Genomic DNA, 144,179 nt, shown 5'->3' with positions numbered 1-144,179 from the left:
TGCCCATACAGGAGGACACCGAGGATATATAGAGACCAGCCAGCCATAGCACACCAGCTATAGAGACCTAGAAAAAAATTAAAGAAGTCTGCAATATTATGCGACTCGTAAAAATGTCAAGCACAGGGTTCCTGCTAAAGACAACATTATTAAAACCTGAGAATTCACAATTAAACAAGCATACATCATTTAATTGAAATCAGTATCTAATATTTAATTATATCTGATACAAAGCAAAAAAAATGCATCAGATTAAAAGATTTTAATGCTTATTTTTTCAATGATGCCTAAAAACATGAAATTAAAATTCAGTTTCTTGGGCATTGCTACATTACAGGTCAAACATAAAACAAAGTTGAGTTTTCATCAAAATACCCCAGATTACCCCCAAAAATATCAGTTGAACTACTACCAAAATACATAAATAAAAGGAACCCTGTATATTTACAACAAAAATCTGTAATCCTATGTTCTTGTTTTGTGCCTTATTCCTAATAACGCTGTATTGTGTGAGATGGCACTTACCTTTTCTGCGATCATCACATCGTCAATGAGGTAGACACGTACACATGTGGCACCGAGAACTAAGGTGAAGGACACATACAGAATAGTGCTGTCACAAAAACAAGGGAAAATTAATAAGTAGTCACAACTGATGAAACTGAGCTAACTATCATCATCATATTACCTTAGCAAGATTTGGTAAGTTTTTGGGGTTTTTTCCAATAGTTTTAAATAGTTCAATTAAACATTTATTTAAATTTATAGTTTGTATAGAAAATTTGAAAAAAAAAGTTAAAAATTCAGAGTCAACAAATCTACTACGTGTATAACCATTTTAACAAAGTATTTCCAATACTTTATGGGTACAATAAATATCAAGGAGATCTAAGAGCAATCTCTGCAAAAATTCAAAATGAATAAATAAATTCAATAAGAAAAAAAAGCTATGACTTCATAATCATTGTGATATAAAGTATTAGTCTAATTGAAATGTCTCCTGAAAATTTCTCATCCTCATTACGCAGCCAAATAAAGAATTTTTACTCCAATACTCAGAAATATTGATCAAATTATGAAATATAATGTGACATCAATATAAACACCCTTTGAGAGTTTGCAAGTTTTTCAAAAATTTGAATTGAATATCATTCAAATGTAGTGTAGGGTGGTATGAATTTCATATTCATTTGCTTAAATCAAAAACTGAAAATATGGTACCAATTCTCGTCATCAGCCACGAAAACAACAACAGCAATCAAAACTTACGATACACCAAGAGCGGCCAAGGTTCCTTGGGGAATGTTGTTGAAAGGATCCTTAAGATCCCCACTCATGTTGATCCCAGCTAGAATCCCAGTGACAGTGGAGAAAAACAATCCCATCATGCTAAAGAAGTTCTCTCCTGGCAGGAAGTCTGGATTGGAATTGTTACGTAGATTGAACTCTGAATATCCCATGACTCCATGCTCTGAAAAGAATATACACAAAGGGATGTTAAAGCTATACACGCTATAATTTGCGTCAATTTTGAATAAAGGGGAAAATGTATATGTTTGATTAGTAATAAAAGTTACCTTTATGCTGTTAATTATAATGCTCAATTCGATCACGTAACAAATATATCAAATATTAAACAATAAAAAATATTTATTTTCCTGCCAGGAAAGTGATGCCTCCTCGTGAATATCAATCTATCACGTGATATCGACAGCTAAATTTAGCCTATCATACCAAAACTGGTGAAGGGTCAACATCTTCATAATTGTGATAGTTTCACAAAGGAAAGGATATTTTCAGTAAAGCATGAATTTGTCCGATATACGAGTACAAACAAAAGAAGAAAAAATACAAGCCTGTGAGTAGATATGAATACTTCCTTTAAAAAAATGACGTAGACCTGTGTTTTTCCCCTATGTGCTATTTATAGATCTTATAAGTGTTAATGCAGAAGTAAGGGTATCGTGAATGACAAACGTATTTTACTCATTATACATTTATGTATTTCAAATTAACAACTGTTAAGCATATTAAAAATCAAGTTGGATATTTAATTAGGCAAACAATAACGACCACCTAGTTCTCCGCGGACATGCGCAATGAGGTCGGTTTGCTCTTCCTTCATCAATATTCATGAAAAGGTATATTTTCCTTGCAGGAAAATAAACAATTAAAAATCTATATCTTTGTAACGAGATAGATTTCACCATTGTAATTTACAGATTAAGGATAACTTTTATAAGTAGACAAACACACGCGTTTTCACTGTCATTCAAAATTGACGTAAATTATAGCGTGTATAGCTTTAAAAATACTTATTGCAAAAATAAATTTTGAGACATATTTAAGCAGTCAGTTTGAAGTTAATGAGAGTCAAAAAAATATCACTAAAATGCTTTAAAACATATTAATACATTATGTAAACCCATTCCCCAGATATTGGGTTGTTTATGTAATTGACATAAATCTGATGACCTTTTAACCTAATACATGTAATCAAAAGTGGTCATCCTCTTGCCATATGACCATTCTGTGTATGGAGATTGCCAACAGCAGGCTGACGGATCTAAAGATATTGTTTAGGCCAGACAATTAAGATAGTCATCTGAAATGCCCACATTTTGTAAAGCATCGTGGCCCCATCTCCAAAAGGGAAAATATGGTGATGGACATGTATACTATATCAGCACCCATTTTTGGTATGTTATAATTCCCCAACCTACCTATATCTGTATGAACAAAGGATCCAACAATCAAATCCATGGCAGAGAAGAACAAGGCGAACAACAGGATGAGCTGGAGCCTTATCACCCATTTCACTCCTGCTACATTAATGCCTACAAACAGAAATCAATCAACTCTTAGTACAGCAATAAGCAATGTCTGCAATGTACTGTATTACTAGGTACATCTTAAGCACTGTCTGTAAGGAACTTGTGTTACTCAGTACATCTTTTTCATAGGGTTGAAAGGCAATCACTCTTAAATTAGCTCAGTAAGGCTCACCAAGAAGAAGCAGCACCAGGGCTATGGCTACACCTCTAGCAATCCAGGGATTGTCTTCATTCATCAGCCTCATGATGGACTCTCCGAACCCCATCACAGACAGCGAACAGCTGACAGACTGTAAAACAAGACAAATAAAACCTGGTTTACAGGAAGAGGTGCTTCTTCAAATGATCTCAACAAAAAATACAGGTATGTCTACTTGAAATAAATTTGACCTCGAAAATTCATAAATTGATGAAAGTGCATAAATGAAACTATGATTCCCCTAACAACATTCATAAATGATATACATGTATCATGAAGTAATCAGGACTAGCTTACTTGTGCAAAGCAGTAGAGGATTCCGATGCACCCCCCAATCCTTCCCCCCAGGACGTGGGCGACCAGGAAGTAGACGCCACCGCCCTCCATCTTACAGCGCTCACACACTCCTATAGCACTCAGTGCCACGATCAGCACCAGGAACACAGTCACAAAGATCATCAGGATCGTCAACAGAATACCAGCATTCCCCTGAACAAACAAATAAATACCATGCTACCATGAATATTGTATCATTTTAGCTTTGTTTTCAACACTATACCTTTCAACATAGAGATAATTGCTATAATAAATATTGTACCAATTAAAGCTTTCTTCATCTTTGTTTTAATATGGACATTGCATGATGGAAATCAGTTTTAATCAAAATATGTAATCACAACTGCTTTTATGGATTTTTTTTTCAAATAGAGCCAAATAAATTGCTAACAGAAGCTCATCAATATTCATAGACTCTCAAAATTGAAAAGTTAGAGGTGTGTTCTATTTGTGAAATAAATGCTGTTTCAACTAATATAAAGCCATAGATAAAGTTGAACATTAGTGTCATTGCATTTAGTGTAATCATATCTTTTAGCAAATGACTGTATATTTAACGATAAGTAGACCCCATCTTCATCTAAAAGGGGTTTGACACGTATTGCTTAAAGTCCAAGCTCTTGTTAAAACGGCTTTAAATACAGACCAAAGTAATGAATAGAGGGAAACTATTGCCCTCATTTTATTTTTTCTCAATGTCAGTGGGCAAAAATGCTGGGGGAGAAAATACCGGTAACCCGGCCTGTATGTGAATTATGTTGGTTATGGCAACAAAAGATATTTAAACAAAATGTATACAGCTGCATGTACAACCATAGCATACCATAAAGGAACAGTAATTTACTACTGTGGTTTCATTAATATTCAAGGGTATCAATTTTCGTGGATAAATTGAAAATCACAGTTTCAAGGATACGAAAATTGGTGGTAAATGACCCCATCAATACAAATTGATAGTAGAAATTTCACTTCTATGAACATTTAATTTCATGGATAAACTGAACAACGAAATCCAGGAAAATTGGTATTCAGCAAATATTGATGAAACCACAGTATATTGCAAACTTTGTCTCTGTTGTTAGCGAAAACATTTTGAAAAACAAACCACTGAAACTTACCACAATCCATCCCATGCGAAGGAAAATGACGACACCCAAGATATTGATGAGACAGGAAGTGAAGACCCCGTCCCATGTTCCAAACAAGACTGGCTCCGAGATAAAGAAATTAGCTTTGTACCAGGGCTTGTGGGAGGACAAATTCTAAAAATTTAAAGATATTCTTTATAATGTTCAAATCAATAATAAATACTTTGTCAATAAGTTAATCTTTTTATTCTTCAAAAGCAAAAAAAATGAGTATGTGGGTTCATAAACCAATGTATATTTAGTCCCGATATTTTTAATTTGGTATTTTGATTTTATCAATTTCCTTGCATATACCGGTATATTATATATATTTGATAGTTAATGAAGATAAAAACAAAAAGTCATTTTAAACATTTCAGAGTTCCGTAAAATAAAACCACTCATTTTTTTCTTTTTTTATAAAATATTTCACTATGATTTAAATGTATAAGTTAAAATATTGTGGAATTGGTTGACCTGTGATACCCCTTCAATTAATATGAAAAAATTGATCATGTATCGTACATGTAGTACTTCAGGTATATGCAATCATTTTTACACCCCCCCCCCCCATTTATGTGAATTTGTGCAAACCTGTAAAGCTGAATAATTTTTTTCCAACCATTTTAGTAATTTATTTTTATCAAAACCTTATGAATTCCCGTACCTGATCCTCCCTGTAGAGTTCATTGTGTTTGCCCTCCTCCAACGACTGGTAGCTGCCATCTTGGATTTCTGAGGCTGATCTGGTCAAATCAGATTCGCCTTTGACTGGTTCCCGGCTCAGACCAAACCTGCTCCAGTCCGGCTGCTTCTTCTTGGCCTTGGCTTGTTCGGCCATCAGTGATGTGTTCTCGTTGTCTGAGGAGCCTGACATTGTTGCTGACCTTTGACCTTTCTCCTCTGCATCCTCATTTCATTCTGAGACTAAACATGGTAATGAAAAACAAAACAACATAATAATAACTATTCTGCAAGCACGATGTATCGCAGGAAATTGCTCATTCTTACACATGGTAATGAAAATCAAAACAAAAAATAAATAATTATACTCTGCAAGTACAATGCATGGGCAATGAATACAAGAAGCCGTAAATGTCAAAGTAATAATCAAGCACTGTGTTTTTTATAGCTGATTGCTCACAGCCTTGTTATCAAAGCAAAGACAATACATCACAGAAAATTCAAACTCTACATAAAAGTTGCTACTGCACAGCATTGGAATAAGGTCATGAGCTGACAGGCAAATAATAAAACAATCATTTTTCTTCTCTCTTCGAGATCACAGAAGTCATTTCCTCCTCGAGGATATTAAAAACAATTCTTACCAGAGAACCAAGATTGAAAAACAGCTAGTATAAACCTAATACACAATCAGCTGTAGTTTTAATTATTTTCACTCAATGAATCACCAATCAATTCTTCACTGTAACAAAAATCATTTCACCAATTCATCAGCAGCCATCACTGTATACTTTAACTAATTTCAGCAGATCTGCAGAGAATTATGATAAAGCAGTGGTATCAGAACAAAATCTCCCTCCTCCAGAATAACGATTCCGTCGATGGTCTGTTTACAGTGAAAAGCCGCACTGTATCAGTTGACAGCACTAAATGCGAGGATAAAGGAAATACAAATTCTCCTGGCGACAGGCATATTTGTGTTTCTTTGATTTTGTCGTTGTCGAACATTCGTGAGGATTTTGATTATAAAGCTACTGCAGAGAACAGATATGGGATTTTCATATACATATACTGACCCAATGAATGGTAGTCACACAATCATGTAGAAAGTCCCCCAGTGAGTGTCAACAAAGGACATAAATCAAGTAACAGATGTATATTATATATTTGCATTCTTGTTATAAGATCTTTAACATATTGCGTAAAATATGAAAATTATTCAGCGTGAATGCTAATTTCATCAATAGGAGATCATTATGTGCCTGTCCAACCAAAAAATAAGTCTGATAATTTCTGTGGAATCATTTGATTTAAAATCAGAATCTTAAATAATTCAATAAGTTACAATTGACATATTGTTTATTATAAGTATATTAACATGTACTTGTAACCCATCAAAAATCACTACCAATTAATGATAAATACATGTAATTTTTTAACTCAATCTTGCATATACCTTAACAAGCTTATCTTTTAAAAAAGATTGGTGAGCTAGCGCTGTAGCCATCATAAAACTTAGAAGCAGATTTCTAAAACATTAGTTTAAATTTCTGACTCGATTAATTAACAATAGGAAGGCACAGGGATGTATTAGAATTGTGCCGGGCTGGAGTGGGGTTCTGAATCTAGAGTGGGCTTCACATCGGCAATGGCATAGCTCATTGACTGTGCCTTAATCATTATGTATCTACTGTAATTTCAATTTCAAGGTGAACATTTTCAAGAACCATTGCATTGGTGCTGTTTTATAACAATCGTATCTTCTATGGCCTTTCCGACATGCTCGGAAAACATATATCCGAGGTTGTTTTCCGAGCCTGCCGGAAATTTAAGATAAAACTAGCTATTTATTATGATATATTTAGAATAACTTTGCATTATAATACCTAAGATAATGTTACTTTTTGACATTTACAATAAACAAAAAACTTTATGTGAAGATGATAAACGAAATTCAAATGGTACAGTTTATCTACAATAGTATTCCCAGAATCCCCTACTATGGAGTCGAGCATGCGTATTCCAGTGAAAAAGACTAACGTAGTTGCTAGCGCTCGAGAGCGCTAGCAATAAATAAATCATTGAGAGAAACTTCTAATTCAAAGGGCATAATTTTGATATCCTTACTATACCTTTGAGGAAAATCTTTCAAAGTCTTTTCAAATATTTTTTTTTCTGAACATTACCGATACTGCAACTCAGTAAACCACACTATACACAATGTACATGAATATTAGGGTAAGAGGAACAACCGGTTATATACAGCTTTGAAAAAAAACATCTATTAACTATTCAAAAGTAAGAAAACATGAGGGAAAAGTTGATTCAGCCTCCTTGGTGCTACATAATCCCAGCAAGGTGCGAAACCTTAAAAACAAGCGAAGCAAGGCCTCCTAATTCTCTGATTCTTTATAACCGCCAAAGATTAGAGTACTAATAGGCTTAAGCTACTGGAAAAACAAATTTTTTATTTAAAGCACAACACAGAAAAAATGAAAAGATAATATTTGTATGCAGCTCATAGATATTCTATAGCTCTACAGATCTGAGAGATTTAACTCTGTGTTGATAATTATGAAACCAATTTAAATGCATTTTTTTATAGAGAAAAACATTCTATTCAGATAAAAGACATTTGTACATGTACCTATACTATATCTATAGGCTATGACAGAAAAATTAAGTATATATATACACATGCATGCATGGGCAATAACAAAAAGAGGACAGCTTGGTTCCCACCATTCATTGATGGTGAAGGCTTAAAACCTCAGGAAACTGCTACAGAAAATCAAAGTATTCAAAGTACTGAAGGGAGCTAAAGCAGGGAATGAAATGCATCACAAATAGACATTTAAGGGTTAATATGTTTTCAATCAATTTTTAAGTTGGAGGTTTTGCATTATGATTTGCTTATCTGTTGTGATTGAAGCCCCCATGTTACAAAATGACTGCTTTTGCATCAGAATCAGAATTAAAGAGACATTTTTGGGCTTTATTGCTAAAAAGGTGAATATCATCATTTTAATAATGAAATTATTCATTGGCTTTGATAACATGTACATATATGTATTTTTGGTGTGTATGTATGGTTTTTCAATATCTGATACTTTTACATTGCAATTTACTGCACATTAAGCATGTAAATTTAAGCCCTTGTCAATTATATTAATTAATTATAAATATATGTTACATAATCATGAAAAAATTAAACAAAGTTGAGAAATAATCTAAGTCTTCCAGGCCCTTATAAAACTGATAACTAATATTCAAAACAGTGGTCTTCATTTGTAAGTTGTCCCCCAAATCTTTCTATCAATACCAACCACACACTGTAGCCTTGTAGTGATGGAATGAAACCTTATCGGTGATGGGAAAGGTTGTTAACTATACGAGTGTATTGATTACAGGGAGACACCCTTTACTAAATCCTACTACAGCTGACAGTCTGACACAATGCATGGCCAGCCAGAAGCAGTGATAACGTTGATGAAAGCTTTATAAGGGTCTCGATCACTTGAGCTGTTAACGACTCCTCTGTACTACTCCTTAATAGAGGCTGCACTTTTATGAAAAAAAAAAATTTGCTGCCAATAGTCCATGTACGCGAATACATTAAATATAAAATCAAATGAAATAATAAATGTTATAGAATAAATAAAATTTTAGTGCATTAACTGCGTAAAAAATCATTACTATTACTGGTATGTCAATTCATGCAATCAATATATAATGTCATTTGGTACATGTGTATACGCATATATCATATGGGGAGAGACAAAATCAATGAACATTTATACAGTAATCCAGATTTATCTAAAGTAATCATTTGTATAAAATTTGCAGTTCTGCTCCTAGTTAATTTCTCTGACATTTATGTATGACACATTGGTAAGCCCTACGAAATTACAATATCGTGAACAACCACTGAAGCCCGATACACCATGACAAGTTTATACATCCAGTTGATGGCACTCAATTATTTAATATCAATAGCATTACAACATTTATCAGCTCATATCATATACATTACCTATACATTTTAAGGACAATCATGAATCCAGAAAGTACAATGTACATGTAGATATACTTCATCCAAAGACGGCACATGTATCTGAAGTCGATCTGAATTTCATGTATTGAGAAATAGATTTTTTTTTCTCAAGCATGATCTTTACACAATGCATATCCCAACAACAATACCCCATGTCCATTAGTGAGATCTGGCTGGTTCACCAGTAATTCATTACTATACCTATATACCTCATTCGATCATTCTTAGTGGTATCAGCTAGTTGTTACCTGGCAAAAATCAAACTTCACCAAGTTATTAAATCTATTTTTAAAAGTAGCAGTCATGTCTTTCCCTTTCAATACACAGCCTAGTATCCACTATTTTTACACCTTTCATTGTACCTGAGAATCTTCTCTTATACAATACATTCCACATTTAGTTTAAATCCAAAGCATAAGGAAAAGAAATAAAGTTTCAAGCTAAAAAAAAAACACCTTACATTGACACCTTTTTGATTTCCCCCTTTGATTCTTGATAAGGTCAATTTTAATTCATTTCAACAATATTAAAAAATGTTATTTTTTCTAACCATTATTAGTACTTTGGACATAAAAAAGGTCCCTGCATTGAAGAAAAAATATTTTGTTTTACAGTAGGGTTTTTTTTTACCAGCTAAACATTCAAAATTCAACATATTAACAAGACTCAATCAGTCCCATTTAATTTAAGATAACAGTATCAAATATAATACACATCATCTATACACCTCAATTTTCTTTTTTCTTGCTTTTCTGCTTCCTTTTATTTTATTTCAGTCTGACCCAAATTTTCAGCCTCTGAATTTTCATCCAACTTGTCAATCCCCTTCGTCTTATAACTATGTTAATTTCTATTAGGATGGGAAGAAAAACAACTTAGTTTGAACTGACCACCTTATAAATCCGCTGAATCTCGGGAATGTAACTTGAATCAATACAAGTAGCAACCATACTGGCGTATTCAACTCCTACAGACTCTGTATCCTGAGAATGTCAGAAAATCCATAGGCCAACGATAACTTAATGGTCACCAATGGCTACACGATACTGATCAGTGAAATGGATTTTCAATTAAGGTTCAACATAGAAACACATTCTATAATCATTCCCCCAAAAAATCAATTCTGTTTTATCATTAGTCTGAATATATCTTACAAAATCTATCATTAATGTTAAGGCAAAAAGACAAAATCAAATACATTTAATTTACTGGCATCTCAACCAAATTTTATATAATTGCAATGAGTATTAACTGTATTTCAGAAAAGCAGTTGAATTTTTTAAACCAATCAAATAATAAAGATCCTAATCAAGAATAGTGATCAACACATAATTTAAAAATTAATTAAATAAGATAAGACCCTTTCATCATGTTCATTGCAAATGTGTGGAATTTCATATCATTCTGCAGATATGAAAAGTACTGTATAAAGTAAAGCTAAATAGATTGGTTCCAGACCTAGGGAGATGCATCTAAAGCACATTGTTAATTTCCTTGTAATGTATAAATTTATTAGATGATCTATATATTCCCTAAAAGTATATATTTTTATAATGTGCAGCTGATAATTAATCAATAAATCTCTGTAACCCTGACCTAGATCAAACAGATTACCATATTAAGATTTGGCTTGAAAAGAAATATGTCATTCTAAATGAAAAAAAAATAACTTAAGCTTTACATATCTGGCTAAAGACCAAAAAAAAACCCCACATTGAGGAAAAAAAATTAAAAACTTTCGTTGAATACAAGAATGTCATTTTTTAATCACGAGCCCCAACTTTCCTTTGCGGATATGATCCTAAATAATCTTGTTTCTTTGTCATCAACTGTGACTTGATCCCTTGTTGTAGTTGGTTGAATTTTTCAATAATGGTTTTGACCTTCAATTATAATACTCTGCAGTTTTACAGACATACTACTGGTATTTAAAGAATGGGTCCCTGATCTTCATTCCATTGCCTTGGTTTAATGGTTATTTCCGAATCAATCTGATCAACATATATACAACTATCAAAATGATGCTTGATTTCAGAGTTTAATGCCTTAATTTTCTATAGTTTATATACCTGTATTACAAATGCAGAGTGTGTGTAACTGTTATGGCACTTAAAATAAAGAATTCCTTTCCACTAAGTCTGGTGAAATTACAAAAAATATACATTATAAGGACACCTCAAAGTCTCACATTGAAATAATAATGCAAATACACTGATCTGAACATGGATAGTCAAAAGTTATCCGTTTTGGTACATATATATACCTAAGAAAAAAACAGAATAAAGACTTCCAGGACAGATTGAAGTTATCCTCCATTGTTTAAATAAAGAAATAGAAAACATGTGTTGCAGGTGCATGCATTGCAATTGATTTCTCTGCTGCAAGATTCCGGCCATGTTGCATATTTGCATATCATTATAAATATATACATGTATGGCAATGCATGAACACAGCAATGGTGGTTACAAGTTTTATGATTTTTGTGATTATATCTTGTTTTTAAACTTGTTTAACTTTGATGGGTCAGCAAAGGCAATTAAACAGAGCTTGTATATATAAGAACCTCATTGATGCAAACAAAGCTTTTGTTTATGTTTTGAATGTTGAAGAAAAAATTCTAGTTTAAGACCCAAAAATTGAAAATGAATGTGATAAATGCTAGAAACTATTAATCTATGCTTAAATTGAATTAGAACAGAAAGAAATCAGCTTGAAAAAGATGTTTTACTGGTATATTGAACCTATGTAAACAAAAACAGGGCAAGACCCTTGTTTACATGACAAAGATCTGTGAGCCCTGTATTTAACTTGTAACTCTACGACTGACTCTCAAATTTCATTTGATCATTTGAAATGTATTCCTAAAGCATTGTAAATAGCCTATAATAAAAACAGAAAACATAATAAAATTTGACCAAAACGAGAGAAGTTTTTATATTACACCGTTTTCGTACAATAACGTGGACACACAATTTCCACACCAACAGTATCGTGTAAGCTAGGCCTAACATCAAAGGGGAAAAACATAAAAAACAGGATGCGCATTTCAGAATTCCACCCCATGTATCACTCTTACAATTTGATAAATTTTCAGATAAAATTATATAAATAGATCTAAACCCTTCTGTAAGAAAATGTTTCTTACCATTTGATGTCTCAGTTGAGAGAAAAATTGGAAATCGATTTTGCCACCGGAAGTGTGTGTAGCAAACGAAAACAATAACGTTAGAAGTTGCGTAGCCGCAATATGGACAAAATAAACATAGTTGCGCTGAGATTTTGCATCGGCGCCTGGCTCCGTGTAACTGCCAATTTTGATAACCAATAAAGTTTTATCCAACTTGCAACCACCTAAAGCATTAACTTTAAACATTTACGATATAATATATGAAATATTGCACTGTTTTGATGACATGTATTTTTGTAACCCCCTCTACTTTTCCTGTTACACGTACGTACTGGTCCCTGCTGATAAGGCAAGTAACAACATTGTCTTTGTTTGTAAGGCACATTATATTAATCGCATTTTCAAAGAACTAGGTTTTGATTCTACACATGGTAATCCTACTTACACCCATAGCATCCTTTCAAAGCAGGACTGAAATACCTCAAAATCATAAATCGGTTATGGATATCTTTAATATCACCATTCAATAAACAAAATGAATTTGATTATCTTATTTGTACTGGATTCCAAATCTCCACAAAAGTCCTTACAAACAGAGATATATAGCAGGTTCCAGTAAATGTTCTACCAAACCTCTCTATTTACTCCTTACTAAAATTCTTACAGTAGTAAAGGAGAAACTTCACGAGTACTGTACAACAATATATACCCCAGAAGTGGTGTGAATCAGATGTGGATACTAAAAAACTCTATAGAATTATTAGAAACTTTGAGGTCACAAAATCTTACCAAAATCAATAGCATCAAAACGTTCGAGTTTTCAACGCTTTATACAACCATTCTCATGACAAATTAAAATCTAGGCTTTTTGATATCATCGACAGTTGTTTCTTCAATAAAAATGGAAGTCGTAAAAATGCTTACCTTGTCATTGAAAATCTAAAAAAATGTTTTGTTAAAAACCATTCTGACTGCACACACAAGTACTCTGAAGTTGACATTAAAAAGATGCCTGAGTTTCTGATAGACAACATCTATGTAGTTTTTGGAAATCAAGTCTTCCAACAGTCTGTTGGGATTCCCATGGGTACCAATTGTGCCCCATTGTTAGCCGACCTATTTTTGTATTCTTGTGAGGCAGAACTTATTCAAAAACTTGTACGTGAAAAAAATAAATCACTCGCTGTGGCCTTCAACTCAACATTCAAGTATATCGACGACGTATTATATCATTTAACAATTATTGTTATTTCAATACTTACGTCGACTCGATATATCCAAGTGAACTTACTTATGTAGCAATATACCTTCATCGCCTGCATATGGTGTTTTTTCTCTCAGTTAATTCGATACGCATGGGCATACTCTTCGTATGAACAGTTTATAAGGCGAGGCAAGCTACTGACAAACAAGTTGATAAAACAGGACTATCAACAGTCTCGTTTGAAGTCATCTTTCCGTAAGTTCTATGGTCGATACAACGACCTTGTCAGCCAATACAATCTTCTACTGGGTTGCACGCTGACTGACGTTTTTCATACTAATTGTTAGACCATAACTAATCACCAAATTGTCAACGGACTTTTCTTTTTTTCCCCCGATTACGACAAAGAGCACACGGCAGGTGTGACCGGTCAGCAGAGGATGCACCTGATGCTACCTCTATCTAATTGGAGGTCCATGTTGCTCTGCTTTGAATTAAATTTTGTATTTCGTTTTATGGATTTTTCATGCATGTCGTTGAAAACAATTAAATTATTCAATCGGTTTATTGATATATATTTTAATAAAATATGTAGATGTTTATAAGAAACACGACCTTTTGCTGGCATACGCAGCTCCTTTTTTTAAGTAATGATGACCCATTCTATATAGATAGTTTAATTATGTCCAATGTCAAGAGAAAAAAGCGAGGATTATTTTTAATTTGCGACATTATTTAACTGTAAGGATCAGCTCGTTCGATTTATTCGTTTATGGATATTAGAACTGAAGAAAAATAATATCATATGCTTATTGTAAATAGAAGGAAATGCAACAAGACGATCCAACTCTAAAAAAAAAGTTAAATGAACTTGAACAAAATACCGGTATCTTAGAGCAAATTTTAAAGAGGATTGTTCCTCTGATTTTTAAATTTAAAACATTTTTGTTCAACTTTAGTCTGAAAATTCTGTACTAATTTTCTTATCATATATTCATATTCCATAATGCCAAATTAACTTTATTAAAAAAAACCCACATGTATAGCTGAGCATTCAGACTTGTAAAAAAAAAATCATGGTTCTTAAAACCCTATGTCTCAAAGATTAAACGGAAAAGAATGTGGAAAAGCAAAGGAAAAACTGATTGAATAATCTGATTGATACCCCTTTTAGCCAGAATTGCATCGTTAATGATTTAAGTTCATCCACTGACGCAATAAAATTTATATCATTAATGGTCAACGATGTATTTTTTTTTTGGTCATATGATTTTACAAATCAGAGACCAATTGGCTTTCATTTATTTCACATGAATATTTTTATAAACACGTAATGCATTGATGCCTTGGATTAGATTGGTCATAAGGTTGATGCGTCTTAGATCTTAGGATATGATGTCCAAATAAAGTAGGTTTCTTTTTATGTATTGTTATGCATTGTTTAATGTATAATACAATCTTGGAATATATGTGATTTTATCAATATTCTTTAGTTCAAAATGTAAATATTTTGAAATAGAATGATACAAGACATATTGTTCAGGTGAGCGAGGTGGCCCTGCTTCAGTATGGCATTCCTAACAGTCAACCAAAATTTTAATGTGTTATAAGCGAGATAAAGAGCTCATAATTCTTTGTTATGTATAAACAAAGCCCAGGCTATGTTTCTGTTTACATTTTGAATGTTGAAGAGAGACTTCCAGTTCTGGACCTTTAAGGAATGTGATAAACGCTAGAAATTAATTATTTGTGTTTAGAACGAATAAGCAGATAGAAAATTCAGCTTGGGAAAAACCCCCAACTTTTACTGGTTATAAACCAATGTAAACAAAAACAGGACACGAACCTTGTTTACATAACAAAGAATTGTGATCTCTGTATCTTGCTTAGTTGGTTAGGCATTAGAAATAATTTCAAGAGCATTGTAAACAATAAAAAATAAAATAAAATCAGATCAAAACCGTGAATATGCCCCGTTAAAACATGTACGCAGAATTGATAAATACATCCTCTTATCAGTTGAAATGGAAGAACATATACTGGAAACATAGAATCCACTCTGAAATGACTGCAACAGGACTAGAGTAAGATTTCTTTAATAGAATGAAAAAAAATATGGTGTGTGGAATCTGTCATGCAAATTCATTAATGTTGACAAAGAAATCATTCTTGTTGGCGGCTTGCAGTTTATTAGACGGTATGATGGCAATGCAGCTATTATGCATGTTGACATGCAGATTGATTATGTCAACATGCATCATGTCTCTGTTGACCTGTAATTATATAACTCATTTATTTCTAAATATTTTCATCAGAAAGGAAAGACCGAGATGTTTTGCATGTAAACGTAGGTCCTATTAGATAATTTTCATGTCATATACTAGTATACACAAGTGGTGTGTCAACGTAGATTAACTGAATGTCGACATAAAAATGAGTTGTTGTGAGCCATATTTTATATTTTATGAAATATGCTCTCGAATCTTAATCATTGTCAACAAAGTTATGCTACACGATGACATATGTACACGCATGTTGCATTCCGACATATTCTCTTTTATAGAAAAAATATCTTGCAAATAAGGCCAGGACAATGCCCAAATATTAAAAAAGTGAGTTTTTTGTACCGCAAAAAGTACACCAAGATTAAACCACAACAACAAATGTTTTTTTTTATTCATTAACACCAACTCCAGGTCATTCTTTTGACCTTGACCTAATATCTGAGGTCTCGATCTGTTGTTCCCAGTTCTGACCATCAAAGTTTTCCACCGTGACATGTTCTACAGTTCCAGGATCCAGACAGTGTGGAGCGACACCGTATCCATCTGGATTAGACCTAAACAAATAACATTGAAGACAACGATCAAACAGCGGTTTAAAATATATATACATGTAGATATGATTGCTCACAATAGAACTTTTTGAGCTTTTAGAAAGTTTAGATACTGGTTATATACACATGTTCATTCTGTTGTTTTGACTTTTTAGGCAAAACAGAATTATTTGATTTTCAATTTTAACCGAAACTCAATTTAAACCAAATCAGTTTTGAAATCAAATTTAGTTTGTCTTTCATTTAAAAACGTTACTTTTTTCTACTTATATACACGCATATGCATTCTAAATAATACGGGAAGAACCCATTCTTTTTCCCGCCTCATGACAGTTGTTAACTTACCTCGGTGTGTAGAAGCATTGCACCCCACACGTTCTACAGAAGGTGTGCTTCGCCTGGTGTGTATTAAATGTGTATGTGGTCAAATTGTCTTCGCCCTTTATGAGAGTGAACTTTGATTTAGGAACAACGAAGTGCTTGTTTTGCTTTTTGTGACAAATGGAACAATTGCAGTTGTACACAACAAGACTCTTTGGTGCCAAAACTTCAAATCTGATGGCGTCGCAATGGCAGCCGCCAGTGTGGAGTGTGTCTGGTGTTGTCATGTTTTCTGCTGGAATGAAAAATATATCTAATATTTTAATATATTAAGTATATCTATAATATATTTCTTAATTCCTACGTTATTTTTTGTTTATATCTAATTGCAAAGCAGGATCGAAACATTTGATATAGCTATTATGTCAGATTTGGTTGAATGACTGTTCCTTTTGAATGACCATTCAGTTCTCATTCAATCTACACTATGTCACGAATTTCTTAGCGACCGTTCTGATTAAAATGAATAAATAAAACACCCTAGTAATTCATTCAGATCTATATAAACGAATTAAAAAACTTATTTTCATTCTTTCTTTTTTTCTTTTAAAGCTGACTGATCTTTATTTGAACTTTATAAAAGTATGCATTGTGCCGAGTTTGGTCGAAATTGGCCCGATGGTTCTGGAGATAGCAGAAGATGTAAACGTGATCAACGACGATGATGACGACTTAAAAAAAATTCTTATCATGGAAAACTCACTTGAGCCTTTGTCTTTGGTAAAGTGATTATGTCATCTGTTAAAACATAAACCAAACCATCTTTGCTAGCCAAGGTTTTCTGATTCGCACCTCTTCTCACAAAGCGGTGCGGATCAGACAACCTTGGCTAGAGAAGATGAAACCAAACATAGGAAGCTGGGAAGTAAACCATGCGGTCTCTATCGCTCATCTTCACGTTAATAATTTTGGCACAGTATTGTAGTTGTTTTAAATTCATATGACTTTATCATAATTATACTCGGTATAACTCTTCTTTGTAAGGAGGTAGGCAAATGTCAACTATAACAATCGCATTAACAATCTAACTTCCTTAAAAAATCATTCAAAAATAAATATTCTAATGTTTCAGAGCTCGTTGCGTAAGAAGCAATGCAATTAATTGTTGTACTAATATTTAAATTATCAATAGTTTCGATAAGGTACTCGGTATATATCTCTCTTTTACATGTACCTATAACATTGCTTATATTCAAACAAATGATACATAATTTTTTTGTTTGCTTCAAAAATATATTTCTATTTTTTTTGATTGCCTAGTTATAGTGACATATCTCTGCCCCTTGTGTGCATATCTCTGCCCCTTGTGTGCCAGTTATTTTTCTATCAAATATGTCTACATGCAAGATAAATATGTTGACATGCAAGATAATTATGTCAACATGCAACATAACTATGTTGACATGCAAGAAAATTGCAATCGGAGAAGAATTATACAAAATCTCAAAAAATCTCAAATATCGCCCACCTGTGACATCCAAGATGCAAGATGCTAGCTTTTTATGTCGACATGCAACTTATTTATGTTAACATGTAAGATAAATATGCTGACATGCAACTTATTTATGTCAACATGCAACTTATTTATGTCGACATGCAACTTATTAATGTCAACATGCAACTTACTTATGTTGACATGCGAGATAAATATGTTGACATTCCACCTATTTATGTTTACATGCGAGATAAATATGTTGACAAGCAACTTATAAGTTGTATGTCAACATAACTAAGTTGCATGTCGACATAAATATGTTGCACGTCAACATATTTATCCTTGCATGTTAACATAACTAAGTTGCATGTCGACATAAAGAAGTTGCATGTTAACATAAATAAGTTGCATGTTGACATCAATAGGTAGCGTATCTAGCATCTTGGATGTCATATGTTGGCGATATTTGAGATTTTTTATAACTCTTATTTGATTGCATTTTTTTTGCATGTCAACATAGTTATGTTGCATGTTGACATAACTATCTTGCATGTCGACATAATTAATAGAACAATTATTTGCACACAAAGGGCAGAGATATGCCACCATACCTAGTAGATATTTTTCTTATTTCGTTTCTATTTTTTCGTACCACTCTCCGTTGCTTAACTTTGTATTTTAAAGTGCAAACGCAAACACGTGCAAATCTGCCCTATTTATCGATGCTGTTTACCGATTATCAAGTTACGTGAACTTTTCACAAATCTCTGTCCTAAATATTAAACCGAGCAGATCTTTAACTTAATGGTTTATCATTGAATTTCAAGCAATCCTGAAAAAGGTCAAAGAAACAATGAAATAACAGTAGTACCTCGATTCAACACATGCCCACCTGATTTTAGGGGTTTTTGTATAAGAGTTGACGTACGAGGTGACGGACTAGAACGTTTATAAATAGCAATGTATAAAACACATACATAATAATCGTCATCGGGATGTATGTAAATTAACCGAGGCCAAAAGATGGGCCTCGAAAGATATTGTGAATGCAATCAAAAATACTATATGATTAATCCTCAGACGCTACATAAGTGGGAGTGTGCATATCCGGCTTAGCAATACAAGTATTACATAAGTCTTGAAGAAAAAATGGTGATTGAGACAGTTCTTCAGTGTGATTTGGAAGCGGGTGCTGGGTCGTTACACAGAGAAGGTAGCATGGAGCGATTCGCAACCGAGTTTTCGAGCGATGGGAGCAGCTTCATGATTGAAGATCATCTTCCCTTCGGAGAGGTTTTGGCAGTCGAAGACGAAACGAACTCGAGCGAGTTGAGCGAGTTTACTGAGAATGGATTACTCAAGCTGAGCTTAAACGAGTTTGTGCTCAACGAGTCACCTTGTGCAGGTAGAGATTCGCAAGAAAAATTAAATTACGGACTCTCTGAGTGTGGCCTTCCAAATACTACCGCCCTAGAATGTTTTGAGCTTGGTCTCGGCGAGTGTACTCAAGAGCTTAGTGAGAACAAAGACTTGTTCAACAGTGACTTGTTCAACCCCGGTAAGAATAATGTCTCGTATATCCAAAGTGACCAGGCAGAAGAAGTGAGCATGAGTAGGGGAGACTCATTGAATCTCACAGAATGTCTGAACTCAGACAGGGGCTTTGAAAAACCAGACCAAACTGAAATCAAGGTATGTAGAATAGTGCTTCCAGGTATTTCTAACTTCATGTATTTAATTAAGTCACCGTTGTGTGAGTTAGAAAGTCAATTGATATTTGACCTTCACGATATACTAGTAACAAAGAAACAAATCATTCCTAAATAGAACAATTTTAACAAGACCTTGGACTTTCGGTAGGATGTGACTATCTTTTTCTTGCGTCAAAACAATTAAAAAATGACGCTCGTTTCAAGTGAAATATACACAGATTGCGTAGTCTTAGCCCAAAAGCCAGACAAATCTTGTTGATTTCAGTTAGCTATGCAAAGAAATAGACAGGCCTACGTCACATTGCTGTTTGACACAATTATGCAAAGTCCAAGCTCTTGTTAAAATGGTTCTAAATAGAACCATGAGAAAATTCTTGTCTATCATTTGTCGAAACAATTCGTTAAATGCCTGCACTCATGTATATCGACCATTTCCGGTACCGAAAGGTCAAATATGAAAGTCAGTACATAGAGGTTATAATAAATGCCCCCGAGGGCCCAATCGGTACAGGAATGCTTGAACTTTGTACCTTAACTTTGACAACAATTGAGATACACACTCTGTATCTTTACAGGTGTTCACGTGAATCTTGCGTAACAGCAAGCCTTTGCTGTTTATATGTAGATAACCGACGTTATCTTGTTTAAAATGCGCGTGCGTATTTAGAATGATGCTGTTACACGTTTTTGTTTTGTTAATGCTGAAGTAATGCTTTACTGGAATTTCTTTAAATGAATATTTCTACCCCCCCCCCCCCCCCCCCCGTATGCCAGACATTTTCTACAAATTATGTCAACATGCATAATTATAACCCCGTACAGATAATTGTTGACATGCCAGAAGACTTTGTTGACATGCAATATATGAAGAGTATATGAAATATATATAATCAGAGAAAATTAAAAAAAATATATAATCTTATATTCAATATAGCACACATATGAATTTCAGGTTACTAGATGCAACTTTAACATACATACTAATTATATTGAATGAAAAATATTGCATTGTAAAGTATATTAAGTTTCATGTCACATATATACGTAAGTTGCATGTCGATTTAAATAATGTTGCATTTCGACAAATATAAGTTTTATATCAGCACATTAGTAAGTTGCATGTCGACATACGAATGTAGCATGTTGACATAACTGTGTGATGCATCATGTCAACATTAGTAAGTTGCATGTCGACATAAATAAGTGGCATGTTGATATGAATGTGTTGCATTTCAACAAATAGAAGTTTTAATTATGTCAACATATTAGTAAGTCGCATGCATGTATCGACAGATAAATGTACCATATTGGCAAAAATGCGCTGAGTGTCGACATAAAAATAAGAATCATGTTTCACCAGCAAATAAATTACATCTAGCATGTCGAAAGTCACGTGTAGGCGATAGTTGATAGTTTTTAAAAAGTCTTTTTGAATTTTACTTGCATGCTAAAATAGAAATACTGTACGTTGACATAGCTATATGTTTCATACTTCAAGTCGACATACTAGTAATCATTATGTACAACGGTATTAAAGTTAAACGTTTATTTAGTAGGCAGATATAGGCCGCCATACAATACAATGATTTTTGAACAGATCGGAAATAGAATGAATTAACTACCATGTGTTGAAAATATAATACCACGTTTGTACTTCCATTTAAATGTTTCCGATATAATGTCCATGAGTTGGAATTAATTTCACTTGTTAAAAAGATGTATAATTGTCTATGTAACATATTTTATTAATGTGAAATTGAATTATTTTTGGAAGGAAAAAAAAAACTATTCAATTTTTACATTTTTAAGTTTATACATATGTTTTGGAATTATGCCGGCAATCTACTTTTTTATAATTCAAAAGTCTGGAGGATCCATACATTTTATAAAATAGATCTATAGACTTTATCTGTTTTGGTTTCTATGTTAGCGAGGGTAGAGGAAACTTTGTCATGTGAATATGAAGAGCCATTATCAGATAATAGATAACCTGTCTTAGATTGTTTTTGGATTAAAACAAACTCGTATCTAGACGACATATTAAACAAAAGGGTTAAAATGATAGCAACAACTGCCAAATATTTACAATATATAGCACACATAGTGATAATAAATATATTGATAATATGAGCCGATCCCAGATTTTAAATGTTATTTTCCATTTTTTGGTAACTATTGTCATCAAATCTCTGGATCAGTGATTTTTGTATAGTATTTAAATTACCAGATGAAAAAACTGTAAAATGCCTTAGAGTTTTGTAATCTAATTTAATTGTAATTCCTGTCAAAGATAGATTCTATGTCACATGAAATAATAATTTTCCAACATTCTTAATGAAGAAAAGAAAAAATTACATTTACTGTTTTTTTTTAAAGAATAGTTGGAATGTATTATCTCACGTGCCGTTCACACTGAGATCGCCTACGTAGCAATAAGGTGGCAGGGGACAGTTTTTTTGATCCAATTCATTGTAGCCAAGGGATGCATGTCTTCGGAACTCTGTAACTAGAATTTCCTCAGTTCCCATTCAGCACAAATACCTTTAATTCACTCTTTATAAGGCCAATCACCAATTTCTGAAGAAAATTGCTAATCAAAACCTGTAAAATTCTCTACATACTGGTTTTTATGAGATTTTGACCCTTTCATATTTTGCTAATTTTTCATGATTTTTCAGCTTTTTAGACCTCCCCCAGCTAATTCCCTGCAGAGGGTTGACCTTCCGTACCGCGTGCATGCTGCACTAGCACATGTCAGAAACTTACCGGTGTATAGTTTACAATGTCCCATCCACCTACTTTTCGTGTTATTTTACCTCCCGTCTGTAACTTGCAATTTCACTGTGTAAAGTCAGCACAACAGTCAAAGCCGCAGGTTTCGCATTTTACTTCTGATTCTCATGTACCTAACATAAGGGGCCTACATATTGCATACCAATTTCAACAAGAGACACCCCTCTAACTAATGATAATCATTAAAAATCGTTTCATGAATTTTAGCAACACTCATAAGCCTTCAAGTACAGCAACTCTCAATTTTACAAAAATATTGACGGCTACTTTATTCGAAACTGTCCCTTGCTACCTAAGAAGACTTTGTCTTCCTCACGGTCATTTTGATAAGTAAATTGTCGGCCATTTTGAATTTTGATTCAAACAAATCAGGCTAATAAAAACCTACGAACCTTTCTACTGAGCTTTAGTTTTGTCTAATACTTTGTAACTGGCTGTACAATTCTCTATGGCTTGTACACGTACATAACGATTAACGGGCTAATATTATTGTCCTTAACAGATTAGGCTTGAGTGACACATGTAGTGTAAAGATGATATATTTAATTAATAGAACAATAAATAGAACAAAATGCGTTTAAATGAAAAACACCGTCCTTGTTACGTTTTGTTTATTAATTATGGTATCATTTTTCATAGTGCCTTTTTCAAATACCCTAACTAGTTTTATTGAACTATAGTTCAAACCCAGTATGCGAATGGCCGTGGGTTGACCCTATGGCCGCGACGGGCTTCCAAGAGGGCCCTTCAGATCATTTCATTCTTATCGTTTTTTGAGCTAATTTCAGACGTAACGTGGATTCGACCTCGGATATTGATCACACAATCGAGTCCGAAACGCAATAAATGTTGGTAATCTGTTCTAACAAGGAAACTAAAGTCCGACCCCTTAACATTTTTTTTAGATATATGAAAATTGGTGGAATATTTCGGAACAGGTTTTCAGTTTAATTTTTTTTTCAATTGGAATTAGCTTTTAAGAATGCGCAAAGATGAGTCACGAACCATAATCCATATCCTTTTTATGATCGTTAGTATATTTCTTCATGGTAAAGTTTCGCCGCATAAATAAGAAATCAATACTAGCATGATATAAGGATATATATGCAAGATAAAGATACACGATAACGACCTCTTTAAATTAAATGTCTTTCTTCTCCACAACTCTTGCTTTAGAGGTCTTGCACCTATCTATTTCTACATATATAGACATGTATTTTGCTATTCCGTAAATTAAAAAAAATTATTAGGAACCATCCCAATAGGTTTTACTTGTAAGAAACATTTCTTTTTAATAAATTTAGTTATTAATATTTTTCAAAAGATTTATACTTATACAAGGGGTTGTCCAAAAAGTTCGTAGACACATGTAATTTCATTCTAAATAACGACGCTATATTTAGAAAAGTATTAAAATATTTTAATATAGACTATAATAGTGCATGTGTATAAAAATCAGAATCATTCTTATAATGTAGTTATCACTACAAGAACATTGCCTGTACAGGCCGCACGGCCCAGTCTGACGGTTACACGACGTTTTTATAACGTCGTACGTAGCGCGTTGGTTTCTGTTACTTTTCAACGTAGTCACCTTTGCACTGCAAACACTTCTCACACCTTCTTAGCCATGAATCGAACACATCCGAATACCATTTACTGTCGATTTTAGATACAATGGTCCGAGTAGCATATTTAAGTTCATCAGAATCCTCAAATCTTACTCCTCTTAGCTGTGATTTGATGAAAGGAAAAATTGCAAAATCCATCGGAGCAAGATCCGGACTGTATGGCGGGTGTTCAAGAAGATCGTATCCTAGGAGTTCGATTTCCAGACACGTGGAAGTTGCTGTGTGTGCTGGTGCATTATCTTGGTGTAGGATGATATTTCCAAGGTCCACAGCCATGGCAGGGCGTTTTTTCTTAATTGCCTTAAGGATGACGTTTACTCAGAATGAAAAAAAATTCCACTGATGATAATGAAACCCCATCTATTGTATGTTATAGACCTTTGGTTGTAGTGTTATTTTTCACTTTCAAAAAAGTAGGTCAATGACCTACTTTTTGAGTAAATGGTCACTGAATATTTTTTGAAAAATCAAGAAAAATCCCATAAAATTTTACACTACAATTGAAATGTTCTTAATTGTAAATATATTTCAAATAATTAAACACTTTAAAAAATGTAATACATTTTATGAATGGCAGTGGCACTAAATAGGTAAAAAACATTAAGATTTCAGCTACAATTTGAAAAAATATTCCAGTCCGAATTTCCTCTATCAGTTTTCAAATTCCTACCCATTTTTGATCTAAGTTTACAAAAAATTGAATGATGATAATACAAAAACGTATAGCATTGAACTACTTATATTGACCTTATTCTGTTGGCATAAAATTTATATAAGGTCAATGATCAAAATTTTGAGATATGGTGTCTTTTATTGATTTTAAGAATTTTTTGATATTTTTGCAATTCGTAACATACAATTTTTTTAATGAATAAGTGAGGTAAAACCAGCAGAAAATATGAAAAATTATATAGACTAAAATATAAAATCTTAACTTTCATTATTAGAGTACTGCCAATAATGTTTTAGCGGAAAACAAAATCTGCGAAATTTAGTCCGAATTTCCTCTGTTTGCCTAAAAGTCTATTTTTGTTTGAGCCTAATTCCGTAATAAAGTAAAAATATCAAATGTTTTGGCAATAATAATTCATTTCATTAATACTTTTTTTGTTTAGAACAAATTTTACTCATTATATCGAACTTTATAACAATCCAAATTTGAGAACTCAAACCCTGAGTAAACAACACCCTTAACTAGGTCGCGGCGTAACACGTGTAATAAATAAAACCAATGTTTCGTTTGGTACATTGTATGTGGCTTTAGAATATGTGAATTTATTCATATATATATATATATAGTAATTAAATAAATCAAAATTAAGATTAGAATGTCCGAGTATTAAATTTATGAATTACGATATGCTAAATGTAGCGAAATGGATGTTTTTATCCCTGTAATTACAATTTAAATGTGATGAAATGGGTAGTTCTCTACCTTGGAGTAGTATGCAGCATTCACCGTCTGACCGGAGGGTACAGCGTGGACCAAAATCATTCCATGCCGATCAGCAAAGAATATGTACATTTGTTTACCCATGGATTTCGCAACCTTTGCCTTTTTCGGTGCTGGTGAACCCCGGTGTTTCCAAATGCTGGATTCTGTTTTTGTTTCTGGATCAAAATGATGCAGCCAAGTCTCGTCCGTAGTAATGATTCTGTCAAGCCACTTCTCTCCTCCTCTTTTGAAATTCTGTATGAAAGCCTTACTTGTCTGCATTCGTCTTTTTTTTGTGCTCATCGGATAAAAGTCTGGGCACCCACCTTGCGCAAACACGACTCATACAGAAGTCTTCAGTGAGGATATTAAAAACCGAAGATTTGCTAACATCACTTATTGACGCGACTTCTCTTAAGGACGTTGGATCCTGCGATCAAAAGTCTCTAAGTTTTTTTCTAAAGTATTTTTTAAATATCTACACACATATCTAAACCAAAATTCAAAACAAAATTTTGGGGTCTATATGCTCCTTTCGGTGCTACGATGTATTTAATATGACCTCTCTGCACTGAGAATGCAAATTGCACATAAATCGCTTTTCCCTCTAAAATTTTTTATTGAAATGAACCATGGTTTCAAATACAAATTTATATTATTTAGAATTAATAAAATTAAAATTATCATAATGAAGAAGTTTGCAATTTTTTCACCTTATTGATATTTTGACCTTTTTGCACTGAAAAAATACTATTTTTATTCATAAACGATTAAACATGTAATTAAATAATTTAAAAGTCTTAAACTTTTTCTCAAATTATGACAGACTTGTCAAAAGAAACTTAAATATTCAGAAAATAAAACCAAAATTATGGGTCTATAATGTAAATTTTGAGATATGGCATGAAATAAGCTAATTTTAGGGGAAAATTGGAGTTAATTTTTTCTCTACTTTTATGAAATATCACTTAAGCATGCTAATATATGTCGATAGAAATATTGAAATATTGTTGAAATATGTTCTTTAAACAATACGAAGATATCCCAGTGCATAAACTATCTGAAAATTTGGTCTGCACGGAAAATAAGAAAGCTAAAATTATTGTGCTCTAAAACAACCGAGTTATGAAAAATGTTCATTTTCTTCTTAAAAACCTTCCGCCACAAAATATAGTCCCTTACTACACTCTCTAAATATGGAATTTTTTCTTCACTATTTTATTCAATAGAGTTTATTTGGCATTGTAAAAAAGGAATTTACAAGTAGAATTCATATATGACACAGAATTTCCAGACTAGAGGTGACACAAAATGGCTACCCAAAATCAGAGGATCGAACCTCTTTAACGTCAGACGTCTGTCCTTCATGACAATGTCATGAATGCGGGATGTCGTTATATCGTCACAAAGCAAAGGCCTTCCACTTCTTTCAGCGTCTTTTAAATCGCAAACTCCATCCGAAAATCGTGTGTGCCACTTGTAGACTAGTGATCTTGATATGTGTCGATGCCTTTTTGTGTTCGCCATCATTTGTTTCGTTTCGATAGGTGTTTTCCCCGAGTCTACGCAGAATTTAATGATGGCGCGCTGTTCCATGCGATCCGCCGACGTCGCTTTTCTGGCGTTTTCAAAGACATGTTCTTGCCGTAAACTCCTTGAAATATCCTCTGCTCAATTAAAAACGGCTTTAAATGACGTATGAAAATGACGTTCACAATTCTGACTACGTCACAGTTGAATATTTTGACGTTTTTACCTGTATTAAAAATACTGTTAAGGGTGTTGTTTACTCAGGGTTTGAGTTCTCGAATTCGGATTGTTATAAAGTTCAATGTCATGAGTAAAATTTGTTCTAAACACAAAAAGTATTTGTGAAATAAATTATTATTAACATAACAATAGATATTTCTACTATATTATTGAATTATGCCAAAACAAAAATAGACTTTTAGCCAAACAGAGGAAATTCGGACTAAATTTTGCAGATTTTGTTTTCTGCTAAAACATTTTTGAAAGTACTCTAATATTAAAAGTTAAGATTTTATATTTAAGTCTATATAATTTTGCATATTTTCTGGTAGTTTTACCCCATTTATTCATTATGATAACCGTATGGCATGAATTTAAAAAATATTGAAATATGCTTAAAAACGAGAAAAGACACCATATCTCAAAATTTTGATCATTGACCTCATATAAATTATATGCCAACAGAATAAGATCAATATAAGTAGTATAATACTACAAATATTTTTGTATTATCATCATTCAATTTTTTGTAAAATTGGATCAAAAATGGGTAGGAATTTGAAAAGTGATAGAGGAAATTCGGACTGGAATATTTATAAAAATTGTGAAGGAAAACTTAATGCTTTGTATGTATTTAGTGTCACTGCCATTCATAAATTGTATTTTATTTTCAAAAGTGTTGAGCAATTTGTATTATATTCCCAATTAAGAAAATCTCAATCATGGTGTAAAATTTTATGTGATTTTCCTTTAATTTTCCAAAAATATACAATGGCCATTAACTCAAAAAGTAGGTCATTGACCTACTTTTTTGAAAATGAAAAATAACACTACAATAAAAGGTCTATAACACACAATAGTTGGTTTTTCATTATCATCAGTGGATTTTTTTTTCATTCTGAGTAAACGTCATCCTTAATATTCAGTATAATTTAAGTTTAATTTTAATGAAAACATTCAAAACAACTTTAATCTGATTTGGAATTTTATGACAAATATTTTGGTATACAATATGCATATATAAACCCGTTTAAAATGACAAAAACGCGATTGTCCACGAACTTTTTGGACAGCCCTCGTATAACGTGAAAAGTGCCAATATACTCGTGACAAAGGACAATCGATTCCCATGCAGATGATCTTAGATATTACATTTGTTTCAAATTATATCAATTTCATAACAGTCCAACATGTAGATTATTAGTAATTTCGTCTAGAAATATGTTTGAAATAATGAACAAAAATTTGAGTAAAATGGAGCAAAGTGTGGGGATGTTGGCGCGGGTCTCCTGTATTTTATATGGATAGAATTAATCATCAGTGATTTCTGAAAGTTGACGTTTACTGAGTGAATTTTAGGGCAACTATGATCCAGAAGATGAATAGATTGGTTGAAATGCAATGTTACACACAGTGAAAAACAAAGGTGTGGTTTGGGATAGGGGGTGATTACAAAATATAATATTCTATATTTGGAAAAGCTGCCTCCTTTTTATGACCATGCAAAAAATCATATCAGGGAATTTATAATAATAACGACAATATAGAAGATATAGATACTTATAGCTACCCCTCCATGGATAAGGACCCCCCCCCCCCCCCAACATTTTCAAAAACGATGCCACGCACGTGCCTGTTCAAGATGTTTTACAAAATCTGGCTATTTGGAAAAGCTGCCTCCTTTTTATGACCATGCAAAAAATCATATCAGAGAATTTATAATAATAACTACAATATAGAAGATATAGATACTTATAGCTACCCCTCCATGGATTAGGATATTAAATATTTTCGAAAAACGGGTGTTTTTGCTCGTCAAGATGCCCCCGCCCCCACCCCAACATTTTCAAAAACGATGCCACGCACGTGCCTGTTCTAGATGTTTTACAAAATCTGGCCACGACTAATAAAAAATAGCTGTGTGTGTGTGTGTGTGGGGGGGGGGGGGTCCGTGTTGAAAATTAAAGACCACATGGGCCCATCCGTGACAATCCGCCATAGAAAATATGTTTACAAGGCCATAATATTTACATATATCGAATCCTATTTCTTCACCTTTAAAAAAACACTTCCATTTCATAAAACATATATGTTTACTACACGTGTATGATAATATTTCAATTTTAAAGATAACTTACGCTCTAGATATTAATGTGCTTATCTGGAGGCGTTCAAAATTACAGCCCGAGAGTCTCAGGTGGTCAGGTACTCATGAAATCGAGATCGTTTCCGTAAATTAGGTCAACAGCTAACAGGCGTCCACAAGTTCGCGATACGTGTACTGTACTACAACAGCGTGACCTGTGTGGTTATTGAACAAAATGGAGCCTACAACACAGTATGGTAAGTTAATTTAAAGTCGTCTGTGTACGTTTGAGACGATTATTTATCCAAAAACTGCCGTTTTAACGCTCTAAATTGGGGGCCCTGGCTAAGTCATTAAAACGTCCTATAAATTGACATTCACGCATGAGAGAATTATTCCCATTCAAACAGTTACCAATGTTTATATGCAATGTTTGTGACCAATGTTCAGTTTCATATCGTCTTCTTGTTATAAAGGGGTTTATTCGATAAATAAGTTGATTACAATACTGTCAATCTCGATTATTTTATTGAAAGGGACTAGTAAGTCTAACGTAAACATAGGGTGTCATTTTCACTATAAATAGATTGTTACTAACTTTCGCTTTAATATGCAGCTACATACAGAGCCATATTGTATCAGGATTTATAACCTTTACGTGTTTATATATATGAGTGTTCTGTTCAATTTTCTATAAGTGTGAGGTCTTGGGAACTGATAATAAACACTGTATATGACACAAAATTAAGATTTGATAAATTATACGATTTGATTGAACATGAACTTGTATATATGCCATCCATATACATTGTACAAAATACCTGTACATACCAACTGAAAGTATAGAAAACGTGTTCTTTACACATTATAGTATATTCTATTGCTTGTCGTTTTTAAAACCGTGCTACGGATACGGGAGAGCAAACAAATTTGTAAATACATTGTATACATCGATCTGAAGGGATTGATGATAGAGAGTTCCATGCGCGGATCCAGAAAAATTTTCCAGGGGAAGGGGGTCTGACGGTTATTGGAATTGGGGGAAGGATGCATATTTTTAGTAATTTTATAATGTGAATTAAAGAAATTGAATTTTGCAAGGGGTGTGGGGGATCCCCCCTGACCCCTCCCCAACCTCTTTAGATCCGCACATAATTCTGAGATATGACACGTTTAAAGATTACAGATGATTGATCCCAGTAAAGAAAATGTGATTTATAATTTATGCCAGTGGAAATTATATCATTATATAGCAATGCTCACTGCAAAAAAAAAAAATATGTGACACTTTTTCATTCTACCATACAATGTATTACTAGTAACAGTTTTTATTTCATTGTTTTGCTAACGTTTGATTTAGAGACAGGTAGCCAAAAACAAGTCGGGTTCATTGTCTAAAGCATTGATAAGTTGGAAAACATGCTGTAATAAAAAAAATATGATATATTTTTTTCTCAATGAAGTTTATGTATAGAGAGAATAATCTTGCCGTGACCTGGCTTCGGTCAGGTCACAACCGGATCCTTAGGACATCTGTCATTTTACGATAGAACATTCTATCTAGTTTATGTATTGCTCCCATGTTCCTTGTTTTCAATTAGAATTGGAATTAATTTTCTTTACATTGGTATTTTAAATAAGATAGCGAAAAAGGAGTCGTTTTATGCCTGTTAAAAATTTACCAACAGTTATTTTCTTACAGTTACTTGAGAAAGACCACTTGACACAAATGTGAAAAATCACAGCATGCATGTTGAGATGATAAATGAAGACCGCTTAATTCTATGTTTAACTCATATATTTAGATTTATGAATTACACTTTCATATAGTTGAGTTGTTTTATTGTCAAAAATCAAATTTTTGAAACGAAATTTATATGAATTAAATTGATTTCTTTAAAAAAAAAATTGATCCAAAAGATCAGACAATGCAAGCTTAGAATTTTAGAGAAGTCTCCTTAATTATACAACATTTTATTTTTTATAAATTTCAAAATATAAATACATGTTGCGAGAGATGAAGTTAGTGCCATTGCAGAAAAAGGTAACTGCTAACGTGGGTTGTGGAAACTTTCCTGTAATGACCGTCCATATTCACATCTTTCTTTTAACGAATTAATAAATTGATCGTGAAAAGTAAGTAAAAGTAACAAAAATATTGTTATTATACATCAGTCCGTTAGAGAGAAGAAATATTTTTAAAAGTCGTCTAATATGGGAATTTAAGTCTGACATCATCATGATTATTTCCAGCATTCTTTGATTTCTCTTAGTTTGCCGAGGTTTTCGACCGATCCATGATCTGATTGGAACTGAGTCGTGTAGATTTCAGCCCTGTCAGTTTCTATAGATCTATGAATCACAATCGGTTTTCTTGGGAAATAGAGGATAAATTACTTGTAGATTTTAATATAGCTATATAAATATATAAACCTATGCATAGTGCTAAAAAATTAAATGAAATGATATAATAAAATAAAAGATATAATAATTAAAACTTAATTAAATCATTTTATTTGGTTACATGTACATTTAGCTAACAAAAATTATGTTCATTAAAAAATTACAAATATATTTGAAACTTTTTTTGCTTTATGTTTTACTGATGAATGTATTTGGGAATCCCTCATGAGCAGTAGCTACATGTACCCTCGACACAAATATACAGTCACACTTTTACATTACATACACGTACAAAGCTTGCCTCTAATTTAACTGATTTGCCATGAAAACGTGCATCATTTTAATGCCATTAACCCCAAATCAACAAGCAGCACTGACCATTCAATTTTCTAAAACTAACTATATTTTACAGATATACATTTTATTCCAACGAACATATGTTTAAATGATGATTCAAAGGTTTGGTTGTTGACGAATGAAAAAAAACCCCCAAAAACAACTGTATGACAAATAAAAAAATCTTTCAAAATGCAAACAAAAAAAGCTTAACTTTATTTATTTTACAACGATTGATAAACAAGTTGTACAACTAAATTTAATAAATGTTTGCTGTTAGCGGAGAGGATCATTGATAAAATATCAGCTTGCAAATGATTTGTAAACTTAAGTATTTTCAACTTTTAAATATAATAGTTTTCCTATTCTTTAAATCTCTTCGAAGTTTGCTGGGACAAAACCACAGAAAAAAAAGAAATGTAGCAAACCCACAAAAATCATAATAACTTTGAAAAATAGATTAAATTATAAAAGGTACAGTTTCATAGGCTTACCTGTCCATGACACGGCTGCACAAACCTGCTATACTGTACTATAGTGCTTAGTTAAATGCAAAAACAATAATATTTGACGTCATTTCCGTTTGTCAAACTTTCCAAAATGAAACCCATAAACATGTGATGAATTGTCAAGAAAAAATGAATTTGTTTGCCAATGCAAATTGACGATATAGGGGCAGCTACATCGCACGACTTTAAAAAAAACCCCAAAACATATGATTCCACAGCGTTATTATTTCAAGAGTATGCCATATTTTTTATAAGTTATTACAAATTACAATTACAAAACTACTTATTCGAAAGGTATGATTATGTAAACAGTGTACTTTAATCTAAAATTTGAAAAATTAAACTATTGGTTGGACACCCCCCACCTCCCCCCCCCCCCAACTCCGGTTGCAGCTAACAAGTTTTTTTTATTCATGGTTATGTCACCTTTGATTTTTATTTGAAGTCAACAGAAAGCATTCTCAAAACAAGGCTGCATACTTTTTCTAAATAAAGATAGATAATTTGACGATTTGCAAAATATTGTTGATTAAACACCTTTTCAAAATTATTTTTTAAAGTATATTACACACTAATATACATGTTAATTATTTGAATCAACATACCAGTAATTGAAACCTCCATCCCTATCCCGAAAAAAAATGAAAACATAAATTTCATGTTAATTATTTGGATCAACTTACTAGTAGTTGGAATATCCACCCCTGTCCCGAAAAAATAAACGGAAACAAAAAACTCCTAAAATTACTGCAGTATGAAGAAAATGGATTCTGACATAGATAAACACTTTGATGTAAAGTGAATTTTCTTCTTTCATATTTTAAGCGTATTTGCGCATCGGCAAAAAGAAAAAAAAGGGGGGGGGAGAAAAAAAGATGATGTTTTTAACGATACACTTTAAAAGGTAACTAAGTTAAACAGTTTAATTGAGACAGTGCTGCACCATACATTAAAGCATGACAATCAATTATACAATGACATCATTTGACGTAATTTCCGTTCTCCATTAATTTCGATCATAAGTTTTAAATTAGAATTTTAAAACAACAATCGATAAATTATCTTTTTTTTTTTTTTTTGAGAGAGAGAGAGATATTGTTTATGAATTATACTGTGTAAGTTAGTAAGTGAATCATTTATTCTAGTGACCTTGCATCTTTTACATTTGAATAGTATACAATTACATAAATCAAAACACCAACCCATTGTATACCTATAAGTCACCGTTAAAACTATGAATAATAATTTTTAATGCATGCGCGAGAATTTATTTTGTCTTAATTTGAATGCAGAATGTATCGAATTTGCAGGTGGTCTTGGAAAATTACAAATGATATTTTGAAATAGGTTATCTTGGGTTAAATATGAATTATTTGGAAAATGAACACTTTGATTAAGTGTGAACAAGTGCATTTATTCAGATGTGAAAAAAATTGATGTTTTAAAAAGATGCACGTTAACCATTGCATTTTTATAAACATGTAAAATGTGTACATCTTTAACTTAATGCTTATTGCATCAAATACTTGATCATACATTTGAACTTTTCTTTGTTTCCTTGGTACTTTAGATTTGGTATATAATTGCTGATATGCTTAAAATTGTTATAATATTTTTTCGTAAATAATGAAGACATTCATATCAAATATATGCATACAGTGTGTATATCGTTAAATATGCAATTGGTATTTTACCATCTCCAAGATCGAGAAAATAATAGACCACCCGGTTTCTGATTTGCTCGCGACTAGGAATAGCAGATGTGTCTCTTAGCTAAAAAAATCTGGATACATATTTAAAAATATTCATCTAAGTTTTTATAGCTTTTCTGAGAAAACCAAGCCTCTAGTTAAATTAGAGCAACACATACGTAGAAACAATCAATAAATTGACAGATAGGTGTATTTCGTCTTTTGGTTTTCACAAGAAATTCCCATAATTCGTAAATATTTACAGCAATTCGTGACACCGGTAGTCTAAATATATCCCTCCAAAAACGAGAATTGAATAGTACGAACTGTTAAATCTTCATTCACAAATTGTCACAGTTGACAAAACAGCACATTTGCATAACGTGTCCCTTTCTCCCACGGTTTTTTGTGAATGAAAATTGATGAAACTCAGACCGTAAACGGCAAAAATACACGCTTGTACAATAAAGGCACTGAACTGGAACAATTTTCTGTTGTAAATAACAAAATCGAAAAAAAAAAACATTACACTTTTAATTAAGATTTTTTGCAGTATATAAATAGGTAAAAGGGTTAGAGATCTCAGTTGCAAATTAATCGCAGAAGTATCTAAGCTGATTCAATTTTACTTTTTCAGACTTCTCTTCCCAAAATGATGGAACTTGTCGATTTCATTTTGAATATGGAAGGCATTAAAGATTTCTACTCGGCATCCAAAATGACGGACGAAATTATGGAAGAAATTGTAGAAAATGCTATATCAGCAAGTGAGGCCTCGGGATCATCTTGCGCAAGCAGTCCATCGACGGGAGAGGTTTTGCATTGTCCAGATACACCCTGTGGTCAAGATTCAAATTATTCCAAAAAAAATCGTTCCATTAAAAGTGTGGTGTCCAAAGCGAAGGACCCTAGTACAAAATCGAGCTTTCTTCCGCCCTGTAGGGTGTGTGGCGACAACGCCTCGGGTTTTCATTATGGAGCTAACACGTGCGAAGCATGCAAGGTAAGTGTTGGATGCAGAGAGTGATTATACATATATATAAATATGAAAAGCTCAAATGACTTTTTTTCAAATGATTTTACTAAGATAACAATAAAAAAAACAACGAAAATAAAAAGGTTAGTATCTTTTATAGCAACTGTTTTTGCGTATGATTTTAATTCATTCACGAGGCTGTTGTTGCGGCAGAAACTCTGTAAAGTAAATTAAAGTAAACTTAACAGTTTTTGACATCAGTTTGTTGAACACGCATGTCTTTATTGTCATGTGCATAAATCAAATCTTCAGTAAGAAATCATTGGAAACGAGTTCCATTTTGATTCTGTTTAAAAAAAAAAAAAGTTTCGCTTACAGCTGTGTTTTGTCCCAGTTTCATGGAGTAAGTCTAATTTTAAGACGTTTTCACTTGTTGTCACAGGGGTTCTTTAGAAGGAGCATCGTTAAGATTCAACAAAACAAGGAGTCCTACAAATGCATTGGTAAAGGTGAAGGCTGTGTTTTGGGTCCAGGAAAAAGAAACCCCTGCGCGGCCTGTCGATACGCCAGGTGTTTGGAAGTGGGCATGTCCATTGGAGGTAGCAGTCAAGACCTCCTCTCAAACCTTTCTTATTTTTTTCTTCCGAAATGATTGCACTTCATAAAGTGATATTATGAAATGAATTCCTAAATTATAACATCGAATGCAGACGACAAACGGAGATGATCAAGTTTATAAAAAGATTTATAAAAAAAAGACCCAATTAACAATTATGCAGTATTCATCTTTTTATCTATGCAGACCATTACGAACATTAAGCCATTATTTACCTTAATTTTTTTGGTTTTCCCAGCAATTAAGACCGGACGCTACACGTATGAGAAGAGAACAAAAGACACGGTCGAGGTCCGAAAAATGAAAGTAGCGGAGAAACCGCGCCAAATGGAGACGTATATAAGCGACTCAGAGGTGGACCAAATCATCCAGTCTCTTAAGGAGGTGCTGCTGAAGAGTTGTCCCGAGGCCCATACTATCTTTGATAGAGAAACAAACCTTAACAGGCAGTGGCAAATATATGTAAGATTTTTGGTTGATTTTGAGATCTCTTGGGTAAACGTTGTACGCAATTCTCCACTTTTTCTTCATATTCTGAAGGTATCATCTTTTGTTTAGAGGTCCAGGATTTCATATCATAGCTTTTTAAATTTTTTTCATTATTGATAGTGATTTTCCGGACAAAAAATCTTAATGAAGCTTTACATGAAGCATGCAGTCACTTCTTGTTTGTGTTAATGTACCTTGTATGGCAAAATTTGACAGGAATCGCTTTAAACCAATCAATCTAATTTATAAACGAATATTTCATAAATCACTGATATTTACCTCCCGTATTGGAGATTAATATAACTTAAAAGTTTTGAAGTTATCATCCTCAGTGAATTGAATTATCTAGGCCAAATTTTTTAACCCAGAAAAGCTTCGATCTTAAAGTCGTCCAATAACCCCAAGTCAGATCGAAATTGGCAATTTTAAATGATGTCAGGATACTAGTAATGGGATCCAAGTATCATTAAAATCATCAAAGTTTATATTGTTGTTTCCAGAATGAATACAAGGCGAAGGTAGAAATATTTGGCACCATGTCTGTGATTCCAAAAGAAGTCTGGGATGAATTTTACAAGGAGACTGGAATCGACTTGGACAACAGGCAAGATCTGATGAAAGAAATGGCGTGCAGGATGGAGCATGGGCTGACTATGATGGTCGATTTTGTCCGAACTATTCCGGGTTTTGCCGATTTGTCCGTCTCGGACCAAACGGAACTAATAAAGGGTAAATAAAATGACCGCTTTTTGATGTTTTTGAACGTAATTAATGATAAAAGATAGCAGTAGAGACTCAGAGCTATTATATAATAAATGGTCATTCAAGACATGTTTTAGATTCTTCCTTCTTTTTTTTCTTACACAAGTTTACTTACATGAAACAAAGTTTGCTTTAATGGACCAACGTTAAGTGACATATAAATGTTTTGATTGTAACATTTTGATTTGCAGCATCTCATTTCGAATTTTTCTTCTTGATGCTCCATAAAAGTTTTAATCCCGAATTACGAGTTGTGTCAGGAATGATTGGTTTACACGAATCTGAAATTAACAAAGTAGCAGAAAAGGAAGCCATCGAAAATTTATTCCAGTTCAGTACCTCTCTCAAAAACCTCGACTTGGCATTTGATGAGATAATACTTGTTCGGGGCATTTGTGTAACCTTTGCAGGTAAATTTTAATGGTATTTTCCCCCTTTTAGCTACTATCTTTCTTTTTCTCGTTTTAGCCTCACATTTCGAATTTATGTTCATTGGTCACTGTCACTGCTTTAACCCTCATCTGAAAGTTGTTACTGGTCTGATCGACGCGCAGCTTCAAGATGTGTATAAGCTGTTCGGAATAGATGAATCGATCACAAGTCAGTTCAATCAAATGGCTTCCACCTTACAAAAGATTAAACTTGATTGGGAAGAAAGTTTTTTGATGCGTAGCATAGCCGTTACCTTTTCAGGTAAGGAGGTGTCCAAGCCGGCAATTGTAAATATCATCTTACCCATTGGGTGTGTTTATCATACTCCCCCCCCCCCCCCCCTCCCTCTTCATCACATGTAAACCTGTTTTGTACTCATTTATTCCATATTTTGTGTGTTGTGTTTGGAAATTGGTGTTGGAACTTCTTATATAATATTCATAGAATTATAACTAGTGTTTACATCACGTACTATTTGTTAAAAATTTTAAGTGCGTTTTGTTCAGCTAAACATTCGATTCGATTAGTACGAATTTAAAACTTAATAGTAAATGAAATTTAGTTTTTTAATTTTCAGGAAATCAATAAGGTTCAAATTCTGTGAAGTTTATCTCCCCTTAGGCCTTTGTTTTACCTAGGCACAGAATAACTTTTTTTTCCTCTCTTTTAAAAACAGATCGATGCCAATTAGAGGACCCCAAAGCAGTGGAACAGATTCAGTGGCGACTCATCAACGCACTAAGAGTGCTGGCCAAACGCAAAAACTACAGACCAGAACAAAGGTTGTGGCACATACTGGACCGACTAACGGCTCTGAGGACTATGACTGAAATAAGCAAGGAATTGGACAAACAAAAGTGTTCATGGCCTGTCATGAAAGAACATCCACTCGTTCTAGATATTCTGCAGAGCTGATGAAGTGCTTATTGTTGTTTTTTTTTCAAAAGTTGGGTATGAAAAAACGCATATACGCAGATGTCAGTTTGAGCCAGTACAAGGCTAATCAATGAGCCTTAAAAGTTGTGCCGATTCCGTGAATGGATTCCGCACATGTGATATCGGTATTTGCTCAAGGAGTGCAGCTACATCCGGGTGTCTTTCGTCATTGGTGTGACGCTATGTTGCGTGTGAATACTGGTCAGTGAGAATATTTGTTTTCAAATTCAGTACGAAGGGTGCGTTTAGAGTGTTTAATGCTATCATGAAGTTGATATGATGTCAAGAAAGTTGTTACAAACGGGTCTTGAAATCCAGAAGAACGTTTGTGGAGTTAATATACATTTAAAGATCACACCATCAAAACCAAAAATAATTCCAGCTATACCATGCCGTGTTGTTATCCGGAAATATTGTGTTACATTAATATATCTATGCATTTTCATGGACATGATATCTACCTGTTGTCTTGTCATTTCTTGTAAATAAGCGTAAAAGAAAAGCCATTGTTTTCATTATTTATACTTTGATATTTTGTTGAACTATAAATATTATTTTGGACAACTTTACATTCCAGATACATGTACATACATGTATATATATATATAACACTGAGCTGATGTTTTGTGTTAATAAATAATTATTTTTATGATGACATTTTATATTATAGTGTTTTCCTTTTTAGTTCTCTTGTGAAATATCGCATTCAAAGAACAATTCACTAATTTGTTAATTTTTTATTTATTTCAATTATTATAAAGTTATGTAATTTCATCGGAATGCGGCTGCAAAGTATGGTTTGCCTATGGTTGAAAATGATGGAGGCATTGAATTTGCATAAAGGTCATCTTGAAAGAACACGGCAGAATCCTGACGCGGCGGATATTGGGACTGCGGCTGCGCAATATCCATGTACGTTCCATTCAAACCTCCAATAGAAATATGACTGCCTACTGAAAAAAACAAGAGAGAAATAATATTTTGTGCTTTCATTATATAATTTTGTAAACTTAGTAAAGAATGCAAATTATTTTAAACTAACCTTGGAAATTATCATGAGAGCTTCTGTAATAGTTTCTAGAATTTTCAAATGCAGATCTATTTATAGAGTCTTGGTAAGTTGATCCTCTCAGAAATGAGCTTTTGTTGTAAGTATCATATGAAGAATGGAACTTGTTATAACCGTACGGATTGTAAGTCTCGTGAAATGTCGGGTGCGTTCTACTATCTGCCCAGTACGACGTCGTTGCCTGGGGAACACTTCCAGTAAAAGGCACTGCCGTGAAAGTGTTGATATGACTTTCGCCGTAAGGCTGCACACGAGGAGTAGTGAAACTGTTATTGGTGTTCATGATATCACCATAGGAATTCAAACCGTACTGAGATATGTACGTGGGACGGTCGTAGGCACTTCCGTTAATGGTAGAGTAGTGTTTGAGTGGGGATAATGGCAAGGTAGAATGGCTTATTCCTGAGCGACAGTTTTCCTCGGGAAATGTCAGATTACAAGGATCTCTATGTATGGACGGAGCCGGTCGACTGAAGGCGGTACCGTTCATGGCCGAGTAGGAATCGGCCGCACCCGGTCGGTTCTCGTCCATCCCACCCGTATTGTCCCCCTCATCTGTTGGGGGGAATAAAAGAAAAAATGCATGCATATAAAGCGATAGGTTAAATACGTTTAACTTATGAAATAGTTCCCATTTTTAAGCAAAGTACACGTCAGATTGGATAATTTTTAAATATGTTCTAACCATTGCTATCAAAGACTTCTTCCTCTATCTTCCTTTTCCGACCTTTTGGAGACACTAAATGCTTGGATGAGGGCACTCGCACTTTAGCTTGGGTCTTAATCTCCTCTGAATGATATTAATACATGTATTGCAATTCAAAATCATAAATCTTCGAATCATTGTGTAACTACTGGAACTCGTTACTGCTATTACATTTTTTTTAGACGACCAAGATTATTACATGAAATGTATTGAAACATTTTGTGATATCCTGTAATACATGTACATGAACCACGTTATGCAGTTCATTGAAAACTTATCATCAGGGTACATACCTGCACATTTCATGTACTTCTGCACCGCCTTCTGTAGTGTTTTATCTGTAACCTGGTCATGTTGCGTCTCCATCACCAGAAAGACGTACTCGTCAAACATCATGTGAATCAAATGGAATGCTCCTACAGCAAAAAAGAACACAATTTATACGAATCAATTCACGCGGAAAACTGCAGATATCCAACATTGCTTCATAACTTTGATGTGTCTGAAGACAAAAAAATAACAAAGGTAAACAAACAGTATAGAACTACTCCATCTGAAAACTGTGTAATTAAAATAGAGGCGTCCGTTAAAATTTAATGGCAGAGAAGGCGGATTATGCAGAATGCTTTCACGGAACAACTGTACACATCAATTCATATGAGAGGGTACTTAGAATCTAATTAGACGTTTTAGAGATATACGAACGTTTTCGAGTGTGTAGAAAATTTTGTATATATTCAAAAAAGTATGATGTACGCTTACCAAAACTGCTTGCATTGTGTAGGGTGAGGTCTCTCATGAAGAGGGACCCTATTATCTCCCAGTGTAGAATGAACTTGGAGGCAGTTTCTTTGAAGGATTTGTCATGGTCCTTTAATGGCTATAACAATGTAAACATTGCTTCAATTTCGAATACAAAAACTGTAACTATTAATAACGTTTGGGTGCTTAGTACATGTGCATCTGGCTTTTTCTCGTTACGATGTTGTTTCAGAAAAAAGTTGATGTTGATATACATTAATATACATTGCAACTAGTGTCAATTATATAGGCCCCGATAATTAAAATGTTAATTAAGGTCATTGATAACGGCACGTAGGCCTTATAATGAATTATCTAATTTACATTAATTACCTGCAAAACACATTTATCAATGATATTATCAAGCCACTCCGTATAACCTTCAATAGGTGCCTGCTTGGTTAGCAAATTTTGGAATTCATCAAAACCTAAATTAAAAAAATGATATGTTTACCTACAAAATGCTCATCAAAGTTCAACAAGGCTGATGCATTAATGTCATTTTCCACCACACACACCTATATTTTGAAGAATTAAAAATAGACATTTATGATCTTACGTACAGTCATTGATGATTTCTGTAAGACTATTGGTCGATTTCGGGGTCGTGAACCCTGCCTGACAACAGATCTCAGTCAGATCAATGTTTGACACATCTTCTATCATACCATTCAGAGATTCCTGGTTATGAAGCACACTTCTGGCTGTCTATAAAATGCGTCATGAAATTGGTTTTTAAAATACAAAAATCCATTTCTAACGAAAAAAATTTAATATGGCATTCGACCAAGATTTGTAGAAGCTTTTTCAATCATCATGTAGCAGTCTTTTGTTAGTCTCAATGAATACGCAGTTAACAATTAGAAATAATTAAAGTGAATTGTCTTAAATACCGACATGGAAAAAAGAAATGTTTAAATATACACCAAACACTAAATACTTACTTGTGCTAAATGTACAAAGGACATTTGCCGTTTTATACTGTGAGTGAAATGTTTAGCAACTGGAAGAAAAAAAAAAGACACTAAAAAATTCCTGGACAAGATTTTGCTCTAAACGCTTTTTTCATTCAGGTTTAGTCTCGTTACAAATACGATTATCTCTCTTCTAGTAGATTAGTTGATTTGCACAATATTGCAACTAAAAATTACATATCTGCCAAAAAACCACCTACCTTCTATCTTTTTGTCTCGTAGTTTATTTGGCACATCTTCCAGAGAGCTAGTTAACCAATGGGTCAATCTCCGAATAAAAAGTTTGATTTCTGACCCTAAACTGCAAAATGAAGAGGAGAAGAAGGAGCATATAATTTAAACAATATTTTTTTTAATGAAATAGCATCGTACAGCAGGCATGGCCTATTTTTGTCCTCTCCTTACAAACAAGATCAAGATAACATTGTGTAATTAGATTAATGAAACAAGAATGATGCATGAAAATAGAAAAATAAATTATGCTCAAACAAGGTGCATGTAGACAATTAAAAAATGTGTATGATGGATCAAGATATTGCTGATGGTTCAGACTACAGGGGATCTATTTATACCTGTCTGGGAGGTCCTGAATGGTGGATGGTATTAATACATCTACCACAACCTGCAAAACACGTGAACTAAACTTCAGGGATTCGTTAGCTTTTGGTAACTCTTCACGAGCACTTACCCCCCCCCCCCCAAAAAAAAATAAAGTAGTGAAAATTAAAAAAAAAAAAAAAACTTCTCTACAAACATTGACAACAAAACTCCAGAAATAGCTAGCTTTATACATATTATAGGCAGATGACAACTGGACCTAGGCTTTCTTTTTTCTTTGGAAATTGTGTTGGAAGTCACGTTATACACGTCTAACAATCCTTTTATTATTGTTGAATGCATACTAGTATGAAGAGAAATTATAGGTCCAATCACAGGGGCATCGTATCCGCTCTACACTCTATGACATATATATAAATAAGTGTATTATTTATATATCATAGAGTGTAAAGCGGATACGATGTCCCTGTGGTCTAATACCAGTATAACTTAACTCATAACATACCCATTTGAACGTCTTTTTTATTTGCATTTCAATTAAATAAATTGCCTATAGCAATACGGCACTAGTTCAGATAAACTCTTATCAGTACTAGTGTAAGTACATGTATACCTTATAAAGAATGGAGTCACAGAGTCCCACAATGTCGGCCACCATGTCCAGACTCAGCAGACTGGTCAGGTGCTCGGGCATTCCTTGCCAGAAATGTAGCAGAAAGTTTTGAACCTACACATACACATATACAATATGTACAACAAAGACAATCATCTTAAATGTCGGAAATGTGTAATTAAAAATGATATTTTTCTGTAGAGTTCTCATCTTTTTTCTCTCTATATATATTCATACCTCTTCGAAGTTCGCGCTAATCACTGTATCCAGTATTCGCTGACAGTGTGTTCGGTACATCATAATGAATGTCTGCATCTTTAAATACATGAAATATGTTTGGTTATCATGGCAAATAAATTAAAGCATTCAGCAAAAGCGACAAAAGAACGGTGAAAATCCGCCATGTTCCACACAGGTGAAAAGGCAGAACATTTTAAACTACTTTTCAGGTACATTGAACATAATTATGTTCTTACATGTAAAAGATGGATGAATAGACACTTTAAAGCGAATTATGTGTTTAATATACATTTGAAAATATATGTTGAACATATGTTAAACATATATTAAAAAGAAGAACCCGAAATAAATAACACCTGTTTTGTATATGTGTTCCACATATGTTTCAAATGCATGTTTAAATGTTCGTATTTTTTTTATATATACGTACATTCACCATACATTTACCACATGTGGAACACTTGAAAATCCAAACATAGATCTATATTTCTGTGTTATTTACCTTGTCTCTATCGACATTTTCTGGTAATATTAGGTTTTCGGCGTTTGGAAATTCTGGCAGTAAGGTACCGGTCTTCGAACTGAGGGAAAATTTTCTGTTCGATCCCTTAAAATCAAGAAATATCACACAGGTATATAACCAAAAAGGATTTTTAAAACTATCAAATCTTTAAACAAAACTGTGTCAACACACAGTGCCAAATAATTAATAATAGCAAGTTATAGATTGAATATGAATATTTTTTATTTATGTAGTTTGTTCATTAAAGGATGCGTGGGTCTTAATTAATTTCTCGTTTTGAAAATAATTGAAAGAGAATGTCGTTAATAGTCCGCTGAAATTCCGTGGCTAGGTGTCTATGTTGCAGTATTTGACAACAAGATCATGATCAAATAGTTCCAATAAGGGAGAAATGAGCGATTATTTACAATTTGTTTGACTGTTACATAAACACTCGGGATTGGATTAGAAGCCGTTTACAACTGCATTCTGTCCAAAGGCGCCATAACCTAGGTCCCAACCACGCGAAGTCCACTTGCAATTTTGCGTCGCTCACCTAGGTTGGGTGTTCGTGCTTTGCGCAAGGTGCTGTTTCCAGGATCCGCTAAACCTACATTATCTTAAACATCCTATACACTATATGATAGTCTGATTTAATTTTTGCTTTTGCTGGGTATTAAAAGATGGAATTGCGGCAGGGCACTTCTTCTCTCAGCGTGCAAAATACGGGACCCCCTTTTTTTGGTTGAACAAATGCCTCCGTCTCCATGGGAATTGTTCTTGGCGCATAGCAGAAACATATCCCTGCTCTGGACTATATTTGTCCAGTGGTTCACTAATTGTCGCTTTTCATCGTCAACGAGAGCCTTGTCAAGCAAAAGCAGGCTAATCTGTGAGGAGTTTATCTTATTTAAACAAAGCCGAGTGAATCAGCATTAGCACGCGGGCTTTGCTAACATTTCCGGAATAGTTCTTTTATCGTAATGAATGCCCAGAATAAATTGGTATTTACCATAGGAAGACACATCGCGAGAGAAAATAAATGTCACCGTGTGATGTTTAGCAGCAAAGGTATTAACGGCCCTGCAACACTCACAGACGTAAGCTAAAAAGGAAACTATTCTAACTCTGGTCTTAACACAACAACCCAGAAAGCATTTACTGCTCCAATTTAAGCAGGAATGCATTACTTTTATGTGGTTTAGATAGACCGTTTCGTGAAGAAAATCATCCCAATTTGCTATATTCAAGTGTAGATGCATGTACTTGATTTTCTTTGAAAAGTGTAAAGATGTTTTACCGGAAAGAGATAAATTTAATTAAAATAGTCTCATTGGTAGGAAACTTTGATATTGATTTCATAAAACTGTCCAAATATTTTGTCAATTTGAATAAATCTTCTCATGGGTCAAGTCGTGATAAATTAAGAGGGCGTGCAATGCATTTCCAGAATTAAATCACCCGTCGACATCAAAAGTAACCCCTAAAATATCCATATATTTGATTTGGTTAGCCCCTAAACCTAAACAATAAAGCGAGCGGTTGAGAGGTCTTCATCAAAAGATAAGACCTACGTTTGAACAAGGCTGCATCCGTGGACCAAATCGATGCCTTCGCTATAGTTCCCGAAAAATGCTTACACTTGCTTCAATCTAACGTGCGATTTGTTTACACGGAGTCCATATCGGTTCCTTCCATTTATCAAAACAAACGACACACGGGATGAATTTCAAACACTAACATTTCTGACAATCCAAGGTGTTACAGGCAGAGAAATCTCATATAGACCCAAGATAAACCGGCATTACTGGACGAAGATAATATGAATTTAAAAACAAAAGGATCGATACCTCTGTCTTTATCTTGATTCCGGAAAATCTGAAAAAACGGGAGAAAATCGTCATAAGTAAATTAATCTAAAGCAAGAGATCCTATAGCATTCTCTCCTGGACAGTTACTGCACAGGCAACAGATATTCGGGTGTTTAGACGTACCCGCAGGACAGAATTATGATTCTGCATGATGGCAGCGGGAGGCAACATTAAAAATATTTCTAAGTGAAGTCAATCTCCCTGTTCAAAGTTAGTTGAACTTTAAAGATATCGAGATAAATTTAAATTAATACACTCAATTTTATCAGCACTTTTTCATTGTTTCAAAGGAATGAATTACATAGATTACATGACGAAAGTTAATACTTTTATAACGTTATTGATAATAACACTGAAAATTTTTTAAAGAAAAAAAAATGAATTTCAGTGTTGGCAATAGGGAAAGCTTTAAGTCCCATATTATATATCTTTAAACACGTTATCTATTACAATAAATACGAGGAGTTTCTTAGCCTCGGATTTCCATTTTGACCTTGATTCATCCAGGAGGGTTGTTTAGGACTTCTTTTAACACGTTTAGTATTGATTCAGTCTTAATTAAGAAATTTATTTCTTGAGTTTTCAAACATGTTTGTAACAATCTGTCATTCCTTTAGCAATGATAGAAAGCTTCGTTTTCAGTTTAAGCACTCAATTTGCCCAGAAAAGTGTGGAAAGCTTTTAACATGACAAACTCGGTGAATTCCGAATGCGACCAGAATTCCAAAATTGACGAGGTTTGGTACACAGGTGCAGAATTTGAGGTGAAAAAACCCTTTAACTGGTGTGACTAATACAAAGCCGATCTCATGGAACTCTACGTGACTTGCATTTTTCATCTTCTTAAAATCTTTCTATATATCCATGTCAAAAATATAAGTATATAAATCGATAAATGTTGACAACTTTCAATTTCTATCTTTCAGGATTGATTTTTCTATATTCGTAAAACGTTCAGGAAAACTCTTTATGTTTTAAACCACTTGATTTCTTTTTGAATATTTACCTCGTTAATCCTTTCCCTGAGTATACGGAATGATAGTAGATCGAGGTCTCCTTAATGCCAATGCCATAGTAATGGTACCTGTCAAGAAAAACCCGAGCGTTACCTGAAGTAAACGGGGACCTGCTGTTGCAATACCATTAGCCAAGCACTGCCTCCTACCAGCAGAGTCGGCATTGCAATCACCACACTTCAGACCAATATATACAAGTAAAACATCCAAACAAACTCCTACATTGGTTTGAGCAAAACTCCGCAAATGGTATTCGAATTACGCTGATGTGTGTTGTAATCACACGTTTCCTGTTTAATTGGCCATTGGGAGCAAACAGACGTAGCTGATTTGAGGATGCAGATAATTGAAAATTAAATTAATTTCTGCTCCACCAATAAATTAAGAGAAGAAAAATTTGAAGAACAAAAATAAGCTTACTAGAATTACCACCAAAAATTGAGGTGAAAAGCAAAAAGTAAATTTATTAAATTTGTAGAACAAAGTTGATCTTACTTGGATTGTCCTCTTGTCCCTAGTCGTCTCGTGGTTATCTTCGAAAACTTTTGTCGGATGATCTAAGAGAAAAATTAAATCAATGAAAACAGATGAGATATACCTATTATAATTCATATCATAAATGATGACTCATATAAAGTTAGAAAACACAGGGTAAGATGATCAAATTAATTTAGTATAACTGTTTTAAAAGCCAACGAAAAACATTCTCTGGTTGCATATTGTAGTAGTTTTTTAAATTTAAAAATTCAAATGAGTTTGGATATTAAATAGAGTGAATTTTATTAATTTTAAAAACTTATGAACATTTAGTTTGTGTGTGAATTTTACATAAAAATTCATAGAAAATGAAAAAATGAAATAAAAAAATTAAGATATTTGAGACCAACTTAATGTTTGATTCACATAAATAATAACATTTTATTTTTATTTTTTTCATTTGCGGAACATAATGAAAATTGTTTGATACTATTTACCACCAATAACATGATAATTATCTGATTATTTCAGCAGTAGCTGATTATATTATATCTATAAAATATTCCTACTTTGAACACATGTTACAAATTCCGACGTTTAACTGTGCAAATGAAAACACAGTAGCTTTAGAATATTTCTCAAAATAGTACATGTATTCTAATCATTACAGTTGATTGATGATTAAATGCTACACATATAACAAGACAAAAACCAATCCAGAAAGTTAATTATAACAATGCTAACTAAATAATCCAAACGTTTTATCATATTCATTTAACATAAGAATGAAACACAGAGGCATAATTTTTGACACAATATTTTTTTAAAGTGATATGTATGTACACAGGGAAATAATTAAGATTAAAAGTTAATTGAATATGTGTTAAACAAACCTAATATAATTAGTACAGATTATGGTGCTTTTAATATTTGCTATTCATAATTTCAATCATTTTAAAGACAATAACAAAAATATTTTCGTTAAATTGATTATCTCAAAACCTTCGTCAAAATGTCCGAATCCTAACCTAAAGGACACAACACGGGTTCTCTATTAAAAGAGAGCAAATTCTTTTTCAATTTTAAAACCTAAACGGCTTTCGCATACTAGTATTTGGAGTTTAAATCATAAATTAACTATAAACAGTGCAAAACATATTTATTTGTGACTAGTATTATATTTTACATCTTACAATAATCATTATTTATATCTACTTATTATTTGGAATGAATCTGTTAAATCTGTAAGATTGTAAATTTGTAAATATGACTCTACCTAGTAAATTTTTGAAAATTAAAGAAACTTTTAAAAGTGTAACTGTTTTGCTTTATCTTTCCAAAAGTGTCATTTTTGTTTGCCTTTACCTTTCCAAAGGTGGCTGCGCCTGCCGGTGTGTATTTCATCTTCTTGCAGAAGTCCAGGTAATGTGTATACAGGACACACCTGGGGAGACACACCCCTTCTGCTCTCTCGTAGTTCTCCGACAACCTACAATATTGTTCAGCATTACGATAATTAAAGATTATGATTTATTTCTACGTGAATAAGAAATATTTCAAAAGCATAAAATTAAGTTCCAAAATGGGTAATATAGAATGAATTTTTAACAGATATAACTTGCGTGTGAATCATCTATGGTTGAAATAGATTTTATTGTCGAGATGTTCTTGAAAGATATTTTTCGCATGCAATTATTTTCAACGTTTACAATTGTTGATAAAATGTCAGGTAAAAAGGTGAGGCACAAGGTCTCAAACTCCTTCCTTTAAAATAAATACATGTAGATACATAATAACTACCGATCGGGCACATAAATTTGAGGAATTTTAGCTGTACAATGCTTGATAAAAAAATCAATCGGATAAGAATCGGATAACCTTGCATGTTGGACATTTGCTTGATAAATCTTTGAGAGGGTAGTTTTTCTAACATTGCACCAACTTTGTTGTTTAATGTTATGTTTCACCCACGCACCGTGAGCTGGTTGATATGAATTCATTGTTGAAATAATCTGACATCCTTTTTGAACGTACCCACCCAGTTTGAATAAGCAACCGAAATTATCTATGACGGTAATAATTCCCCAAGGAGCAGCGTTAAGTAATTTCTTTTTAGAATTAAAAAAAAATTATACATGAATGCTGAATTAAACGAAGTTCTATCAACTAAAGAGGTGGGATTTTCTATGTATAAACATTCCAAATTCAACGATAATAGAATTTACCACTCACTATATCTTTTGTTTACATTTTTGAAATTCTGTCTGCGTGACATCACACCAATCAATCATATTGGAACACAAAAAGACACCTTAAAAATATAGGAACGTCACTGGGGTTTTTTTCTGTTCGCCGAATGTTGGTCGATTGGAGACCCTTTGAGGGACAACATTCCCACAGCCCAGCAGGGGTACGAGTGACCCTAGGTCACCGAGATATTTCTTTGAAGACCGGGTTTCATATCAAGATCGTTTTAATCATATCTGTTTTATAGTTATCCTGTTGTTAAATAATTATTTCTGATTTTTTTTGTTCGGAACATGGAGTAATTATTTTGTGTAATCCTAAAAATCCCTTACATTTATAATATAAGAAATATATTATTATGACAGTTTCTTACAAGAATAATTACATGTATTAAAGTAATACTAAGGGTTAAATATTAGTTTTGTTTGATATTGCCTTGATATATTCTTTGTTTTCATTTGCGATTATAGAGTCTTGTGTTTGACCAATTCATTGACATTTTGTTACTTTTGTTTTCTTCTTAACAGTTTGCTATTAATGCCCACAACATTGAATTATTCAATAGGGTTTCATTTAATGGTATAAACATTTGATATAAAATAAAGCAAATCAATAAAGTTTTACTTTAAGCTGTTTGTCTACTTATTTGACTATTAACGTATAAAATGATTTTTAAAATAAGGTAACGTTAAAAACTTTTACCAAATTAACCTCGAAAAATTGACCATTTTAAAAAAAGGTACGATTTAAAATTAAAATAAGAGTAAGTTTCGTTTGGTTAAACAAAAACACAACGTATATGTACAATAAAAGTGTAAGCAAAAAAAAATCTGTATTTTGTTCCTCAATTAAATGAGATTTACATTAAATTTAGATACTTCGTTTGCTTATTAAATAAAATACTCAATTGGAAAAAAATATTCACGTTGGTTCCAGTAGATAAGTCGACATATTTTTGAAATATTTTGAACGTATAGTTAGCACATGCAAAAGATTCTGAAAACAACGGGACGAATCTTTTCAAGGGGCGAAATTACCCGTAGCCGTTTAATTATTAATTAAAGTAACATTTTTTCAAACATATTTTGTACCACCATTTTTTAAAAAGAGAAACATTCCTTAAGACATAAAGAAAATATCTACATATATATAGCAATTTCGAAATAAAACCACTGGTTTTCGGCGTCTATAAAACCCTACTAAACTGACTGCATTGAAAATAAATTAAAAGTGAACTGAACAATTTAAGCTGGGTGGTCGTCTGTAGGTCGATTTCTATATTTTCGATATGATTCTTTCTTTTACTATAAACACTTAAATGTCATTTATTTTAGATTTGAAAATTATATACTTTCCTGTATCTTTTTACAGAGCTCTTCATTTTAATTCATGAGATGAATATAGTAAAAAACCAGTCTTCTTAATTACAAGATATTTAATTCTCTGATTTTAAATTCTTCAAAATAAAGATTTAGTGCAATAATCTATTCGGTTTCCAACATTACACGCCAACGACTTCTATATAAATAATTATACGACCACTGACATTTTTCAATTCAGTGAAGCAAGTAATATGCTTCATTTATGATTTTTGAATTTCAGTTTTAATTTCACCAAAAACCCTAATCATCAAAGTTAATCAAAGTTTTTATATCATATATATCCTTTCAATTCATTTCATTGATTAAAAAAATGTCGATACAAGAGTAAGTTAAATCCACATAAAGAAATGAGATATTTGAAAATAAGACAAACTGATGATTGTCTACTTTCTTTGTTGCAACAAGTCAAATAATTGGAATAGCATCACGAATCGAAGAACAAAATAAATATATCAATGTTAAGAACAGATGAATAAATATGAAATGAAAAAATTCCGGAAACTCCAGCGTTGAAATGTTCGCACTTCATGCTTTATAGCACTATCTGGGCTCTCGCCGTAGTGGCCACACGAACCCCTCGTCACAAGGACCGAGCCAAGCGGGTCTGTGACAGCTCACTATTACAGGGCCCATAACGTTCTGTCAATTACACCACCATCTCACAGGCCATCTGTCAGATTTATTAAGTGTTCACACCTGTGTGTGAATTTACCTGACAGAAAGCAGAATTGATGTAAAAACAGCCATCAGATTGTTTTTTTACCCCCCGAGAATTGCTTGTCTGTTTTTTTGTTAAATAATTGTTTGTCCGGAACTCAGAGTAATTTTAAAAACATAAAATTACATTTCTTTCTAAATTGTTGTATAATTATGCGTATTCAGACGTCATCAAAACCAAAGGAAATAATTTTGACGCATTTGCAATAATCTTCATGCATTCTGATCAAATCATTATGTTATGTTAAAATGATGGATGTTCTGAAATTAAATTTTGATAGATTAACGTGCAAAGAATATACTTGTATCAATAAATAGATAGCTCCCAAATGCCTGTATATGTGTGATATTTTTTTGATATTTATTCATAACCTTGTAACATGCTCCCCTCTTCTCAAAAAAAAATAAATCCCAGCATAAAACAAATACAAAAAAAAAAATAAAAAAAATAAAAAAAAAACCAATCAATTTTGCACACACGCTTCAATCGCTGTGTTTTAACATCCTAGCTATGAGTACTTAAATCGTTTTCTTAGAGCTGAAATGACCAACGAGTGCCACCATGCGTTCCGTCTTGGCTCCGTTTTAATCTTTGACCAATGGCTCCGAGAGCCAAACATTTCAAGTTTAACAAAACCGATACTACAGAGCAACTATCTGGAAATTCTTTGATTTTATCATGTTCGAAAGTCCATCCTCATATATATGATAAACTGATCACGACCACACTTGAAAATTGTGACTCCGTACTATTTGTCCCAAATGCAGGTTTTGTTCTTTTGATCCAGCTATGACCTAATATTAGTGCGGATGGATTTTGACCAATCAGTTATTAAAAAAAATATTTTGTTTGTCAGTGTACATGTATGTTTAGTGAATGTGTCAACTTCACATAATATGCTCCTGACGTTTCGTTACTGATATGTATATATTTCTGTTGTGGTTTTTTTTTTAATTGAAACCAGTTTTCGTTTAACCACATTATAAGAAATGTATGTATTGTTTTTTTTCAAAAAAGAGAAAAAAAAACCGAAAACGCATTCCAAAGTAAGTGTTAATTTATATTCAAATCCTTATTTGCCGTCTCTTGAATTTTCATGGTACTCTACAACATGTGATTTTTTTGTCATATTAAACATAAAATGTAATTGCATGTAAAGCACCGAAATTCTTGCAGATAATTCTACATGAATATTTATTACTATTAGTGTTTTAAATATCAAATTTTACAATTCAGCTGTAGACCATAATTTAATTCACAACGATTAAATATATCCCAGGAGTTTTGGGGATTGGTTTGATGCAAAGAGGGTGTTTAGATGTACTATATTTTATTTTACTTACCATTTTAGTGTGCAAGCAACCTGGGACTGTTTTTGTGTGCTATCTGACTTTGTATTTTCATTCTGGTCCTTCTTCGTTTCTATTTGAACGAAAAAAAAATCAAGAAAAAAAGGCGCAAGATTAGTACGTTTGCACCAAGTAAGATTTATAAATGCTTTCCAAACTGTAATATTAAAAAATCAAAATTATTTAATTATATGATGTACCGATATATATTTACAGATCTAGTGAATGAATTTATTGGGTATCAATATATAAAAACTAGTGTGATGTAAAATATCCATTGCAGTAGTAAACAATCAAAATCTCATTTAATTTTTTCTTTTTTTTTAAACAACAACGTTTGCCTTATTGAGGGATACATCATTATGACCCGACGGGCAAGAAATATTTATAAATTAAAAAACCCAAATGTTTTCGTGAAATAAACTTTGTAATGACTCGGATATTAAAACAAGGTGACGGATTGTGGGTATCGATTGACGAACAACATCAGTCTCTATCACAAACTCGTATCTGTCGTTACAGCATTACAAAAACTCAGAAAGAAAGCCACTCAGAAATAATACAGTAGCCATGGAGTTCATTTCTCTGTGTCAGAGAGACTATACTGCATTCAACAAAATATGCCGCCATATTGATTTTACCCTCAGACAACATCGATGGTGTATTTTCAGCTTGTAGTTGTACTCAAGATTCTGAGCAATGTTTTCAATCATAGTTCAAACAGATAATCTTAATAAAATATCCATGTGGAGAACTAAATATATTGATTCAGAACGGGTTTCCAAGCTAACCTGACGCCATAGTTATTTTAACGGAATTTTACTAATCCGTTGCCAGGACAACTCTTCGATTACGATTAAGGGATATGTTAGAAGGAGTTTCAATCTTTGATTCAATATAAAAAGTAGGGTGATTAGGCGAAAACAAAACATTATCTAGCCAAAAAATATTCGACAACGGTTGTACACATTTTTTTTTGGTACAGAATTGGAAGTAAAATTAATCCTTTATAATTTGTTAATTTCAGTTTTATTTTAATATGATAAGGCCAAGTCTCCAAATATTTATACTCTTGCATTGATGAGCAAACCCAGTATCTTTCAGTCCGTAGGGTGATATCATGTGCTCTACCCAATTTAGATACTGTAAAGATTCGTATTGCAAACTGAGTGAAACAAAATATATTTAACATCAAATAGTTAAAAATTAAACAATAGTGAAAATTGTTAACAAATAAACAATAGTGGAACAAACGCCAAAGATTATATTAAAATATAAAATAACAATTTTTTAAGTCTAGTGAATAATGAATTAAAATAAAATTACAGCAGTATAGATAGACTGGTGTATTTTGTTCACTTTGATTTACTGACATTATTAACTTATTTGTAACTAAAAGGTAAGTCTTTTGTTTTGGAGGACCTAAATATGATGCTTAACCAACATATTTTCTAACTGACATGGTGATACAAATATGATATCTTTCAAAGCTTTAATTTAAACTTTGGTAGCAACAACAGAGGTAAAAAAAAATACAACATTAAAAAAGCAAACAATTCCGAATTTGGGTTCTTTACGTTATTTCTTAAATACCATCATATAATTACACTCATGTATTTACTAGAAAATGAAATGATTTTATTTTTGAATACGAAAGTAATATAAACTAGCAATAAAAATGGTTAGCTGGTTAGCGTTCAATTGCTTTAGAAGGTTATATATACATTGTTATTGCAAAAACGTCACCAGAATAAACAATCACATAAAATATGCAGACAAAACAAATATAACTTTATTTAGAAAAAATACCTGTGTTTTCGGAACTGGATCCAATGTTTTCAGAGGGTTGTTTTTTGATATCACCCCTTGTTGAATTCTCAGCTCTACTGGACGGGGGGTCAGGCTGCAAAGCACTGAATGTCCTGTCCTCCCTATGACCCCAGAGGGAAGGGGTGTAGTTATAACCACCATGCATGTCGTAAAGGCCATCCGGCATCAGGGGAGCTAACTGTACATTAACAGGCTCCATCAGTCGAGAAGTAGTAACAACACGTAGAAGTTCATATCAAATAAAGTGGATACTTATTATTTTCAATTGCAAAACTCCAGTCCTGAAATATTTGCACTCCGACTACGAAAAACTTAAAAATCTAAAAATCAAACAGAGATTTACGATGTGCTAACGTCTATCTAAACAGTGACGCTTTAATATGTCAAGAATATGTTCACGACTATAACACCGGATGAGAGTGTAATGGACGCAAGAGAGGGAAAAGCAAACATGGGATATAAGCCTTGATAAGGTCTGGCCCACCCCTTTCTCTTCAGATAACCAATTAGATTTGTGTTTATCATTCAGAAGGGATTTTGCGCCCTCGATAACCCGGCAATTCTGGGTATTGTTCTTGTTAAAATACAGTTTCTGTTCATCAGAAAGTAAGTTGGAGCTGATAAGGTTAAGTCACAGAAACTCACCCACTGATTTACGACAACGGGAAAGAGAGATTTACGGTTATGGTAAATATGGCTGAATAAGCATTGCAAAAAGGAACAAAAATTGACAATTTTTGGATTTTAGAAATAAACTTTTATATTATTTAAAAAATATTTTATGATAAAAATGACACCAGTTGAATATTTGTTTGATTGATATTAATGATTCAATCTCATATACCAATGTACCTGTATGTATGTACACTTTTTATTAAAAAAAAAAGGTCTATGCAACCTAAGAAAATGCATTATATCACGTGGACAACAATCACGACTCATATTGAAATATTCCAATATCCAGAAATTTCAACTCAACAGCTCATTCAACAAAAAAGTAATTGTTGATATAAAGTCAGAAGAAAATTTAAGAAAAAATGAGTACTTTGCATAAAAACGTGATAGAAGTACATTAATTATTAAGTGCATTCTAAATCCATTTCAAGGATCTTAGATGCCATGAAATTTTTCGGAAAAAAAGGGAAAGCAAGATGTAAAATCCAATCATGCTTATTACATGTGTATTAAATTTTAATGATTTAATAAGATCTTAGCAATATATCAAGCATTGTTGCCTTATTTTAAATGCTGAGTTAATGTAAGTAGTTTTGTGCAACATAAATACTTCTTATATATAATAGACGTTATCAAATTTCAATTTAACTGAACTCGTAATGAGAGAGAGAGAGAGAGAGAGAGAGAGAGAGAGAGAGAGAGAGAGAGAGAGAGAAGTTTATTATCTCGTGGTTTCAAAGTCCACGCCACAGAAGACAAAATATGAGGCGCTTTCAGATTAGAAATCTTCCTTTATTAAAATTTCACGGGAATCAAAAGATATATATATATATATATATATATATATATATATATATATATATATATATATATATATATATATATATATATTATATATATATATATATATATATATATATATATATATATATATATATATATATATATATATATATATATATATATGATCGATACAGTTTGTTAAGGTTCGCTCACCACAACCATTAAGTGTACATCTTATTTCCAGATTAAGAAACCTTCAAACTCCAAGATTAATTTGATGTTACATTAAATACATAAAATTTAACAATAAAAGATAGGCATTATCACAAAAAGTATATAACCAAATAATAGAGGAATGTAAAATTTACAAAGTTCACTGGACGTTTCCCAATTATTTTAAAACAAAATATATTAAGAAAGCACTAAAAAGATGTTGAAGAGTTGCCGTAAAAAAGTATCGAAGCAAACTTGTATTTACTTGTATTTTCATTTCAATTTCAATTTGCTTCAAAAATACTCTGATATCAATAAAAAAATAATCATCTTTTTGAAACAAAGCGTATTCTGCAACCAAAAGTTTGTTTACGTAATCATTTTTGATTAAGACTGTCAAGTAAAGTTAATCTCTTACTGGCCACCAGTTCAGAGAAATATGCCCGATACAATAATTTTTTTTCTCTGTTCAAAGCGATTTGCACTAGAACACAAAGAAATACCAATCCTTCTATGATCTGGGGTTTCATACGAACCGACCATGTTAGAAAGGTTATGATTTGGCTGCTGCTTCACTCCTCTCCGGCGGTTACCATTCAACCCTCAACCGTGACCATCTTTGATTTAAAAAAAAAAACACGCATCTATAAATTGCGTAATGTCGGTATACTGTATTTGTGTTAACATTTTTATTCTTCATAAATCTTTTTCCCCACTTTTATAAAGATAAATATTTTAAAAGATTAAAACAATATTATATTAATAAAATAATAATTTTTATAAAGACAGTATTTAAAAATAAAGCAGAATAGTTTAATAATCGATATTAAATTTATTCTTCTTAACTTTAAATATTTTTCTATTTAAAAAATAAAATTCAAGATTTTTAAATAGTGTTGATTGCATATTATGAATCTAAGACAAAAGACATGTGCATAAATTTTCTGAAATATTATCTAAATCACGTTACATGCAAAAAAAGTATTTTTATATAAATGATAGAAGATGGAACATTAGAAAGATTACAAAGGTTAGAAATAAATAGCATGATGTAAACGTTCACAATATTAATTAAATGCTCTTTGTTTTAACAAAGAATTCCTGTACAATTTTATATTAAAAAAAAACCAGTTTCCACCTGATCTATCGTATCTTTAAACAATTAGCGGAGGTCGTTTGTTTTATTCAACAATGATATGAAACAAAACTTTAAAAGGAATTTTTTGCAAGATTAATAATGAATTTTAAGTTTATTTTAGAATTTTACGCGCTCACAAGAGGTCTGCTGTTTTTAAACACGATTATATAGATTGCTTAATCTTGAAAGTTTAGTTCAGAACCTTTGGGAAGCGTCGAGGCGCTATGACAAATGTTGATGTTATAGTGGTAAAAGCTAAAGAAGCTTTGATGTCCTTAAGGAGAAATGATAGAGTACACATATTTAAACCTATTTATTTTTCAGCATTTAGACAGAGGATTACAAACACTGATATCTTAAAAGAAGCAATCAATAGTTTTGACACTGTTTTAATGAAACAATATTTGTCATTTGTTTGCCAAGAAATCCTCAAATTGATGATCCATACATGTATAACCAAAAATTGTACTTATCTAATGCTAGTATTTAAATCAATATTGTAACGTTTTAAAATTGTTTTTTTTTTTTGCATTTTATAATAATTGATAGTTTATGAATATGAATTCCAATTAAGTTGTTCTCAAATATATCTTTATGAAAATGATATGCAAATGCATGTGAGAAAAGTTTTATAATTCAAAATTATTTACTGTGCCACATTGCTAAATGTACATGTAGTAGAATTTAAGAAAGTTAAGAAATGATAGACTTGCAATACACATTTAAAGCATATTTTACTTTTTGATTAAAATTTGAAGAACAATAAAATTATCCTTTAAATTTTGTATAATATATAAATAAACAGTATGACATAACTAATTGCATATAACAAGAATGATTATTATTGTTTTTGTCTTAAAATACTAGTAAATCGGTAGATGTCATCGTTTGACATTTCAAAATTACAGTTCCAAATTTCAATTAATTGTGAAAACTGTGCAATTAATTTTCCTAATCTTCCAAATAAAGAAATCCTCTTTGCTTATTTAGTATCTCCAATATCTCTTGATGGCCAGTATCATTTTTAATCCCCGACAGCTTGACCCGGTCTATACACTGTTATCAGCAAGGCTGTGAGCCAGATTCACTCGGTATCTCGCGGAACTTCTCGATAAATACCGCGGTGGCAGGGATATGTATGTATTAAGTAGACAATTAGCAGCTGACAGAACCTTATGACAGATAAATGTAGCGTTTATAGCGGGTTTGGCGTGTTACAGTTGGTACAATACGACTGGATACGACCAGAAATGCCATGATTCCGACTGGGTCACCGGGGAGGGTTCATTTGAGAAAGTGTTGTTTTCTCATCATTAGGAATCGGGGGATATAAGATCAAAAGTGGCTAGGAAGGTTTAATGTGTCGAAAAAGACGAATGATGAGGGAGCTATTCTTCAGCAAGATTTACTCAAGACTAGGGGTTCTGTTAGAAATCTTGCCTAGATAATACCCTATTCCTGTGGAGGCCGAGTGAAAACACTAACTTCAAATAATAAAGGAAGAAGAGAGATTAGTAAAATCCTAATGAACCTGTCTGATAATAGACTTTTTTGTATACTTTCTTCGTTTGACGATGTCTAAAATAGATACAGAAAGGGGAAAGAAATTGTCTTCGTAGGTTATAAATAGATACAGAAGAGATAGTTCTGATTGGTTGTTTTCAGCATTTGGAGACATTTTGAATTAAAGTTCAAATATAAACTTAAACGCATTTAGAATGAATCTGTTATCTTATATGATTTGTTTCAATGCGTTTTTAATGATAATCCTACATAGTTTGAAACTGCATTGAAATCGGTAGGGACATGTATTAAGGTTAAATAAACAAGGACACCTTTAATACCAGAAACGCAATTCGCAAACCAATTTATCAAACATCTTGTTTTCTTAGGTTTGTGAACATGTATTTGGTTTATTTTGTAGTTACTGTTTTTTATGATATTTTTTTTTGAAAAATCATCTTCATAATAAGGTATGAAAAAATATCTGTTTTTTTCTTTGTTGTATATATACTAGACTGTTGTTTATCGCTACTGCAGTATTGTTTTAATCAAACCATATAAATTTACTTTCTACTTAGCCAGACTCATTCGTATTTCTTTTCAGATGGCATATTTTTCGTATTATTGTAGCAAGGCCATCCTTTCACTTAGTTTTTATGTCAGCATTTTATTTGAGCGAGTAGAATTTGTTACAGTACATTTTTTTTACAATCTGAATAGTGTCCGCCATGAACTCAAGAGCAGTTTCAAATAACTAGTTTTTTGTGTGGGTGTTTTTTTTTTTGGTATGCATGTTCACGATCTCATGACTATCGGAACGTTTTATCAAGTAACGCCTTAATCCTTAGATTACTGGGATTTCTTTTTTAGGACCCACCATAACTTAAGAACAACTAAATCTTCTCCAAAGATCACCCTTAATTTGTTTACTCATGATTTTATGCATCATCGGATCTATTATCACTCTCTTTTTGGTATCGTTAGTTTAAGGAAAAACATTTCTTCGGTTCGTGAATAAACTTACATATTTCAAAAACTGTTCTTTTATTAAATTAGTTACTATCTTGGAGATATCTTTATGATTTTTATAACACCTCAAAAGTGTGTTATCTTTTTACTAATTATAAAAAAAGTAACTTGTCAAATGCGGACTGGTTTGGTTTATGTTGGACCAAAAGTAAGAAATTTTCCAGAAATGTTTTTTTTTTTTTACTTTTATGCGCTTGCATAAATAAGACTATACTGCTTTGATTTTTTTTCCAAATAAAATATTTATATTTTCGTGGCCCAGGGGCGTATATCGTTTAAAGCAATGCAAAATCGCTTGAAATTGTTTTTAGCTAAACTATTTCTGAAAACTTAAAAGTAATAATATGTTACATTAAAATCTTTTTCGTGACAGGGTAAATTTAATTTGAAACGTTCAAGTTCCTCAATATGTTGTAGATATTAGGACAATATATACATGTACAGAATTTATATATTTAATCAAATACTACCGTCTGTTTACAACATTGACAAAAAATTTTAACTCAATAATTTTTTTCATCTGTGACATTGTGTATTTCAATATGAGTTCTACTAAAAAAAAAGACTCATATTAATATAATGTTGAAATAATAATTGGTTGTAAACCATTTATGTTCTGTTTACACATTTTTATGAGTGAAAAGCGGTCATTTTATTTGATTTCATTTTTGTTCAAATTACTGGGAAATGTTTTTATTGGTCGTCGATTTACAGAATTTTAATGAAATAAAAGATTTTGAAAAAAGTTGTTTGCCATTGTTTTTACCTGTAATGTCCCTATAAAACCTTTTTTTAAAATTAATTTATTAATCGACTAATACATGGATAAAAATTTGGCAACATTTACAAAAAAATGATCATACAACATTTACAAAGACAAAATTGTCCATTAACACAATGATTCAGTATATTTTTATTTACATACCGGTATATTTCACTAGAAAAGATAAGGTTAAAAGTCATTTAGAACTATTAAAAATGCTCATCTTCAATTCTTAACATCCATACTTGTTTAACTCAAAATTAAAACTATAAAGAGATTGAGATACTTGAAGAGAAACGTTTCATAAAAAATGTATGTATATGGATCTTCTAATAGACTTAAATATTAAATTTTACCACTTTGCCGTAATACCTTTGCAACAAAGAACCCAGTTGTTTGTCCGCTTTGTCGTAATTCTTTAATAAAACGTACCCCTGCTGCATACCGACTTTAAAAGTAATGCCCGTTTCTTTGTTGCATTTAACCATGCATTTAAAGTAGATCCAGTGTTCTGTGACGTCACACTTTTTTGTAAAACTTTGAATTCTTTAAAAATTGTGCAAAATAGTTTTATTTATTTTATGTGAATATAATCACATGGATGTAATTAGAATTATTGGTACGTTAAAGATATTTTCGCACTTAATTTTATACTAAATTTCCAAATTTTAATATATTTTAACTATGCAAAGGGGAAATAACTCTTTTTCTGACTTTTCTCTCAGTTGTATGTCTAAATGCTATAGTTTTTCTTATTCCAACAATTAATTTTAAAATATTTTTGTAATTTTAGTTTTCTGATAAAGTTGACATTAAAATTAAACAAGAAAAACAAATTTCTGCCTACAAGATTTTACTTTTAACAGAAAAAAAATACATTTTTCTAATGCTAAAATATGCTTTAGTTTATGTTTATCTGGCATCTCAAAAAGTGTGATGACATGTATATTTTTTCTAACAATTGATGACATTTAAGTCTATTAAGTCGAAATCAGTTCGGTTTTTCAACTTTCCTCAGAGAATTTTACGAGTATGGAGCTACCTTAAATAACCAAAACACTTTTTGTTTTACAAATTTAAATTTTCTTTCAAAATTTTTATTTAAAAAATATTTAATCAAAGTATAATCTACTAAGGACGATTTATTTATATTGTCTGTTCTTTATAAGTGATAGGGTGATAAATAAACCGTTGAGTTTTGTTATTCAAGAATGTAACATCTTACGTAGGGTTAAAAACATGAGATCGAGTCGATTTTCAAATTCATCATTTCAGAAAAAATAGACGGGATTGATATGAAAATTATTATACTCGTCGTGATGGATCGGTATTAAATTTAATTTTTTACTGTTAATATGTTTTTTTATTATATAAACATTTGAAATATTTAAACGTTGAAATATAAGTATTTACTTTAACTGAAATAAAAACAATATTTGGGAAATATCTTCCTTTAGAACACCTAACAATGAAAAGTTTCAATAGCATCACAGGCCCTCCCACTCTAGCATCAAGAGAATCACCTTGCAACAAAACAGGATGGAACAGTTTTTTCTCTAAACTTCAAAATATTCCCTGAGAGACTATAATTATTACATCGTATCTAATTGCACTGTATTGAAAGCGCAAATCGTGGATCACCCGCTATACTTTTGTCGGGTATTTCAAATTCACTGTCTGCTTTATACATAAATGTAGTATTAAACATTGATTAAAATTGCATCAAATTATTTGGGAAGTACTGTTGTTATTTATATATTTTATTTTATTTACAATTTAATTCGATCACAGGTTCTTCTCCATGCCTTGAAGATTACATCAAATATATACCTATTCTCGTTTCTGAAAGCTAATTTATTTTATAACTTTTGAAAGCTACTCTTTGTTGTTCTGACGGCTATACGTTCTTCGGGTAGATCTCATGTATTGCATATTATGCGTCTAATACTCAGCTCTACAAGTTATGTAAGAATATTAAACTTTACATTCCGAACGATACTACTTTATTCATATAAAGATGTCATGACGAAAATGTCGGTTTCTGAATCAGTATTCAAGTAAAGACGTTACCATATAAAAGTCAGTTTTTGGAACATTTTGATGGTATTGCCTTTTTGTTTTGACACGGTGTGAAATTCAATCATTCGGACTACGTGTACATGCATTTTTAATTTTTGTGTATATAATTTTTTTAGGACTTTGTATTCCTATATTTTTTTTAAATGTTCTACCGGTAAATTCCGCATAGTCTTAATCCCACCTGAAAACAGTCAGAGATGGGGACAGTTAATCTTTAAACTGACTTCTTTTCATGTTTATTGACACAGCATAATTCATCTTATCAATCCTTTTTTTTCATTCTGCTGAAATGTCAGTAGTTACTCAATAGCTTTTTGATACTTGATTTGTACATATAATGTCAATCCTTCGTTGTATTATTTCATTGTTCACTATATTTATTTGAATTGAAAGGTATTGTTAGCTGGAATCAGACCTTTGGTGCTGATGCATCCCGAACTCGTGTAAAAATATGTTTCCTGTAAAGTCTAGGTAAAAGTCTGAAAACAGCGTGTGTTTGCTTGTTGGAGGTTTCACGAGGCTGGTTCTAACAACCAAAGAATAATCTCAGGGTTAAAACAGTAGTAATCCTTTCGGAGAGAGCGCCCCATAGCAAAATAAAATCACGACAAATACATGAAATTTTGATAACTATTACAATCAAACAGTTTATAAAGTTCATATTAGATTTGGTATACTTCTTAACATAGATATTGTATATTCATTTTTGATTAAACATAAATTGTCCTTAATTAAAATAATAATTATAATAGCATTAACAGTGACACAGTGTGTTGCTGAAGTAGAATTGTTGCAATAGGTGCATTTGGAAATATTCCTTACATTGTTTAAGGTTAAAGTAAGTATGCTATAACACTAACTGATAAATACCCAAAATCAAGCTTAACATTTCCATTCAACCGGACTCAACCAGAACAAAAACACGAACCAAGCATCGCAGGAAGACCAACAACGAGAGGCTATGAAATCGACTTCTACTAATACTTACACTTTTAAACACTATTTCAACTATCGATTATCAATACCAATATAATTTATATGTGAATCTTGAAATCATCATTATATCATTAAAAATGAACAATAAAAACTCCGGCAAAAAAAAATATAGCAATCGCAAAAAGTTATCGCAAACAAATTTTAGGATTAACCCAAACAAATGGTAGATCCTTTTTATAACAACACCGCTCATTTAAGTTTAGTTACTTAGTATGCTTTTCGTGGAGATTTTCCACAATAACTTAAATCTTACTTTTCTAAAATATTTAGCCGTCCTTATTCCCTTTGAAGTTCAGCATTTTAAAACATACACAAGAGAACCCAAATCAATATAGCTAGTGATCCAAAATCAACCATAATATAAGCACTTTCCATAATTAAATTAATTGTAAATTGAACAGCTTTTGTCTGAAGTTTTGTATTAAGGGAGGCAACTTCTTTTGGTCAGTTTCGATAAAGCATTGAATCCAGTCACCTCAAATATTTTTGTTCAGCAAAAGAGCAACAAATATTCACACAAATTAAGACATGACTGAATTGAATTAGGAATTAAACAGGCAGATAATTGTTAATCATCTTTAATTTTTGATCTCTGTGGAATGATATCTAGGTTTCTTTTCCAAATTTGTATGTAAGGCAATTGCATTAATGTTTTAAAGAAGTTTTTAGATTGGATTAAACTCACCCATTTGATACAGCTCTTCTTTATTTGGGAAAAAATATCTTAACTAATGACTTGACAATTCACAACTTATACCTTAATCTGGCGAATTTCAGTTATATAATTTTATACATGAATTTCAAATTCAAATTCAATATATCTACTTGTATTATTATCATAACATGCAATGTATCAATTTAAGGGCGGGGGATGTGCGGTCATCTTGTACACTTGAGGATAAGAATGTAAACATTACTTGAACTGGCTTGTTTCTGCCCGAAACTGACCAAAACTGTTGTCCTGAGATATGAAAGCTCTAAATATAAGATTTTACATGTTGTTTGGTTTGCAAATTATGCAAACAAGAACAGGACAATGCCTTTTTAATCAGTTAAAACAGATGGTTGTAGAGAGGACACCAATGAACCCCCTCCTATTTTTTTCAGATTTTTAAATCTTCAAAATAGGTATGTAGCTGCGCAGTTCGACAGCTGTTTTAAGTGATTAAAAGGGCTCTGTCCTGTTCTTTTATGCGTACTTTTCAAACAAAACGACAAATAGGACTTCATATTTATTGCCTTTATTGCTTTGTCAAAATGTTTGGTCAGTTTCGGGCAGAAACAAGCCAGTTAAAAAAATGATTACAAAACAGTCATTCTTACCCTCAAATGTACGATATGGCCGCACACCCCCTTAAATCAATGTTACTAGTATCACTGGTTCTTTTGTTAACCAAAATGTTTCTATGATTTCTGTATTATATTATTTTCTACAGTATGTACATGTACATATGATTGACCTGATTAATTATTTACCTGATAATTGTAAATAGTTCTGCATGTAAGGAAAAGAACTTGTAAGTTGTCAGAAGTTGTTTCTAATCCGTTTGTATATTCTTTGATACAATAAAAGGTCACGTTGGTACTAATTATATTGAATTTATACACTAAGTGTTGTGTCTTATGCTATCAATGCTTTTGATACATCCCCTGAAGTTTGTTCTATATTGTGAGATAATAAATGACAATTTACATTCTTCTTTGTGTTAGATTTGACATTATACATTGGTTAGTTCTAACCAGACCACCAATATTATTTTTTCTTAAATAATTTCAAACCAACCAAACAAAATACTTGTCAGCAAATACGTACATGGAGAACGTAAAAGTTGGCATGTTATTAGATGTAGTTCTAAAGTATTATCTACAAGCCTCGGCATTTCTATACATATATAGTGTTTGAATCGACACATCGTGTCCACACAAGAAAAAGTTGCTCGCATGATTTTCATGTGCGTTACATGCGAAGAATTAGCATGAAATTCATGCGAATTTCATATGAGATAAAAATCTAAAATGGTTGCTTCTCGTGATGAAACTTAGATGTCAGGATGGCCTGATCTAATTCATTCTGAATCTATTTGTTCTTGTAACCATTGATTTGTAACTTATATTTATCATCGTTACATTTTTCCTTTGTCCCCCACTTATTGTTTTATAAAAATCATAAAGTTATCACAGATTTAACTTGATTATGCAGTCAATTCAAGAACATTTTGACATTGTTTGATATTCACGCGGTCAAATCTTTGCTATTTCGATTGTTTATACTGCACTCGCTCGTTAAAAAAAACAAATTTCAGACAAAGATAATGAACGACTATTTCAAGCAATTTAAACTTGAAGTTTATATTTTAAAAGTCGCACAAATCCCTGGAATTTCGGTTCATGAATTCTGTATTTTATTTGAATCGTACATCCAATGGCTCGTCCTGTAATTTTTTTCTTGAGAAACAGTACAGCTTTTTTCGAACTTGATGGTCAAGAATTCAACATCGTGCCACAATTAAGATAATAATAAGACAAAGGCAACTAAAGCTATACCAAACAATAAATGTTAAGTACACATATGATTCCTTGATGGAATAAGTTATCATGTTAGAAAACTTTATTTTGTCCTAAGAATGATTAATAATTACCCATACTATACTGAAATTGGAAAAAGAATATTCGTAAGTGGAATTGCAAAAATTACAATTACCCGTTGGGGACTTCCAAACGAACAGTTAGTCTAATAAAGTAAATTGGAAAATATTAGCAAAGAACAATTTAAGGAATATCAACTTTGGAATGGTTTATCACCAATGTCTGGAATGTCTGCAACAGAATACATTTGAAAATAATAATTCTAAAACAAATATTTAAATCCTTTCATAATTAGAGGAAATTACCCTATTCCATTCCCTTTATGCATAATTATATACGATGTTTCACTCTTAAACAAATTTCCAAAATAAAGAATACGAAAGTATCCTTTAAAATTGTTCATTTTGGTCAATCTATACTTATAAATACACGAAAGCATCATTGCCGCGTATTTCTGAAGTAGACCTGTACATAAATTGTATCAAATTCAATGCCGCCATTCAACATCTGTAGCAACAAACATGTATCAGCAGGTGTTTTTTTTATGTCTTATTTCTGTTTACGTATATTAAGATAATTTCCTTGGTTGCTCATTGCTGTTAGCATAAGGTCCTTAATCAAAGCATTGCTTGCATTTAGAGTGAAATAAATCATGTGACAATGTGGTTACTGCATCTAATACTTTTACGACTATCAATCCAAAAACAGAATTTGGTTTTGGAGGGGAAAAAAACTAATGCCACACATAAAAGCGTACGTCTATCTTCCAGATTGCACTTCCTTCTCGAGTCAATCTGATCGGATGAGACGAAAAAAAAAAGCAACTGTTTAAGTATTTATTTTTTTGCTTTTCTTAATATTTTAGTTAATTTCATATTATAGAAGAGGTCCTTTACAGCAGGCAAAAATAGCAAAAATACTATTAACAATATCTAGATGTTCCTCATTCAGTCCAACGCATTACTGCTACACACATATAATTAAAGGTCAAGCTTATAAGACATCAATGTTTATAGATATCAAGATCTACAACCCAACAGTTCAGTGAGATAATACTCTGCCAGCACCCTGATATACATGTAAGAAAATAAAAGAAACATAGCGTTTCACTATTTATTTACATAAATATATGTTAACAAATTTCAGAACAGAACAATTCAGTGCATAAAGTTACAGTAAGGAAGTGCGTATGAAAACAAAACTGGATTTTGACAAAATATAAAGTACCAGTACATATAACGTTAACTGATTCACTTCACGAAAGTACTACTGTACTCAAACAGCTTATCAATGAGTCCCTAACAGTGACAGTACAATATGGGGTTATCTATTGGCATTTATGTTCAATTGTAACTCATGAAAATGTTCTTGGAACACTCTTTCATTCTTAGTGTAGAAGTACTTGTATGTTAGACTACCTAAGTGTGACAATCAAAAGAAGAGCAAACACTGTCTGGCATTACAAGAGTGATCATGTGACCAAATCATTAAGATGAAGTTAAAAGGAATGTACTATAACAGTGCTAAGTATGTTTGTAGGTAATCTTCCTTTTTGATTGAATTTACAGCAAATTGAAGATTGATCTTTCTTTTATCACAGATACAATACAATCCTGTTAATGGAACCAAATAAAATTTACCTTAAGAACTTTCAAACATTATAAAGAGTAAAAATATTTCTAAAAGAAACATCTATATTTTAGAATTAAACCTTTCAATTTTTAGTACCAGTTATAAAATAAACACATTACATCCTCAAAAGAAACTGCATTGCACCAATTTACAAACTAAACTTCTGTGGAATCATTGATAATCTAGGTCCCTCAATTTTCCTGGATTTTGTAGGTACTCCTCATCCAAGAATTCACATCCTCAACAAATTTTGTAAATTTGATTTGTACGTATATTCTTAAGGCAGGATCCACAGATTTACTTTCCCACAACCCTACAAAAATCTACCATTACATGATAATTCGCCCTATGAATTAAAAATGATTCCACAGTACAGTTATATATAGGTAAAAATCTACCATCTATTGAATCATATTATATGTATATTAAACATGATATTTTTCATTCAAAAAATGACAAAATTAAACTCTTTTGATAAAGCATATCATACAGTGATCACATCATATAACAAGCATCTGCATAAAATGACCAGCATTTTACATATATTTGCCCAAAAGCACCATTCATTCATCACAGATCAACACAATTTTCACTCGGTACAACATTCCTAAAATTTGAAGAATAAAAACTCTAAATCTTATAATTGAAAAAAAAAATCGTAAGTCTTGCAATTCTAGAATACTGTTTTATAGAATAACAGCCAAAATGAAATATAATTTGAGTAAAAAAGAATTTTTTCATACATGAACAAATTATGCATTTCAGTTGATTGAGTTGGAAAGAGATATTAATAATTTTCAAATGATTCTAAAAGGAAAAATTGCATCCAGGCTACCTGAATCAGATAAATTCATAGTTTAGTACTTTAAAAACTCCAACTAGTAGAGTGGTTTTTTTTAAAATAGGGCCCAAAAATACATCTGAGAGTATCATTGCATAACAATGTGAAAGTGGGGAAATATTGTGTCAGGAAAACCATCAGTGTTTTTGCTACCAAAAGGATAAAACTGAAATAGAATAAACTTCAACCTCTTAAGGGAGAGGACAAAAATAGGCCATGCCTGCTGTCTGATCCTACTTCATTTTGAAATAAAATATTGTTTAAACTTAAAATACAAATTTTCATCTACACAGTAGAGAAAGAGAGAGGGATATAAACCAACATGGCACATACAATTAACACGTCTACCATTGTACATGTTCATATACACTGTATATAGTTAAATGTCTTTCCTATTCCATATGTATATCTAATCTTGTGCAGAAAATTTTAAAAATAAGTGCAAAATTACAAACAAGTAACCCTGTTTTGATTTGTATGCATATTTAAACATGGATTTAAATCATACCATTAAGAGATTTATCAAGTCAGCTCTCTTAAATAAAGCAGAATCAAATCATAACTATACATGATTTTCATCAAATTGAATTGTTTTCTTAATGATATACACTGAAATGAATAATTATCTTTTATCATATAGGAACACATAACAAACTGCTTAAAACACAGGACAAAGAAACCCTTCAATCACTGATGTAATTAGATTACATCGACATCATTTCCAGAAGGAGAGGGTGTCTTTGTAAAATCGGCCAATCCAATTTCACTTCCTGTGCGATCTTGTTACTCCAGTCCGTTAGATTGCGAACCGCTGCCAGCCTGTCCATTATACGAGACAAGTAACGTTCTGAATTATCGTGGTTTTTCTCTATGATATATTTAAGACACATGATCATTTTCCACTGGATTTCTTCAACTTTTTCTGGACTTTTTAATTCACATCGATCTGAAAAATTGACATGTTAATTTGAAATTACACATTTAGTTTTTGTTATTAATTTACATGCAACAATTTACTTTCACAGAGATAATTTCACTTTTTTCCTCCAGTACTAAACCTTACGATCAGTTTCTATGCAATTAAAATTATTTAATTATTAAAGATATATAGCCAACACTTTTAAATAAAATTTATTTGTACCTGTATATGTTAAGCAAATGCAGCGAACCAAGGCAATTTCTAAGTCACTCATTTGAAGATTATGTAAGGTTTGACCAAAATTGAATAAAGCTTCCACAAAGTCTTTATTCCACACATTACACAGTTCTGAGGAGTGGTAGCAATTCCTTGCTGGGCCTGTTAAAACCCTGTTCTCTACGTCAATGAATTTCCAAAAGCCAAACATCCAAAACTCGAATCTTGAGGCTGTTGTAAAGAAAATAAGATACTACATGTAAAATAAACCACAATTGTTAAGATATTTTAACTAGAAATAAAAAACACAATTCAACTTTAAAATTTCAACTAGAAATTATGAAGCACAATGTTTAATTAAATATAATAAGGCACAGTTGTTGAGATGATTTTTAAACTATGTATATAAAGAAGCAATGGTGTTGTGAGGTCTTATAACATTAGACATACATCCAAGTTTAACTAGATAAAATCAAAAATAAATAAAATTAAAGTTGTTGAGATGTCTTTTCAGCTAGATATATCAGAACATGGTATTTGAAATGACTATGCCAATGGCTTGCAGTCTACTCCACTTTTGATACACACCACGCCAGAAGTTTGAGAGCTAGAGTGGACCTGACAGCTGACAACACTTGATTTGCAAAGATGCATAAGAGAAGAGGAGGAAATCAGATACTGTCAAATCAATACTCATGCAGTTAAAACTCAAGTACTTTTAATCTTCCTCAAATTAAAAAAAATGTAAAATTTCCCCTGCAGGTTTATTTAAAAAAAAAAAAATCAAAACAAAACCCAGATCTGATAGATGAGTGAAATCTATGGGAGATGGTAAAAAGCCTGAGGCTGAGGAGAATAAATCTTCCCTCTTCGTATGATTTTCAAGGGTTGTTTTATACGACCGCAAATAAGAATTTATCTTTTGACAATAAATCTGTTTTTTAAAATGAGAGTGTTATTACAATGGTAACACTTTGAACAGCTTCTAAAATATGGAACCGGTACGGTACATAATTTCTAGGAAACTTTTTTCTAGCTTACTAGTATAGGAAGGATACTTCCTAACAGGAAAGTGTGCCAATTAAAACTCAGATATACCGATAAAAGGCTGGATGAAAATTAAGAATGTATTGCTAACAGTACCAGGGTACAAGACAAGGACGTACATTTAACAAGATTGGCTTGGTCCTCGAGGGGGAGAGCGGCAAAGCCTGGAATTGTCTTTGTGAAGGTCACAAACTTGGTGATGCTCTTCTCCATGTTGGTGGCAAAGTTTGAGACCAGCATCATCCGGTTATCCAGGTCAATCCCAGTCTGACTATAGAACTGCTGGTACTCCTCTTTAGATAGGTTGTTCATGCTTCCAAACATCTCCGACTTCAGCCTGAACGCTTCCTAAAAGATATCCAAGAAAGAAGATGACACAGTGTTCTTTTCCATAAAAATTTCTTTCTAACACAAAAATGTTTTCGCTTTAGTAATGATTATTATCAATAGATTCCTATTTAAACGCTTTTATTTTTGATGATTTTGTTTTTCTGACCGATGTGAACTTTATGAAACCAAAATGAAAAATTTGGTGTTAGCGATTCTATATATTTTCACAATCTAATGCAAAATTAAGTACTCATGTTAAATACGAAATCTACAGTGTATCTTCATGTACATACTGCATAATCACTGGTCAGTTTTGAAATAGCCTTTGGATTGGTCCAGAATGCTAGCAAAGGTCCATACATTGTTTTCTGAGCATTGTCCATGTGTTCTGCCAATTTCTCGTATTCTTCATTCACAGCTGCCAACTTTACTTGATTTTCCAATGAAGGTTTTTCCACCTCCTCTTTAACCTCCACTTGATTTTGTAACCGCTTGATTTCACGGATATCCTGGGTCCTTTTTTCATGAGTATATCTTCCTGTCTTTATGGCTATTAAATGTAATAATCATCATTACTATAGCTTTTTTCGATAAAAAGGAACAAAAAATAACACTGTGTACAAATATATTTGACACACCCTTTAGATGGAAATAGCACAATGTACAAATATATTTGACACACCCTTTACAGGGAAATAACAAATATTTACCAGTTATTATAAATATCAATCATTCTTATTGTCTGAGGAAGAATTTAAAAATAAAAAAAAAATAAAGTATGGTTCATAACATACATTTATCTTAAAGCAATATGAGCTGCAATTTTCATGTTGAAATTTTTTTTTAAACGAAAATGTGTTTTTCTTCTAAAATGACAAGAGAAATCATGGTTTTAAATATCTATAAGCTGTATTTTTGTGGGAAAGGCCATTAAGAAGCCTTTATTGGAGCAAAATTGAATTGTACAAAAATTGATTTGCTATATATTCCTTATAGGAGAAATCTTTCATCTGACAAAAATTAATGAATTTTTCAAACTTTATTTATCATAAAAGTTTAATTTATCTGAAAATTGTAAATAGTTCTGCATGTAAGGATGAAATTTGCCAAAAGTTGTTGCTAATCCGTTTGTATATTCTTTGATACTAGTACTACAATAGGTCATGTTGGTAATTATATTAAATTTACATAAGTGTTGTGTCTTTTATCATAAAAGTTTAATTTATATGCAGACTTATCATACTAGCAGGTTTCTGCAGCAAAATAAAATTCTAAAAAATACAGCTCATATGCTTTAATTCCTTATAAGTTAACAGAGCTAGGTTTCCTTACGTTGACTTATAAGCATTAATAACAGTTGAATGTGAGTATAGTTCAACTTACTATATTTTCAGTTGCACCCACCAATTAATTAAAAGATATGTTTACCTTCTTTGGACATTCCAACAGCTAAACATTTATTATAACGACATAATGGACATCCATTTCTCTTCCCTGGAGCAATGGTGCAGTTCTTGTCACTTTTCACACATTTGTATTCCGTCTTTCTCCTTAAACTTCGTCTAAAGAAACCCTGTTAAAAGAAATTACATGTAATACGTTGAAAAAACCCAGCTAAATCAAGTACATGTATAGTTCACTTATCTTTTATGTCAGTAAAAAGTAAAGGCATGTATCTAAATAGTAATTATTACTTTTAGAAAGCAGAGAGTCTCAAAGTCATATATATCATACAACATGGAAAAGAAGAATTTAAATACACTGTGCCGTATTTTTCGGACGATAAGACAATTTTTTTTTTACTCTTGAAACACAGTTTAATAATATGATTAATTCCTAGCTCTCAAATTGGATGATATTCAACAAGTTAGAAAATTTTTAACGTGAAATTCACCTGCACATGACCTACGAGGTAAATATACATGTTACATTTGATTTTTTCTACATTAGACTAAAAATAGTGCGGTATGATTGATTATCATTATTCCAGTCGCCCAATGAAATATTGCATTAGTCAATGTGTTTGGCTATGACTTCAAACTAAAAGATGATGAGGTTTTCTTTGCTTGATAATACTCAATTTGCTATCACAATTCCCTGAATCTTATGATAAAACAATTATTGCTGTTTTTGACATCATTCTGATGATTTAGGTACCCTTCAAGTACGATATTCACCGAGCCGAATCACCTCACCTTTGGCATGATGAATTCTGTACTCAAAAGGTACCTAATTTATCCTATTGACCTCAAATATTGTATAGTATTATATTCTTAACATATAAATGCGATACTATACATGTACATATTTTTTAATTTTCTTTTCTATCTATCTTTGGAGGGGACTGATAATATTAGGTCATCTGAACAAATACTGAATGATAATGAGATACCAAACTTAAGATTGCCTTGCAAAGTGGATATATTCGAATTACATCTTTATTTCTACGTATGACGTACTATACACTAGAGTACAATGTACATGGTCTATGAGTCAATGAACTGCTTACATTACTTATATCAGTAAAAATTGGGTCACTATGAACATTGGTAAGATTATGCATAATCATTTATTTATAAATGTAGATGCATGTACATTCATTCAAAAGAATGTCAAATCGAGTCCATGTACCCCCACCCATGGATATTTACTATGGTCTGAAAGGATGAATTTCCTTCAAGTTCATGACACAGCATTCTTGATAAGCCTCTAAAATTTTAATTTATCGAATATCGAGTACATAACGATTTAATTGAATGACAAAAAAATAAGGAGGTCTTACTTTGCAAGCCTCGCACGTGTTCACTCCGTAATGAAACCCCGACGCCTTCTCCCCGCACACTCTACAGGGAGGGAGGAAGGGGGTGGAGGATGTGGGCTGTTGGGCAGAATCAGGGCTGTCCTGGGACGAGTCCATCCCACTGTAAGCCGCGGGCTTGGTCATCACTACATCATCAGTACTGCTACTGCATGGCCTTTTTAAAGTCTTCTTTCTTTGCTGAGGAGACGACTGGACTTTCGGTGGGGAAGTCTGAGATCCAAAGTCCATGTCTTCTTCGGAGTTTGGTGTATAGCAGTTGTTAAAGTAGTTCCCATACTCAGCACTGTACATTGCTTCTTCTGATGGCAAATAAAAATGAACTTTGATAAATAATGCACTTCTAGTTAATCTACACAAAAATGAAGTACATGAACTATATGGTGAATACCTTCCAATAAGGAGACGCACTGATGTAAGAGGCAGAAGATTATGCAAAAATAGGGAAAAGGAAGTTATTTGTGAAGAGTATCATTACTTTTCATTCATTTTTTTTTCTCCGGAACAATGTCACGTGCCACGTACCGGTACATACATTCCCATCACTCAACAATTGATACAGTTTCATAGTGAAAGATAACCATAATAGTTATTGATTATGATGATGATAAACACTTACAAATAAACACACTTATATTTTTTTGAAGTTTTTGCCTATAAATCAATATATATATATATATATATATCTATATCTATATCTATATATATATATATATATATATATATATATATATATATTATTATCATGTTTTTGTCCGGGTCTTTTTCAAATTTGTTTCTGTGAACCAGGAAAAGAACTATTGAATTAAAAAAAGCTGAAATAAAACATAATCATCCTCATGGAGACAATGTTTTCAAAGCTTGAATACCATATCTTTCTCTAAGGCAAAATTTCTGTAATCAGTGATTTCATTATATTTTCATGAACACAGATTCCTTTACTTTCCCTACATTAAATATGAAGACTGATAATTATATTTGCAAAGAATTAGTTCCTAAAAAAGATATAACTTAGTTGCTCTTATATAACAAATTCCACAACAAAATTAATATAAAGTCATCCTTATTGATAATTATCATCAGTAATGGAATGATGCACAAACAAATTAATATTTGCATTAATTTTGAGCCATTTCACTTCCTAGCTATAAACACAACAAATATGCAGGAGATTTATCTCGATCACTTCAACTCAATCTGGATCTTAAGATCACTCAATGGTCGTGACCATTTTAATACTACTGTTAACCAACAATTATTCGCGACAACTTTATTTCTCGATTTATCTGAGATGAACTGGTTTGCTGCGACCAAGTTTCGCGACCAAGCCTTATCCACACCTTTTTTTTTTTCATTACAACTATAATGGTAAATACTGGCCTGCGGCGAGAAATATTTGCGAAAATTAGGCTCTCGCACACCTCACGAAAATTTCTCGCACGCTAATAAAAGTTGGTTTACAGTATTTTAATCTCCTAAAAAAGAAGTTCTCTGAAAAATGATATAGGAAAATGATCAAATTTTAAACCTAAATTATCTTGGATTTTTCTTTACTTAATATTAGTTTATGGCCTAAAACAATCATGTGTCAAAATTTAAGGCTGCATGGTTTGATGGTTAATTTGTTGACTATCCAGCCTTCTAAAAATTTTGGTCCTATACCTTTGACATCCTGTATTTTCCTTTCCTGAGGACTGGCCCCGTCTGACATGGTCGGCTCCGAGGGGCTGGACAGAGCTGATCCTCCACTCTCCGCATCCATTATCATCAGTGTTCTTCTAGATCACGGCGAATTCAACTGCAACAAAATGATTCCAAAAATGAAATTAAAAAAAGAACCAGGTTTCCTGTGGAACACACATTTTTACAACATACACTTGTACCACATTTCCTATTCCATGGAGGATATTTAATCTTATTTCACAAACTACATAAGTTTATTTCTAATGCCTGTATAACTGCAGTACTTAGTATAATGTTTCATGCATAGATCCATTACAATATGACATCTACCAAAATTTCATAATTCAATGGCGCTGTGATTTACTCTACAATCTTAACTTTTTTCTATTTCATGATTAATTCAATGCAGTACATGTTTCAAATATAGATGCATGATGGAGTTGCCAAAGGTTGGGGCCCGGGTTACATTGGTTTGCTCCACGGGCAAATAAATTATTCTGTTCTCAAAAAAGTACTTGCACAATAACAACACAATGAAGATGTTTAACTCCACACAGTCAGACTATATACGTTGCACATCACTCATGTACAGACTTGGCAAAGAACAGTATATCCCAATTAGTCATATTAGATGTACAATGGTACACTCTCAAGTTTCACTGAGGCTTAATTAGGTTAAAGGAAGAAACACCCTTTTCCACATTACACAGAGATTTAAACCAATAGTATTACAATTATTAGCTACATCTGTGTACCATTATATCTTTCAATGGTAGGAAATAAGATACAACCTCCTTGCAAGTTAGCAATACGAAAAACAGTTACATTATGTATTTTAATTAAAGGTGCATGCTTTTTCAATGGCCATTGGGAAATCTTTAGATAGTCTTGTAAAATAAATAGCAGAGCTTTTCACTGTCACGTTTTTTCACTAATGTTAAAACAGGGCATGCAGATGCATATTATTTGCATCAGGAAAACGATATCGAAAAGGAAATTTAGCTCACATATCGGAGTCAATAAACTAGATGTCAATATAGTGACCCCTTCCAGTTTCAATGACTAGCCAAGCATATCTTAAGGGAGTAAGGAAACATGCAAGAGAACTATATGGTATTAGTACTGTACAACTTATGAAACATATCCTTATATGCAAGAAACATATCTTACTCATGTACCGTAAAACATCAGAATCTTAACCAGTATCCCTTATCATCTATTTATCTACTATTAATATTAATTGATTTTCAGCTGTTTTTATGTCTCTGATGATCAGAGAATCATATAGATCTAAAACAAATAAAGCACATGATCAGGTGAAAAAGTTCACAATGTGACTTCATTTTTACCCAACCAAATGAGCAACCGGTACAATAATACTCAGTATCTTCATTAACAAACTTTTATCAAGGCAAAATGTTATGTTTTAAATTAGTAGATCAGGAAAATACAATTATTTCACCCCTTCTATTGAAACCTTCTGTATTGGAAAAGTCAATGTAAACTGTTGTCCTTGGCCTACTGCCTCATGCAAAAGGTGGCAATATTAGCAGGTATAGTAATAGTTACATACTAGTTTGTGGGATGACAACTGTAGAAATTGGTACATTGTAGTACATTTTGGGCAAGTGGTATCCATGCATGCATGAACAATTCACACCAGTTCAATAAGATTTAATTCATAGTTTTTTAGCCTCAATATCTGATTTCATAAATAATGTTTTGCCTTAAACATTGAAATAATAAATTATATGGCATTTAATTCCGCCAATAAATACTTATAAAGTGATGGCCCTAATTCATGAAGCCAATGCTCGCTGGTTTTCTCTGCTTTTCTCCAGTTAAAGTTCTTTCACCTTAATTAACTGACTCCACTTAATACAATAACTTAAAAATAAATAGACCTTTTTTTTTTAACACTATAATGATATAGCCTTGCTCTGAAGGCACTTCTTCCGTAAACTTGTATGCACAAACTACCTCCGCACTTCACTTAGCCTGACACTATATGGCACTGTAATGTCCTATAATAAAAATAATAAAAAGTACTTGATACAAAAAATGTGTCATGGAGACTAATTTATAAAATGCTTAATTGAGAAATTCTCTGGCAGGAAACACTGGCCTGTGCTGGTGTGCATAGCGAGAGTGGTATAAACTGCATTAGTCATAATAACCACAAAGTGAATCAACTCATCTCACGTCCTCAAGTTTCAATTTACTGCACACCCCACAAAAAGACGTCAATTAAGGTGAAGTTCAAAACACATCTGCACTTGCTGAATTTCTTTTCCTTTTATGGGTTAAAACACTTGAGATACTAAAGAGGTTTTTTTTTTATTAACGAGATTCACTACTCACTCATCCCATGCATGAACTTTCCCAATTTTGGTCATTCATTGTCAAGCACAACACCTCAGACATTTAATATCTATGACCTAGCTTTAAAGTACGTGTAAATGCATAAACCATTTGCAATTTATTGCTCATACTAAAAGTTGAACATGCTATTTTCCAAAACTACCCTTGATTTTAAACCAAGATGATTTTGATCTTTTTTGGGGCATATTGCTATAATTTTTTGAAAATGTCATAAATAAAACTCATTACAGGGGCTACCTGGTATATATACTTTAAGTTAAAATACCAGTTCATAACTGTTTGAAAGTTACTTTGATAACAAAGAACTATGTACAGTTTCAGTCATATTTTGCCCTAGCTCTTCTAGATTGATTTTTAAAAATATCACAAGAAATTGAAATGTAACGTTTAATTACACAAGAATACCCATAAAGTAAGAATCTATAAATAGTTACCTGATTAGACTTTCACAAGGTTAATTGGGACATCATAAACAGTGCATTTTCATGAAATTTTCATAAACTGAGCAGAAGACACCAGTTCCTTAGTGGTTTTTTGAATAGAAAAAATATGTCTGCAGCTGTCACCCACGATGAAACTCACTTTATAACTTTATCATGTGATATCATATAAAATATATTAATTTCTTTGTGGGCGATGGCTGCGGACACATTTTCCTCTTAAAAAAACTATGAGAAAATGTGCAAATTTTCATCATTTTTGACCAAATCTTAGAAATATGCCAAAATGTTGAAGTCTTAAATATTTATTGAAACAAGATAACAGGTAAAAGTGTACAACTTGGTACTTTATATACAAACATGTTCAAGATGGTACACGTGTATTTTTATGAGATTTAAACAACTTCTGAATTTTAGGGCGAATATTGAAAGAAACTGTTAAGTACCATCTTCTTACTTCATTAGGAGTGACATATATGATGATAGTACACTCAAACTGCAATTTCTATAAATCTCTGCCAAGACCAGCTGTTAGGTTGTATGAAACACTTTAAATAACATTTATTTAATTTGAGCATTTTCCTTGAGAAATAGAAATTCCATAACACCAATGTGCATTTCCTTCAAATTAATTAACTATAAGGAACTTCATTAAATGACTTTAAAAGTAGTCTTGTACCAGTACCAAGACAAAATCAAGATAGGTACAAATCCATCATGAGTTAAAATACACTGGTACATGATACATACATGGTACTTTTATCAATTCAGCTAGGTAATTCACAAAAAATTAAAAATAAAATGTGAATATGTATATAAGCCTGAGCTGTTATTACAAAAACCACAAGAGGTAATGTAGTCTGCTAGCTTGGGCTTAACCATGTTAACGTAAATTCAAAAGATGATACATCACTTATGATATCGTAAAACTATTGATTCATATAGAGTGTTTTGATTGTTGATTTATGATTACTTTTACCATTTACATATTTAGAGACTTAAGCTTTTTAATCATTGGTTTTCTACTGAAGGAATATGTTTACATGTACATTCATTATAGGTCTCCTTTCTTAAACACAAGTCTGTGATGACCAGTTGACCACTAAAGAATAAAATTGATCAACCAGTGATTAAAACTCTCACTGTATCCACAAAGATGACAATGTACATGTACACTGTACACTGTATCGCTGGAAGTTATTTTGGCATTTGACCTTGACCTTCATTAACGTTGATATCCCATATATATAGTCTTGACCTTCCATTTGACAAATTGCATGCATGAAATTATTATCTTACCAAAATAAAAAATTGGGCTAATTAAGGTTTTACAAACAGACAGAGAGATAGACATAGCAAATTAAAACTTCCTCTATTCCAGCAACATCCTATCCTATTCCTGTTTTTATCCAAAAATAATCCAACTTGTACCAATCAATTACTCAACAGAGTATCCTGGAATGTGTCTTTTCTATAATTATATGTTTTAATTTTAGTAAAAAATACTTTTTATAGCCGGTACCAAAAATAGTTACATAATTTAGTTTCAATAATTAATAGTTTATAAATCAAGAAATACCAGGGCCATGTTTTAAAGGCAGCTTTAAAAGTTTAGGGTAATATTATGGGTAAAGTTCTATGAAATTGAACAGTTCTTTAAGGACACATGAGACGTTTCTCAATATTAGATAAGTTTCCATGAAAATTTATTCATTATTCATTTGCATCTAGCTGTAGGTCTGTTGCTCTTGGTCTAGAAAAATTCGTATGGATAACCCGGGAGCTACAGTGCCACCCATTGAAAAAATTGTCATTTATTGTGCACAAAAACGTGCACTAGTTTTGGACTGATTAACCTTATCTGTGGAAAATAATATAGCCATTAAATTTTTCCATCCGAATTTTATCAGATGTGGGAGCTACAGACCTGCAGCCAATTTGCATCCAAACCTGCTTATGCCAAATATTCCAGATTATATTAAAATGCTTTTTTGGAGTTATAATATTTTGGATTTTTCTTAATTTAACATGCATAATGCAACTGAATGCTCAAAAACAATGTAATAGTAAATACATGTATTTTCTATTGAAACTACATGTATATATCTAAATAGAAAAGTATCATATGAAATGATTGAAATATATTTTAATGGATCGCATTACATTGTAGAAATCTTCAAATTGTGTAGATAGAGAACAATTTCAAAAATAATGGAATATAAGTCTTGTCTGACCTTACTATTTGCATTTATTTAAGAACCTGTACTCTTGATGGCTCAGTTGAGCTAAAAATCAATTGATGATGCATATTAAAGCATCTTAAATTTCATTGCCATATTCTGAGCCTCAACTTGCCATGCAAAAATAATTCTGAAAGTCTGAAACATCATTTAAATCATTTGCAAAGTATGGAGATGAATTATCTCTAACAATTTTTAAAGACATTAGCAGAGGTAATCTATACTTTACCTCATCTGACTATTTGGTAACATTTGGAACAATCAATACATTAATGATATTGTATCCAAGCATTAATATACATGTAGCTGTCAACAACAAAGTATATATATTGCAAATAATTGAAATAATTTCAATTTTAGGAGAGCTAGAAATGAACACATACATACATTCTAATGATTAGGTTTTAAGTGATCAAATTAAAGTTTAACTTCGACATCTCGAACACCGATATCTCGAAAACAATGGATATGTCGAAGTGATTTGTAAATCCCAACCACTTTTTAAAAAGTATTTTACCCTTGAAATCTCGAATACTGTAAATTCCTCATATTACAAGAGTACTTAATTCCGCGATCCCGCTGGTTTGTATCAAATTGGGAGAAAATAAAATCGCAAACGTAGCACCTATTTCTCTATTTCTTATGGTTCATAACTCTCAAAAAATAATGGCGAGATTTTAAAATCCGCGAAGGGTGCTTCTCACGAAATTACACGGATATTAATTCCTCGCTTTTAATTAGGAATCTACAGTACTCAGATATCTTGAAGTTTTTAAACGGTCCCATCTATCTAACTATCTCATTGTATGGTACCTAATGATATTCAGTATATTAATTGATACTCTGAATTAATTAAGTAACAGAACTACTAAGAAGGTATTACATCACTGCCTTTCTTCTGAAGGCCTTTAAACATCTGACTGAATAGCTTTTAATAAATATAAAGGATTAAGAAGTTCATTATCTTTATATTTAAATCTAAATCATTTTAAAGGTTGGACAAAACGGTAGAAAGTACGTATGTGATGGTAAACATTATTACTTCTGTCCGTATACAAAGTGTTACAGCTAGGCGACAACATCTACCCTACATGTACGATGCACCTAAGCTGTTCAAATTATGGTATACATGCATATATTGATCATTGCCACAGTGACAATTTCTCCCATTTAATATTATTCACAGTGCACATATTCTTAGCAGCTCTGCTCCATCAAAATGTTTACAGAATATATAGAACATAAACTCTGTATGATAATAATTCATATTACGATTTTCTGTATTTTTGGTGGGATTGCATACTCACTATAAGACCAATCAGCTACTTGTTAAATAAATTAACATTTTATTGTTGTTTCTAAAAAATTTTGGGTTTAAAACCATAAGCATGCAGCTGCAATAATAATTTTATATTTTTTTAAAATATACTTTTGCAAGCAGCACTGTGTAAAGGAAGATGGCTGCAATAAGTTAAATTAGCCTACCTAATTAATATTATAAGAATTGGGAGAATGTACATGCCAATTTACTGCCAATGAATGGAGAACTTTATAAAAAAAAAAATCACATTTCCTTTACATGTACACCTGTATACGTAGCATATAAAAGAAATGAGTATTAACTGGCCAACAATTGAAATTCTGAGCCCCAGCTTGAATGAAAATGCTTATTGTATTTGATTCACTATAACTATTCCAAGTACATGTAAGAAAAAATCATTATGGAATAAAAATTTCTTTCAATGAATAGGAAAGATAAGATCAATCTACAAATCTGTTGCCATATATGACCTTGAATTGTTCTTAAAGGTTTAATATAGTTATACATGTACAATTTCATGGAAATAAGAGATGGAAAAAGAAACATATTTCAAAAACTGTGTATGGTGATACCATCCATATAATTCAGAATTTAAAAGTTTATTTTAGACAGGTGTTCATTAAAGTACAGTTGTAAAAACATTGCAATAAGGTGTAATATAAAGGTGTCTTAGACTACATGCAGGTCATATTAAATAAGAGATAAAGATACAAAGATGTTCTAGTAAGTAGATCAATTAAGTAAGACAATATAGAAAAGTACTAGTATTCATCCATGAATTTTTTTCTCCATGCAGCTACAAAGCTGAATCTTGTGTATATATACATGTACCTGTAACCATCACAATTATGTAAATAATACTAGCAGTACATGTAGACAAAATTCAATTCAAAAGAAAAGTTTTTTTTCGACTAAGCAAAGTTTTATTTGCTGGGCCTAAATCTTGGAATCATATAGGATTTGACTTTTATAATTAGAAGTGTTGTTATCATGTGATGGTAATCGTCATAGACTCTGTCTAATGATCAGTGATAAATGTAGTTCACTGATATGTTGATCTAAGCTGCCCCTCATGATCTGAGTGTCCAATCTGACATTCTAAACTTGCAATGAAATTGCACAAATTTCAACTTTTCCAATATTTTTTAAATATAAAATAAGTTTTCTTTTAACTTTATAATACATAGCTATCATAGGAAAGTTTCTTCATCATATCTTAATTGTTTGTAATTATAGAAGCAGTAGTGGATTAAGAACATCTTATTTAATTAGATTATCATAAATATGAACATACACTGCAGGGATAAAAATAAGTATCAATAATCCACTGACATTTTCTCTATGCCATTTTATATTTCACAATGTTTATAAGATATTATCTTTCTCTTCATTGCCTCTCTCTGACCAGTAAAAAATGCTTCAAATCATAACAAATGTCTTGCAGGTTGTATTGTAAAATTTCTATCAATAAACAATTAAAATTTGTCTTTCAATATGTTACAACAATTTAAGGTCTTTCGATTGTCGTTTGACGTCATTGTGAGCAATCCGGAATATTTTACCGTTATCGGTTATAATAATAGTGTGCATGGTGCATAGTTTTGCCAATATTTCTTGATTTATACTTGTGTTTAACACATTTTAAGCTATGTAAAGTGAAATGACACCAATGTTTAACAATTCATAGAGAGTAGTTTGAGTTGAAATCGCTGAATTCAATGAAAAACTGATAAAACCGTATATAGGCAAACTTGACAGAGACCACAATTCATAATTTTTTACCAGGCAAGGTAAACATTTCTTTGCAGATTTCGATAGGATATATAATGAATTACAAATGTACCAATTTTCAGTGAGTTTGAACCATTATTTCAAAAGTTATAGACGTTTTATGTTGCTAAACTGTACTTATTCATGGTTGAAAAATCGTATCAAAATGCACTGTAAATGTGATAGCTTTCATACTGGCAATTTTATTGGCCTTAAAATGTTAAAATACTTAAAATAAAGGATTGCGATTAATTTCTTTTAAAAATTGCTTTATTATATCGAAATTAGTTAAAATAAATGTGATGTTTGATAAGAGAGCAGTCGTTGCTATAACTGTCCTGATAGTGTACTTGTGTTAGCTCCTACAGCATGAACAAAATATTTGCAACATACCAATATTTAACTTTAATTTGATTGTTTGCATATTAATCATCAAATTTAAACAAAAATTACACAGATTAAACCATAAAAACATCGAGGGTGGAGAAACCTTAACTACTTTGATCAAACTGTCGGTAAAACAATACGACATGAGACATGTTACTTTACTGTCTCTGTATGACATATCAACATGTACATATACAGATCTGCACAAATGAATTATAACTTTTTCCTTACCAAAATAGGTTAAATTGTGGGTAAATCTCTGGTTATTTTCATATCACATGAAATCAGATCCAACTTTATTTCAGAGTTCCTGTTAAAGTTTTTTGTTTTGTTTACGTTTGTTAAACTACGTCAAATAAAAGGGAATGTCGATCGGAAATGGTTGGATGAATCATTAAAAAACATGCATAACAACTTGAAAAAACGGGTAAACTAAGTGCAACGCCATTTACACCGAGGGACAGAATCGTAAACGAAGTAAACATGTAAAATGGAACATGGTGGACCAAAACACTGGGAATATTAAAATAAAATAAAATCATTTATCGCCGTGTTCTAGATTTGATTGCAGTTCAATATCAAGTATGAGTGACACAGAACGAGAAGTAGAGCAAAACAAATTTTTCACAAACTTGGAGTTTTTGAAAACATAATCCTTCGTGAAGAGAGATTGCATCGCTCCAAGTGAATCAGTATTTTATAAAAGTGGGAAGAAACGTGCTTACCTTTTAGTTTGTCGATTATTGAGAAATAACTGAGATGTAAACATCATACTTTGGAAATTACGTGATCTACTTCTTGTTTGACTGAAGAGTTCCAATACGGGAGATAACTCCATGCGGTCTTCAAGGCCTTGGATTCAATGTTCTGTTTCACAAAGTATCCCTTTTTGATTTCAATTTAAATTTTTCTTGTGTAAACATTTTGCTTAAATTTACCTGGAATAAAGGTGAATTAACATGGAGTGTCATCCCACTTTTTGGGGAGCATGTAAAGTGAAAGAAAAGAAAATAATAGTGAAAATGAATAATTGGTGAAAATACCCCCCTCCCACCCACGGATTAAGAATTTTGGCTTTTTATGGCTGTCAAATTATTTGAATGAGACCCCCCTTTCAAGAACGATACTACATGTACGTGCCTGCGTAGTCAGTTTGTAACACCAGACAAGACCCCCTCCCTCTCCAGTGCAACTTGGAAATAATGATTTTTTAATGACTTTAAAAAAAGACGAAGATTTTATTTCATTTTGCAAAATTAGTAATATCCTCTAAAAGACGAAAAACATAAATTCTGTTAATCATATTAGTGTATAGGAAACTAAATTTCGACGCAAAATTGTCGTCATGTTCTGGCCAAAAAAAAAATATGTATATAATTCATAGGCGTCGGAACCGGGGGGGGGGGGGGGGGGGGGGGGCTAGGGGGGCTTAGCCCCCCCACTTTTTTTGCAAAGTTATACGTAACCATTAGAAACATAGCATGATAGAGGGTTCAGCCCCCCCCCCCCCCACTTTTTCTCGCAGGAAAGATTATTGTTCCTAAATTTACCTTGAAAGATTGAAAAGTTGGATTCAGAAGCATATAGCCCCCCCCCCCCCCCCCGGATTAGGAATTTCATGATGTTGGGAAAAAAAATATTTGGGTGAGTTTTTTTATCTTCTGGAAGTATAGGTATACTCCCCCCCAACCCCACCCACCCACCCCCCCCCCCCCCCCCCCCGGATTAGGATTTCCATGATTTTGGGAATTACTTTTCTCTCAATATTTCTGAGAATTAGTCTAGCCCCCCCCCCTGTCAATTTGCTTCCGACGCCAGTGTAATTAAAACCTGAACGTTACAGTTCCAAAGCATATGATCGTTTGTTTGTATTAATTAATTGTACAAACTTACTATTTTGTTGTACATGAAATGTTTAGATTATGAATTAATTTTAATTTTTTTTTTTTGGGGGGGGGGGGGTACTGTTAATTCATAATGATGGCCTCCTGTGTTCTCTCGGTGCAGATTGGATAAATAAGTAAATACAGAATATAATTAATTAAATAATATTTCTTTGGCTATACCAACATGCAAAGATGAAAAGATAGTTTTAATGTGATATATTAGACTTTACAATTTCAATGTGGACGAGAGATCATCATACAATTTTCAAAATTTTGACATACACCAACACTCTTGTAGATAGGCTAACAAGTATATACATGTTATTACTGCAGCAAATACAGCCATTATTTTTCGAAAAAGTCAAATTCCATCCAAAAGGAAGTGTAAGAAAAAACCCAATTGGGTAAATAAAATCTGCTTACTATTACGCCAAGAAGTATGAAACTTAAGTAAAAAAAAGTTACAAAAAGTCCAAATAATTGCGCTTTAAAACAAGCTTATGTCAATGCAAAGAGAACTTACCATAGATTGATGAAAACTATCCGAACACAGTTTTTTAACTCACTCGCTAACGGAATAAATTCTCTCCAAATACTAGTAATTATAAACAATTTTGGAACAAATAATCTAAAGCTAAAAGTGTAGATGCTACTACAATTAGCACATCAGAATTTGTTGATCAATACAAATCCTGACTGAATATGCATAATCTCTTAAATGATAGATTTGATCAGAAAATAGATAATCAATCCCTACAACAAAATAAACCTTTGGACTATCCTTTCACTTCTAACGAAATCAGACAGAGCATTGGTAAACTTAAAAAAACCCACAAAAAATCTCCAGATTTGATTAAATTCTAAATGGATTTATCAAAACAAGTAGTGATATTCTATTACCAGTTTTAACAAAAGTATTTCATATCATGAATAATGGCAAAATGCCTGAATCTTGGAACTTATCTGAGAGTGGTCACATCCTTGTACAAAAGTGGAGATCCTTATAACCCAAATAACTAGAACTAGGATTATGTGTTACTAGTTACTAGTATTAGTTGTATGGGGAAACTTTTCACAAGTCTATTACAACAACGTTTCAATAACTATCTATAAAATAATAATTTATGAAGTAAGTTTCAGTTGGGATTCAGGAAAGATCATAGAACTACTAGGGCAAAAAGAAAGACAACTTGTATGTATGTTACGTTTGAATAACTTTATTCTGACATTCTTAAATTATATATATACATTACCTTTTCATGCAATTTAAAAAAAATGTATATAAAAAAACTGTTCCGAGATTCGAACCTAGTAAAAAAGTCTGACAAAGTTGAAACCTATTCCAGTTGCGTAACCACTCAACTAATCTAGACATTACGTGGCATTTAACAAGGCGTTCTTAGATTTCAAAGGTTTCAATGATTTTTCCCAAAAAGTTAAATTTTTTTATGAACATGCCTCTTTTAAAAAAAATCGAAAATGGCAGTTTTTGGGAAAATTTCTGACTATAAACGTTAAGATTAAATAATTTTGTTTCAAAGAGGCAGTTTTTCATAACAATGAGGACCCCCCTTTAATAAAGCGTGAAATCCGCAACATTTGTCTGTGTAACCATTTTCAAATTGATTTTATGGTCTTATAAAAGTTAGCACAAACTTTCCACATAAAATTTTACACTGTTTTATGCACAACGTTGTATGCAAAAAATGATTTACATCGAATTCTGTAACTGTTTTTTTTCATTTTACCTGCAACTCCTTTGAGGAAAAATCTTTGATGATAGTACATGACCATGGCTTTGCAATAGATCTTTATACTCTAACCATCTTCGCCCTTATTGGATTTCTGATGTTTTTGCGGATTATGGTCTTTTTGTAGGCGCTTTTTAAAGCTAGCCCCCTCAAATTACCTGCTTCTGAAAAAATCGCCCCCACCCGTTAAAAAATATCTAGATCCCATCCTCTGAAGTATAGATCAATTCCTGTTATTTTTCTGTTAATTTTACTTTACTCAAAAAGTCATTGAATTCAATATTCCTTTCCCGTTCTCCAAAAAATGAAAAAAAGTCGCAAAAAGTAATGATTTCAGAAAAAAGAAAGAAAACTTATTTAGTAAAAAAAAAATATTTTGTGTTACAACGATTTGATCCGTAATTTAAGTATCAATATCTCCACTGAAGAAATACACTATATAAACATACAAAGCTGAAAGCACGCAATGGTAATGTTTTACACGTACATGTATTACTTTATTCCAAAAAGTATCATATGATACACAAAACTCGAGTGATCAGTGACCCGTCCCTTTATAAAAAGCTCCAAAACTATTATAAGCTCTAAACGAAAAATCTGTTTGACAATCAGAAAAGTTTGGTTTATTAAGAATAATAAGAATATAGCATATATTTTGTAGAAAATCAGAAAAACCCAAACCTAGTATTATTAGATTACGATGTACTATGTGATTAAATACATGGTCAAGGGGTTCGCCACGTGGGCCACTCAAAGCACGTTGGTCCCGTAGGGGGGGGGGGTATTACTGAACAGTTATATTTTCTTGCTAAATGATTACTGAAACATATTCACTTCATTTGCTGCTTGCTAATTCCTGCATTTCCTAGGGTGTTTAGCCAAATAGTCAATGACTTTATCGTAGAGGAGGTGAAAATGGTAGAGCCATTGCATGACCAACAAGGGTGTTGACATCTGGAAGGTCTTTGTAGTGTCTCTGTAGGTTGAACTCTGGATATCCCTCCATCCATAGAGCCCGATTTTACAGTTTTGGAACAGACTTGCAACCGTTGAGTTCCGCTGCAGGGAAAGTCTTTACTAAAGCATCCTGGATGGAGTCCTTAGACTGACGGCGGTTGGCGATTATTGAAAACTTTTAGCGTACACAGTTAAAAGATAACTACCTATCATTTATTTAGTCCATTGACTGTAGCTAAAAAACTACACTTATAGGCATACTTTTTTTTTTTTTTTTAAATGGGTAAAAAAAGCATAGCTAAAGTATGCAAGTTTGAAATATATATTCAGCATGGTTCCAAATTTGCACTCTTTAGGCATTCAAAATTTTTAACTTTTCAAAAACTCAGTACAACAAAAGCACGATTGTAGAAATATATTTGATTGTCATGACAAGGAGAAAAGAAAATTAAAAAGTACATAAAAAGCATAAAAAACAGGCTATAGCTAGGTGTGTCGAACAAGTTAGCATAACACAGTTAAATCCACATGCTACATACATTTTTAGTATACCTTAGGCTGTTAAAAGTTATTTTTATTTTTAACGTCACCCGCGTTACAAGTGGGTTTAAGAGAAATCGTCATTGAAAAAACCCTTTTTTCAATTATATTTTTCTCTTGTTTGATTTCACGTTTTGCTAGTTTGAAAGCTTTTAAACAATATTTAATAAGTTTAACAATATTACATGTAATTCTAATTTGCCTTTAACTTCATCTTTCTCAGTAATATAAAGAAACCAAGATTACCTATTACTTGAACTAGAAGAAACAACCAGAATAACAGGAAGTCGAACGCCGCACACACGGAAACCCACGTGACTTTATTTACAATATTTGATTGGCTGGATGCATTTTCCTCGTAGTTGTCTTCACTATCTCGAACTCGAACACTCCCAAACAAACAATTTATTTTACAGGTGATGAGATCCACAATTTTTACGACAGTTAAGCATTTTGGGGGAATGTCTTTGCAGTCGTTGCTGTGGACGGTCCAGAGTAAAATAGTTGTCACAGTAATCACAACAACACCAAATATGTACTGATATATGATGTAGTAACTTATAGTCTGTCCCAAGATATTTATGCTGCATATTTGAACGGTTTTTAATAAAAAATACACATACCTGTGACTAAAGTGCAATTAAAATCGATGAAAGGGAAAATTCCCAAGATAACTTCATTCACACATTATCATTTTTCCCTCGTAAAAATTCACAGGAACGAAAACAGATTTCCTACGGAGATAATAATGGGGAATGTTGACATCTTTTCTCCATTCGGAAATACTCGGGACACCTCGCGCAATTTTTCAACGTTATCATCCGGGCGTCTTCATATCCTTGGCAATGGAAAAACCTCGTAGACTTTTTATTTTTAGCCGTGTACTGATACCCGACAAGCTAGAGGGGGCGTTTCAATGGGGATATCTTGGGATTTTTTCATACTATTGAATGAACATTGTCTGAACCAAGAGGTATTTATAAGTATTGAATAATTTAAGAAAATATGCGGCAAAAATATCTTGGGACAGACTATAGTACGGACATTTTATCTGAGTTGGTGGGTACATGGTCAACGAGAATGCCTATGTACACATTTAAAGAAAGGAAAATAGACACTGAGTGTTGTATCTTCTCGTCAGCATTAGAGGGAACAATAAACACAAACACGTTCAAAAATCCAATTAGAACAGTTGATACTATGAGGTTTATTATGAGAAATGTCGGTTTTCTGTTTGCCCTGACCGTGCACACCAATGACGTTTCCGAAAAAGTATTGATTAACTCGACATCGGTCCATTCTGAATTAGTATTCTTTATAAAGCACTTGCCGTGTGCAAACTGAAATTCAGAGGACCAGCTTGTAATTTCAAACGAACATTCTTGGGTGTCAAAAGGAAAATATGTCATATCAACCTGACAGTGAGTTTTGAATAAATACTGCCCAAATATTTGGACAGAACCTCCCCAATCTATTGTCATCCAAAACATATGAGAAAAATTGCCCAAATACAATTTTTCACCTAACGTATTTTTCAACAATATAGTTGGGTTCCATACGGAAAATCGTTTCATTTCTACTTCCTCAATTGAAAAAAGAGATTTATTCCAGGAAATTGTCCCATTATGCCATCTGTAAGTAACCAATGTATTTACTTCAAATTTATTCTCAATGTCGTATATTTTAAAGTCTTGAATGAAGAAAAACATCCAATGCGCCCATGTCGGGATGGATTGAGCGTTTTGCGGTCTTATATCTGACGTGTGTGCATTGAGGCTACCGAAACTTTTTCCTTCAGAATTGTCCGCATATCTGAAAACGAAAGGTAACCGTGGGCACCATGGGATGCCAGTAACCACAGCAAGACTGAAAATCCTATCCTCAACATATATCTTGACTTCTCCTGATGTAGAATGAATGCGTGTATTACGATAACTGCAATATGTTTGGTGTTGAGGATCTCTTTTTCGTGCTGTATATCAAGTATCCGTTTTGTGCTGTATATCACGTATCCGTGTTGTTGTGCTGTATATCCCGCGTCCGTGTTGCCATAATGAATTTATTAATAAGTATCCATCTTGCCGTGCTGTATACCAAGTATCCGTGTTACCGTGCTGTATATGAGGTATCCGTTTTGCCGTGCTGTATATAAAATTTACGTGTTACCGTGCTGTATATGAAGTATCCGTGTTACCGTGCTGTATATGAAGTATCCGTTTTGCCGTGCTGTATATGAAGTATCCGTTTTGCCGTGCTGTATATCAAATATACGTGTTACCGTGCTGTATATTACTATAGTAAATATCCCTGTTGTCGTACCGTGTATCCCGTCCGTGCTGCCGTTTTTGATATTTCAATAAGTATCCATGTTAAGCATATCGCCCTGCTCTTAACGCTTACGTTTCCTGAAGGTTGTTGATTTTGCATATATGTAACACTCATGAAAACAATACACCGGTATTATTCTTGTGTATCGAGATTGATCGCCTATGGCTTGGAATCTTAAAGTTTGTTACCATGCCTTTCGCTTTGGTTACTGAAAAATGTCTTCTGCTCAGCCTATTGTATCAATAATTCAAATTTACTCCAAAATCAATATATTTGGATAGGTCAGGTCGTGCAATACGAAGCTGTAAACAACCATTGCCCTTGTATCGTTATTTCAATGGCCCTCTTGGGAAGTGTTTTATTGACTACAATATTATCTCTTTCTTGCTCAATTTAGTCTATATTCTAATTTATTATCAAAAGCAGGTCGAACATATCATATTCCTGCTGAAAGTAGTAAGACGTGTTACTTAAACATCATCTGAAAGTTTTGAAATTAAAATAAAAATTCTCTACTTATCACCTAAATGATCACAATATGAGTAATATTTATTTTTCATTTTTAATGTATAATGTATTTTAGCTATTCAAATAGTTAACTAGAATTTTATATGCCAGTTGTCAGGTTTCAAGTAGGATACAGAGCGCCCCATGTTTAAAATAATAATAGTTATGAAATACTTAGTATACACATATTATACAAATATATAAAAGAAAACGAAAATTAATAATCAGTTTTTCGGGTATTTTTATTATGCTAGCTAACCGCCAGATTGTACCTTTGAAAATATTTTTCTGTATTTGATATCTAATTTATAATGTGCAACCATTATTGAAATACAACAGTTTTGACATAAATTATTTCAATAGTGTTCGGGAATGTACAGTTTTCATTATATTAAATAGTCAATTTGCAATCTTAAATCACTGATGATGGGTGGGGGGGGGGGTTAAATTTGGCATGGGCGTCTTGTTATAGAGTCCAACTGAAGGAAAGTTAGATGGAACTCCTACTCATCTACTCACACGTTAGTAGAACCATTTTAACAAGACCTTGGACTTTCGGTAGGACGTAGATTTCTATTTTTTGCATGCATCGAAACAAGTTAAAAATGACGCTGGATTCAAGCGAAATATGCACCGTTTGCGTAGTCTTAGCCCGAAAGCCAATCAAATTTTGTTGATTTCAGAGAGCCATGGCTGAGTGGCCTACAATGAAATAGACAGGCCAACGTCACATTGCTGTTTGACACAACTACCCAAAGTCCAAGCTCTTGTTGAAATGGTTCTATCTACTTCCTCTAAAGCGTACCTTTGTCATCGAAACTTCATAATGCAAAAGCGTCCATTTTCTCCATTGCTTGACTCTGTTTCTTTATTCTTTAGCCGTGATGTCAAAGACGGTTTTAATTAACTTCTTTGACTGCCGTCTTCCAATGATGAATCGATCCACTTTTTCATGCATGGCTTTTTAACTATATCCTTCAAACTGGACCTTTAGCTTTAACAGTCTAAATAAAGAAAGTGTACGGGGAAAAAATACAAAAGGTGAATGGTTCACATTTGATAAACCTTTCAAAATCATAACTATTAACATTCAAACATGTCATTTAATCTTCTAGACGGTAGACCCGTTTGATATAATTATGAAATATTTTATGTCTCATGTTGATTATCTTTGAAGATCAAATGTCATCATGTAACATGTAACTCAGATTTTTCATGATCACTAAGACAGATGCATGTGTACTCCATATACAATTCTGAGAAATCTGTTGGTTATATGCAGATCAAGATTAAAACTCAAATAATCATATCCATTTTGTGATTTAAAGAAATCAAGTTATTGAATGTTTCTATCTAGCATTAAAAAATGAGTTTGTTTTCGTGAAATTAAGGGGCTAGTTGGTCAACAAATTACCCATCAGTTCTACCTGTACATTAGCTTTATATCTATTTTACAAGTATTGCTGTTTTTGAGGTCAATACAATGATATAGCTACCCGAGAAGTTATAAAGAATATTCACCGAGCCGGAGGCGAGGTGAATATTGTACTTCGAGGGTAGCTAAATGATCGTATTGATAGAAAAAAGACATAATTATTTTATTATTTGATCAGACGAATTTATACAGACATATCTCATTGAGTGTTATCAAGCAAAGATTTTAGTTTGAAACCATAGCCATACAAACTGAGAAATACGTTTTTTTACTCTATTTTAGTCCAATGTAGAGAAAATCAAATGTTATATTGACCTCCTAGGTCACGTGCAGGTGAATATAACGTTCTTTTTTTTCTAGACAGTTGGATATGAACCAATCAGAGAGCTAGGAATTAATCAATCATATGAAAAAACCTATGATTAAATAAAAAAAATCCACTAAAACAAATATAACAGTTTTAATAGACTAGTATTTCCCTAAATCTTCATATTTAGCTCTTCTACTCAGGGAGATAAAAAAAGTCGAAAAATGGCAACGTACATCGAACCTTCTTAAAAAGAGATACGAATTTTAAGTTGTAGCCTAATAGAAATACGATTACTTCATGAAGATGGTAGAAAAACGTATAAGGTTAACATATATTAGGAAACGTCCTTGGTTGCCATACACACAGGTGTCCATGGCAAAGTGTTGAAATGTTACATGTATATTGCTTGAATAAACATACTATGAATTTATAATGCAGATTTTATATCAAGTTTGATATACCAGTATATATGATAGCATGGCCAACTTTTCTTTAAAGAAATAGTAAAACTAGTGCGATGTGAATACTGTGAATGAATTGCAATAAACTATGAGATTTTCTGCACTAATGTGTCGAGATAGTTTGTCCATTTAGGAATGAAAGTAGGAATTCAATACCTATGTCTGATTCAATGTAATTAAGAGTTTACGCTATTTTCCTGAAGTGTGTTTTTTTTTCAGGGAAAAACTAATAGATATAATAGATATTATCTGGTTAATTTACAGGTAGTAAAAAGAAACGGCCGTCTAAACTCTCTCGTAATAGAATTTAGTATATATGATATCTTTATCTCAGGGTTTTAACTTTTTTTGTCATGCTTTGTGAAACCTTTTTCTATTCAAGCGGAATAGAATGCGGAATGCGGAAGAAAAATATTTGTTAGCTTGGTAAAATGTAAGAAAATGTAGGAAGATGTACACAATGATGTTATGCTGTTGCTTCGAAATCAATTTCAAAATCGTAAGTCAACTCTCTCTCTCTCTCTCTCTCTCTCTCTCTCTCTCTCTCTCTCTCTCTCTCTCTCTCTCTCTCTCTCTCTCATATTTAACTATAAGTTTTGTATCATCTCTAATAATACTTTAAATAGGAAAAGTATGAAACGGAAAACAAAGAAATGTGATCTGTGTCACGCTGTCAGATACAGTGTAGGTTCGGAACAAATTTTTGGCATTGATGGCTCCTACTTTCGAAGTGAATGCTTAGACTCCTTGTCATCTCATGGAATGAGTAACAATGATACGGTACAAAATGCAGAAGGGAATTCATCACAAATTGGCAGCACAGTCGTCCCAAAATATCACGACCAAAGCAAGCTGAAACAACTTGAGGTTGTGAAGTCCGTAGTCTTGGAAAATATGGAAAGAGTTAACAAGCTTAAAATTGATGTTTTGTCAAAGGAAAACGGGTCGTATACTTCAAATGATGGCAAGGGAAGAGTAAAAAGTCTAATTATGAACAGTTCCATTCTAAAAGATCTGGAAGCTAACATAGATCTTCTACAATCTAATGTGAACCGAAGTCAGGATTTATTTGTTCAAGACGGTAAAAGACCAGGTTTTGAATTGGCAATTCCATATGCATGTATTTGCAGGGGACCTGGCTCAATATATGTGCGAGATCTATGTGAAAAATCTGGAGATATCAAAATCGAAAGAAATTTTTACTCTTCTAGTATCCACATCGAACAATGTGCAGACAAAGGAAAACATCTCGGATGGCTGAGGAGTAACAATTTGGTTACAATCAGCGGGTGTTTCTCTTCACCGAAAATTTATATTTCTGGATTGTTTGTTAATACCACTGTATCCATCAAAGGAGTGGGTGGCTCACCTGAAATTCATCTGGAAGGTGTATGTATAAAACCTAGGATCCTGGTTCACGGCACCAAACTTAAACCAACTGTGTTTATTGATGGTATTGTCAATGATCCATATTTGCAAGTAAATGGGTTGGGATCAAGGCTGAAATTGGTTGTAAGAGGCATTTGTTTCAGACAAAATGTTGAAATAGGAGGTAAAAAATGCCATACAAAATTGCGAGTGTTCGGAATGTGTGACATTTAACCAGATATTTTTTATTTTGTTGTCATGATTAGCAATAGTTCCCATATCCGTCATAAAAAATGACTCAATCATACATACATTTGTTGCAGTGGTGTTTTCATTGCTTTTTTTTAAATATAGAAATTACATTATTGCATTTGTACAAATTTAGATCATAATCAGGAACGACAACCCATGCTGTACTAGTTATCGGCTTCGTGATAATGTCTATAAAATGTCAGAAAATTAACATAAGATTGTATTAATTATATATATATATATATATATATATATATATATATATATATATATATATATATATATATATATATATATATATATATATATATATATATATATATATATATATTACATGTAAATTATGCAAGTGCGTACGGATACGAGTGAGACTTTTAGATTGTTTGGAATGGCCTGAATTATGGTTGAGTGCACATGTTGTACCCATTTTGCATTTATTTATAAATCTCACTATGTCTTTCTCATTTATGCCAATTATGTTTCATTTATAACAGAATGGTTTTGTCAATATAGCATATAGTCAAAATTAACACGTTTACATTACTTTTATTTACCTAAAAATCCATGTAATTTCATCTTATAATGTCATGATTGCAAATCAAGCAATTCTATATCAACTGAATAAGTTTATACAATCATATATAATTGAAAATACACAAATTTTTCATTTAGAGAACAAAATTGTTTAACCAGAGAGCATCAAATACATAATGAAATACGTTTCACCTTCAGTCTGTTATTTATTTTTTTAATTATCGTTTCGATGTTAATTATCTTGGCCACCCGTCCCCTTTCCCCATCCTGTACACCCATCTGCTTTTCGGTAGCACTATGAAAAATATTCCTAAAGAGGAAACAACATCCACTTCAACAGCTGTCCGTTGCTCGTGTGATTAAAGAGGTTTGCAGTTGTAAACTCTTTTGAATTTTATTTTGCTTTTTTAGTTCTGTTCATATATTTGAATGAATACGTTATAATTTATAATCTCTTATTTTGAAAATTAGAGAAAATAACCCGTGACTTATATAAATATACATTTGAACATCAAATCTCCGTAAAATAACAAAATTTCACAGCAGGGTCGTGGCACACACTAATAGTATAGATTCTTATGAAACTTTTGCGATTGAAATTCATATAGTATGACATCACCAACCATCAAAATTATGTTTACTACCTTGGTTTCCATGGTAACTACCTTCATTCTGTTTCGCCCTAATACACACACTCGGTCTGTTCAAGTGAGAAAATATCATAAAATTGTTGTCACATGACGGATTGATTTTTAATATTTCAAGATATTCCTCACATGACTTATATAAAGGTTATTTGCTGTATATGATACAAGGAGAAAAAAAGATAATTTCAAAAAGCTTCGTAAAACGCATCATGTGCATGAGTACACACTTGTTAAATTTCGTTGAATTGAATGTGTCTCAAAGGTTCGTACATGTACAGATGTTAAATGAGAATATCTTAAAGGTCTTGTAGATTTTAAGTGTGGGTCTAATTCTTACAATAGGCAGTCCATGTTATCTGTCCAATCAGAGCTCGAAAATCAGTCTGATAGAGACCCGTCAATCAAATTCCAATACCGATACATGTGATTAATTGATAACTGATTATTAATCGATTAAACCGATAATTAAAAGGTTCTAATTAAAAGAAATGGCACACACGACCCCTGTCTGGATTCGTTGTAAATAAACGTGCCCATGTTTAAAGACATTGTATGTACAAGAAATAACTGATATCATTAAATTAAGTGTGTGGTAGAAATGGCTAAAGTAATGACCACTCGTCCAAAAGTTGTGAAACTTCCGCCAATAGCAGAAAAGGGGAGGTTAAATTTAATTGGTAAGTTTGTTTTTCAAAAATGTGTATATTTACTTGTGGAGTATGGTTTGAAATCTAACGTACACAAGGGACACGGTTTAAGCCGTATATCAGGTATCAGTTTTAATATGTATTCGTATTTGCCATCGACGCGGCTGGGATAAGAACAGGTGCATTAAAGACTTGACTTTGAAAATTTTAATGATAATTTTAAATAATTTTTTACGCATTTACGCGTACCCAAAACTAAATATTTACAATATCATATCATCAATACATGTAAGTTGTAACAATATTCATTTTCACTCGAGATTACATTGTAAGTTGTTGAGTGTATGCACGAAATCTTCGCTGCTATGAGATATCTTTCTAAGTTTTCTCTCACTCATTGATATATATTAGCACACGTTAATTTTATTACTTTTATCGTTTTCATTGTTCAAACACATTTGTATAATATCTAATATATTGACCGTTTTCATTTTTACTGTATATATAGATCTACATAAAAGGCCATAAATTTTGAAAGAACTTGCATGCATATGTACGTTATGTTATACATGCAAAAGGAATTTAAGTTTACTCCCCTAACTTGAAAACTTTGACACTTAACTGTGAACATTTCTCGAAAGAAACAAGCAATCTACTTTATCACTGTTTATAACGTTTAACTTTTTAAGATTTCTTGAGTAATTTTCTCCGACCCCAATATTTCAACAACTTTTGGTACAAGATACATTATGCATGTAGATATCATTAAAGATGAACAACTCTTGCAGTCTTGCGGACATTAAGGGCCTCAGTGGTTGCTGCTTCTCTTTATGTACAAAAACAATACTGTGATCACCTACAACGTTTTTAAATCTGTTTGCGTCGTTGAATAATTCAATAATTAAGTTTACATGATTTATGCACTTCGCACAGCAAAAATGTTTTTGGTGCATTTAAAACATTTTTATGAGATCGTGGCATGTAAGCTGGAATCCCTCCTTCCCTTGATGTCATTTGATTTTTTTTTTCTTGGAAAGGGGGGGGGGGGGGTCTGCAGTGAGGTGATATATATTGTTGCCTGTTTTTATAATTCTGAGTATATTAGGTCGACAGGAAACTTGAAACGCTAAGTTTTTAAGTTCTTTATTCCAAGAGACAAATGTCTCATAGGTTATACATATGAACATATACATATTAAATAAACAGTAAGAAAAACAAAGTGTACATAATCAATTTGGATAATTCACATGGAGAGTTCGTTGCTTGTTTGCATAATATAAATATTTACCTAAATTACACAGTTCTTTAGTATTAGAGGTAGATAATAACTGTATAACTTTATAGACACTTGGTTTTCGGGAGTAGTATTTTTTAATATACTTATCTCTTAAACTACAAAGTGATGGACAAATAAGTAAAAAATGGAACTCATCTTCAATTACATTTAAGTTGCAAGATTCACATTTTCGACAATCACGTGTTAAATTATCATACCTCCCTGTTTCAATTTTTAAGTCATGTGAGGACAACCGTAAGCGTGTAATTAACTTACGATATTTTACATGAATTGGTTTCTTTAGGTAAACTTGTAAACAAAAATGATCAACAACATGTTTATATAATATACATTTTGATGCATTGCTTATATCGTTAACAACTTTTTGTTTAAAGACATCACACATTCTATTAAATATATAATCTAAAATAACAGACTCTTTCATAGTACTTTGATCGGCTAAGCCTAAGATGGACAATTCTTTCCTAATATTTGAAATCCATATGTCATTATTTTTCACCATGTCTTCGTAGCAAGCTTTTAAAATACAGTTTCTACTGTTTCTTAATTTAAACCAGTATTTAAAAATTTTTTGTTTCCTGAAAATCTCTAATGGAAATCTACCTACTTCATAATAAACTGCACTGTTGCAAGTATTTTTTCTGACACCCAAAACCTTCTTACAAAAATTTATATGGACTTTTTCTACATCTTGACCTTTATGGAATCCCCAAATTTCAGCACCATAACTAAGTACACTTTTTACATAAGTATCAAAAACATTCAATTGAGTTTCAACATTAAAATTCAAATCTTTCATTTTACTAGATATGCTGAACATTGCTTTATTTCCCTGTGCTGCACAGTGCTTTTGTGTAGATAAAAATTTACCATTGTAGTTAAACAACATACCAAGATAGTTAAATTGATTCACTACTTCTACGTATTTGCTATTGTATTCCCATTTTTCATTATCTTTAACACATTTTCCGTTTCTAAAAATTACAATTTTGTTTTTTTGTACATTAACAGATAAGAAACGCTAGGAAGATGCTGTTTTATGAACTATTCTGTTTTTACAATAAATAAGAATAATAAGGCTGACATTAAGTCAACGGTATGCTGCGCCACTCAAGATCCACCTTTTGTGGCGTCATGCTCAAAATGAAAACGAAAGTACACAGTCAGCGCCGCGCCATTGCTATTTAAAACTCCACTGTTTGGCATTTAAACAAAAATCGTCTGCTGGAGATTTAAATGTAATTTATTATTCGGCCAAACAATAGATTCTTGATTAATAGGTACCACAACCGGAATAAAACGTAAATTAAATGTCTGGAAAGAATATGAAAGTGTTTGACCAATGAAAACAATCGGAAGGAGTCATTGACAACTCTCTTGACAACCACGCGTAAAGCGCGAGATTTTTGGTAGAAATGGCGACAAAAAGTGCAAGTAAGTGTGCATACATGTGCCATGTGGATATGTGGAATATATTTTGTGAATGACATCGAAGGTTATATGAAATATTCTTCTCAATTTCAGCCAGTGATGGCCGGTTAGGTCTCCTCGCCAACCCGAAAAGTGTTCCAAGAACATTTCAGGAGGACAGGTAAATATATTAATTGATTCTTAACACCCCCCCCCCCATCCGATTACCTGTATTTGAAGGTGTATGTCTCAAATTTCATAGTTACCTATAACCTATTTGTTTCAAACTTTAAATTCAATGGGATGAGTAGAGCTGAATGTGTATATATACGATATATATGTGTCTGTCAAATATTTCTGAATGTTATCTATTCAAACTTTTTTTTTAACAACAGTACCACATTTGATTTATATGATACAGGTAACTGGCTTTAATTGTTGCCTGTCCCCGAGGGACCAGGCTTTATTAGGAAACCCAAAACATTTTATATGGACTATACATGTATATAAATGATTATATTTGAGAATACTGCCCACTGTATATATGTCTCTGTAGTATATATACACCACATATTTACGTTTATAAAGATGTACCATAGGCATGTATTTGACCATCTTGATAAGAGTTTTTCATTGTAGTAACAATATGGGCCTCAATGCATGCAATGTACATCCATATACATGTATAATGATTTTTGCATGTATCGGATGTATTAATTAATGAGTGTGATAGAGATGTACTGTTCCTATGGCATCTGGTTTAGTAAACTAAATATGCATTTTATTTTCTGAATCATAGGAATTTGTTCATTATATGTAGTCTCACAGTCAATCAGCTTTTAATTATTAATTTTTAAGAAATGAATCAAAATATTTTTAGAGTTCAAAATATCTAAACCATTCAGCATTCTACAGATAAATCAGTGTACACAAGTTTACAGTTATCTTTGATTTCGTCAACATGTATTCTTGTTTGTCACATGGAGTAGATTTGTTGGTAGCTGCTTGCAGAACTGATGTTATTTTATATGTTTGATTAACAGGCGGTCAGTGTACTGGGTTGATAGACTACCCCCCACCGCCGGTCCGCACGGAACCACTGAAATAAGTATGTATTCCTGTTCCTGTATGTTACCTGGAATATTATTATTGTTAAGTAACCGGTATATCATTTGTAAAATCTTACTCAATATATTAAACATGTACACATAATATACATATCGTCAGACTTACATGTACGTAGTATAACTGCAACCTCAGAAAGAAAATATGAAATGAATTTCTATCAGTAGCATTTTATATTTTTTCTTTAAATAAGACCATTTTAGATCATGTATTAAAGTCACAAATTTACTAAAATAACGATTGAAGGTATTTTTGAATGAGTCTACTTTAATTATATGATAAAAAATTATACATGTACAATTTTACCAGTTTCTAAGCTCTTTTGTGTTATTAAGAACTGTCACATTAAAAACAAATATTTAGTCGAACACAAAGTTTATTCTGTCAAACACATGTTCAGAGAAAATTGATACACTAGTACAAAAAAGAGATTGACTGTTTTATGAAAAAAATCAATATAGGTTTTGACATTCAATTGCATTGACATTGCATAGTTTGCTTTTTTTATTGCTCTATAGAGGCACTGCAAACACCCTTACTCTATTCAAAATTTCATTCGTAATGCCACAATACACAAAGACTAATGCATTTAAATCAATTTTGTTCATTATATTTTGTGTGAGCACCTAGCAGCGCTTTCATGCAAAAGAATGGCACCAAATTATTAGAGTGTCTGTGAAAAGAATGAATTGAAAGAGAGATTTGCTGCAGCTGATAAAGAATATTACCAGCTAGCTGTACAAAACTGATAATATTTGAAAGAAAAGAAGAATTATTCACACAATGTCCGTGCCCCCACCCCTCCTATAATTGCTTATTCATATACATATTTTATTGGCAAGGAAATTGCTCTAAAATATTCAATATATTGGTATATTACTTTAGATATTTGAAGTGTCCATTATATTTCTTTTTGGTTGTCTGGGACTCTAATCTATATATTGGGCGATGATAATTGTGAAGAATTGCTTGATCAAGTAAACCATTGTGTCACTTAAAGTGCCTACAAGTATATGTGTTGATACCCATCTCATCATTTTGTCAAGCGCTTTACATAAAAAAGGGTGATCAATATAGTTCACAGATTTAAACCTCAGTCTTGATGTGAACGACGGAGATAAAAATCGAGGCACTCGTAAACCAATGTTAGGCAGGAGGGGGTGGCTTTAGGGGGGCTTATGGAGAGATTATTGTCATAATTTATATTTCCTTGCAGCTCTTGTATAGGTTGGCGATAGTATTGCACAGGTTTTGGGTTAGATTTTTTTTTCTTCATTTATTCAAGTGCACCAAGCTATCTTATTCTTGAATTGTAAAGTTAATAGTATGTTGCCATGAGCTCATTCACAACAGGTTTATAAATGGGGTGGACATTAATATCAAATTGAGATCAAATCTTCTGCTTTTAAAGTGCCTGATAATATAGTTAAGCTAGAATACAAGTTTTTGTTGATGTAATATTAGGAGTTATGAATACTTCATAACAATTTTCAAGCCCTGATCGAACCTTAAATTGGTCTCAAGCAGTAAAATGCTAAACTGTATAAGCTGGCTAGAAAATACAGTTTCTCCAGATAAAAATGAAATTAATCGTATGTAGTATCCACTCTGAGACTGTATGGATCATGTATATAATGTTGATAAGTAGAGACTTCAATGAATAATTTGATCTCCTTCAATTGGTTAAGCCTTCTCTTTGAAACAGTTAGGAGCAGTTGTTGGTTTATGTAAATTTCAGACTTAACTACATTAACTTTAAACAATTGATGATTGATCGGGGAAGGGATTTTGATTTTCATAATCATAAAATTAAGTCATATACCCATCAGTTCTTAATGTCAGATTAATTAAGTTTGAGTGTACATTATATATTCTGAATCAGATGATTTGAATCATTAGGAAATTATCAAAAGAAAAAATTGAACACATTCTTATCAGTCGATGACAATTAAGATATTTACTGGTTAATATTCCAATTTCAATTATTTACGATTCATTTGTCTAATATATAGAGTTATATAAATTTATAAGAGATAACATCATCCTTCATGTACATGCATAAAAATATAATTCATGTACCAGTATTGAAACACATGCACAAAGATTATTAGCAAGGATAAATTCTTGCATTTTTAAAGTCCATGATGTACCGTAAGTATCGTATCTGAAATTTAACTTTAGAATAATAACAATTTACTCAGTTTTACAGAACAAGATCCATGGAAAAAATATTTTACATATTATAATGAAGTTTGGCAAGGTTTTCACATAAATAGTTGATTCATTAAGAAGTAAATACGATGACATATACTTAATCCAACATAGACCAAGGGTTTAAATGGTCTGGATTTTCTTATTAAAGCATTTTATAGATCTTTTGCACAAATATTGATTTGAAACATTCAAGGTATCGGCAGCAATCCCATATGCAAATATAGACGTAGTGGTTGATACCCAGTATTACGGAGTGTTAAAACATTTACTTTCACTTATTGAGCCAACAATTTAGCAATAATTGTTTTTATGAAATATGAAAAGTAAATTGCAGTTAATTTTATAAAATTTCAAGAGCAAATAAAATTAATGGATGCCATGTACAAGTATTAAATTAATAAATGTTTAAATATTTAAAATATTTTGACATGGAGTTCCTATTTCTCATACTGGTACATCTGCTATATGTTATATTTAATTGTATCGATTGACTATCGATCATAGAAATTGACTTCTTGAGTGATTTTTAAGTACCGGTACTTGGCATTTATAGTGCATGCATTTCATTGCATCATTTTGGTACAATGCATATTAAGTAAGTGATTAGGAAGTTTGCATGTTGATAAAGCTGTTTCTTGCTAGGGCCCTGCTCTGCGGATGCCCTACAGTGATCACTCTGTCTTTTCTGTCTATCTGTCTTTCCATCCATCTGTCCATCTGAGATTGCTTGTCATGAGCATATCTTCTCTCCCCTTGACCCAATATGGCTCATACTTCACCCACAGAGTGCCTTTGGGTAAAGGGGTGTGCAGTGACCTTGAATGAAGTTTGTAGGTCAAGGGTCAAGGTCATATCGGACCACCAAAAATTCCTTTTTTAGAGCATTTACATTTTCCACTTAGCTCTATTTGGCTCATGCTTCTCATAAACACAGCTTTTGAGTAAAGGGTGTGTTGTGACCTTGAACCAATTTTCAAGGTCAAATGTGAAGGTCATAGCAGAATTAAATGAAAAATCCTTGTCCAGAGCATATCTTCTCTCCCTTTGCTCCAATCTGGCTCATACATCACCCACATAGTGCCTTTAACCAAAGGATATGCTCATACATCACCCACATAGTTTTTTTATTCAAAGGATATGCAGTGACCTTGAATGATGTTTGTATGTCAAGTGTCAAGGTCATATCAGATCACACAAAAATCCCTTTTTAAGAGCATCTATATACTCTCCACTTAGCCTTATTTGGCTTATACGTAAACAGAGCTTTTTGGTTAATGGAGTGCAGTGACCTTGAACCAAGTCAATGTGAAGGTCGTAGCAGATCTCTTTATAACTAGTTTTAGACCATAGATTATTTACCATTTGAAATGCCTGTATGTAAGGGGTAATGAGATTGAATTAGAAGTTCTATGCCAGGTGGAAAATTGCCAAGTTATAGGTCAAGGTCAAAGGAAAATTATCTGAAAATCTTTTTATCCTCTTTCCCATAATTTAAGTTGTTTAGTGGAAAAATGTTCTCATGAAATAGCCATCTGTGATCAGAAGATTTATATTACTAAGGCAGTTGCAGATCATATAATTATCTAATGTTCAATGTCAGTGATTGTTGTAACAAATGGTTTAAGGTGGTATGAGAACTTCAATATTGTGACATTCTTCGTATTAAAATTATAACAATAAATTTAAGCATAATTTTATGAATGTTTTCTTTTCCACGATTGCTAAGAGCATTAACCACTATAAGAAAGCTAATGACGGGAATATAATATAAGGGTCATCAAAACCTGTCAGCCGAGCTGATTGATCAGAATTTTTCATTCAAGATTAATCTGATTTCTTTCATTAGTCAGTACTTATCTGTAACTTCCAATAAAAATTGAATGTACGCTAATGAAAACTTGCTATGTTTTTCAAAAGTTATGTAGATTATATCATGTACTCTTATGCACCTTACTTTGAAAGATGTCCCATACCACCTTTGATAAAGTCTCTCAATTGCTTCCAAAGATTTTGCATATACATGCATGAACCTATTTAGTGTTCAAAATGTAAATCAGAGAGCCTGCCCTCCATATAGTGATGGAGTAAAGTTGCATGTACCTTAATATATTCATGATCATAAAAGGATAAAAAGCCTTTTCTTCATTTAAAAAGGCCATGGTTTTCCAAAAATTGTGGGTCTTTAGCTCAAGTATTGTTAATATTCTTGAAATGAGTAAAAGATATTGAGGGGACTTACAACATTAGATAATCCTTCCTTGATGAACATAATATATACATGCATATGCTTTAATATCAAGCATTAATTACCAGCATATAATGTTAACACACCTGGTTCAATGTTTAAGGAATTTATTTACATGTATTTGCTTACCAAAAAATGGCCCATTAAGCATGTGTTGAACACACCTGGATAAATATGTATTGCTCGAGCATTAATTTGATATTCTTTTAAAATTCCAGTTATTTGGATATCAAAAATTGACCCTTTTTAAAAATTGCTTGTGTTTTGAAGTTGACACTTAAAAAAAAATTATGTTTGTAAGGATATGTACGACGTACTACCAGCGACACAGAAGCGAGTAAGTATATATACTTGTAGATGAGGTATGAAAGCATGTGTAAATAACATCGATAACATCAAAATGCTTTCAAGACTGTTTAATTTGATCTTCAACTTGTTTTCTATTTTCAGTTTCTTTTTAGTGAAATAATTTTTTTGATTAGCTTTACAGAAATTTAAACCTCAGACGTATTAATGTATGTAGCTGTTAATTAATAATGAAATTTTCTATAGCCACTCAGTTTGCTCTCTCTCAATGCGAATTTTTTTTTTTTTACTCTTTTGATGACCAATATCCATATTCTAGCTGGACTGAATTATAATTTTAGATTATAGAAATGTTTAATCAAGTTTTAGTGTGTATGTATAGTTAATGTAGGAATATTAATGATAGCACAGACCATATAATATGAACCAGTATAATGGACCCTGAAAAAAATTCAATGGCTTTTAGCTACCGTAGTTGACTTTGTAAATATATGACTGATTAAATTGAACTGAATATATTATGCTAGACTGAATGTATTTAAATTAATACTGTATTTTAATTACTAAACTGATTTCAAGCTTTACTTAACACTTGGGCTGCAGCTTTTAAAGATAATGGACCTCTAATGTGGAATTCAAACTAACTGACAACAAGCTTTTAAACCATTTTTACAGTGGTTGAACTGATTAAATGCTATCAGGATCTCTACAAGTTAAAGTACATGATGTTTTAGATTAATTAAGGTAGTCCTATACTCGGCACTAAATGGGCTCAATCATTAAAAGCTTAGCTTGAAATGATAAATATACATTCTAGCAATACATATACAAAAGAAAATATGCATGTTTACATGCTAGTTTGTTTGTTATCACCTCTCATACAGGTGTACCCCCTTGCGAAAACTATTGACAATTATGAAATTTGCCAGACGTCCGTTTTTCCTAAAAACAATTACCAATTTTGGGAAAATTAGAACTGATCATACAAAATAGAGTATAAATATTTATTTAAGCAATATATCATCAATAATTTTGCGCAAATTTTTGTAAGTAAGTACGCTTTATGGACCTGATGTATCAAAATAGAATACAAAAAATGCAATGCTAGTATCGCGTTTGGTAATTTTTTTACTATTTTATGGACTCAAACTTAAATTCATGGTGTTTATTCTATAGATTGACATCTTAGAAAAAAGATTTGGTAAAATAAATTATATGTTGACGGATTACTTTCAAGGCTATAAGCTCTAAACCAAGTAGACCCTGACGAAAAAATCCGTAAAAATCACATTTTGCTACAGTTTTCTGCCTAGATCTGTCAACAATGTTAGATATCATTTAAACATTAATTAATTGACGATTGATTAAATTCGAAAGATCTTCTGTGTCTAAATTTAAACCGGTTTTAGTAAAAGAAAAATAAAATTTCGGGGGGGGGGGGGGGGGGGGGGGGGGGCATCAAAACAAAGAAGATATAAGCACACCTGAGATCCTGGTTAATCAGAAACTTCGTTTTTCATTTTACTTTAACAGAATCGAGTTTCTCAACATTAATCATTTCTATCTCTCATAGAATACATATATTACCGTTCTAATTGCTTATTATTGCCATTGTTTACAACAGCGATGTAGAGCAAAATCAATACCGGGTATCTAAAACGCTTTGTTAAAGTCGAACCAATATTGTAAAATCCGTATTATGACGTAGTGCGATACTCGGACTACTTTAAATCTGATTTTTTCTGCCTGTTTAAGCTTGACCTAAGAGAATCGAAATGTTTTTTAAAATAATTTTTAAAAACCATGCAAGCAAAATATTCTTGATGAATTCCAAGACATATAGGACGAAATATTTTGATCAAGAAAAAAATATATAAAAAATAATGAAAAAAGAAAAAAAGCTTAAGATATGCATTGCTCATTAAGTAACAGTGTTAGATATGTTTTTGTATATCAGTAAATTTATTGATTTGTATACTTGCAGATACAAGGTTTTTTTAATTTTTGCAGTACAGTAATAGAATCAAAATATTTTTAGCTTGCGTGATCATCATTGGAATACAACAGCCATGCATGCAGTTCACTATTATGTAGGCTAACTGTAGGTCAATTCATTAACCTTTTTTTGGTTTTAAAAACTTTCTTTATTTTCAATTCGCCTCTTGGATTAAGTTTGGGAAGCTCTTTAGACTTTAGCTATACATGCATGTAAGTACTGTTTGCAAGCATGTGTTAGCAGTTATGGGATATGTGAGATATTCCCCTCAGAAATGTGTGAAGGAGCCAATCAGAATATGTTATTGAGAACAAGAAAAATTTAGTAAGTTGGCCATCATAAGTTAAAAAACCTGCAAGCTTGGCTGTTGGTTTCCGATATGTATTTTAGTACTTGAGAAGTGAAGACATCTGTCAACGCTAGATTAGTCAAGCTCTTTCATTATGCGAGTAATGTTTTTTTTTCTTTAATTGCAGTCGCCAGTGCTAGGGTACAGGAATTGTCCAAGCACCGTACACCAAATCAACATGGTTGGCGAGGGGACAGGTATGGTGACTAAATGATGATATTTACATTCATTATGTCATGAAAACCTTGTATTAAATGTGAACAAATTGTTGTGATTTAACAAACTGTCTGTTAGAAATACATGTACGAATGACTGAATTTCTTTTTGAAATTTAATTGATTTGTTACTAAGTGGTAACAGGTTATTAAATATAGGTGTGTGTGTGTTCTTGGACATGTTTCACTAAAAATTCAGTGTTCACTTTTAAGTCAGTTAATCTTGTTTTGCACAGGCCAACTCCTATCTGGGGGGTCAGTGAGGGGGCGCAGAAAGTGGAGGCGGGCCCCCGCTTGGTGTCCCTCAGCCAACACAAAGAACCCCACCCTCAGTATCTGTTTGATAGGACTGCCTATATGACAGTATGTATCTTATATGTTATATTTCTGTTCAAATCTTACCAAATCAATGAACAAATTCAAGATGTTGAAAACTCATTTGCATGCTTCATCCTTATAAGTTTTCCAGTGCATGTGATATGGTTCTGTCATAACAGCTTGCTGTTTTATTTTGCTAGAAACAAAACAAATCTTAAATTAGTATCTGTAATGTGGTACATTTTAGTAATAAAGTATTGCTCAAATTGAAAATAAATATTTTAACAATTTGCAAATAAAATCCAGATACGGCCATTTTTGACAGCTGATATGCATATGACAGCAAGCTTGTAAAATTTTTCTTTTGCTTGAAAAATGTGAAAACTTTAAAGTTTTTAAATTGTAAAACTTGCTAATTTTTAAGATGTAAAACATTTATCAGGTTGGCCATGTATGGAAAACTAAATTTTAGGTTGCAGTAGGGTGTAAAGTTATCTTTCTGCAATTGGGGTATTACATGTAATGCAAATAAGAAAGAATCTTGCCGTATGTTTCACCCTGAAAACATCAAACTTGACTGTATCATTAACGAATTGTGATGTGATTAACCAAACAATCAAAAAAATGAATTGTATTTCAGATGCCACTCATTCAAGTATGTATTTAAGAATATAACCAAGATTTTCATAGTGTATGATTTAATACTGATAGAGACAAAACTATATTGCTTTTTGAATAATTTTAAACAGAAAGGAAGAACAAACCTGTAAATGATAGTTGGTAATAGATTTAATCTGTATTTTTGCTGTTGTTCAATAATATTATGGAAAAGAGGGGAAAAAAAGTCTGCTTTGAAATTGCTGATTTAGAAATAATTATATACAGCTTTTTATCAACCAAGGTGATAGGGTAACAAATAACATTATAGCCAAAACAAGTCTAAAATCATGACCGAAGTTTAATGCTATCAAAAGGATTTAAATTAAGATGAAGCAATTCAAACATGTAAAAAAAAAAAAAATGAAAAAATGAATAATAAAATGATATTGATTTTTTAAAATGGTTATTAAAAATTCTTGTAAGAAATGATACAAATTCAGACTAAATGTAAACATCTGGTTATTTTGGCTATTTTTGATTTTTTTTGATTCATGACTTCTTAGACATTGTAGTTGGAATCTAACTTGCTTTGAAGTGAATATACTATATCCATATTCATATTAGCTTACATATATATGTTTCTATATATAAAAAGTATTTTTGTACATGCATGTACATGTACAGTGTATAAATTGGGTAAGAAAAGTCTTAAGTTAGTGTCTGATCTTGATTGATTTTTTATTTTGAAATGATGATATTGTCAGATTTGTATTCTGTTTAAATAAGTGGACTCTTTAGTGACCTGAAATATGTTTAACCTATATGTACCTCCCATATATGTATTGTATGTACATGTATGTCAAAAATTATGTCATAAATATATTACAGAAATCAAAGTTACCCCGCACCCCCCCCCCCCTAAAAAAAAAACCAAAACCACCAAAAAAACACCAACCAAACAACAAACCCCCGTGATTGTGTTTGTATATCTATTTGTTAATCATATATTATAAGAAAGTTGTAAAATTAAAAGTTGTACATGTTATAACATATGACTCTTTTTAATCACAGGTGAACGAAGGAGCAAAGAAAGCTAACCCCTCAGAAAGGTTAGATGTTTTGTCCAAGCCAAGGGATAGGAGAGATCGCGATAAATTTGGGTTCATCACCTTGGAAACCTCCTGGGGCCAGTACAACCCAGTTCCCCCAGCTGCCAAATCTGCGCAGTGCACACCCCATGTAGAAGCATTGGCTGAGCCCAAGAAATATCATCCCCGATTTGCAGGAGAAAAACCCGTTCAGTGGGATGTGAACGAGAGTGCACTCAAGGCCATAGCCAACCTGAGGCTACAACAGTTGTCCAGACCCCGAAGTCGCACCATGATTAAGGATGATTACGACCCGTACAGAGTGACACTGGCCGCCAGACGAGCTCACGCCACCCCCAGGATAGACGAACTTTGTGTACCCATCCCAAGAAAAGTTCGGCCTAAGAAAGTTGCGTAGACGGGACAGCTAAATGTTTTAGTTAAATCAGACTCAGTTTTTTCATCATTGTTTACCATAATTAATTCTGCTGACTGGTTTTTGTTTTTGTTTTTGTTTTTATAAATTGGTTATATACCCGAAGTTATTGAAAGATGTAAAGCATTTAGTATTACGGTAAATGCTCAAGATTTAATTAAGGAACAGTTATGTCTTAAGTTTTTTGTTATTACGTGTCGTTTCTGTGACTCTTGTGTCATCTATATGTTTACCTGCCGACATGTCAATTTCACAGTATTGTTGATTGATGCTGATTCAGCATTTTGATACCATATTTGAAATGGTCTGTGATATTTATTGTGAGTATTTTAGTCCCTTGAAGAATATTATCTTCATTTTTTTGTTTGAAAGCAAAACATCAGTATTACATGTATGTTTGTGATTGCATATTATATTTTTTTTTTGTTTTGACTTTTAAAAGAATTATTTATATAAAGCTTACCACTCCTCCCCTTCTTGCCGTATATTTTTTCTTAGCTGCAAAAGTCTATCAGTTGCTGATAATTTTACTATTTAATCTAGTTGTAGAAATACAACTGTGGATTAATCACAAGTAGCTTAAGGTTACCTTTTTATCTTATATAATTGGGATCACCACTTTTAGTTCCCATGTAATCCTATAAATTTCAGCCGGTTTCTGTTCAGATTGCTTTTTACATATTTAGAGGTGATGTGTCAAACTTTTTTTGTCCACTTTCAAGAACAAGTATTTAAAAGGTGCAATTTTTAAAAATGTAATATGCACCTATGTATGCCAATATCAATTTTGATTGGATTCTGGAGTTGGGCATTGTATCAGTATTATTATTATTATTCTAGACTTTATTTTAATACAGTAGGGGTTTATTATAGTATTTAATAGGTGGGCTATAGAGATACATTAGCATGAGTATTTATAATTGTCTTGGAACAAATAAATTAGAAATTAGGGACTGCCTTAAAAAGGTTATTGCTGGTATTTTGCATAATCTTAAACAGTATTGATAAAATTTGTATTATTGTGTAGTGGTTTCAGATCAGTATTAAAGTATGTAGGCATTGTGTTAAAATGTTAAATTTTTTTAGTTTAAAATTTTCTTCTTTGATAGAAAAGCCGTTTTCTGTCTGTTGATTTTTTAATTAAAGAGTGATCGAATATTTGAATTTCTATTATTTCTACTTAAGATGTGTGATTTTAATGTGACACAATAGTATACCACTATTTTTTTTTATGATAGATATATTGAACTCATACATTGTATCTCAGTGATTCACATATTTTAAGTATATATAAATAAGTACTTTCAATTTCATATGTATTTTATAGAATATTGTGGTGTTTTGTGTATTTTCTATGAAAAGTTTGTGTTGAACAATAAATATCAATAAAGGTTTATCGCTCTGATTTAATGATAAACAATGAGAATGAGAGATTCTACTAATTTCAGAGTAATACAGTTGTTGGTAAAATAAATTGAAGGAATTTTATTAATTTTCTTCACTGAACCACTGCAGTAGGCGTAGTTTAAGTTTTCATCATTAAAAAATGTTTGTAGGTTAGAAAAGACAATCTGGGTTTCACATTTTATCAATTTTAATGCTCACTAAGCGTGTTGATTCTGTTTATATTCTAACAGGTATTAACAGTGATAAACCACAAATCACGTTTTAAAAAAAAATTACAACATTAAAAAAATGCAATTAGAGCCAATGAGTACATACAAAAGTTCGTTGATGCCAGATCCAGGGGAAATTACTTTGTATATTTCATGAGCACGCAATAAATTGCGGTTAATAAATAGTGTTATTATACTTTCATGTTAAATACTGAAATCTGATTGGTTTAGACGCAGTTGGTAATCCGTTCTATTACCCTCATCGTTAGCAAAACACTTGGAAACGGGTAACACAACGAATTGTTACATGCGCGTAAATTATGCGCGTACAGTTCGCCGCAGAATTTTTTATTTCTATATAAAAGCATTAAAATTTTCTTTAAAATTAAATCATTCAGTATAATAAAATAAATAGTGGCTGTTTGGAAGGGTAACTTTTGAAATTGACACCCCTCGAAAACCATTGTCAACCTCCGCTTCGCGTCGGTTGACAATGGTTGTCTCGGGGTGTCAATTTCAACAGTTACCCTCTCAAACAGGCACTATTTATATAATATCAATTTTTATATTGTTTTCAATGATTTTTGTAAATGATTAAAATATGTAAAGTAGAAACGAATCTTTCTCAAAAAATGATTCGAATCTAGATTTCACCATGGTCACTGATTCATGGAATATTGGTTCTTCAGTGGTAAAATTTTAAATTCATTACGGTTCGAATGACAATTCGATTTGAATCAGATTCTTTGATCCGATCACGTAGATTGCTTTGATTTTATTCAGATTTTTTTAAAAGTGTGGTTTTCACAGAGTTTATCTTTCAATATCACTGAACTTTTAACCTCATATCATAAACGTAAAGAATTCCCAAGATGAGCACACCATTATATCTGGCAAAAATTATTGCTTTGAATTAAGGATCTTTATAGAAAAACAGCAGTATGAATAAATGTACAGTCCAAGTTAGTTTATGGCGTCCACTGAGTAATTTCTTTTTTTAATTAAGAAAGTTGATTGCAAATCATAAAGTAACTGATTGACGTCTTTCCCTCGTACTTTGATGTTGAAATTACCCAGACATTTTCTTTATCGATCGAACTATAGACAACATCGAGGGCACGAACTCCACGGACCTCTCGGGCTGACCTTAGACATTCATGCAATAGGTGTAGTAGCCATGAAAACTTTAATATAGTATTTGGAATAGTTGATTTGGCTATTTCTTCTTTGAACTGACAATAAAAATAATTTACACACCTTTCCCAACTTTTTATGCATAATTGATAGAAAATTTAGAGATGGATGTAAATGTAAACAGTGAAAATCAATGCTTTTTTTTTGGTGTTGAAAGAAGCGATCATTGAAGGGGGAAAACCCCACTTGGTTATGGCACATAAACTGTAGATATGGTGGCATATAGTTCTGCCACCAATTATTAGATGATTATGTCGACCTGTCAGATCTTAATGTCGACTCGTCAGACAATTATGTCAACTTGTCAGAGTTTTTGTCGACTCGTCACTTAATCACGTGTTCATAAAATCAATAAGAAAACGTATCCATGCCCGCTCTATTTCTGCCATTCAGTTGACATCATATTTTTCTGACAAGTAGACATATATGGATCTGACAAGTTAACATAATAATCTTTCACGTAGTCATCATTATCTAGTTAGTCGTCACAATTATCCAACAAATTGACATAATTGTCTTACAGGTTGACATAACTTTCAGTCAAGACGACAAAACATTTAGCTCACAATTCAACATCATTATCTAACAAGTCGACTTAACAATTTGATTGATAATTTTCTATAAACTGGCGGCCAATGTGTTATTCTGTGTTGATTTCATGTCAAGCATATCGGTACATAGGGACCCCTGGTAACATAGATCTGCCACCACTTATCAGATAATTATGTCGACTTGTCAGATCTTGATGTCGACTTGTCAGATAATTATGTCGACTTGTCAGATCTTTATGTTGACTTGTCAGAAAATAATCATATTGACTAGACACTCTTTACAATTATAGCCATATTGATTAGAAACTCTTTACAATTATAGCTTTTTGATGAGGTAAATACATGGTTTTATAGACGTGATGGTCAATCACGCTTTCTTATGAAGCACTGGATCATTCTATCCGTCAATGGGGTAAAAAACACTCTGAGAAAGTCCATTCTAGATTTTCCAGATACACCCCCTTGTTAAACGAATGACCATTATATCACCGTTACACAAGCGATTATGATAAGGTTAAAAAAAATTGAAAACCGGTGATTTGGTTACAAGACTGCCAACTACGAATTTTTGTGTAATTAGATGCAATATAATTTAAAATATTTTAAATTCACACCTGAAACGTGCTACATGTACTTCTAAATTTGTTAAATGAAATGACCAAAGACATCCTGAATTTTTATGCCATATCAATATTAAAGCTACATTTTATAAAGAAAATAGCTAAGACGATTTCGAAAATTAAAAAAAATATCTTTTTGTTGTTTCTTAAAGACTCGTTCGTTTTCAGAAACAACAAAAGTTTTGTTTCAATACATTTTCTATAAATGTTTGGTCTATTTGCCACAAAAATCTTCTAACCATTATGATAGCAAAGTGTGTATTTTCTGATGTAAAACAGCAGAAAGTTATAACATGTAGTTTGATTTAAATGTAACTACAGCACATTAGCTGCGATTTTAAATTACTTTCTATATACCTTAAACGTTTTTAAGATTTTTCATTTTTCTATCCTTCTATAATCTTTTGTCTTTGTTACCCTATCAAAGGATGGTCGGGTACAATATAACATCATGTTACTTTGACATGTACATGTAAATGTACGACAAGTTCCTGTCTTTCGAAACATCCAAACTAGAAACAGTGATTCCGAGGTGTTTTTCTGCTTCTAATTTTTATATTGATGAATTGAAATTTTTCAATTCATCTTATTAAAAATGCCAATTATTTAGTGTTCGTAGTTTTTTTTTTAGAAACATTTGATAAAATATTCTTGAAACAAGTATAATCTCTTGAAAGCGTTAATGAAACTAGATTCCAAGGTCAATCGTCTCTAAAATTGCCTTGATAAAAACCTTAGAAATCTTGTTTACAAGTTCAGAGGCAGTTACAGACACGTTTAAAGTGTGTGTGGGTGAGGTGGGGAGAGCGCTTATAAATTCGAAATCTTCACCAAAAATAAGATAAAACAAAAAATCTCCAACACCTTTTCACCAATCTTCAACATCTTACTACGTAGGGGAGGGGATGTACTGTGTAGTAAATGTACTTAAAATCGTTCTTTTTTTTCTTTTCTTTTTTATAATTTAATGTTTAGTTTCCCTATACTGTTAAAGACATTTCCTGAAAAGGTTGTCGGAATGATGCAATTCCTTCAAAATTCAATTTCCTTTATAAATGTAAGAAAAAAATGTCTGTTTCGAGAAAAAGTGGGCCTCTGGTGCTACGTTAGGCAAGATGAATCAATGGTCATTTGATGATAAACTTGAGTTAACTTTTTCGAACACAAAATGGTGGCCAATAAGACGACACCCCTAGCGCCTGAAGAATTTCATTGGCTGTGAGTATTGCTTATTTAACTTTTACTTTTTTATGATTTTCATACGCATACTCTGTAATAATTAACACGATGTATATACGGACAATTAGAACTTGTGATAATTTATAGCTTCAATTAATAGTAAAATATGTTTACTTAAAATTTTGCGAAGTGCATCATTTAATTAGTTTGATCGTTGGATTTAATGTTTAGATCAATCTGAACATTTTTAATATATCAAAATCATTGCTATTTAATTGTTTTTCTTCAATAATCAGCTTCTTTCCCCCGTATCCTAAGATGTTTATGACAAAAAAGCAATAAAAAGGAATATCAAATACACGTACAGAGATATATATCAGCTTTATTATTTTCATTTGAAATTATTTCATTCTGCCTTATAGAAGAACAATATTACACATAGGTATTGATAACTGAGAAGTGTTGTTATAAATGAGAGATAAAAAGCTCGACATATCTGAATAAATTCATTTTTGCTGCAGTATTCGTCATGGGTAACAATTACACCGTGATAAACCAGCCCCAAACCATCCGGGAAAGGATGAATCGTCTGCCATTCGGTATACCTATCATGTTTTTATGCTTGATAGGAATTGTAGGAAATGCTTTTGTACTGTACATCTTTCGTAAAATTCAACAAAATCCTACTTACAAAGTTTTTGTGATTATGCTGGCTTTGTTGGATCTCGTCTCATCTATTGCTCATTTTTTGAAAGAGGCTGCTACAATGGCTTATACATCACACGACGACAGCGATATAGAGTGCAGATTAACATATTACTGTGGGTTTATCGTAGGATAGTCATCATATTTTGTCGTTGTTGCGATTGCTGTGGAGAGATAGAGAAGATTATGCCATCCACTGAAGCCCCAGATGTCAGTGTCTACCTCTAAACGTGTTTGTATAGGATGCGTATGCGTATCTGTTCTGACTGGTGTTAATTTTCCATTTATGATGGGCAACTGGTACGCAAAGGTGGATGATCTAAATATTGTGCAATGTTTGCTTGGAAACAGTGGTAAACCAAAGATTTGGCCATTCATTTATTGCGTATTTTATCTTATATCTTCATTCATCTGATGTGTGATTATAACCTCCATTCAGGTCATCCTCCATAGAATTCGAGCGTCACAAGATTCGAGAAAGAACTTAATAGATGGACAAAATTCAACCCAAAAGAAGCATTCTAAATCCAACGCCCAAACCAATGAGGACACTCTGAATACAATTTCAATTATTTCAAAATCTGAAAATAATGCCTGTGAATTTGAAAGCACTGTTACGGACAAACGGCAAATCAGAGCACACAACGGCGACATGAAAATGATTGAAGTTATAACAAAGCGACCCTCCAGTGTGAAAAGGTCTACAGGTCGAGTTGCAGAAAAGGATAATGTCAAAATAACTCTCACTTTCTGTATCATTACATGTCTTTTAATCGTGAGTTACACTCCTCATTTAGCTTTCAACACCTACTTGGCCTATCAAAATTATTATGGTCTGCAAGTAATCTTAGATAGATCTACATATACTCTATTTTCTGTGCTTCAACATTTTGTTGCAATTAACGGTATTCTGAACCCTTTTGTCTATTTCTTTAATGACAATAGATATAGGAATCTGTTGAAAGAAACACTTTGTTGTTAAAATACATTTGATTGACTGTTACCTGTTGATATAATACCGAGCTCATTTGAAAATTGTGAAATAAAATTAATGTAAAAAAAATCTTAGAATTTGTACAGTAGTTAACAATTATAAAAGTTTGTCGTTTACTAGTATTATATATTACATGTGAATTTAGTTTCCAGAATGTATATTGTATACTTATATTGTATCACATGCATTAAAGAATATTATACGTTTATCTTGTATTTGAATTAAAATATGGATGTTTGTCTGCAATGTTTATATATCGAGTGCAAAGAAAGAGAAGTGTTAAATGTTCTTTTTGGAATATTGGAGAATTCATATAATGAACATAAAAGTTCATGTGTAAAAGAGAAAGAACTTTTTCTATCTAGAACCATTGATATTAATTTAGTTTCCATTATAAAATCAAACGTTGGATAAGAGGTTTGTCAATTTTTAGCATTACACTACAAATAATGTTTTGATACATTTTGTATAATTTGAAGAGGTTCACTCCTTAGATTTTGAATAGCCATTTTAGGTCACCTCTAGTCTGAAAATTCTGCATCACATATTAAATCTAGTAATATATTTATATTTTACAATGCCAAATAAACTTTATTGAATAAAATTGTTTAAAAAAAACATTTCACAGAGTGTAGTTAGGGACTATATTTTGTGGCGGAAGGTTTTCAAGAAGGAAATGAACAGTTTTCATAACTCAATAGATCTAGAGTACTGTTACTTTAGCTTCCTAATTTTCAGCGCAGACCAAACTTTTAGATAGTTTGTGTATTACAATACCGGTATGTTTATGATGTTCTAAAAAAAGAAATTTAAGAAATATTTTGATACTTCTATGGATATATTTGGGCATATTTAGCTTATATTTTATAGATTTACTTAAAGTTTGGCCTAAAATTAGCATATTTCATGCTATATCTCAAGTTTTTGAGTTGTGACCCCTACTTGTTTTACTTTTAAATTAGATATTAAATGTATGTCTATTTGTATGCAAAGTTTTGGAAAAATGACATTGCTATAATTTTTTCAATTTGCACTCCAAAATTTTGTAACATCTGTTGTTGTGTTTATTATGAACTTGCATTTGAAGCCACCAGTAAAGCAAGAATTTATAAACTTTGACTTTGATTTAACTTTCATAGTCACTTCATGTGTTCAACTTCATACTGTATTAAAATAATAACTAAATAATAGTTCAAACTATAAATAGTTGTTTGATGTCTTCAAATTATCAATTTCCATGTCAACTTTCAGCAAAAATTTCAGGGAAATTATCAATTCTGTTTGTGGCCCTATATTTCCAAATAATGGCATGCGACATTGCCGACAAATAAAATAAATGAACATTTTAGGTCCCCATCTTTATATCCAAGTGGTTTTCGGATGATTGACATTACTATTATTTCAGGAGGCAACTTCCTTAACTTACAGTATACACATATGGTGGTGGGAGATAAAACCGACAATACTTGTAATCATAGAAAAGCCTGGGCAGAAAGGAATCCATTTCTTATAAGATGTTAAAAGTATACTAACTAAACGAATGATAAAAATAGATGCAGTACTTATGTAGTTCTGACTTCTACTGCATGTTTTTTTTTCTACAATGAAATGATACAATGTCTATCGCATTTCGTTTTACTAAAACAATGAACTATTTAAACCTAAATTGACGTTGCTTAACCCTACCTCATCTAATTTTCTTTAATTTTGAAGACATTTTGATTAATTTGTGTCTATGATTCCAATATTATAGATCTGAATTTTACATAGCATGAAACTTTATTAAAAGTTATAAACTGACCGAAAAACTAATATATCAACCTTGAACAAGAAATCCATTTTAAGTTAATTACTTAGTACACAGATTAATTTTTAGCATTAAAATCAGATTCATCATGAAAATATCGATTGAAAACAGGCATTACCCGATGATGCATGCAACAATTTTGTAGTGAAAATCTAAGGAAAGAATCTTCTCGTTATCAGACCTACTTCTTACATTAAGAAATTCATGAAATCTTGACACAGTCAAACCGATCATATAACCAAATGATTTTATCAGTTTAATCATATTTGACCATCTTGTTTTCGCATAAAGGTCAGATCAAGGTCACAACCTTTTCCCTCAACTTAAAGGATGATAAAAATAAATTTAGTTATCTGCAGTTATGTAGACATCTGTTTAAGATTTGAAGTTTCTATTCTTTAACAAATGTTAGGATATCAGAATGTCTATCAGCTGATACTACTAAATTAATTGGAATCAATATTTAAAATAGATTAATTTTGCTTAGCCTAAATTTCCTCTATTTTTCTAAAATTTGAAGATGTTTAATTATTTCTTTATTCTTACAATATTTAAATATTTCTGACTTTTGTGAAGACCTGATATAAAGATATAAAATTGATAGAAACGCTAATATATAATGACCATTTAATAAGAGAGAAAATCCGAACCTAGTGATTTTCCCCACAAATCTATTAATAGACTGAGCGGTAATAAAAATGTATTTTGATAGGCAAATCATATTTTAAAAACATATTCTGAAAACCAAGCATCTTATCATTAGTTCACATAAGTTGAAAAAATCCAACATTAATGTTATTGTTTGAGAAATGCTAAATAGACTACTGAATCTGCAGCAATTCTGTTTTGCAAAGACATGTGATATTTTCCTACGCCAATATTCCGCAAAAATTAGTTCTTGTTAGATTCTAAACTTTGATTACTATTTCTATGCCAAATTGTAGCGAAAACGCTATAATGGTGAATCAAAGTATTTAGAGTATTAATACTGAACTAGTTTGATATGTGACTTTTTTTCATTTAGAAAAACAAATTATGTCTATTATAAACTAATTTAGCAATTGTAATGTTAACGAAGCAAGTGTTTTACGGATTTTTGAGTTGAGAAACGAAACGACATATCTTATGAAAGCAATTAAGTTATTTATTAGATTTGTACATTGAAAAAAATATCAAGATAGGGAATATTTTGATACATAGTGGAATGAAATCAACTTGTCCTCTTTGTTCCCTATGCATTAAAATTAGTTTTTATCAAGCGTTTACAGTCATTTCATGCTCTGTTTTACAATTTTATGATGTGCTATGGTATGCGATTTATATTATATGCTATGAGATTTTAATGCAAGGCTATGAGATTTGTATGCTATGGGAAATTGAGATGAAAGGCCTAATGATATGGTTTCCTATGGTATGCTACGAGATTTGAACGAAAAACGCATCCGCATACAGAAGAGTTCCAAGCATTTCGAAGTAAAATAAAAAAACAAACCAAAGTTTACCACTAATCTGCAATGTACGAGTAAGCATAATTTTTAAAACAAAAAATCATTAAAACCGAGTTGAAAATATGTTGCATGTTATGTTCTGGTATGCTTTGACAAATGAGAATCTAATAAAATGCTGTGAGATTCCAGTGCTATGGTATAAGATTTTAATGCTATGGAAGGAGATTTCAATGCTATGGTGTATGTTGTAAAAGATGTGCTTGAATTGACTGTACTTGAACGAATATAGCAAGTTTGGCTTTCCCCTAATTTCACTTTATGATCTAACAAGTTGCTGTCCTTTAAAAAAGGACTACAATACGTGGACCATTGGCATGTGTTTCCAACGAAAACGTGAAAGCCTTAAGATCATCAGAGATTCCACCGACTTTAGCCCTCTGCCTTTAACCACTAAATCTGTACGTTGGATAAATTTCATATTTTGATGCATTTTTCTTGAGATTTAAACTTTTTTACAGTGACATAATTATTCAATCAAACTTAAATGCTTAAAAATTTTATTCGGGAAGTTGTCTAGGCTCGCCTACTATAAAAGTAAAGTTAAGTTACATGTGTATTCGGAAAACAACAAAACATAAATTATCATATCCTATTTGATGCATGTTGTAGTTTCGGCATAACATTAACTTATTTCATAATACTGATAGTTCATATCACGTGCCAATCATTTCTTTAAAAGGAATACTTTGTTTCTGTACTGTTTACCTACAACTTTACAATTACAGCGCCTTTGAGCTTACGTGTGCAAATGGCACGGAATCCAGATCCCGATTCAGATAAACGTGTGCTAGCCTGGTTCCCTGAGCTACCTATTACGCACAGGAACCAGGCTAGCTCATGCGCAGGCTGAATTTTCCCCATAGCATCCAGTTTAACCTCGCTTATATATTTTCTGCGTTGACCTCAGGGTCCACACAATAACATTTATATTACAATTAACAATATATATCAAATACAAGATAACTCCGAGAAAGTTGGGTAGTATTTTAGTAGAAAGCTGATATGCACGCTACCGGGTTGGGCACAGCTTTACGATAAGATTTAAGTTTAAATTTTTATTATGAAACTTGTTTTCAAACTTTATAGTGCCACAAAATGAAATCCTAACGTATTTTTATTCCCAACAACAGACAAACAGGTTCTCTAACCGCTTTTAGTACCTCAAATACTTTGATTTTTTTAGATTGTTGGATACAAGCCAATCACAGAGAAAGGAATTTACCGATCATATATTAATGTGTGTTGTTTATGGCGCTTATATAATAATTTGGCATTGCTCTATTTACAGCTGATAACGAATTACAGTTGGCAAGCTATATTTCTTCATTACAGTTTTAAAATTTCATTGTCAAAATAATGTCAGCTGTATCGGGAACCAGAAAATTGATAACATAATGTTGTTACCACTGTGGTTTCAATACTATTCATGGGTACTGTCAATTCCTAATTAAACGCGAGGAATTATTTTCTGCACAAAATAGCGAGAAGCCCGTCTCGCGAATTTTAAAATCTCGCTTTTAATTTTCGATCATATATAAACTACATGAAGCTATGATAAAATTTCGACATTCGCGATTTTATGTTCTTGCGATTTGATGGAAAAACGTTGAATCGCGGAATTAAATACTCGCGTAAATTAAGGAATCTAAAGTATCAATTTTTATGGTTTTATAAAATAACAATCAAGAATACATAAATCTATGGCAAATAATTCTTCCAATCAAATACCTTTTTTAAATTATTAAATGTAATTTTTGTTAACATTTAACTCGTCGAACAGCAATAAAAAAAATATCCATAAAAATCAATGTCCAATGAATATTCATGAAACCATAGTTCTGCACGATATAAAGGTCCGTATTTCTGAATAATCTTAGTAAAGTGATTGTTTTCGCCAAAGAACTGATAATGGGTAACAATCACACCATGATAAACCACCCCCAAACCATCCAGGAAAGGATGAATCGTCTGCCAATCGGTATACCTATCATGTTTTTATGCTTAATAGGAATTGTAGGAAATGCTTTTGTATTGCACATTTTTCGTAAAATTCGACGAGATTCTACTTACAAAGTTTTTGTGTTCGTGCTAGCCTTGTTGGATCTCCTCTCGTCTTTTGCTCATTTTTTGAAAGAGGCTGCTACATTAGTTTTTACATCATACGACGACGGCGATATAGAGTGCAGATTAACTTACTATTATGGGTGTATCGTAGGATCATCATCATTTATCGTCGTTATTGCGATTGCTGTGGAGAGATACAGAAGAATATGCCATCCACTAATGCCCCAGATGTCAGTTTCTACATCTAAACGTATTTGTATTGGATGCGTATGCGTATCTGCTCTGACTGGTATTCCTTTTCCATTTATGATGGGCAACTGGTACGCAAAGGTGGAAGATCTAAATATTGTGCAATGTTTGCTTGGAAACAGTGGTGAACCAAAGATTTGGCCATTCATTTATTGCCTATTTTATCTTATATTGTCATTCATCTTTTGTTTGTTTCTAACTTTCATTCAATGTATCATATGGAGAAAAATTCGTGCGTCAAAAGCTATGAGAATGCACTTGAAAGCAGATGGGGAAAATTTAACTCAGGAGAAGAAGTCTAAATCTCACAATGAGTCAAAAGAGGCTAATTTGAATTCAATTTCAGCAACATCGACTTCTAAAACTTTTTCTGCATCTAATGTTATTCCACAGAAAGACCTAATCAAGGCTCACGTTGTCGACATGAAAGAGAGCGTACTTATGAAAAAGCGACCCTTGAGTGCTAAAAGACTTACAGGACGAGTTGCAGAGGATGATAATGTCAAAATAACTCTGACGTTTGGTATCATTACATTTCTTTTAATCGTGAGTTATACTCCTCATTTAGCGTTTAACACCTACGTGGCCTATCGAAATTATTATGAACCGCTTGTAACATTAGATAGATCTACATATAATTTATTTTCTTCGCTTCAACATTTTGTTGCTCTTAACGGTATTCTGAACCCTTTTGTCTATTTCTTAAATGATAAAAGGTTTAGAAATTTGTTGAAGGAAACAATTTGCTAAAATACAGATCACTAACAATCATAAAAATACATAGTGGTATTAATATTCTCTTATTGACTACGTGTATAGATGAATATCTCATTGAGTAGGTAAATGTATAATATTTGTGATTTTGTTATTTTCGTGTTTTGTTCATTCATAACACAACTGAAAGAGTTGACTCCATATTCTCGTCGTTACTTTCTTTGCAATTAGCCGGAGTAACGAAGAATTTTGACCCGGGTTGAAAAGTGTACCTGAGGTTATTTTTCCACGTTGAATATTCAGACCAAAGGTGTTGAAAAAAGACCCTAATCCGTTGAAAATTGACCCGCATCGTGGAATTTTGATAATGAAACTGGTTCAAAATTCAACAACAAAAAACCACAAATCAACGAAAAAATATTTATAACTTGATTTTATTCAATAAAAAAAATATCAGTTTTTACTTTTTTATTCTTCAGATTTACATGTTATAACAGGGGGGGGGGGGGTAAAATTAGACTTAAATTTATTTTTTAAATTTACATATTATCCTTTTAAATATGTAAAAAATATTTTATTCATGATAAACTTTTCGCGTATAATTGCTGTTTTGTGTGATATCTATATATATATATTTTTTAAAATGCTAGATGATAACCCGCGCGAGCGAGGGAATTAACACTTAACAAATGAATGACATAATTATGGAAAGCCGTAGGATAATATATACCTGAACATGGCCTTAATTCTTTTTGTTGCAGCTGAGTGGAAAATGATTGTGGTGATTTTTCTTTAAACCAGTAAGTAGGTATTTAGGACGTCAAATGTCAAAATTTTGTTCTTCAGGTCAAATTTCACTAATATTTTTATCCCTGTCCTAAATGTTTTCAAATTGTTACAATTTGAAATTCACTGAAGAGCCGATCAGGCGAAAGCGCTCTGGATTAAATTTGAGAGAAATGGATTATTGTTTTATCGTCTACTGAAAACCTTTATATATATATATATATATATATATATATATATATATATATATATATATATATATATATATATATATATATATATATATATATAAGGATAAAAAAATTATTTATTATTTTGTCAGGGAAATATTCTACTTCAAATGAAACACAGGTACCTGACGTTATATCTTTTTGTCTTTCTATAAATATATTTACCCTTTACGCAATAAAACAGTTTAGAGGTTATATATTTTCAATTATTATAAAAATATTCAACGTCAGGTGCTTATCGAATAGAGCTCTGTTGAATTACTTGAAAAGTAACGATAACGGGCAATATATTTGTTAGAAATATTTATCAGAGATTGTGACAAGTTTAAATTCTGTCACACGAGAGAATGAATGTCAATTCTGTCAAAAAGTATTCTAGCCCGACTCGCCTGTTCCATTCCGAAGCAAACTTTCATCTTCTTAGCTTTATTTACGTACAGAGTATTGTAAAAATAAATGAATATCATATTTTCAGTCTCAAAATTAAATGATTAATCGGACATATCAACCTAAAAATAATCAGCCACGTCTGCATGTGTATCGGAAAGTATGAAAATTTTAAAACTTGCAGATATGTGTATGATTGTACATTTAAACCGTGTAGAGTATGTTACAGTTCAAATCAAAACTCTGAGGTTGGGGTCGATTCTCAACAGGATCAATTTTTAACGTGTCGAGGTCATCAGAGTAAAGAAAAAACTTTTTCATACCGTTGAATAATGACCCCGGGTATAAATTACACGACTTTGGTCTCAATTTTCAACGTTGAAAAATGATCTCCGGGTCAATTTTCAACCCGGATCAATATTCTTCGATACACCGGCATATAACGTTAACACACCTGGTTCAATGTTTAAGAAATTTTATTTACATATATTTACATTTTCCAGTGTGTTTGCCTGTGATAACACTACGTATCGATTTTGTACTATATAACCCATAATACAAATGACGCCAAATTGAGGCCCCAGCGGAGTATGCTTAATTATATTTAAATATTTAATCGTACGATGGCTAAAAATCATATAAATATAAGTAATAAGGAATCATTCTTTGAATATTATGAGGTGATAATTTCGGTCGTGGTGTGATCAAATCTATCATAAAGCCCTTCGGGCTTTATTGGATTTGATCACGCCCCTACCAAAATTATCACCTCTTAATACTCAAAGAATGATTCCTTATTCCTTATATATTTACATCTACCAAGTATTATTCCCTCTATTTCTTACGGAAACTTATAGTTAATTCATAGCTCTAAAGAAACAGCCAGATTGAAATCTACACGCCCCGTTTATTGATTGGTCGAAATCAACAGCGGCTGAAACTGACGAGAGAGTGACAGGACCAAACTTGACACGCCCAGTTTATCGATTGGTCGACACCTACAACTACAATGTACCTAGGAAAAACCACGGACTGCACGACATAATCATGACGACGTCAGACTCAAAGTCTCACAGGAGACGATTTGGCTGTTTCTTTTAGTTAACGTACTTACGTACATTAACAATAATTTAGTGAACTTTACTTACTTTTCATAGCCAATTTATCAATTGGCTAAAAGAAAGATTTTAATATAAACAATAAAATGCTTTCTTTGATGATTCATTGGGGTAATGAAGGTAGCGATCATTGCAGAAAAAATTTACATAACCCGCTAACGCTCGAGCATTAATTTAATTTTCTTTTAAAAATTCCAATTATTTGGATATCAAAAATTGACCCCTTAAATTGCTTGTGTTTTGAAGTTGACAGTTTAAAAAAAAATTATGTTTGTAAGGTTATGTAGGGCGTACTACCAGCGACACAGGAGCGAGTAAGTATATATACTTGTAGATGAGGTATGAAAGCATGTCTAAATAACATCGATAACTTTAGAATGCTTTCAAGACTGTTTAATTTGGTCTTCAACTTGTTTTCTATTTTCAGTTTCTCTTTAGTGAAATAATTATTTTGATTATTAATGAAATTTTCTATAGCCACTCAGTTCTGCTCTCTCTCAATACAGATTTTTTTTTTACTCTTTTGATGACCAATATCCAAATTTTAGCTGGACTTAATTATAATTTTAGATTATAGAAATGTTTAATCAAGTTTTAGTGTGTATGTATAGTTAATGTAGGAAGATTAATTATAGCACAGGTCAGTATGATGGGTCCTGAAAAAATTCAATGGCTTTTAGCTTCCATAGTTGAGTTTGTAAATATATGACTGATTAATTTGAACTGAATATATTATGCTAGACTGAATGTATTTAAATTATTACTGTATTTTAAGTACTAAACTGATTTCAAGCTTTACTTAACACTTGGGTTGCAGCTTTCAAAGATAATGGACCTGCCAATGTGGAATTCAAACTAACTGACAACAATTAGCTTTTAAACCATTTTAACAGTGGCTGAACTGATTAAATGCTATCGGGATCTTTATAAGTTAAATTACATGATGTTTTAGACTAATAAAATCTGATTTTTTTTCTGCCTGTTGAAACTTAACCTAAGAGGATCAAATGATTTTAAAAAAACATGCAAGCAAATATTCTACGTGAATTCCAAGAGATAGAACGAAATATTTTGATCAAGAAAAAATAATGAAAAGAAAAGGAGAAAAGAAAAAAGCTTAAGATATGCATTGCTCATTAAGTAATAGTGTAAGATATGTTTTTGTATATTAGTAAATTTATTGATTTGTATTCTTGCAGATACAAGGTTTTTTTGCAGTACAGTCATAGAATCACAATTTTTTTTAAGCTTGCGTGATCATCATTGGAATACCAAACCATGCATGCAGTTCACTCTTATGTAGGCACATTTTGCTAGAAACAAAACAAATCTGAAATTAGTATCTGTAATGTGGTACATTTTAGTAATAAAGTATTGTTCAAATTAAAAATAAATGTTTTAACAATTTGCAAATAAAATGCAGATATGGCCATTCTTGACTGCTGATATGCATATGACAGCTAGCTTGTAAAATTTTTCTTTTGTTTGAAAAATGTAAATACTTTGATGTTTCTAAAAATGTAAAACTTGCTAATCTTTTTAAGATGAAAAACACTATAATCAGGTTGGCCATGTATGTTAAACTAAATTTTAGGTTGCAGTAGGGTGCAAAATTATCTTTCTGCAATTACATGTAATGCAAATAAGAAAGAATCTTGCTGTATGTTTCACCCTGAAATCATCAAACTTGACTGTGTCGTTAACGAGTTGTGATGTGATTATAACCAAACAATCAAACAAATGAATTGTATTTCAGATGCCACTTATTCAAGTATGTATTTAAGAATATAACCAAGATTTTCATAGTGTATGATTTAATACTGATCGAGTCAAAACTATACTGCTTTTTGAATAATTTCAAACAGAAAGGAAGAGCAAACTCATAGATGATAGTTGGTAATGGATTTAATCTGTATTTTTGCTGTTGTTCAATAATATTAGTTAGGTACAAAGGGTAAAAAAAGTCTGCTTTGAAATTGCTGATTTAGAAATAATTATATACTCAGCTTTTTATCAACCAAGGTGATAGAGTTACAAATAACATTTTAGCCAAAACAAGTCTAAAATCATGACCTAAGTTTAATGCTATCAAAAGGATTTAAAATAAAATGAAGCAAAACATGTCAAAAAAAAATGAAAACATTGATAAAAAAAATGATATTGATATTTTAAAATGTTTATTAAAAATTCTTGTACGAGATGATACAAAATCAGACTAAATGTATACATCTGGTTATTTTTTATTTTTTTGATTCATGACTTCTTAGACATTGTAGTTGGAATCTAACTTGCTTTGAAGTGAATATAATTTATCCATTTTCATATTAGCTTACACGTATGTGTTTCTAAATATAAAAAGTATTTTTGTACATGCATGTACATGTACAGTGTTTAAATTGGGTAAGAAAAGTCTTAAGTTATTGTCTGATCTTGATTGATCTTTTATTTTAAAATGATGATATTGTCAGATTTGTATTCTGTCTAAATAAGTGTTTCTTCAGTGACCTGAAATATGTTTAACCTATATGTACCTCCCATATATGTATTGTATGTACATGTATGTCAAAAATTATGTCATAAATATATTACAGAAATCAAGGATACCCCGCAACCAACCCCCCCCCCCCCCCCCGCCCAAAAAAGCAACAAAAAAAAACCCCAACCCCCCCCCCAAAAAAAAACAAAACCCCAACCAAACAACAAATCCCAAGGATTGTGTTTGTATATCTATTTTTTAATCATATATTATAAGAAAGTTGTAAAATTAAAAGTCGTACATGTTATAACATACATGTATGACTCTTTTTAATCTCAAGTGAACGAAGGAGCAAAGAAAGCTAACCCCTCGGAAAGATTAGATGTTTTGTCCAAGCCAAGGGATAGGAGAGATCGTGATAAATTTGGGGTCAGCACCTTGGAAACTTCCTGGAGCCAGTTCAACCCAGTTCCCCCAGCTGCCAAATCTGCGCAGTGCATACCCCATGTAGAAGCATTGGCTGAGCCCAAGAAATATATCACCCCCGATTTTCGGGAGAAAAGCCCGTGCAATGGGATGTGAATGAGAGTGCACTCAAGGCCATAGCCAACCTGAGGCTACAACAGTTGTCCAGACCCCGAAGTCGCACCATGATTAAGGATGATTACGACCCATACAGAGTGTCATTGGCCGCCAGACGAGCTCACGCCACCCCCAGGATAGACGAACTCTGTGTACCCATCCCAAGAAAGGTTCGGCCTAAGAAAGTGGCGTAGACGGGACAGCTAAATGTTTAAGTTAAATCAGACTCAGTTTTTTCATCATTGTTTACCATAATTAATTCTGCTGACTGTTTGTTTTTTTTATAAATAAGGAATAAGGAATCATTCTTTGAGTATTATGAGGTGATAATTTTGGTCGGGGCGTGATCAAATCCAATAAAGCCCGAAGGGCTTTATGATAGATTTGATCACGCCCCGACCGAAATTATTACCTCATAATATTCAAAGAATGATTCCTTATTACTTATATTTATATACTTTTAAGCAATCGTACGATTAAAAATTTAAATATGAATAAGCAAACCCCGCTGGCGCCTCAATTTGGCGTCATTTGTATTATGGGTTATATAATATCGCGTTATGATAATTTGTCTGCTCACCTGACGGCAGTTATTGACACGACGACGTCAAAAATAAATCATTTAATACTTATATTTACATTCCCTTACTGAGGAAATCAATTGTTTACTTAAATAAATCGATATAAAGTGCAGATCACGGAGGGAGTGAATAAGTAACAGCAAGAACAGCTGTTTTGTAAAACCGGTTTAAACTGATTTTCACATAGCCTGTTGAGATAAGATCGACGAGCATGAAAATATAATCCATGATAAATAACTCTTGAAATGTTGTTTTTAACAATAAAGTCAACTTATTTGTTGAATAATTATAAAACATGGTGTTTTGACAACATTCATGAAATACATTTTTAACTGATAGCATAGAAATCACTGTTTGAGAACTACTTATGTAAATTACTCGTAAATTCATACGCAGTGAATAGGTGTTGCATTTAGAGGCATTTAAACATCACTGAATTTTTATGGAAAAACACAGTAGAATGTAAATATATCTTAATACATGATTGGGATCATCACTTTTAGTTCCCATGTAAACCTATAGATTTCAGCTGGTTTTTGTTCAGATTGCTTTTTACATATTTAGAGGTGATGTGTCAAACTTTTTTTGTCCACTTTCAAGAACAAGTATTTAAAAGGTGCAATTTTTAACAAGAGGCCCATGGGCCACATCGCTCACCTGAACAGCAGTTCCTTGTAACATTACATTTCGTAGCATATGCTTTTTCTATTTTAAACATTGAACCCCTTTCTGGGGACCCAGTTATGGTCCGAGGTTTATGGTTGGCTTGAACAACATAAATAGTAACATAGGAATGAAAATGTGAAGCACTGCGGTGGGACCGCACGTACACAACCTGAAAAACTGAACATAGCAGAGTTCCACTTCAAGAGGAATAACTCTCAGACTGTACAGAACACAAGAAAGATAACTCTTGGTTCCACTACATTAGAGTTTACACAATTTGAGGATCCTTGCATAGTAATCTCACAAACTGTAGCATTATAGTTCTCGAGAAAAACTTTTTAAAAACATTTTCAATATATCTTTCTATGTTAAACTTTGAACCCCTCTTGGGGCCACAGTATTAGTCCAGTGCTTAATTATTTGGAATCTACATTATTTAAGGATGCTTGCCTAGTTATCTCACAAGCTGAAGCATTATAGTTCCCTAGAAAAAGATTTTTCAACATTTTCCCTCTATATTTCTATGCTAAACTTTGAACACCTCTTGGGGCCCCAGTATTAGATTGAGATCACGGCTTTTATAATTTCGAATCTACACTATTTGAGGGTGCTGACGTAGTTATCTGACAAATTAATGCATTGTAGTTCTCGAAAAGAAGATTTTTAATCATTTTCCATATATACCGGTACTTCTACATTTAACTTTAAACCCATCTTGGGTCTCTAGTATTAGTCCAGGGGTCACTATTTTTAAATTGTCGAACCTTCATTATCCAAGGTTGTATGCATGATAGTAATCTCACAAATTGAAGCATTGTAGTTCTCGAGAAGAAGATTTTTTAACGTGTTACCTTTATATTTCTTTAATAAATTTTGACCCCATCTTGGGGCCCCAGTATTGGTCCGGGGGTCACGATTTTACCAATTAGGAATCTACATAAGCGAAGGATGCATGCATAGAAATTCCACAAACTAAAACATTGTAGTTCTTGAGAAGAAAATTTTTAAACTTTTCCTTTATGTTTTTTAAAATGTTTAAATTTTGAACCCCTCTTGGTGCCCATCAATTGTCCGGGAGAATTTTTTGAATCTACGTTATTTAAGGATGTACATGTATGCATAGTAATATCCCAAACAGTTGCACTTTAGTTCTTGAGAAGAAGATTTTAAAACATTTTCCTACATATGTTAAAATCTAAACCCCTACAGGGGCCCCACTTTTTGTTCGGGGTCACGATTTTTACAATCTTCACTATGTATACAACCTTTTGTGTATGTATTGGCATTTTTGGTGAAGTGGTTCTTGAGAAGAAAATTTTTAAACATTTTTCATATGTAGTTCTATGTTAAACTTTGAACCCCGCCTGGGGCCCCAGTCTTGGTCCGAGGGTCACGATTTCTACAATTTAGAATCTTCATTATACATACAAACTTTTGTGTAAATATTGGCATTTCTGGTGCAGTGGTTCTTGAGAAGAAGATTTTTAAAACATTTTCCTAAGGTATTTCTATGTTAAACTTTGAACCCCGCCTGGGGCCCCACAGTCTTGGTCCGAGGGGCACGATTTTTACAATTTAAAATCTTCACTATATATACAAGCTTTTGTGTAAATATTGGCATTTCTGGTGCAGTGGTTCTTGAGAAGAAGATTTTTAAACATTTTCCTATGTATTTCTATGTTAAACTTTGAACCCCTTGAGAAGAAGATTTTTAAACATTTTCCTATGTATTTCTATGTTAAACTTTGAACCCCCCATGGGGCCCCAGTTTTGGTCCGAGGGTCACGATTTTTACAATTTAGAATCTTCACTATGTATACAAGCTTTTGTGTAAATATTGGCATTTCTGGTGCAGTGGTTCTTGAGAAGAAAATTTTTAAACATTTTTCCTATGTATTTCTATGTTAAACTTTGAACCCCGCCTGGGGCCCCAGTTTTGGTCCGAGGGTCACGATTTTTACAATTTAGAATCTTCACTATATATACAAGTTTTTGTGTAAATATTGGCATTTCTGGTGCAGTGGTTCTTGAGAAGAACATTTTTTAAACATTTTCCATATGTTGTTCTATGTTAAACTTTGAACCCCGCCTAGGGCCCCAGTTTTGGTCCGAGGGTCACCATTTTTACAATTTAGAATCTTCACTATATATAAAAGCTTTTGTGTAAATATTGGCATTTCTGGTGCAGTGGTTCTTGAGAAGAAGATTTTTTAAACATTTTCCTATGTATTTCTATGTTAAACTTTGAACCCCGCCTGGGGCCCCAGTTTTGGTCCGAGGGTCACGATTTTTACAATTTAGAATCTTCACTATATATACAAGCTTTTGTGTAAATATTGGCATTTCTGGTGCCGTGGTTCTTGAGAAGAAGATTTTTAAAGACATGCACCCTAAACTTACTGTTTCGCAATTATCTCCCTTTTGAAAAGGGCTGTGCCCTTTATTTTAACAATTTATAACCCCCTTTCCATAAGGATGCTTTGTACCAAATTTGGTTAAATTTGGCCCAGTGGTTTTTGAGAAGAAGTTGAAAATGTGAAAAGTTTACAGACGGACGGACAGACAGACGGACGGACGGACGGACGGACGGACGACGGACAACGGGTGATCAGAAAAGCTCACTTGAACCTTCGGTTCAGGTGAGCTAAAAATGTAATATGCACCTATGTATGCCAATATCAATTTTGATTGGATTCTGCAGTTGGGCATTGTATCAGTATTATTATTATTATTCTAGACTTTTTCTTTATACAGTAGGGGTTTATTATAGTATTTAATAGGTGGGCTATAGAGATACATTAGCATGAGTATTTATAATTGTCTTGGAACAAATAAATTAGAAATTAGGGTCTGCCTTAAAAAGGTTATTGCTGGTATTTTGCATAATCTTAAACAGTATTGATAAAATTTGTATTATTGTGTTGTGGTTTCAGATCAGTATTAAAGTATGTAGGCATTGTGTAACGTGATGTTGACATAAGATTTTCTTTTCTAAAATGTTAATTTTTTTTTTAGTTTAAAATTTTCTTCATTGATAGAAAAGCCGTTTTCTGTCAGTTGAATTTTTAATTGAAGAGTGATCGAATATTTGAATTTCTATTATTCCTACTCAAGATGTGTGATTTTAATTTGACACATAATAGTATACTACTATTTTTTTATGATAGAAATATTGAACTCATAGATTGTATCTCAGTGATTCACATATTTAAAGTTTTTATAATTAAGTACTTTCAATTTCATATGTATTTTATAGAATATTGTGGTGTTTTGTGTATTTTCTATGAAAAGTTTGTGTTGAACAATAAATATCCAATAAGGTTTATCGCTCTGATTTAATGATAAACAATGAGAATGAGAGATTCTACTAATTTCAGAGTAATAAAATTGTTGGTAAAATAAATCGAAGGATCTTTATCAATTTCCCTCACTGAACCACTGCAGTAGGTGTAGTTTCAGTTTTCATCATTAACAAGTGTTTCTAGGTTAGAAAAGACAATCTGGGTTTCAAATTTTATCAATTCTAATACTGCACTACGGAAGCGTATTAGTGCCACATTTACACTCCACATTTTTTTATTTTCTACACTTGAAAGATTTACACATTAATCTGTAAAATTTACACTTTATTCTGTAAAATTCACACTTTAATTTGTAAATTTTACACTTTAATCTGTAAAATTCACACTTTAATCTGTAAAATTCACACTTTAATCTGTAAAATTTACACTTTAAAGTGTAAAATTCACACATTAATCTGTAAAATTTACACTTGAATCTGAAAATTTTACACTTTAATCTGTAAATTTTACACTTTAATCTGTAAAATTCACACTTTAATTTGTAAAATTCACACATTAATCTGTGAAATTCACACTTTAATCTGTAAAATTTACACTTGAATCTGTGAAATTCACACTTTAATCTGTAAATTTTACACTTTAAAGTGTAAAATTCACACTTTAATCTGTAAAATTCACACATTAATCTGTAAAATTCACACTTTAAAGTGTAAAATTCACACTTTAATCTGTAAAATTCACACTTTAAAGTGTATATAAAACTCGTACTTTAATCTGTAAATTTTACATTTGAATCTGTGAAATTCACACTTGAATCTGTGAAATTCACACTTTAATCTGTAAATTTTACACTTTAAAGTGTAAAATTCACACTTTAATCTGTAAAATTCACACATTAATCTGTAAAATTCACACTTTGAAGTGTAAAATTCACACTTTAATCTGTAAAATTCACACTTTAAAGTGTATATAAAACTCGTACTTTAATCTGTAAATTTTACATTTGAATCTGTAAATTTTACACTTTAATGTGTAAAATTCACACTTTAAACTGTAAAATTCACACTTTAATCTGTAAAATTCACACTTTAAAGTGTAAAATTCGCACTTTAATCTGTAAATTTTACACTATAATGTGTTAAATTCATACTTCAATCTGTAAATTTTACACTTTAATCTGTAAATTTTACACATTAAAGTGTAAATTTTACACTTAAAAGTGTTAAATTTACACACTATCCTGTAAAACTGGCTCATATATACACATACATTTGAGAGTATTTATCATTTCCGATGGTTTGATCGAAGCATTATGGACTGAAATATTTTACTTAGTAAATATTTCAAACTTTGTCTTAAATACAGTGACATCATTACATAGTGATATTTAAAAAAAAACCCGTGGATTTTTCAAATAGATATAAGTGGTTTTATGCCTCGGCTTTTTTCCACTCTTTTTTATGACGATTTTACAATAGCGTTGAATTACTGATCATTCAAAGAATATACATTATGTATCATTCTGTCTAAACCTCGATTTAGCATAAGTACGTTCAGTACTTTGAGTTGTGTACGTACTACAGAAACTTGATTAAATAAAACTGTACTGTATACAAATAGATAAAATTGATGCTTTAAACTAGTAAAAGTCTTGTTTACATTTAGCAGGCTTGAAGACTGTGTATTTGCATAAAAGTGAACAAAAAGTCAAAACCCCAAAACATTGTTACAGATAATTCTACATTTTATGTTGCAGCCACCATATACTTATATGGTGGCCGGCTGGCCGTCAGATAAATTAGAGGTGATCACTAGTTTTTAGTCCATTAAATTATCACTTTTTTCAGTTTTTGTGAAAATTTTAATCTGATTGAAAGAGACGAGGGAAACGGATTGCATTTTAAAAAGCCCTTAGCGTTGAACATTTTTTTGCCATGTGACACTAATACATTTTGTCTAAGAGAATTTAATTATAACTGTTTCAGTTTTTGAAAAATTGAATACTGTTAATGAGAACTTATTTCTCGATTGCAATGTTTAATCAAAGAAATGTCGGACATTTAATTAAAACAGCCATGTGGTGTTGACATAGTATTTTACAGATTAATGTGTGATTTTTACAGATACATGTGTAAAATTGTCAGATTAAAGTGGGAATTTTACGGATTAAAGGGTAAAATTTACAGATTAAAGTGTGAATTTTACACTTTACACTTTAAAGTGTGAATTTTACAGATTAAAGTGTAAAATTTACAGATTAAAGTGTGAATTTCACACTTTAAAGTGTGAATTTTGTTTATATTCTAACAGGTATTAACAGTGATAAACCACAAATCACGTTTTAAAAAAAATTACAAAATAAAACAATGTAATTAGAGCCAATGAGTACACACAAAAGTTCGTTGATGCCAGATACAGGGCAAATTACTTTGTATATTTCATGAGCACACAACGAATCTTTCTCAAAAAAATGATTCGAATCTAGATTTCACCATGGTCACTGATTCATGAAATATTGGTTCTTCAGTGGTTAAATTTTAAATTCATTACAGTTCGAATGGCAATTTGATTTGTTTTAAAAGTGTGGTTTTCACAGAGTTTATCTTTCATTCTCTCTGAACATTTAACCTCTTATCAAAAACGTAAAGAATTTCCAAGATGAGAACACCATTATATATGGCAAAAATTAATGCTTTGAAGGTTCGTTATAGAAAAACAGCAGTATGAATTAATGTACAGTACTAGTTAGTTTATGGCGTCCACTGAGTAATTTATTTTTAATTAAGAAAGTCGATTGCAAATCATAAAGTAACTGATTGACGTCTTTCCCTCGTACTTTGATGTTGAAATTACCCATGCATACATTTTCTTTATCGATCGAACTATAGACAACATCGAGGGCACGAACTCCACGGACTTCTCGGGCTGACCTAAGACATTCATTTAATAGGTGTAGTAGCCATGAAAACCTTAATATAGTATTTGGAATAGTTGAGTTGAGTTGGCTATTTCTTCTGTTTATCTGACAATGAAAATAATTTACGCACCTTTCCCAACCTTTTATGCATAATTGATAGAAAATTTAGAGATGGATGTAAATTTAAACAGTGAAAATAAATGCTTTTGTGGTGTTGAAAGAAGCGATCATTGAAGGGGGAAAAACCCACTTGGTTATGACACATAAACTGTAGATATGGTGGCATATAGTTCTGCCACCAATTATTAGATCATTATGTCGACCTGTCAGATCTTAATGTCGCGTAAATTATGCGCGTACGGTTCGCCGTAGAATTCGCGTCATTTCTATATAAAAGCAGTGAAAAATTCTCTAAAATTAAAACACTCAGTAAAATAAAATAAATAGTGCCTGTTTGGGAGGATAGCAGTTGAAATTGACACCCCTCGAAAACCATTAACAACCTCCGCTTCGCGTCGGTTGACAATGGTTTCCTCGGGGTGTCAATTTCAACTGTTACCCTCTCAAACAGGCACTATTTATAATATGTCGACTTGTCAGATCTTTATGTTGACTTGTCAGAAAATAATCATATTGACTAGAAACTCTTTACAATTATAGCCTTTTGATGAGGTCAATACATGGATTTTATAGACCTGATGGGCAATCACGCTTTCTTATGAAGCACTGGATCATTCTATCCGTCAAGGGGGTAAAAAGCACTCTGAGAAAGTCCATTCTAGATTTTCCAGATACACCCCCTTGTTAAACGAATGACCATTATGTCATCGTTACATAAGCGATTATGATAAGGTTAAAAAAATTGAAAACCGGTGATTTGGTTACTAGACTGGCAACTACGAATTTTTGTTTAATTAGATGCAATATAATAGCATTAGATGCTTTATTAATATCAAGATGCATCTTGAACTTTTATGCCATATCAATATTAAAGCTACATTTTATAAAAAAAAAAATAGCTAAGACGATTTTGAAAATTAAAAAATATCTTTTTGTTGTTTCTTAAAGACTCGTTCATTTTCAGAAACAACAAAAGTTTTGTTTCAATACATTCTTTATAAATGTTTGGTCTATTTGCCACAGATAGCAAAAAGAATGGATTTAAATATTGTTTAAATAAAAGGATATCCGCTTTTTAGAATCACTATGATTTTTTAAATCTTCTAAACACAGCAACAAGTGTCGATTTTCTGATGTAAAACAGCAGAAAGTTATAACATGTAGTTTGATTTCAATGTAACTACAGCACATAACTTGCGATTTTAAATTATACTTTCTATATAACTTAAACGTTTTTAAAATTATAAAAACGGGATCATTGATCAATGATCCCAGTACCAGAAACACCCCATGCAGTGAAAATTTTGACAGATGTGCTAAGGGAGATTATGAAGTATTCCCATTTTATAAACTTAAAACCGATTCAACCGCCATGAAACTTGTGAAAGAGAACTATTTTATTAAATTATTTTCCCCAAAACTCAACAAACATTGATATCTGTATATATATTCATCTTTTTTCTAGCCAGTCTTTGTATTTGTAAATTTATTGATGTCGTTATTATCATAATATGTCTAATTCAGTTTTCCCGAACTTTAACGTTTTATATTGTATTATGACGTCATGGATTTATTCAGTTTTTTCATCATTGTTCACCATAATTAAGATTTTTTTGTTATAAATCGATGGTGTTATTTCTTGGTCATATACCCAAAGTTATTGAGAAGATGTTAAGCATTTAGTATTATGATAAATACCCAAGATTAAGTTAAGTTTTTTTTGTTAGGTTTTTTGTTATTATGTGTCGTTTCTGTGATTGTTGTGTCATCTAAATGTTTACCTGCCAACATGTCTATTTCACAGTAGTGTTTGCTGATTCAGCATTTTGATATCATATTTGAAATGGTCTGTGAAATTTATTGTGAGTATTTTGCTCCTTGAGGAATATTTTTTTTACTTTGAAAGCAAAACATCAGTATTACATGTATATTTGTGATTGCATATTATATTTTGTTTTTGTTTTGACTTTTAACAGAATTATTTATATATAACTTACCACTCTTCCCCTTCTTGCCGTATATTTTTTCTTAGTTTCAAAAGTTTATCAGTTGCTGATAATTTTACTATTTTAATCTAGTTGTAGAAATACAACTGTGGATTAATCACAAGTAGCTTAAGGTTACCTTTTTATCTTATATAATTGGGATCACCACTTTTAGTTCCCATGTAATCCTATACATTTCAGCTGGTTTCTCTTCAGATTGCTTTTTACATATTTAGAGGTGATGTGTCAAACTTTTTTTGTCCACTTTCAAGAACAAGTATTTAAAAGGTGCAATTTTTAAAAATGTAATATGCACCTATGTATGCCAATATCAATTTTGATTGGATTCTGGAGTTGGGCATTGTATCAGTATTATTATTATTATTCTAGACTTTTTCTTTTACAGTAAGGGTTTATTATAGTATTTGATAGGTGGGCTATAGAGATACATTAGCTTGAGTATTTATAATTGTCTTGGAACAAATAAATTAGAAATTAGGAACTGCTCTTAAAAGGTTATTGCTTGTATTTTCCATAATCATAAACAGTATTGATAAAATTTGTATTATTGTGTTGTGGTTTCAGATCAGTATTAAAGTATGTAGGCATTGTGTAACGTGATGTTGACATAAGATTTTCTTTTCTAAAATGTTCATTTTTTTTTTAGTTTAAAATTTTCTTCATTGATAGAAAAGCCGTTTTCTGTCTGTTGATTTTTTAATTAAAGAGTGAATATTTGAATTTCTATTATTCCTACTTAAGATGTGTGATTTTAATGTGACACATAATAGTATACCACTATTTTTTTTTATGATAGAAATATTGAACTCATACATTGTATCTCAGTGATTCACATATTTTAAGTATATACAAATAAGTACTTTCAATTTCATATGTATTTTATAGAATGTTGTGGTGTTTTGTGTATTTTCTATGAAAAGCTTGTGTTGAACAATAAATATCATTAAAGGTTTATCGCTCTGATTTAATAATAAACAACGAGAATGAGAGATTCTACTAATTTCAGAGTAATACAATTGTTGGTAAAATAAATCGAAGGAATTTTATTAATTTTGCTCACTGAACCACAGTAGTAACCGTAGTTTCAGTTTTCATCATTAAAAAGTGTTTCTAGGTTAGAAAAGACAATCTGGGTTTCACATTTTATCAATTTTTATACTGCACTAAGTGTGTCGATTCTGTTAATATTCTACATGTAATAGGTTTAAAAAGTGATAAAACCACAATTTAAGTAACGTTTTTAGCTCACCTGAGCTAAGGAATATATATATATATATATATATATATATATATATATATATATATATATATATATATATATATATATATATATATATATATATATATATAGAATAAATCTTTAAAAATCTTCTTTTCAAGAACCATTTGCCCAGGAAAGCTGGAACTTGTGTGGAGCATCCTGAGGTAGTGTAAATTCAGAATTGTGAAAACCATAACCCCCGGGGGTAGGGTGGGGCCACAATTAGGGGGTCGAATTTTTACGCAAGAATATATAGAGTAAATCCTTAAAAATCTTCTTCTCAGAAACCAATCAGCCTTGAAAGCTGAAACTTGTGTGGGAGCATCCTCTGGTAGTGTATATTTAAAGTTGTGAAAATCATGACTCCCGGGGGTAGGGTGGGGCCACCATTGGGGGTCGAATTTTTCATAGGAATATATAGAGTAAATCTTTAAAAATCTTCTTCTCAGAAACCAGTAAGCCAGGAAAGCTGAAACTTGTGTGAAGCATACTCAGCTAGTGTAGATTCAAAGTTGTGAAAATCATGACTCCCGGGGGTAGGGTGGGGCCACCATTGGGGGTCGAATTTTACATAGAAATTTATAGAGTAAATCTTTAAAAAAATTTTCAGAAAATAATCAGACAGGAAAGCTGAAACTTGTGTGGAAGCATCCTCTGGTAGTGTAGATTCAAAATTGTGAAAATCATGACTCCCGGGGGTAGGATGGGGCCACCATTGGGGGTCGAATTTTACATAGGAATATATAGTGTAAATCCTTAAAAATCTTCTTCTCAGAAACCAATCAGCCAGGAAAACTGAAACTTGTGTGGAAGCATCCTCGGGTAGTGTACATTCAGAGCTGTGAAAATCATGACTCCCGGGGGAAGGATGGGGCCACAATTGGGGGTCAAATTTTACACAGAAATATATAGTGTAAATTTTTAGATATATAAAGAACAATCTTAAAATCTTCTAAAAAAAAACCATTTGCCTATAAAAGCTATAACTTAAAGCAATATGAGCTGCAAATTTCATGCTGACATTTTTTTTTTTTTACAAAAATCTTATTTACTACTTAAATGACAAAAATATCATGGATTTTAAATTTCTGTTAGCCTTATTTTTATGTGAAAAGCCGTTGGGAAGCCTTAATTGAAGCAAAATGGAATTATTGTCGTCCTGTACAAAAATTAAACTGCTATATATTTCTTAGAAGATAATTCATTCTTCTGATAAAAATTAATGAATTTTTCAAATCTTATTTATCATACAAGTTTAAGTTACATAAAGACTTAGCATACTAGCAGGTTTTTGCAGCAAAATGAAATTCTAGAAAATACAGCTCATATTGCTTTAAGTGAAAGCAACTTCAGAAGACGTGGATTCGAATTCGTTAAAATCAAAATTTGGAGGAGTAGAGTGGGGCCACATTGGGGATCTAGTTGTACAAAGGAAAACATTTTAATTATTCACAAAAACTGAAATGTTATCAAATATGATTTTACTTACATGCAAGCATTTTGACATATTGCTGGGGGTGGATTTTTATTTATACAGGATCTACATGTTACATACCAGATTGTCCACATATTTTTATTATGACTCCATTAAGCTGATTTTATCATGCCTATTGTTGCTCAGGTGAGCAATGTGGCCCATGGGCCTCTTGTTAAAATTACAACATAAAATCAAAGTATTGAAGTACTGATGGGAGTTGATTTTATCGATTATTATTTATTTTAAAAATCAACGATATGTAATTTTGCATGTATGGCAAGTAAATTCCTATAAGTATTTGAATTACGCACATTTTTATAATATGAATTCTCCTAAAGGAAATTCGTGAAAATCCAATATCAATCATGTTGTGTAATATTCAAAGAATAAGTCCATCAAATTCCGTATCAGTAATCGAAATGGTTATGAGAAATTGTATGGATCAAAGCAAAATTGAACTCTAGTCCCGTTCAACCAGACTCTCAGCTGTATCCGTTATCTCCGACAAGCAAGAGAGACTCTCTGCTTGTCGAAGATTTACGGAGACAGCCGAGCGTCTGGTTGAACGAGACTACATGTATATTGAACTCTGGCGTAGGAATACATAAAATGTACGACTTCAAAAAATATCTAAATTGTTCGTACCATTTAAAATCTGGCTATTTACAAGGTATCTATAAATTAGTTTCCTTGAAAAACAATGCTTAAGAACTCATTACATCGAATTTATTGATTAGAACTAAATGTTGTCAGCGGTGTTGATTTGTGCTCAGGTCCAAACACTGTTTCACTTTCGATTTGCCTGCGTAACTGCATAGGAGAGTTGATTGAAATCAACTCCCAAAAACTGCAATTAGAACCAGTGAGTACATACAAAAGTTCGCTGATGCCAGTTCCAGGGGAAATTACTTTGTATATTTCATGAACACG

The 144,179-nt window shown here is 32.1% G+C and overlaps 7 protein-coding genes across 14 annotated transcripts in view; 3 read left to right on the top strand and 4 right to left on the bottom strand.

Moving 5' to 3' along the window:
- LOC128184742 (solute carrier family 12 member 8-like) overlaps positions 1-12,452 on the bottom strand; it is an 18,167-nt gene extending 5,715 nt beyond the window's left edge. Inside the window, exons 1-9 of one of the 3 annotated variants that reach the window (XM_052854332.1) lie at positions 12,380-12,452; positions 5,164-5,423; positions 4,488-4,631; positions 3,331-3,522; positions 3,007-3,124; positions 2,724-2,837; positions 1,270-1,471; positions 526-613; positions 1-67 (exon numbers count right to left, since the gene is read on the bottom strand). The exon at positions 1-67 is cut by the window's left edge and continues 80 nt beyond it. In XM_052854332.1, coding sequence (XP_052710292.1) covers positions 1-67; positions 526-613; positions 1,270-1,471; positions 2,724-2,837; positions 3,007-3,124; positions 3,331-3,522; positions 4,488-4,631; positions 5,164-5,373 — 1,135 coding nt within the window. In that variant the 5' untranslated portion in view covers positions 5,374-5,423; positions 12,380-12,452. Of the gene's footprint in view, positions 68-525; positions 614-1,269; positions 1,472-2,723; positions 2,838-3,006; positions 3,125-3,330; positions 3,523-4,487; positions 4,632-5,163; positions 5,424-5,824; positions 6,598-9,213; positions 9,890-12,379 lie in introns of those variants that run through there. The other 2 variants (XM_052854323.1, XM_052854340.1) reach the window with 2 other exon arrangements.
- A 3,810-nt stretch (positions 12,453-16,262) lies between these two features.
- Positions 16,263-17,009, bottom strand: LOC128192055 (centromere protein V-like). Its single transcript, XM_052864471.1, has 2 exons — positions 16,747-17,009; positions 16,263-16,404 (listed from the first exon to the last, which is right to left on the bottom strand). Exons 1-2 carry the CDS (start codon positions 17,007-17,009, stop codon positions 16,263-16,265), a joined length of 405 nt encoding a protein of 134 aa, XP_052720431.1.
- Positions 17,010-19,351: 2,342 nt separating this feature from the next.
- On the top strand, positions 19,352-39,394 carry LOC128184777 (nuclear receptor subfamily 1 group D member 2-like). 2 transcript variants are annotated; one of them, XM_052854367.1, is made up of 7 exons: positions 19,352-19,909; positions 35,200-35,565; positions 35,981-36,137; positions 36,393-36,616; positions 37,144-37,372; positions 37,874-38,098; positions 38,514-39,394. In XM_052854367.1, exons 1-7 carry the CDS (start codon positions 19,367-19,369, stop codon positions 38,750-38,752), a joined length of 1,983 nt encoding a protein of 660 aa, XP_052710327.1. In that variant the 5' UTR covers positions 19,352-19,366; the 3' UTR covers positions 38,753-39,394. The 2 variants fall into 2 exon arrangements, with proteins under 2 accessions (XP_052710327.1, XP_052710334.1); XM_052854374.1 differs by lacking the exon at positions 37,874-38,098 and adding an exon at positions 37,597-37,815.
- Positions 39,395-39,495: 101 nt separating this feature from the next.
- LOC128184735 (DNA-binding protein RFX6-like) lies at positions 39,496-55,542 on the bottom strand. The gene is made up of 19 exons (XM_052854315.1): positions 55,106-55,542; positions 53,291-53,369; positions 48,966-49,089; positions 47,619-47,680; positions 47,114-47,191; positions 46,087-46,114; positions 44,237-44,341; positions 43,732-43,809; positions 43,495-43,608; positions 42,896-42,945; positions 42,524-42,624; positions 42,294-42,352; positions 41,913-42,057; positions 41,683-41,777; positions 41,311-41,428; positions 40,842-40,964; positions 40,528-40,632; positions 39,816-40,397; positions 39,496-39,726 (listed from the first exon to the last, which is right to left on the bottom strand). Exons 1-19 carry the CDS (start codon positions 55,323-55,325, stop codon positions 39,545-39,547), a joined length of 2,448 nt encoding a protein of 815 aa, XP_052710275.1. The 5' UTR covers positions 55,326-55,542; the 3' UTR covers positions 39,496-39,544.
- Positions 55,543-68,403: 12,861 nt separating this feature from the next.
- LOC128189448 (retinoic acid receptor gamma-like) lies at positions 68,404-85,777 on the bottom strand. Of its 2 annotated transcripts, none has more exons than XM_052861063.1 (8): positions 85,643-85,777; positions 76,357-76,492; positions 74,659-74,996; positions 73,305-73,449; positions 72,170-72,426; positions 71,666-71,894; positions 70,506-70,730; positions 68,404-70,310 (listed from the first exon to the last, which is right to left on the bottom strand). In XM_052861063.1, exons 2-8 carry the CDS (start codon positions 76,460-76,462, stop codon positions 70,069-70,071), a joined length of 1,542 nt encoding a protein of 513 aa, XP_052717023.1. In that variant the 5' UTR covers positions 76,463-76,492; positions 85,643-85,777; the 3' UTR covers positions 68,404-70,068. The 2 variants fall into 2 exon arrangements, with proteins under 2 accessions (XP_052717023.1, XP_052717033.1); XM_052861073.1 differs by lacking the exon at positions 85,643-85,777 and adding an exon at positions 85,149-85,301.
- A 9,683-nt stretch (positions 85,778-95,460) lies between these two features.
- On the top strand, positions 95,461-97,435 carry LOC128190316 (uncharacterized). Its single transcript, XM_052862335.1, has 2 exons — positions 95,461-95,591; positions 95,719-97,435. Exon 2 carries the CDS (start codon positions 95,726-95,728, stop codon positions 96,692-96,694), a length of 969 nt encoding a protein of 322 aa, XP_052718295.1. The 5' UTR covers positions 95,461-95,591; positions 95,719-95,725; the 3' UTR covers positions 96,695-97,435.
- A 980-nt stretch (positions 97,436-98,415) lies between these two features.
- LOC128184042 (testicular haploid expressed gene protein-like) lies at positions 98,416-113,201 on the top strand. Of its 4 annotated transcripts, none has more exons than XM_052853348.1 (8): positions 98,416-98,570; positions 101,362-101,428; positions 102,291-102,355; positions 107,133-107,168; positions 109,610-109,679; positions 109,934-110,060; positions 110,656-110,670; positions 111,687-113,201. In XM_052853348.1, the coding sequence occupies exons 1-8, from the start codon at positions 98,492-98,494 to the stop codon at positions 112,119-112,121; spliced, it is 894 nt and encodes a 297-aa protein (XP_052709308.1). In that variant the 5' UTR covers positions 98,416-98,491; the 3' UTR covers positions 112,122-113,201. The 4 variants fall into 4 exon arrangements, with proteins under 4 accessions (XP_052709308.1, XP_052709329.1, XP_052709319.1 ...); XM_052853377.1 differs by lacking the exon at positions 98,416-98,570 and adding an exon at positions 101,065-101,271; XM_052853369.1 differs by lacking the exon at positions 107,133-107,168.
- Positions 113,202-144,179: the final 30,978 nt, after the last annotated feature.

The sequence above is a fragment of the Crassostrea angulata genome, chromosome 1 (genome assembly GCF_025612915.1).
Source record: "Crassostrea angulata isolate pt1a10 chromosome 1, ASM2561291v2, whole genome shotgun sequence".
NCBI classification, from domain to species: Eukaryota; Metazoa; Mollusca; class Bivalvia; order Ostreida; family Ostreidae; genus Magallana; species Magallana angulata.
This window is presented reverse-complemented; position numbering and strand designations above follow the sequence as displayed.

Coding starts and splice junctions, on each gene's coding strand:
- LOC128192055 (XM_052864471.1), bottom strand. CDS start 17,009: ATGACAACACCAGACACACTCCACACTGGCGGCTGCCATTGCGACGCC. Junction 16,405..16,746: donor CAATGCTTCTACACACCGAG/GTAAGTTAACAA, acceptor TTATTTGTTTAG/GTCTAATCCAGATGGATACG.
- LOC128184777 (XM_052854367.1), top strand. CDS start 19,367: ATGGTGATTGAGACAGTTCTTCAGTGTGATTTGGAAGCGGGTGCTGGG. Junction 37,373..37,873: donor CCAAACGGAACTAATAAAGG/GTAAATAAAATG, acceptor TTCTCGTTTTAG/CCTCACATTTCGAATTTATG. Junction 38,099..38,513: donor CATAGCCGTTACCTTTTCAG/GTAAGGAGGTGT, acceptor TTTTAAAAACAG/ATCGATGCCAATTAGAGGAC.
- LOC128184735 (XM_052854315.1), bottom strand. CDS start 55,325: ATGGAGCCTGTTAATGTACAGTTAGCTCCCCTGATGCCGGATGGCCTT. Junction 43,810..44,236: donor AAAATGTCGATAGAGACAAG/GTAAATAACACA, acceptor ATGTATTTAAAG/ATGCAGACATTCATTATGAT. Junction 42,625..42,895: donor ATTCAGGACCTCCCAGACAG/GTATAAATAGAT, acceptor TTCATTTTGCAG/TTTAGGGTCAGAAATCAAAC.
- LOC128189448 (XM_052861063.1), bottom strand. CDS start 76,462: ATGATAATGGATGCGGAGAGTGGAGGATCAGCTCTGTCCAGCCCCTCG. Junction 74,997..76,356: donor GAAAATACAGGATGTCAAAG/GTATAGGACCAA, acceptor ATTTGCCATCAG/AAGAAGCAATGTACAGTGCT. Junction 71,895..72,169: donor AACTGACCAGTGATTATGCA/GTATGTACATGA, acceptor GATATCTTTTAG/GAAGCGTTCAGGCTGAAGTC.
- LOC128190316 (XM_052862335.1), top strand. CDS start 95,726: ATGAAACGGAAAACAAAGAAATGTGATCTGTGTCACGCTGTCAGATAC.
- LOC128184042 (XM_052853348.1), top strand. CDS start 98,492: ATGGCTAAAGTAATGACCACTCGTCCAAAAGTTGTGAAACTTCCGCCA. Junction 101,429..102,290: donor AGAACATTTCAGGAGGACAG/GTAAATATATTA, acceptor TTTGATTAACAG/GCGGTCAGTGTACTGGGTTG. Junction 109,680..109,933: donor CATGGTTGGCGAGGGGACAG/GTATGGTGACTA, acceptor TGTTTTGCACAG/GCCAACTCCTATCTGGGGGG.